Source organism: Schistocerca americana, unplaced genomic scaffold, assembly GCF_021461395.2.
Source record: "Schistocerca americana isolate TAMUIC-IGC-003095 unplaced genomic scaffold, iqSchAmer2.1 HiC_scaffold_222, whole genome shotgun sequence".
Classification (NCBI taxonomy): Eukaryota; Metazoa; Arthropoda; class Insecta; order Orthoptera; family Acrididae; genus Schistocerca; species Schistocerca americana.
In genome coordinates this window covers 49,373-193,551 of record NW_025725931.1, presented here as the reverse complement: position 1 = coordinate 193,551, position 144,179 = coordinate 49,373, and the positions used below count along the sequence as shown (strand labels likewise).

At 38.2% G+C, this 144,179-nt stretch overlaps 2 protein-coding genes across 2 annotated transcripts; one reads left to right on the top strand and one right to left on the bottom strand.

Annotated features, from left to right (window-relative positions):
- The first annotated feature begins 73,592 nt into the window (after positions 1-73,592).
- On the top strand, positions 73,593-135,719 carry LOC124575170. Its single transcript, XM_047131157.1, has 4 exons — positions 73,593-73,714; positions 93,938-94,175; positions 115,153-115,303; positions 135,708-135,719. The coding sequence occupies exons 2-4, from the start codon at positions 93,955-93,957 to the stop codon at positions 135,717-135,719; spliced, it is 384 nt and encodes a 127-aa protein (XP_046987113.1). The 5' UTR covers positions 73,593-73,714; positions 93,938-93,954.
- An 802-nt stretch (positions 135,720-136,521) lies between these two features.
- LOC124575171 lies at positions 136,522-138,803 on the bottom strand. The gene is made up of 3 exons (XM_047131158.1): positions 138,601-138,803; positions 138,334-138,445; positions 136,522-138,227 (listed from the first exon to the last, which is right to left on the bottom strand). Exons 1-3 carry the CDS (start codon positions 138,751-138,753, stop codon positions 137,179-137,181), a joined length of 1,314 nt encoding a protein of 437 aa, XP_046987114.1. The 5' UTR covers positions 138,754-138,803; the 3' UTR covers positions 136,522-137,178.
- Between the last annotated feature and the right edge of the window lie 5,376 nt (positions 138,804-144,179).

Sequence of the window (144,179 nt, the reverse complement as noted above, 5' to 3'; positions counted from 1 at the left end):
TTCATATGGTAATATGGCTTTAGCACTTTTAGTAGCAGGTGGTGTTTGAGAGGAAACGTGGGGGGGTACTCCTGTGTTATTAGCTGTGATTTCTTAGGTTGTCCCTCCCCTCTGCCCCTTTTGTATTATTTCTGGCAGCAGCCACTCTACGATGTACATATCTACCGAGACATCTCACTGCAGTTTACATGGCATCTCTTGACTGTCTTGCTGGGTGTCCACATCATGTGGTTGGCTGAGCACTTATGCGGTAAACTACTTTTAACGTTCAAAAATTGGCATTCTATGATATTTATGTCTTCATTTTACTTAAACCTACACCTTGTCTGACCATTCGCAGTTCTTAGGTTACATTAATCTGGCAATGAATGTTATATGTTGATTCATTACTTTTTTTTCCCCTATACCCTGTTTAGTTGACCGAAATGATCTTTTCATGACTCACCCACACAGGAGCTCACATGCTACTCGATAAATTTGCCGCATGTTTCACATGACTGGTACAATTTTCTTTTACAAAATCAAGGTATAACCTGACATTCACATTTGTATAGACCCTTGTAACATTTATTTTAAATAGTATCCCCCTTAGTCTCTCTCTCTCTCTCTCTCTTTCTCTCTCTCTCTCTCTTTCTCTCTCTCTCTCTCTTTCTCTCTCTCTCTCTCTCACCCCCTTTTTTTTTTTTTTTTTTTTTTTTTTTTTAAAAAAAAAGAAAAGCTTGACAATGGGATTTACTTCCCGATGTGTAAGATTTTATCCAAATAAAGGATTTGTCAATTACAACTACATCAGATTAATTCATCATGAAAAATTGTAGCAACAGTTGTGGATTTATCAAAATAAATACTGTCACATTTGTTGGTTGAATTACTGATATAGCTTTGGTGTGTTAAGAAATAATGAAGCAGTGTGACATGATGTTTGGTTTGTCAGGCGCTCAACTGTGCAGTCATTAGCGCCCGTCCTAAGTCCCAATTTTTTCACAGTCAATTTTTGTTTTACAGTCCAATCAAGCCACTGTCACAAATTAAGAGGATGATGAAATGTTGAGGACAACACAAATGCCCAGTCCGTGGGCAGAGAAAATCCCCAACCCGGCTTGGAATCGAGCCCGGGACCCCGTGATCCAGAAGCAGCAATACTAGCCACTAGACCACGAGCTGCAGACACTGTGTGACATGTATGTGCAAAAAAAAAAATGTAGATTGTTCTGACAGGCTGCTCCATTACTAGGTCTACATCCGGGTCAAGAGTTGGCGAAGTATAGTTCAAGCAGCAACTTCTGTTGTGCATCACATGCAAAAGTTTTTTGTATAAAATATTTACTGCGAATTTTGAGGATCCATTTTTCAAAGGACTTTAAAATTACATGGAAAAGTCAAGGTAGGGTTTTGCACAATTAGTTAAATTCATTGCTGTGAAACATACCTGTGTTGCTCTGTCACTGGTATTTATAACGGATTATCCATACATCATTGTGTTCCCGTTATATATATAACTAGTAGTGCTGAATAAATAGTTCCTTTAAATTCTCTTACAGACTCCAAAACAAAATCAGCTTCAAACATAAGCAGATGACTACACATAACACAACGCAGGTGCTGTTTCATTACTGCTAAGGAGAGAGGGTACCTAAAGTTTTAAATGGAAACTCACTGACAATGTCATTATCTGCGGTTAGAATACCAAGGACCTGCAGTATCAAAGCTAGTAAACAACCTTACAGCATAGGAAAGCTAGTTACACCATCTACATGCATTCTCAGCAGATTGGATCTATCACACGGCAGAGCAACAAGTTTCTGACTATGTACTTACTGCCATTTGCTTGTATCCTGGACTCTGCAAGAGACGTTATTGCTGGCCGTGTGGGTGCAGGCAGTGCTGCCATACTGAAGCCGCCCTCTGGCAAGGCTACAGGATTGCCAATAGTCACCCTGACCTCCGACCCCTTTGCCAGTACTGTCAGGTCATGGATTATCATGACACACCTGCAACACAGATTTGCAATAATCACGGGGGCTGGACACAGGAACAATGTGAGAGTAAACAACAATGAAAGGTGTAACCTGTACACTCACTCACTCCCACTTTTCTGCGTATGTGTGATTCATTTTTGAAAATTATACAGGAAATGTTTTCTCCTAGTCAAACATCAGCCAATTCAGTTTCAGATGGCTCAACCTTCTATAATACTGGCTCTTCAGTTTGAAGTAATTTTGTGTGTTACCACAACAAATCGCTGTTCAGATATTGTTTGCCATTTGTTGTCTGTCCACTGTATTTTTAGGTAGTCCTATGCCTTTAATATTATGAATTTTAAGACAGCTGAAAAATAGGCAAGTTAAAAAAAAATAAAAAAAAAAAAATGAAGCAAATAATTACATAATTAAAAAACTGTAATATTTTATAGAGGTAGCTCTAGACCTATTTTATCTAAAGCTTGGTTTGCAAAAGAGTGAACACAAGTGAATGTCCACAGTGTAAACGGGACACTAACAGATGCTAAAAGCATTCAGTAGCGATTCATTTGCATTAATGCATGAGCGCTTGTTTCATTACGCGTTTTTTCCAGAGAATCAAAATTGGCAGGGTTTTTGCTTCTGCGTTTGCCTAAATGTGAACAGTGCAGAAAGCATTAACTTTTGAAGTCTGCTGTTTTCATGCATGAACTACCTTAGGTATTGAGCAATCCAGGGGCAGAGGAGAAAAATGTTACTATAGTGCCTTTAACCCTTTGGCTGCTGAAGGCGCGCCACCGTCTGCGGCGTAATCCGTCTACCTACGCTGCGTGCCTGTCCCTTGGAGCCGCCGCCGGGACCGGATCGGCCCGTGCTACTCAACCTGCCCTGTGCTGAATATTTCTCGGGTGAATATGACTCGCACAGAGCCAGTGTGAATTTTCGGCGGCTTTGAGCTGTAATATCTTGGGCAATTGTTTTTGTAAAGAAATAAAATTTGGCCATCTTGTACAATTTTATGCGTTCTCTTAAGAATAACAATGAGAATGAGCCATACTGAGCCAGAAAATTGTAGGTACATCAGCCAAAAAAATAGGCGCCCGAAAAAATTTCAAAGTTTGGCTTCTTGCATCTCCCGAACTAATGCTATGACGAACGTGCAACTTGGCATGTAGTAGCCTAACAACACAAGGTTCTTAAACATAAAGTTTCATTTCCATATCACTTTTCAGAACTGAATGAATTAAGCACAAAATTGAAGATTTTGTAAAAACATCAAAAATGCAATATTTTCACTCCGATTTTGCTAGAAAACTATGCTCCATAAAACATACCAACTGGAATGAAAGTTGGGCACAAAAATCAGTGTAAACTTCAGGTTAGCATGTCTAGTAGTGTGAACACATGATGAAAATGAAATTTAGAGTGCAATAGATTGACTGCACAACGATAAGGAATCAGAATTTTTATTCCCCTACTATTTTCCAATAATCAACAAATTAGTCGAAAAGATCTTGATTTTTATGAAAAGATGAAAGCAGGGTGTATTCAATGCTTCTTTTTCAAATACCGTTTTCTATTAATGCTTCAAAGCCAGTCTCGTTCGAACAACAAATTTTAAGCCCCCACCCTCCCCAGAACAAAAATTTTCAATTTTGGCTAACAACAGAGACAAAGTAGCAAGAAAAATCGCACTTAGAAAAGGGTTTTAACTTTGGCATGTTGTTTAACATTGATCAAAAGTGTTTAAATCAGTTACGGAAAACATGTTTTGTACAAGTAGACCGAGTGTGCTCCACATTTGTACTACTAAGGATAAAAGAATATAACTTTCCATGTTACTAATTTAAATGTACCATATGCAGATTAACGTATGAGTTTTGTCATAATGGCGCAATGTACTTGGCATAATTACATTTGCCACAGTACAGATATTGCGCCATCTCAATCACCAAGTCCGTCATTTGCCAGTGAACTGCTACATATGACGTTAGGATTCGTTTGAATAATTTAGACCTGTTGCATCTACTTCCAATCCTTCTTTTTGATCTGGGCTTTGGACCGGTGAAGGTAAAAAATAGATTTTTTTTTTTACATTTTTTTTACTAATTCATTCAGAAGTGTCAATAATTTTTTTCAGATTTAGTTCCCAATGATTAGCAATGCTGCTTTGTATGATAAGTCTCAAAGCAGGGTGCAGCACATAATGGAATGTCGCAAGTTTTGCATTGGTATCTAGTTTCCCGGCGCACTTTGTTTCATGCAAACCACACTTCTGCGCATTAGCATACTTTTCTGCGAATGTTCACCCACGATAACAGCCGGAAAATGTCTCCCTGCGAATCGTAGAGGATTCTCGTCATCGTAGTGCCTTCCCCTACTAGCTTTTCCCCATTCTGTAGCATATTTTTCTACCATCTGACTTCTGGTCAGGTGACTACAGGGTTATAAACACAAAATCAAATAGGGGTAATGCAGGAGTAGGTTTAATAATGAATAGGAAAATAGGAATGCGGGTAAGCTACTACAAACAGCATAGTGAACGCATTATTGTTGCCAAGATAGATACGAAGCCCATGCCTACTACAGTAGTACAAGTTTATATGCCAACTAGCTCTGCAGATGACGAAGAAATTGAAGAAATGTATGATGAAATAAAAGAAATTATTCAGATTGTGAAGGGAGACGAAAATTTAATAGTCATGGGTGACTGGAATTCGATTGTAGGAAAAGGAAGAGAAGGAAACATAGTAGGTGAATATGGATTGGGGCTAAGAAATGAAAGAGGAAGCCGCCTGGTAGAATTTTGCACAGAGCACAACATAATCACAGCTAACACTTGGTTTAAGATTCATTAAAGAAGGTTGTACACATGGAAGAGCCCTGGAGATACTATAAGGTATCAGATAGATTAGATAATGGTAAGACAGAGATACAGAAACCAGGTTTTAAATTGTAAGACATTTCCAGGGGCAGATGTGGACTCTGACCACAATCTATTGGTTATGACCTGTAGATTACAACTGAAGAAACTGCAAAAAATGTGGGAATTTAAGGAGATGGGACCTGGATAAACTGAAAGAACCAGAGGTTGTACAGAGTTTCAGGGACAGCATAAGGGAACAATTGACAGGAATGGGGGAAAGAAATACAGTAGAAGAAGAATGGGTAGCTTTGAGGGATGAAGTAGCGAAGGCAGCAGAGGATCAAGTAGGTAAAAAGACTAGGGCTAGTAGAAATCCTTGGGTAACAGAAGAAATTTGAATTTAATTGATGAAAGGAGAAAATATAAAAATGCAGTAAATGAAGCAGGCAAAAAGGAATACAAACGTCTCAAAAATGAGATCGACAAGAAGAGCAAAATGACTAAGCAGGGACGGCTAGAGGACAAATGTAAGGATGTAGAGGCCTATCTCACTAGGGGTAAGATAGATACTGCCTATAGGAAAGAGACCTTTGGAGATAAGAGAACGACTCGTATGAATATCAAGAGCTCAGATGGAAACCCAGTTCTTAGCAAAGAAGGGAAAGCAGAAAGGTGGAAGGAGTATATAGAGGGTTTATACAAGGACAATGTACTTGAGGACAATATTATGGAAATGGAAGAGGATGTAGATGAAGATGAAATGGGAGATATGATACTGCATGAAGAGTTTGACACAGCACTGAAAGACCTGAGTCAAAACAAGGCCCCTGGAGTAGACAACATTCCATTGGAACTACTGACGGCCTTGGGAGAGCCAGTCCTGACAAAACTCTACCATCTGGTGAGCAAGATGTATGAAACAGGCGAAATACCCTCAGACTTCAAGAAGAATATAATAATTCCAATCCCAAAGAAAGCAGGTGTTGACAGATATGAAAATTACAGAACTATCAGTTTAATAAGTCACAGCTGCAAAATACTAACACGAATTATTTACAGACGAATGGAAAAACTGGTAGAAGCCGACCTCGGCAAAGATCAGTTTGGATTCCGTAGAAACACTGGAACACGTGAGGCAATACTGACCTTACGACTTATCTTAGAAGAAAGATTAAGGAAAGGCAAACCTACGTTTCTAGCATTTGTAGACTTAGAGAAAGCTTTTGACAATGTTGACTGGAAAACTCTTTCAAATTCTAAAGGTGGCAGGGGTAAAATATAGGGAGCGAAAGGCTATTTACAATTTGTACAGAAACCAGATGGCAGTTATAAGAGTCGAGGGACATGAAAGGGAAGCAGTGGTTGGGAAGGGAGTAAGACAGGGTTGTAACCTCTCCCCGATGTTGTTCAATCTGTATATTGAGCAAGCAGTAAAGGAAACAAAAGAAAAATTCAGAGTAGGTATTAAAATTCATGGAGAAGAAATAAAAACTTTGAGGTTCGCCGATGACATTGTAATTCTGTCAGAGACAGCAAAGGACTTGGAAGAGCAGTTGAATGGAATGGACAGTGTCTTGAAAGGAGGATATAAGATGAACATCAACAAAAGCAAAACGAGGATAATGGAATGTAGTCTAAGTCGGGTGATGCTGAGGGAATTAGATTAGGAAATGAGACATTTAAAGTAGTAAAGGAGTTTTGCTATTTGGGGAGCAAAATAACTGATGATGGTCGAAGTAGAGAGGATATAAAATGTAGACTGGCAATGGCAAGGAAAGCGTTTCTGAAGAAGAGAAATTTGTTAACATCGAGTATAGATTTAAGTGTCAGGAAGTCATTTCTGAAAGTATTTGTATGGAGTGTAGCCATGTATGGAAGTGAAACGTGGACAATAAATAGTTTGGACAAGAAGGGAATAGAGGCATTCGAAATGTGGCGCTACAGAAGAATGCTGATGATTAGATGGGTAGATCACATAACTAATGAGGAGATATTGAATAGGATTGGGGAGAAGAGAAGTTTGTGGCAAAACTTGACTAGAAGAAGGAATCGATTTGGAGAACATGTTCTAAGGCATCAAGGGATCACAAATTTAGCATTGGAGGGCAGCGTGGAGGGTAAAAATCGTAGAGGGAGACCAAGAGATGAATACACTAAGCAGATTCAGAAGGATGTAGGTTGCAGTAGGTACTGGGAGATGAAAAAGCTTGCACAGGATAGAGTAGCATGGAGAGCTGCATCAAACCAGTCTCAGGACTGAAGATCACAACAACAACAATCTCCCTTACGAGAGAAAGGTGCAACTCTGTGAGTGCCATTTCTCGCCGTCACCAACCAGTGGAGAGCATGAGCATTTAGAGTGCACAAACCCAGAATGTGAAAAAAACATTTCTTATACCATTTCACAGTCTTACGCACTGATACCACCAAGCTCAGTAACATGTCACAATTGTCAAATGCACCCATACTCTAATTGTAATCTACAATACATTGCGGTTTCTTTATTTTTTTGCAAGTATTTCTGCCGGTTTTCTCTGTTTCAACCATTTGTGTTGTGTGACTTGTGGTAAACATGAACACCTCTCTCTTATTGCACCACTTGATGGCAAGGACCTTGTCAGTGGACCTAAACTCAGTTTCTCCTCGTTTTAATTTGTTCTGCAGTTTTGGCATGTTGCGCCTGTTCTTACGAACAGTGCCACATGCGGCTGTTCCATGGTTGTGAAGCTAGAGGAACAGGTCCAGGCTGGAATACCAGTTATCGACATATAGAATATGACCCTGTTCCAAATATGGTCCCATAAGAGTTGCCACTACGTCGCCACATTTTCCCAATTTGTGGAACCCAATTTCTGTTGTTGCCCCTGTATATACAATAAAATATAAGTATACCCACTCTGATAGTCACACAGTACAAATATCTTTATTCCGAATCTACTTCGCTTGGTTGGAATAAATTGCTTAGAAGATAATCGTCCTTTGAACAGCAAGAGACTTTATCGATACAAAGCATGTGATGTGGGCGCTCACTGTCGCTCTTAGTGAGCATATCCAGGATTTCTTTATCTGAGCAACCACGGCAACATGACATTTGTCACATAGAAAACAAGAAAACGGACAAAAATACAGGAATCTAAGTCGAATTCTGCAAAGAGCGAATGCAGCAACAAAGAAATATGCACTCTCGAACTACACAGTCAGACCACTGAACAGTTACTAGAAGAGTGAGGTGGAAAAAAAGCTCTGCGTGTATACACGTCCGTAGCACTCAGGTAGCTGTGACTCAGTGCACCCAAACAAGTCCATTGCGGTGGGAAGACCAGTGGCGTGGGACGTGTAAACACTTCCTTAGCACTGTAGGGAAGACCCAAGGCCGCATGTAAACACATCGGGCACACCAGGGGAACGGCGAGGCACGACAACTTAACACGTCCGCAGCAGTCAAAGGATTAAAATTAGTTGCGACTATTGATGTTTTACTCGCTGAAGGGGATGTGACGCCATTGCCGAGGTAACACCAACGGCGAGCCGCCTTTCCCTACCACACCGCCAGCAGTTCGCTGGTTAAACGCCCCTGCTGCCATGCCATGGATGAAAAGCACCAAGTGGTATTGCGTATTAGATGCATCCATGTTCATCAGCGTTACTTGCAAAGCCTTTTCTTCTGGCATTTAAGTGATCTGCAGTTATTAGGTACTGCAGAAATGTATTATTTTGGTGCTGCATTAATAACAACAGTGTAATATGTCTGAACACAAGTTTCACAATAAAAGTGGTTGACAAGAACACGTTCACCAGCTGTGAAGATAATGTTCTGCTGCAAAATATTCCTCCGAATTTGATAATAATGGACAAAGCGGCACACCATTCTGTTGTAATGCATAAAACTAAGACAATGCAGCAAAGGTTGAAACTAGCACATATATAAATATGGTGAAGTTAATGGAACTTTTTTTCTGTACAAGCCATAAACTTCACGCTAGCAGGTCGACCAACTGGCTGATGCAAAAGGACATAGTTTAATCACGCTTCCTCTGTATCACGTTCATTTAAATCCGATTGAGAATACACAGGCCCCTGATAAAAAGCAACATGGCAAAAACCACCAAGAAGTCTGCACTCACTGAGGTTGAAATGCTAACAAAAGAAGCCACTGCAAATGTTGCACCACATGACAGGTCTCGAGCTGTCAGTCGTACCGAGAAGGTAGTTTAAGACACAAGGGTACATGAAAAACTATGACGAGTTTTGAACACATAACTTGTCTTGTTGCCATGTTAAAAGTTGCTTCTTTTGCCAAAACACAGCCGAGTTTACAAATATCATCTGATTAACATTCTAATCCAGTTGACGCTGCAACAGAATCCTGAATTAACCTAGCATCCAAGGGCAACAAAGGTCCACAGTTCACGAAAAAACAAATTCTCAGAATAAAAATAAATGTTTAACTTCAGTTATATTGTTGCAAAACCCACAGCAATTCTTGGTTCACAAGCTATTGATTGTGCTTAAAAATCACATTACTTCATTTGAAAAAAAATTTGTAGTTTCTTGAATATCAGAGTAGAGATGGAAGCTTCACATATTAATCATATCCTAATGTTATCATTTGCCAAACCTTGTTTTGATATCTCAAAACATTTATGAGATGTAGTAGTAGTAGTAGTAGTAGTAGTTGTTGTTGTTGTTGTCGTCGTCATCTTCAGTCCTGAGACTGGTTTGAAGCAGCTCTCCATGCTAATCTATCCCGTGCAAGCTCCTTCATCTCCCAGTACCTACTGCAACCTACATCCTTCTGAATCTGCTTAGTGTATTCATCTTTTGGTCTCCCTCTACGATTTTTACCCTCCACGCTGCCCTCCAATGCTAAATTTGTGATCCCTTGATGCCTCAGGATATGTCCTACCAACCGATCCCTTCTTCTAGTCAAGTTGTGCCCAAACTTCTCTTCTCCCCAATCCTATTCAATACCTCCTCATTAGTTATGTGATCTACCCACCTGATCTTCAACATTCTTCTGTAGCACCACATTTCGAAAGCTTCTATTCTCTTCTTGTCCAAACTATTTACCGTTCATGTTTCACTTCCATACATGGCTACACTCCATACAAATACTTTCAGAAATGACTTCCTGACACTTAAATCTATACTCGATGTTAACAAATTTCTCTTCTTCAGAAACGCTTTCCTTGCCATTGCCAGTCTACATTTTATATCCTCTCTACTTCGACCATCACCAGTTATTTTGCTTCCCAAATAGCAAAACTCCTTTACTACTTTAAGTGTCTCATTTCCCAATCTAATTCCCTCAGCATTACCCGACTTCATTCGACTACATTCCATTATCCTTGTTTTACTTTTGTTGATGTTCATCTTATATCCTCCTTCCAAGATACTGTCCATTCCGTTCAATTGCTCTTCCAAGTCCTTTGCTGTCTCTGACAGAATTACAATGTCATCGGTGAACCTCAAAGTTTTTATTTCTTCTCCCTGAATTTTAATACCTACTCCAAATTTTTCTTTTGTTTCCTTTACTGCTTGCTCAATATACGGATTGAATAACATCGGGGAGAGGCTACAACCCTGTCTCACTCCCTTCCTAACCACTGCTTCCCTTTCATGCCCCTCGACATAACTGCCATCTGGTTTCTGTACAAATTGTAAATATCCTTTCGCTCCCTGTATTTTACCCCTGCCACCTTTAGAATTTGAGAGAGTATTCCAGTCAACATTGTCAAAAGCTTTCTCCAAGTCTACAAATGCTAGAAACGTAGGTTTGCCTTTCCTTAATCTTTCTTCTAAGATAAGTCGTTTAAGGTCAGTATTGCCTCACGTGTTCCAACATTCTACGGAATCCAAACTGATCTTCCCCAAGGTCGGCTTCTACTAGTTTTTCCATTCATCTGTAAATAATTCGTGTTAGTATTTTTGTAGCTGTGGCTTATTAAACTGATAGTTCGGTAATTTTCACATCTGTCAACACCTGCTTTCTTTGGGATTGGTATTATTATATTCTTCTTGAAGTCTGAGGGTATTTCACCTGTCTTGCTCACGAGATGGTAGTTTCGTCAGGACTGGCTCTCCCAAGGCCGTCAGTAGTTCTAATGGAATGTTGTCTACTCCCGGGGCCTTGTTTCGACTCAGGTCTTTCAGTGTTCTGTCAAACTCTTCACACAGTATTGTATCTCCCATTTCATCTACATCTACATCCTCTTCCGTTTCCATAATATTGTCCTCAAGTACATCGCCCTTGTATAGGCCCTCTATACACTCATTCCACCTTTCTGCTTTCCCTTCTTTGCTTAGAACTGGGTTTCCATTTGAGCTCTTGATATTCATACAAGTGGTTCTCTTTTCTCCAAAGGTCTCTTTAATTTTCCTGTAGGCTGTATCTATCTTACCCCTAGTGAGATAAGCCTCTACATCCTTACATTTGTCCTCTAGCCATGCCTGCTTAGCCGTTTTGCACTTCCTGTCTATCTCATTTTTGAGACGTTTGTATTCCTTTTTGCCTGCTTCATTTACTTTATTTTTATATTTTCTCCTTTCATCAATTAAATTCAATATTTCTTCTGTTACCGAAGGACTTCTACTAGCCCTAGTCTTTTTACCTACTTGATCCTCTGCTGCCTTCAGTACTTCATCCCTCAGAGCTACCCATTTGTCTTCTACTGTATTTCTTTCCCCCATTCCTGTCAATTGTTCCCTTATGCTGTCCCTGAAACTCTGTACAACCTCTGGTTCTTTCAGTTTATCCAGGTCCCATCTCCTTAAATTCCCACATTTTTTGCAGTTTCTTCAGTTGTAATCTACAGGTCATAACCAATAGATTGTGGTCAGAGTCCACATCTGCCCCTGGAAATGTCTTACAATTTAAAACCTGTTTCTGTATCTCTGTCTTACCATTATCTAATCTATCTGATACCTTATAGTATCTCCAGGGCTCTTCCATGCGTACAACCTTCTTTCATGATTCTTAAAGCAAGTGTTAGCTGTGATTATGTTGTGCTCTGTGCAAAATTCTACCAGGCGGCTTCCTCTTTCATTTCTTAGCCCCAATCCATATTCACCTACTATGTTTCCTTCTCTTCCTTTTCCTACAATCGAATTCCAGTCACCCATGACTATTAAATTTTCGTCTCCCTTCACTATCTGAATAATTTCTTTTATCTCACCATACATTTCTTCAGTTTCTTCGTCATCTGCTGAGCTTGTTAGCATATAAACTTGTACTACTGTAGTAGGCATGGGCTTCGTGTCTATCTTGGCCACTATAATAATTTATGAGATATGAGGGATTAATGAGTAATTCATTCTAGTTTCTTTTGCTGTTGTGTGTGTGTGATGGAATGGTTTACACACATTTCATTTTCTCGAGATTGGAGACAGATAGTGATATCCTTCCAAGTTAAAGAATAATTCAAATTGTTATTGACATTTTATATATGACAACATTTGACCTAATATATCTAAAAACAAAGATGATGTGACTTACCGGACAAAAGCGCTGGCAGGTCCATAGACACACAAACAAACACAAACATACACACAAAATTCAAGCTTTCGCAACAAACTGTTGCCTCATCAGAAAAGAGGGAAGGAGAGGGAAAGACGAAAGGACGTGGGTTTTAAGGGAGAGGGTAAGGAGTCATTCCAATCCCGGGAGGGGAAAGACTAACCTTAGGGGGAAAAAAGGACAGGTATACACTCGCACTCGCACGCGCGCACACACACACACACACACACACACACACACACACAGACACAAGCAGACATATTTAAAGACCAAATGGTCTTTAAATATGTCTGCTTGTGTGTGTGTGCGCGTGTGTGTGTTGTGTGTTGTGTGTGTGTGTGTGTGTGTGTGTGTGTGTGTGTGTGTGTGAGTGAGTGAGTGAGTGAGTGAGTGAGTGAGTGAGTGAGTGTGCGCGCGCGCACGCGCGCGAGTGTATACCCGTCCTTTTTCCCCCCTAAGGTAAGTCTTTCCGCTCCCGGGATTGGAATGACTCCTTACCCTCTCCCTTAAAACCCACATTCTTTCGTCTTTCCCTCTCCTTCCCTCTTTCCTGATGAGGCAACAGTTTGTTGCGGAAGCTTGAATTTTGTGTGTATGTTTGTGTGTCGATCGACCTGCCAGCACTTTCGTTCGGTAAGTCACATCATCTTTGTTTTTAGATATATTTTCCCACATGGAATGTTTCCCTCTGTTATATTAACATATGACCTAACATGCACCAAATGCAAATCAGTGACTTCATAAAAAATTGTTGCAGCACTGTTTACTGAATATCGAAACAGCACAATAATTATGACCATTAATGAAATGATAGACAGTTCATCATGAAGCTGATGAATTAAGCTATAACATGTGTAAGAACCAGAGTTTATTACCAAACAGTTTCTTTAAATTCGTTTGAGAAAGACTCCAGATCAGCCAGTTTGTGCGACTTGCTTTTCATGCAAGCCTGCCACATAGGCCTGGCTTTATGGTCACCTGCATGTGTACTCAGCACATGCTGGCAACTGCACTTCCCTTCACTTGCTCCGTATAGAACTGTCAAAAGTTGCAATTCATTTTAAACACATTATAACAGAAGAATATAAATCTCGTCATAGTTTGCTGGAGGCCAGGCATCCACAGCACAAAACAAAGAAAGAAATTTTGCTTGGCAGGAAATTTCTAAAGCAGTCAACATCCTACATTTCTAAGTGAAGAAAAAGGTAAAGTCATTAATTGCTTCATTCAAGAGGAACAAAGTGAACTGGGCACAAGATGTGAAACATTAAAGAAATACTTTCAACTAGTGAGACTGTGACCAGTTTCTAAAAGTCACCTTTTATAACTGTTGTCAGTAGATAGGAAACAGCTCTGCAATTTTTGCTCATCTGGAATGAGTAGCCCAAGATAATAGTCTATTGACACATGTGTAAAGTTCTGAAACATGTATTAGGAAGGCTGGAGCTCCAATTCAATCAAAAAAGTACCACTGTCACCAAGCATAACCATTCATAAATCAATATCTTCTCTCCTCTACAGCAATTCAACAACACACTACTTGTCATGCAAAAATCGTACCACGTGCTTGCAATACGAAATAATCATATTTGTATTCATAGTTTGACTTCACGACTATACTAGCATTGTACTGACAAACCCAGGTGCCAATGAGTTATGTAACACACAACTCACATTCATTAGTGCTTGTTCTTTCATGTTCTCTTCCATTTTCTCCACTGCAGAGGTTTCCTCACTGTTACAAGTAAATGGTATTGACAAACGGTGATTGTACTGTGAATGCTGCTTCTGCTTGTATTCATTTCCATTGGTCTTACACAAAGCATAACTGCTTTTAACCTATTTAAGAATATTTATTGACTCAAGGTCTGAATAAATTTCTAGATGAAAAATAAAAATCAAAAATTCTGTTGCTTTAGAGGTACCCAAAACACTCAAGAGAATGCAGCACTTGTCAGAAGCGTTGATAGCTTTATGCAGAATCAGCAGCTACCAGCACTGGCACTCAAAAACAGTGAACCCTCCCTCCAATCATCAGCACAGCATTGGTATGATGCGAATTCACAACATTTGACATTACGGGGTTAAGGGCAATATATAAAAGTACATGAACCATGGACCTTGCCGTTGGTGGGGAGGCTTGCGTGCCTCAGCGATACAGACGGCCGTACCGTAGGTGCAACCACAACAGATGGGTATCTGTTGAGAGGCCAGACAAACATGTGGTTCCTGAAGAGGGGCAGCAGCCTTTTCAGTAGTTGCAGGGGCAACAGTCTGGATGAGTGACTGATCTGGCCTTGTAACACTAACCAAAACGGCCTTGCTGTGCTGGTACTGCGAATGGCTGAAAGCAAGGGGAAACTACGGCCGTAATTTTTCACGAGGGCATGCAGCTTTACTATATGGTGGCATGAAGAGCTGCATCAAACCAGTCTCAGGACTAAAGACCACAACAACAACAACAACAACAACATAAAATGTTATTACCATTCTACATCTTGATTTTTCATATCAACATTTTTTTTTCAACAATCACCCTGGCGACAAACACATTCCTCCCAGGGACTAATGATCTAGTAGTTTGGTCCCTCCCCCCCCCCCCCCCCTCTTTAAACCAATAAACCAACCAACATTCCTCCCAACAATCAGTTTCCTGATACAGTCGATGTAGAATGTTTGATGTTGACAAAGCCACAATCCCACCTCTGTGGCAACCACTTTATCACTATCACAGTGAAGTCCTCAAAAGTATTCAAACCGGTTGGTTGGTTGATTGATTTGAGGGAGGTGACCAAACAGCGAGGTCATATGTCCCATCGGATTAGGGAAGGATGCGGAAGGAAGTCGGCAGTGCCCTTTCAAAGGAACCATCCCTACATTTGCATGGAGCGATTTAGGGACATCATGGAAAACGCAACTCTGGACGGGCAGACGCGGCTTTAAACTGTCGTCGTCCTGAATGTGAGTCCAGTGTGCTAACCACTGCACCACTTCGCTTGGTACTGAAACAGGCAAAAACTGGACGGTGCTAAGTTGGGACTGTACGGAGGGGACCGATGACAGTGAATCCAAGGCATGTAATTGTTGCAGATTTCTTGTGTGATCTGGCATAGTTATTCTGGAGGACAGAGCGCGCCATGTGTGGATGAACTCTTTGATTTCTAAACTTTATTACAACATGTTGTTTTTCATGCAGCAACAGTTACTTTAGACACCAACATGTTACAATTTTGAGCCCTCTAGTGACATAGGGCTGCACATATGTAGACAGGAAAAATAAATAAGTCGAATGTCAACTTTTATTTTAGTTAAAAAGCTTTAAGAGTTTTCACATAAAAATTTGGAGGGATTATTTTTCAGTTTACTTAATGTATGAATTATTAATGTAATCTTACAGGGAGCACAGAACAGAAAAAAATACTGGATCCACTGCTCCCAAAATCTCCATATTCAGCAGCACTTATGACTATACATTCATGAAGGACTGAATAACAACAGCTGTCTACTACACATTAAACACCGTTTTCATCTGACACATACGTGTATGAAGACTATGGGATTCTTCCTGAGCCTAGAACCCGAACTGACAATTATTTCCATGAATTTTCATTATATGATGTAATAGTTATAATTGGACACTGCCTTATTAACTAAACCCATTGTCAATAGGTGCCTAAAATCACAGTAAGACAGAAAGGAAAAGTGGAGAACCAATGTCTTAGGTCAACTAGGAGCTTACATTTCCATTCTTACCATCCAATGACATACCAAAGATTCATTTTATGGCTCTTAAAATGCAGTAGTAAGTGAATGTCACCAGTAAGCAACACAAATATCAAATGAGGACTCACATTTCTGGCCTTCCTAATTTTTTAACCATAGATGTAAACAAGTGGTTCATTCGGACTATAGAGTAGACCGACAGCTCTCCAGACGTCAACTTGTCATTCAAATGTCTTGCAAGCAAGGCATACTTGTTCAAGTGGCAGCCATCAGAAACCAGAAGCTGATATCTCTCACTAGATCCTGCATCAGTTATTTTCCTGCTGCCCTGTAAATCAATAAATAAATTAATCAAATTGGTTACACACACATTGGCATGAGCATTTGTTGCCTGCTACTTTTCAGTGAAAGAGGACTGCCTAAAAACCCCCACACTGAGAAGCTCTGACAAGAAAAACTTCAGTATCTAAGAATGGAATCTCCATCATGCTTATAAGTAAGACACACTGAAATTTCACACCAATTTCTCACTGCCTCTCTTTACTGGCTCATTTACATCATCTGCAAATTTTATGTAGTCCCACTTGTGGTTTGGTTCGAAATACAAAAAGAAGTATCATTTAGCTTTTTAGCACAGCATGCCAAATGATGATAATGTTTTGGAATGTTAATTCCTTTATCAGTTTTATATCTCGCAAGTATGAAGATACAAAAATTGGTTCCACATGTTCCCATTTTGTAAACATTAACACAAAATCAGTAGTCTCTAGCATCGGACTGACAAGGTGCAATTAATGAACTTTCCAGCTTTCTGTGGTACATATGGGCTAAATTTATTCGAAATTTTACTACTATCGAACATCACAAACTTCTCCAATAATTTCATATTATCTGGTCATTGTATTACTGTGTTTTTCCTTTAATGTATCAAATGGCTTTCAAATTAAAAGGGAGTTTTACGATATCAAGTACTTCACATTTGATACCTCCAAGGAAAGGCAATTTGTAAAATATGAGCAAGAATCATTTATTTTCTCTCCACTTACCAATGAGAGAGGCTTTTCATAACTAAATTAGCTCTTTCTTAGTGAGGTAGCATCATAATATTAATGCTCTCAATGTGGACCTCCAGTGCTTGCCATCATATATGTCTTCTTCATCAAAGTTCTTACAACAGCGGAAGAAGTCAGCCACGTTTCCTATGCCTCTGTCTCTGCACTGGCAGAAAAACGAACATCGCTTATACTAACAAAGGGTGACAACCGTAACAATTTAGTGTAAGGGATACTTCAACGTACGATTCTTCCTCGAAGATGGCATACTTACATAATCAAACCGTCATACAAACGCTGGCAGTAAACAAGGGATTGTATAGAACTGTAATACTTACCAGTATTTGCATTACAGGCTCTTCAACGGTGCCGCCACACTTTATAGTCTGCAAATTGGAAAAGTGACCATTATGAAACTAGTCGCACTACAATATACTGGTAGAACATGTATATAAGACATCAATTACAATGCTCCAACAGGCCTATAAGGAAAATCAAATCAAATTCATGTAGAAGAAATTAGAAACAACCTATATGACAGTCACCACTGACGTTTAAACCTTGCACATTTGCTCATAAAATGGCAGTCGAAATTGAACACGGCATTAGTTTCACAATGTCACATTCGTGTAGCGCCATAACAAGACTTCAAAAATTTCCACTTCATTATGCTGCAGCTAATTCCGAGAGTATACTGTAGATTTGATAACATGAAACCACGACGTTAATCTCACTTAGTTTACAAAAACTATCCCTCATGGTATACCAACTAAAAAACTCACGGCAAGTGCTCCCCCCGTAAGTTGCCAGGTCATCTTCACGGTAATAACTACAAATGCAAGCTACTATTCACTCTACAAATACAATAATCCATATTACCTTCAACTTCAAATATTCCTATTCCGCGGGAAACATTAAGTCAGAGATACTACAGCACAATTCTCCAAAGTCGTTCACGCTTGGTTGGCGGTAGCTATTTGAAGTGGCTTCCATACACATGAAATTTCTTGCACTACCCTTCACGACAACATCTAACGCGACCAAACCGGCAGTAACACTCGCATACGTCAACTATCATTTGAAAGAACACTCCTTGCACACTATCATGCTAACTTACTCGTAAAGCCAGCATTTTATTTCACATACATGAAATTCTTACATGCTCATTCCCCTCCCACAAACCACTTCTCCAGTCGCGCAAGTCAACATTCATGTAGAAACACCGTACTTCATACTTTCATACTTGCACACTGTCATGCAAACTTCTTGTCGTTCAACTTCCTTACAAGATGTCATTTCTCCCACCAACTTACAAATAAGTGAATCTTCTCTCATTCTGCTGTATTTATTTATTTATTTTCGTGTACCATAGATCCCTGATGCGAGTGTAACGCTAGGATGTCGAAGTGTCAGAAGCTGTGCTGTGGTTAGTCTAACATAACCTATCTAGAGTCGTCTGTTTATGTAAGTAAGAATACATTTATGGCCATGCTAAAATAATGAGCTCTGTCATCACCTAGGTAAACAAATACTTTCTAAAGTAGGAAATTTTCCTTACAAATGCGGAGGGAATATAATTCTAGCACTTTGCAACACCTTATAATCATTTATTTGTAATGGATCAACGCACCATCGTTTGAAGTGACAAATTGGATGAAAAATATTGAAATTGAAAATGTGAAATTATTTAAGTCCATATTACAGCAAAACAGTCAGCTGTATTGACACAACGGAAATTTGTGACTCTAGAGATTTAAAACTACTCTTGATCGCTGTTCAAATAAAAATATAAATATAAGAGTGTTCGTATTGGCGCAAACATAACAGTGTATAACAGTGTGCAGCTTGCTTATAAAATTAAGCATCATATAGGTAAAACATGAGTATATTTACAGCATCTACAACCTATCAGAAACTTATGAAAATAAAAACAAAGCTGAGCACTTGAGACAATAACCTTACTTTCCAATGTAGCTCCGGTGTATTGTAGATAACACAATGCGATTTGGAATGCAATCAGTATATTCCAATTGCCAGATATTTCAACGTTACATGTAGCACTAATGCGAGCTAGAACAGCATCTCACATACTTGTATTCATCGTCGTCTTCAAATAATCCCTTATTATCATGTGTAATGTTCCTAAGCGATTCCTGTGAAATTCCCTTTTCTATATTCAGCATCGGTGGGACAATTTAATTTTTTCTTCATCAGTGCCACTATAAGCTTGTTGGAGAAAATCTATGAAACTCCCATACAAATAATTTCTCTATCTCGAAATACGTAAGCAGCGTTTCCAACATCAGGGTAAGAAAACAATAATGTGCATGTAAGGCTAGTGGTGGAGGGATGCACCTGTAAGTAATTCATGCTTCAGAAAACCCACCTTTGAGTGAAGAATTTTTCCAGGATCAACTAGATGGGAAGGCCATGCAACTGTCAGACTTCAAGGTTGTGACCTCAGCGAGGAGTGGTGAACGTCAACAACTGCCTTCCGTTGTATCAGTAACATGCTGGGTATAAAGAAACTCATACCATGTGATCGTTTCAAATTTGTTAATTAAGGACACAGAAGGCATTTTATGTGTTAATAACTTGCATTTGTGTGAGTTAAACAAAATGTAACATTTGTTTATTCAATTTCATTATCAAGAGAACTTTGCAACTGAAGAGATGACTTTTTTGGTAGTGAGTAGACGGCAGAGACATTATCTTCGCTGAAGTATCAGTCACAAATGAAGAAGAACTTCAGGTGCGACCCAGGGGAGTGTGTTGGTACCCTTTCTGCTCATGATGAATATTAATAACATTCCACACAATATTAACAGTAGCGTCAGACTTTTGCAGAAGACGCAGTTATCTATAATGAAACACTGTCTGAAAGAAGTTCCATAAATAATCTGTCAGATATTAAGACTATTCGAAAGTGGTCCAATTGTTAGCAGCTTGCTTTAAATGTAAACTGTACACTTCACAAATAAAAAACAAATTAAAAATACACCATTACATATAATTTGCAAAATCTGGCTACAGTTTTTATTTCAACCAATCGGTAATCGAAAAACATGTATAAATTTTAGGTGTCAGAGTAAGTGACTTATATGTGTTTTTTAAGTATTCATACACAATACAAATTTCTCCCCCATCTACATTAAATAAATAATTCTCATTTTCAGCAATTAATTGTTTTATGAATTATGAGAATATATCTTCTCCAACATCAGGATAACATTCAAATGTAAAATACGTAAGAGTTAATTTTCTCAATCATATTGTGTGATACAGTCAATGATAAAAAATTTTATTAACCTGAACAAAATCATCAGGGTTAAGAGGTAATGAAAAAATAATATGTAATAAAATAAATCTATTTGTTTTATTTTAAAAAGAAAAAAATTTAAGTTTATTCATTATCAATATCACGAATTGAATAATAATTAATTTCTTTTATAAAACTATATATAAATTTATAGTTAATCATTATTCTAATTTACTTTTTTACAGAAAACATTTCAGTATAACAATCAGGAAGAGTAACTTCATATTTATTGTTTAAAACTAAATAAAGTTTTTGACCACATCTATTTGACAAATGTTCAGCATTTGAAATAATCTTACTATAATTACTTTTCAATTCTGTTAATTAAGTAAACGCATCTCAAATTCCTTTCTTATTACTTTTTACATCATTCAATAGATTTTCATTATCTGCATTTCAACAATAAAAGTTAAAAATATAAAATCTAATTTTTCTTTAAATAAAAGGAAAAATTCTCAAGTACATTTGAATCACAAACGCTTTAAAATATAAAGTACTTATTTTCAGCATATAAATAACGTAAAAAAGTGAACAAACAAATGGGCAACCTTAGATTATGAAACTTACATAATCTTTTAAAAGAAACAAATTGAAGAATTAATCAGAGTTAAATTTCAATAAAATCAAGACTTTTATTAAGTTTTATTATAACAATGATTTAAGGTTTAAACCTATAAATAAACTTCGAGCAATTTGTAAAACGGAATTATTAAAAAAAAATTTTGAACTTAAAAAACGAGAGTTACTCGAACATAATGAATATTGTAAGTTTAATATTAAGACTAACGATAAAGACCTGAAAAACAGAACGTTAAGAGATATTCATGAAGTAAATAAAACAAAACAACAAAAATATTCTAAACTGAATAAACAAGAAATAATCAAGTTATTGAAAAATCAAAATTATATATTAATAACAACTAGAATGAATTGAAAAACAATACTCTAAAAGAACACCAAGTAAATTGTAAATTGGAATATTTAAAGAAATAAACTTAGTAAACAAAAATAACTGCAACTTACTGAAAAATCAGAGTATAATATTAACAAACAAGAATCATTCGAAAATCCCAAGAAGGGTATTAATAAAACGAAAGTGGATCGTAAAAAATTACACCAATACTTCGAGTTAATAAACATCAAGAGATTAAACAAAAAGTAATCAGAAAATGTATTTAGATCTCAGCTTAGTAAATCCTGATGATGACGAATATAGACAAATAAATAAATACACATAAAAATCGAAGCTCTTAAATCAAGAAAATTAAGTTATAAAATTAAAAGTACCATTGATGTAGCACAACCATAAGAATTTTTAATGAAGTTAAAGAAGAAGTAATCTGTACATTTAAGCGTACTTTAATACAAAGAAGATCGACTAAAATAAACATGAATTTTTTGTCATTTTAAAAGATAAGATGAAGATAATAAATTTTTATACAGGTAATGAAGTTCTATTAAGACCAACTGAGTAAGAAGATTTATGTCAAACATCAACAAATAAACAGATATGAAAGAAATGCAAAAGAATAAACCAGGTTGATCTTTATTATTTATAAATAATTAAGAATTAAGTGTTAATAAACATATTCCAGGATTTGGATCTTCATACCAGAAATAATTAAAAACAAAAAAGCTTAAGTTAATATTCAAAACAACCATCAATGATGTTTCCTTTATTCAATACGATTAGTTACATCGCGAAAAAAAGAGCATGTAGACCGGGTTATCGTTTATAAAGCATTATGGTCTAGAAATAGACACAATTTTTGGAATATTAATTTTCCCATTCAATTAACAGATATTCAGAATTTGAAAAAATTAAATTCTTCGATTAATTTTTTATGTTTGTGATGGAAAAATATTGTGTACCCACTTTACCATACAAAAAATAAAGGAAAAACATGTAAACTTTCTTTTGCACAAAGATAAAAAATTCAAATTATTGTTAGATAAAAGATTTCTCTGTATTTGTTAGAGCGCAAAGAACTAGTTATAAACAAAAAGTTTATTCTTGTGGTAGATGCTTCAGACTTTTTAACGCACAAGAAAAATTAGACAATCACAAAAAATTGCATAGAAAATAAAGAAATACGAATAAATATACCTAGATAACTGAAAAAAATTTATAATTTATGATAATCCAGTGTAGTACCTATTGTAGTTACGAACATTTCAGATTCCTTTTAGAAATATGACTTGTTAACCAAATCCAGAAAATTTTATATTATAAATATCGAAAACACGTATAATCTCTTTTAGTTATTATGTAAAATATTCTAATGGTGATTATAAACCATCTACAAGGATTCAGCACAAAAATTCTTTCAAATGTCAAGACAAATATCTAGAGAAATTAAGAAAGAAGATGAATGGGTTGCACGACTGATATCCTCTAAACAAGAGAAAATAAATATTTAAAATTCAAAAACTTGTTTTATTTGGGAAGAAAAGTTTACCGACGTAGAAAGAAAAGTTAGAGATAATCTCCATTTACTGCAAAATACTGAGGTAGTGCTCATTAAGATTATACTCCTAATTATAAAAATCCGTTTAATTTTTGCTAATTTTGTTAATTATGAGATCGATTTCCTAATCAAAGAATTGACAAAGGATATTAAAGACTTTAATCCTATTCCAAATAACAAACAAAAATATATTTCTTTCAATAAAACGGTTGAAGATGGATTTTTGGATACTTTTAAATTTATGCCCTCCAGCACTGGTAAATTGTCTTCTAATATGAAGAATGCATAATTTATAAAACTTCAAAATATTTCAAAGGTGAAAAATTAGACCTAATGATTGAAAAAGGAATTTATTGGTATTATTATATGTAATATGGAGGAAAAATAAAAGAAACAAAATTACTAAACAAAAAAAATTTTGTTCAAGAGTTAATGAATCTTGAATTTCTAATGAAGAGGAATTTAATATTAAAAATTAGAAGGATATACATGATTACATAATAAATCTGAATGGATATTTTTGAAAATTTTAGAGATACTTGAATTTAATCTTATTAACTCGATCCTACTTGATATATTATTGGACCTCATTTATGTTAGGATTCTATCTTAAAGATGCAGAAATTTCCATTAAAGTTATTAATGGATTATGACATGATTTTATTTATTGAATATGAATTCGAGGAGGAGTTTCTCAAAGTATTAAAACATATGTCAGATCCAGTAATAAATATATGACTAACTTTAGACCAGAAAGACAATCAAGTTATATTACATATCTGGGCGGCAGTCATTTATACCGTTTTTTCTTTTAAATATTTCAGAGTGTTAGAGAAAAGTTATTTTAATTCTAGAAAAATACTTGACTTACCAGATGACAGTAATCACAGTAAAAACAGTAAGTCGATTTAGAAATCCTAGAAAATTATAATATTTCTACAAGGATGTACCACTAGCACCTGAAAATGGAGAAAAATTATTAACAAATTTAGGTAATAAAGAAAAGTATATTTTATATAAAAGGAATCTTCCACAGTATTTAAAATATGGATTAATATTAATCAAAATCCAAAAAATCTTTTCATATGCATTATATGACTGGTAAAAAACACTAATTTTAATACAGGCTGTACATAAAATCTTGCAATACCTTCAATTATTTATTGTAGAAGAACCAAACATTGTACAGATACATATGTATGTTATTTTGAAGAGAAAACCTGAAAGATTTTTTTTCCTGTATACCGCCACAGTGTACTTTGGTGATTGCCGATAGACAGGACTAGTCACCAACATGTCAAATTCAGGTGCAGATCGAGCTTTCAAATTAGAAGATGAAGAACATAAAAAATCTTAACAGGTTAAGGCATTTGTCATGTAAATGAAATTACTTTAAACAATCATCAAAATTGCTTAAACAACAAAATAAAACAATGTAGAAAATGAATTTGATTAGATCTTATAGACATGAAATTAAAAAATGAAAATGTAATGATAATTTCTTAAGTTAATTAAATAGTTGAAGTGAAGATTATCCTGAAAATGACAGAAATAATTATGTTTCTTAAAGTGGATTAAACAATTGCAGAGAATATTATCCCAAAAACGAAATGAATAAAGATGATTTCTTAAGTGAATACAACAATTTCACAGAAGATTAACAATAACTAGTATAAATTAATTTAACATATGTTCAGTTTTTAGTATATTTTTATGAGAAATTAATTTTGTATGTTTTCTTTATTTTATTTCACAATTAAACTCTCAACAGAAAAATACACCTTTGAAAACTGACATCTTTTTTCCTGAACTATGACCACAGTTGTGTACATATTTAGAACATTTTAAGTTGTTTTTTATATATTGTAAAAGTGTATGTTTAATTATGTCAGTTATTCAAATTTTCTTTTATTTATTATTAATTCTTTTCTTTACACTCTTTTTTTGTATGCAGCCAATACAACCTCTTTTTAAGGCAAGTTTTTTTTAAATTTTAATTTCCTTACAGATATCTATTTCTCATTTAAACACTGGGCAAATCACATTATTTGTACATTCCATTTATAAAGAGAAAAATTACAAAATTTTACTATACAGAAATGAAGTCATTTCCAAAGCTTAAAAATAAGAAACTTAAATATAACAATAGAGAAGTTCTTATGATATTTGGTGAACTGAGTAATCCTTAGTTTTATGTATATCAAGTTGCTAATGTGTTAAAATATGAACTGGCTATTAAAGTAATTGTTAAGGAAAAATATCATAAAAAATACGAAAATTTCAATAGTCCTGCAGTAGAACTATCCAAATATTCATTCTCTTACAAAATTTATCATCGAACCTGGAATTTATTCATTAGTTATAAGTTCTAAATCGCTTTTCCCAGAAAAATTTCAAGATTAGATTTATGAAAAAGTTTTTACCATCAGTTCTATAACATCGCAAATATAAAATAAAGACTAATGTAAAACAACTCTATGAACGTCTAATAATCATTTAAAAGATCAAAATAAAATTAAGAATGACTGTATAAGAAAACATATGAAAAGTTCGATGGATTCTAGAACTTTTAGTTGAAAGTGATAAAGATATAAATAGTTTATTGCCTCATATTGTTTCTCTAATAACTGACGAAAATTTCAGATCTATTATTGTTCTTTTAAGATTATTTGATTATTATTTTAATTACGAAGATTAAGATCGATGATATAATTCATCTTAATATATTCTTTGGAAATGAAACTTAAAATCCAAGAACTTTTTTCATAGTGCAATTTTATGTAATATTCATTACAATTTCTATTGTCATCTAACAAACGAAAACTATCAGGAATATTTGATTCAAATAACTCAAATTTGAAGTCTTAAGAAGAGTTCGACTTTTTAAACATTTCCATTAACATTTATTTTAATATCAATATATACTCTATTTCCTTTAATAAAACAATAAGCCTAATGAATATTATATTCAATCCCAAACATGTTTAAATTTTGATTTACGAATTCTATTTATTTTATAAATTATAAAATAATTTTTTTTATTCTGGTTATAAAAGGAAATGCGATTGATTTTTATTACAGATATTATTTGGAAGATTTCTTATTTTATATACGTATAGTGTTAAATCTGTCTTTGAGAAGTAATCTGAAAGAGCTTTTTCAGGTTCCTTATTTGTAATTACATAGATTAGTTTTATTAAGTTCGATAAATTTTGTTATTTAACTCTCTTTTATCGACATAATTATTGAACTCTATTAAGAATGCTTGAAGATTCATTCACTGTAATGAGATTTTTTAAGTCTTCTTTACTTACATACATACTACCGGTTGTTAAAATACTTATGTATTCAAGTATTGTACAAGATTTTTCAATTCTTTTTATAAATACTGTATATTAGCAACATCTCTTTTATCGACAGTATCTTTTAAATTAACTATTATTCCCACCATTGATGGACACTCGTCTGAAAATGGCTGAATGATTTCCAGCAGAAATATTGTGGCTACAATCCCAAAACCTCATAGAATAGAGCTTAAATAAGTCGTGTGGAGGGAATACATTCTCTAAAGGTAGTTTGTTGACATTTTAATATCCAGTCACTTCATAGCTGTTCAATGATTTAAATAGTATAGAGTAAGGTATGTCAATATGCCATATTATTTCCAATTCCATAAGAGGGTAAATTCTGTCTTAGATGGAGGACTGAAAGTTACCCTTTGTATATGAGAGAAAAGTTTAAATGTACAAGTTTATGGTAGTTAACATTTTTAGGTCAATAAACAATGGTAATCTTTATAACCTTCATTTGGAGTACCAAAATGTCCTGATCATGAGTGCTACTACCCAAAAATAAAAGCCCATAGGATAAAATACTGTTTAAAAAAGTAGAACAGGTTGATCTTAAATGAACCAAATGTTTATGTTTTTTAAAGTTTCTTAACAAGTTCATTACTCTTGGCAACCTTTCTCTCAGCTATTTAATGTGTGAATCCGAAGAGAGACTACTATCAAAAACAATATCTAAAAACTGAACACTCCCTAAACGGTCATCAACTGGCAAGTCTCTTAAACTGAATACAGTCTGTTGAGTTCTACTCTCAATGTCTCAAGTAGGGTGTCTTTACTCTTTGAGAGAAGAATATCAAAGTCTGAACTGTCATGGAAAAAGTAATATTATCAGTGCAAAGAATGAAGTGAGTTTTATAGAAAATCGCAGATCATTTACGATTAGAATAAATAACAAAGGTCTCAAAACAGAACCTTGTGGCACATCACACTTAATTTCAACTATTATTGATATCTCCTTCTCAGTAATAACAATTTCATTACCGTTGGTAAGGAATGATTCAAAAATACTACCAACGTATTGTTAATGCTTCCATAATAAACTAAATTGTTGAGAAGTGTATCATACTCTATACAATCGAAGGTCGCAAAAAGCAGTCTGACCACGTTTTTCCCTCATAACAACTAATCGTCTTTTTAATCAAAGATTCAATAGCATGAATTGCTATTCCTGAAGTCAAACTGTGTAGCCAGAAGGATGTTGTTATATACAAAAAATCACATACCTGGTAATTGATAACGGATTCTAAAACGTAAGATAAAATCAATGCCAGGTACACTAGGCAGTAACTAGGGGCTGCCAATTTGTCTCTCTCTTCTTATAAATCGGCACAGCTTCATGAGACCTAAAAATTCTTTCTCAGATTACAGTAACAGACTGTATTTAAACGTTATTAAATTCAGATGGTAATACTCCTAAAGTCTGTTATTGTTTGTATTTGGTCACTGCATTTACTACACTCCAGACGTTCTTACACTTATTTTTGAATTAATGGGAACTAAAGAAGTTATAGTGATTCTTAGTCTCATCTGCATGTTTATAATCCTTTTGAGCTCTTAAGTGTATTAGCTTATCCATATCTTTTTGTGTAGTCTAGCAAAACCTAAATAAAATCTGTTTTTCATATTGTCTATTTCAAAAATACACCACGCATTCTTATGATTATTTGGTTATATGTGTTGTGGTTGACTTTACATCTGTACTGAGGAAAATTGGTCTCAAAATTATTTAAAAAAATTTCTGAAAGACTTTTTTTAGTAAAACTAAGACTATTATTGTGAAATAAATTCTTCCAATTATAATTATCGACTGCAACCATAAAATTAGAAATTAGTCCTGCATTATTGGTCTTGTAATGACCACCTAAGGATTGTTGAGCTCGTTAGATTTCGTACTAGGCCAACTTATTTCTATCCAAACTCACTCACGATCTAAGAAAGCAAGAACAGCTACATCTGAACGCATTAATTCTCTTAAATGTGTAAGTATATTATCAAGACAAGCCGCCTCATTTGTACCTGCACAGATTGGAAAAGTAAAATTGTCTTAGCAGAATTTTAAATTCATTTACTTTGAATGTATGGTTTATTACACCAAATACAACATTTGTCACCATCAATAATTACACTATACTTTCTCCACTGAGCACTACGAAAAAAGTTTAACAATTCTGAAGTTTTTCTAAAACCTTTATTCAGTCACAATTGGGTGATCTGTAAAGTGATAAAATAATAGTTTTAACGTTCAAAATATATCCCTGTAACTTAAAAGTGTAGCGGACTACACAAAAAACCTAGATCTAATTCACTATTACCATTTATTAAACCTTGCTTTATATTAATTGATACATCTACATGAATATGAAACTAACTTGAAAACATCTAATACATGAAAAGAAATTTCATTTCTATTACACCTGTACTTGTCAACACATAGTGAATCGAGGACCTTCTCATTTGCAAAATCATTTAAAACTATATGTTCTGGACTCACACCTTATACACCCAGGCAGCTTATCATAAATGACAATGTTGATGAATAAGTTGTATTATAAGGGCAGTCGTGGTATCTGCTATTTTTGTGAACATTGACTAGCTTCAGACTAGATCACGTGACAGGGTGAAGAACTATTTACAAAATTCGTAACATTAAATTGCCCCTGACCTTTGATATTTTCTTGACTATCATCAAGGGCCTAGTATAGGTATTTACAAAATCTTGTTAATTTTTAACCTTTTTCTCCAGTGCGAAACCAGATATACCACCTACTCCCAGACTTTCTTTGTTACCCCTAAAAATAATTTTCCTTCAAACAATAGACTCCAAGGTATCTGTTTGTGCTAAGCCTAACTTATCAGCTAGATTTATGATTTCCTAAGACACACGCTATCTTCCAAGTCCATTCAGGTGCAGGCCATAAGGTATGAATTCTTTTACCTATGTCAGTTATATTTACAAAATAAAATTTTTAAAGTACAGTAGAGCGTCGATAATTGGGGGCCATGGATGTTCGGGAAACTGGTTTGTTCAGATAATCGAACTGTACATGTTTATTTGCCAAAAAGGAGTACTGTACAGTAAATTTATTCATAAAAACAGGCATCTCTTTTAGAAAGGACAACACCTTTACGTTTACGCATTTTGTACCGTCAAGTTCACTTCTTCATGCAGCAGCACACAAGTGGTCATAACAGAGAACAGAAGGTGACTGTTTGTACCGTGAGAAGCTCTTCTTGTGGGCATGCAATCCTTCAAACTGCGTGGAGCGGCACGCCTCAACTCTAAGCTGGCGCAGCTGTTGCTGTGAACAGCTTTGATACTGCCGCTACTTCTACTGCCAGTCCAGTGCCAAGCTGACAGAAGTGAGCTGATTGTTGAAACACAGCGACTGCCGGCTTGGCCGGTCAGCAGCGCCTCGTGAAGGCCCCATTAGAAGTGTGGCGACTACTGTGGGAAACTTGGTTTGGGAGTGAGGGGGATGATAGACGGTAGGGTGGAAGAGTAACAGTTGCGAGAGAGTACACAGTTTGGTTAAGCGGTCGTTCGGCTGAACGACGTTCGGATAATTGGCGCTCTACTGTATTTACAAAGTTTCTTCATATCTTCATTTTCTCATGCCACTTTTACAATTATGCATGATCAGAATGGAAAATCGTGATGAAATGGTGTTGAGAAGAATATAATTTCTGTGTTTTGTAGGTCATGCAATTATTTTCTTAATGACCATAAGAACAGTTTTTCCTCTTTTCCTGCTACATCATTTTGCTCCAGCAAGAAAAAACTGCCATTTTGCTAGCATCTATAGGTGCAGAGCTTGCCACAATGTCTTTAAATTTTGCACAAAGTTTTGTTTCGACTGAGATATGAAGGCTCATACTGCTTTGAACAATATCCATCATTTTCCATTTGGAAATTTGTTTTTTTCATAAGGTCAAACAGCTGAGGCCATCGGTCCCTAAGCTTATGAACTACTTAATCTAACTTAAACTAACTTACACTGAGGACAGCACACACACCCAAGCCCAAGGAAGGACTTGAACCTCTGAAGGGGGGAGCCATGCAGACTATGACAAGATACCTCAGACCGCGTGGCTACCTCGTGTGGCCGTTGCTTTCCATCCTTAGATGTGTGCATAGAAATGTATTTTCATAGGCCTAGGTCTGCATGTACATCTTGGTGTCTTTGGGCTTTTATTTCTTTACATCCATTGACATTTGGCTAATTTTTACTGCATTCTTTACTAACTTCACTTTGATTAGGCTTATGTGGGTTTGGCAGTTTAACTTGTAAGCCTACTTTAATGTTGTATTCTTTAACACCAAGTGTTCAAGAATGTGAAATCTCGTTTTCAGGGATGGAAAATTTACATGGTCTTTCTTCAGCATAGGACTGCAACTTTTTGTGTTAGGATAAATCTCCTAGCATTTTTGTAAACAGTCTTTTGACCTACATTGATTGTATCTTTTTACTCATCCTGGAAAAGTTCTTTCTGAGTTCCAAATCAATCACTGTGTTCTCCTTTTACAGTTTCTCATTTTCTTTAGCCAAAGCCCAGTTCTCCTCTATAGCCCGCATCTCGTGGTCGTGCGGTAGCGTTCTCACTTCCCATGCCCGGGTTCCCGGGTTCGATTCCCGGCGGGGTCAGGGATTTTCTCTGCCTCGTGATGGCTGGGTGTTGTGTGCTGTCCTTAGGTTAGTTAGGTTTAAGTAGTTCTAAGTTCTAGGGGACTGATGACCATAGATGTTAAGTCCCATAGTGCTCAGAACCATTTGAACCAAGCCATTCTCCTCTATAACAGCAGAGAATTATAGTCTGTGTGTACCTGATGTTTATCTTCCTCCAGCATGATATTGTCTATATTCTCCAGGCATACTTTGCACTGCTATTCGCTAGTTTTGTCTGGAAGAGAGCCTTCAGTTAACTTTGGACATCGAAAATGTGGTGTCACCGCCAGACACCACACTTCCTAGGTGGTGGTTTTTAATTCGGCCGCGGTCCGTTAGTATACGTCGGACCCGCGTGTCGCCACTGTCAGTGATTCCAGACCGAGCGCCGCCACACGGCGGGTCTAGAGAGACGTTCTAGCACTCGCCCAGTTGTACAGCCGACTTTAATAGCGATGGTTCACTGACAAATTACGCTCTCATTTGCCGAGACGATAGTTAGCATAGCCTTGAGCTACGTCATTTGCTACGACCTAGCAAGGCGCCATTATCAATTGCTGTTTATCTTGTGATGCATGTACCGTCAGACCGATGTTCACCAATTATGGATTAAAGTTAAGTGTTCCAACAGATACGTACTATTTTTGCTAGTCTCATATCCCTGACCTGTTCCACACCTCACGCCAGCCTGCGTGAGCTTAAACGCGTGCCATTCAGCTTCCTCTCATAGTGGCTTGGCTGTCTTGCCAAGTCACAACAGAAAATCTGTACAATAATAATGCTCATCTGCATAGAATACCTTTTTTCACGTTTTAATGCACTTTGTTCATGTTATACACACGACAAATCTACTTTTGTTGGAAGCTGACTCAGAGGTAAGCATACTACTTGCAGCCATCTTTCACTCAAGGCCAACTCAAACACACATCATACTATGCAACAAAATAATTGCAGACATGTGTTCCCAATTGTTTTTGTATCATTCCCACATAGTCAACTACACATGTTATTTCCGTTTATTAATCCGATCAAATTATCAAGCCAAAGATCGCTGATTTTATGAGCCATATAATTATTTTAACTTTGTCTGATTTATATTACAGTCGCTGTTTGGCTCTGACACCAAGGTGTGGTTGTTTGGTCCTGTTTCCATGTGGCGTTTGTTATATCCAGCTATTCGTTACAAGTGTTTTAAGAATACGTTTTTGGTGCAGATTTTAAACTTTGAGAAAGGGCTTAAAGGTAAGTGTGGTGGGGCATTCTTAGGCATTTTAACTGTGGTTCTTGTTCATAATTGTTCTTAAAAAATTATCTACCTGAGAAAATTTTTTCTCAAATAATGGTCTATCATGGTATCGTAGGTGTAACCACAATGGGAGGGGGGTATCTGTTGAGAGGCCAGACAAACGTGTGGTTGCTGAAGAGGGGCAGCAGCCTTTTCAGTAGTTGCAGGGGCAACAGTCTGGATGATTGACTGATCTGGCCTTGTAACACTAACCAAAACGGCCTTGCTGTGCTGGTACTGTGAATGGATGAAAGCAAGTGGAAACTACAACCATAATTTTCCCCAAGGGCATGCAGATTTACTGTATGATTAAATGATGATGGCGTCCTCTTGGGTAAAATATTACGGAGGTAAAATAGTCCCCCATTCGGATCTCCGGGTGGCGACTACTCAAGAGGACGTTGTTATCAGGTGAAAGAAAACTGGCGTTCTACGGATTGGAGTATGGAATCTCAGATCCCTTAACTAGGCAGGTACGTTATAAAATTTAAAAAGGGAGATCGATAGGCTAAAGTTAGTTAATGGGAATTAGTGAAGTTTGGTGGCAGGAGGAACAAGAGTTAAGGTCCAGTGAATACAGCTTTATATGTACAAAATCAAATAGGGTGAATGCAGTTGTAGGTTTAATAAGGAATAGGAAAATAGGAATGCAGGTAAGCTGCTACAAACAACATAATGAACACATTATTGTCACCAAGGTAGATATGAAGACCACGTGCACTACATTAGTACAAGTTTGTATGCCAACTAGCTCTGCAGATAAGAGATTGATGAAATGTATGAGGAGATATTAGGGGAGATGGGACCCGGATAAACTGAAAGAACTGGAGGTTGTAGAGAGTTTCATGTAGAGCATTAAAGAACGATTGACAAGAATATGGGAAAGAAGCACAGTAGAAGAAGAATGGGTAGCTTTGAGAGATGAAATAGTGAAGGTAGCACAGGATCAAGTAAGTAAAAAGACGAGGGCTAATAGAAATCCTTGGGTAACAGAAGATGTATTGAATTTAATTGATGAAAGCAGAAAATACAAAAAATGTGGTAAATCAAGCAGGCAAAAAGGAATACGAACGTCTCGAAAATGAGATCGACAGGATGTGCAAAATGGCTAAGCAGGGATGGCTAGAGGACAAATGAAAGGATGTAGAGACTTATCTCTGTAGGGGTAAGATAGATACTGCCTACAGGAAAATTAAAGATACCTTTGGAGAAAAGAGAACCATTTGCATGAATATCAAGAGCTCAGATGGAAACCAAGTTCTAAGTAAAAAAGGGAAAGCAGAAAGGTGGAAGGAGTACATAGAGTGTCTATACAAGGGCAATGTTCTTGAGGACAATATTATGGAAATGGAAGAGATTGTAGATGAAGATGAAATAGGAGATATTATACAGTGTGAAGAGTTTGACAGAACACTGAAGGACCTAAGTTGAAACATGGCCCCGGGAGTAGACAACATTCCATTAGAACTACTGATAGCCTTGGGAGAGCCAGGCCTAACAAAACTCTACCATCCAGTGAGCAAGACGTATGAGACAGGCGAAATACTCTCTGACTTCAAGAAAAATATAATAATTCCAATCCCAAAGAAAGCAGGTGTTGACAGATGTGAAAATTACTGAACTATCAGTTTAATAAGCCATGGCTGCAAAATACTAACACGAATTCGTTCCAGAGTAATGGAAAAACTGGTAGAAGCCGACCTCGGGGAAGATCAGCTTGGATTCCGTACAAATATTGCAACATGTGAGGCAATACTGACCTTACGACTTATCGTAGAAGAAAGATTAAAGAAAGGCATACCTACGTTTCTAGCATTTGTAGACGTAGAGAAAGCTTTTGACAATGTTGACTGGAATACTCTCTTTCAAATTCTGAAGGTGGCAGGGGTAAAATTCAGGGAGCGAAAGTCTATTTACAATATATACAGAACCCATATGGCAGTTATAAGAGTCGAGGGGCATGATAGGGAAGCAGTGGTTGGGAAGGGAGTGAGACAGGGTTGTAGCCTATCCCCAGTGTTATTCAATCTGTATATTGAGCAAGCAGTAAAGAAAACAAAAGAAGAATTCGGTGTAGGAATTGAAATCCATGGTGAAGTAATAAAAATTTTGAGGTTCGCCGATGACATTCTAATTCTATCAGAGACAGCAAAGTACCTGGAAGAGCAGTTGAACCGAATGGACAGTGTCTTGAAAGGAGGATATAAGATGAATATTAACAAAAGCAAATCGAGGATAATGGAATGTAGCCGAATTAAACCGGGTGATGCTGCGGGAATTGGATTAGGAAATGAGATGCTTAAAGTAGTAAATGAGTTTTGCTGTTTGGGGAGCAAAATAACTGATGTTGGTCAAAGTAGAGGGAATATAAAATGTAGACTGGTAATGGCAAGGGAAGCGTATCTGAAGAAGAGAAATTTGTTAACTTCGAGTATAGATTTAAGCGTCAGGAAGTCGTTTCTGAAAGTATTTGTAGGGAGTGTAGCCATGTACGGAAGTGAAACGTGGATGATGAATAATTTAGACAAGAAGAAAATAGAAGAAGAATGCTGAAGATTAGATGGGTAGATTACATAACTAATGAGGAAGTATTGAATAGAATTGGAGAGAAGACTAATTCGTTGCACAACTTGACTAGAAGAAGGTATCGGTTGGTTAGGCATATTCTGGGGCATCATAGGATCACCAATTAAGTATTGGAGGGCAGTGTGGAGGGTGCAATAGGTACTTGGAGATGAAGTAGCTTGCACAGGATAGAGTAGCATGGAGAGCTGCATCAAACCAGTCTCTGGACTGAAGACCACAACAACAACAATTTTCTATCATACTGTAACCATTATATCATGTTACTTTTAGTTCCCCACTTCAAAAGCAGTGTACATTGCGCTATTTGTTGTACTTTTCGTTAGTTCCTAATTTGTTTCAGTAGTTAGTTTTAACCATAAACTCGACAAAATTCGGAAGGACGACGGTTCAATCCCGCGTCCGGCCATCCTGATTTAGGTTTTCCGTGATTTCCCTAAATCACTCCAGGCAAATGCCGGGATGGTTCCTCTGAAAGGGCACGGCCGACTTCCTTCCCCATCCTTCCCTAATCCGATGAGACCGATGACCACGCTGTCTGGTCTCCTTCCCCAAACCAACCAACCAAACTCGACAAAACAGTAATTTGAGATTCAACAGCGTCACGGCACATCACATCAAATCAAGTCAAAACATTCCAAAATGTATTGCATATGGCGGCATTTCCACAGGCCATCAATGGACTGCTGTCACAGAAACGATTATCGCAAAAAAAGTCTTGATGGGCTCATCTTCTGCTAATGACAGAAGCTAAACTACTTTCGCTGCGTTAAGTATGTTATTGTGGTTTGTTTTCCGAGGCAAAATGCAAATGTTCTATGACCACCTTGTATATTTTTTCCATTGAATGTTCTTCCAGAAGAGAGGTCACAAATATGAAAGTGAGAAATTATTTAGGTTTTACAACAACAGAATATAGCTGACATTCTTACTGCATATAAACAAGAAATTAAATTGATTACGCAATTTTCATTAAAAAACATTTTAAATGAAATAGACAGCTCTACAGAAGGAGAAAAATACAATGGTTTGTAACATTATTAGCTACTCATGGAAAATCAGGTTTTGTTTATGCCCTTATAAAATTGTTTTATGTGTTCGTATGTATGTATTTTCGATGCCACTAAATGTCACGGTATTAAAATATTGTTTCACTTCTCAGCGCTTTTCCGCACAAAAATTGATCAAGAATATACATTATGCATTATGATCTTTGCTTTGGACATTAGTGAACTGTATTGTTGTTAATTCCCAAATACCAATGCTGTATTCTGACTTTTTGTAACACAGATAGTGACTCATCACTTGAATCTGTTCTAAGCAAAATACATACAATATATGATGGTCAGTGTAAATACCCCCTGCAATGACAGTGCCATGACATGACATGATGGGATGTGATGGTCAGCGCTAGTTGGTTCTAACAAGCAAAGAAGTGTATTTAAGACACCAAGACAATGATGTCCAAACATAGAAGAGATGAAGGATAAGATGATCAAGGTTGCTGAATAAACAGTTTCGACATGGGCTACTAAGAGACGTTGATTTTTTGTTCCAAAGTACTAAGGAAGCAGGCATGGTGAGAGTGGTAGTCGATCCAGAATAAAACTAGATTTTAAAAATTTAAGGCAGTTCAATTACAGACACAAAGAGTGAAAACGAACATTGAGTGTGCATATGATAAAGAACAACTCTGGGAAAATGAAAATGACTTTCATTGAAACAGCATGCTACTTCTGCAAAATTTTTAACATTACCACTGAACGGACATCCTCCTAAATTTTTGTTTTCAAAAAGGAAACAGAAAGCTTGCATTATTCAATAAAGGAAACTATGAACTATCAGCTAAATGTTTGAAGGATGTATTGAGTAGCGTCAAACGAAAAGATTACTTCCCATTTCAATTCCTGATATATTGTTTTCGGAATAAAAACCATCAGATAAGAAAGAACTTTTAGAAATTATTCAAGACATTTTTAAATATATGTGTATATATAAATTTATCTGTAATATATGAAGGGTGAACATTGTGAACAAAACTCACAAATAGGTTGTAACCGATTTTCTTTGAATTTATACATAATGCTCTAATGAACATTGGGATGTGCAGAGGGTAGATATTTTTTAATATAGACAATTGGCTGGTTGGTTTATTTGGGGTAGAGGATCAAACATCGAGGTCATCAATCCCATTGGATTAGGGGAAGATGGAGAAGTAAGTCAGCCATGCCCTTTCGAAGAAATCATCCTGGCATTTGCCTGTAGCGATTTAGGGAAATCACAGAAAACCTAAATCAGGATGGCCAGACAGGTGTTTGAACCTTCATCTTCCTGAATGCGAGTCCAGTGTGCTAACCACTGCACCACCTGGCTCGGTGAATATGTATAATGTATTATTATATATGTAATGTAGAAAGAGAAAAGTTCCTGACCAATTTACTTTAACATTTTGCACGATACTCTAGTCAACATGCAGTCAGGTACAGGCTATATGTTGTTATTGGGTTGTTCAGGGAAGGAGACTAGACAGCAAGGTCATCGGTCTAATTGGATTAGGAAAGGACAGGAAAGGAAGCCGGCTGTGCCCTTTCAAAGGAACCATCCTGGCATTTGCTTCGAGTGATTTAGGGAAATCACGGAAATCCTAAATCAGGATGGCCGGATGCGGGATTGAACCGTCATCCTCCCGAATGCGAGTCCAGTATGCTAGACACTGCGCCACCTCGCTCGGTCTTGACTGATGTACTTCAAATGTTTACACAATACTCTAATTCAGACAGACATAGCTATATATTTTAATATATATAATATCCAAATGTATATAATAGTACAAACACGTGAAACATTATTACCAAAAAACTTGAAAAGTTGTTAGCCAATTTACTTCAAATTTTCTATGATACTCTAACAAGCATTAGGACTGGCACCAGCTAGATATTTTTAAATATATATAACATATAAATACATAGAGAATATACAAATGGGAATTGTTGTTACTTAAATCTCAAGAATTTCTTGACCAACTTACTTCAAATTTGTACAAATACTGTATTGATCATTCCGATGGACATAGGTAATATATTTTTAAACATATATATGTAATATAAATGCATATGTATTACATAAAGGTGAATATTATTATCGAAGATCTCGAAAGTTACTTGATATATTTACTTCACATTATTACATGTTACTCTAGTGTACATCCAAACAAACAAAGTCTATTTATTTTCATATGTAACTATATATGTAATGTACAAATGGGAAATGTTGTTACCAAGAATCTTGAAAAGTTCTTGACTGGTTTACTTCAAATTATTACTCGACACACTAAAAACCATTTGGATGGTCATATGCTGTATGCTTTTATAACAGACAATGAACAGGCTGTTTATTGAAACTGGCTGCAATTTAAAAAATGCTGTGCTGTGAAAATGTGTGCTTTTGATTTCTTTCTTACAGTCTCTTTCAGTTCCAATACAAGGGCATGTAAACCATTAAAAGAATTGTTTCTCCAATATATTAGGTCTCTCCTTATATATATTTTCCAAAAAAATTGTATACACAACAATCTGCTGGTTTGCCTTGTTTCTCACTGTTGGTCTTACAGAAGACAAAAAGTTGTATTTATGACTTATTGGCTAATTATTAGAGTACTAATTCAGAATCTTAATTGTCTGAACCTTTGTAATCCTATCCATTTGAGGATTAAAACAATGCGAAATACTGTCACTGAAGCTTTTGTCCTCACAGATCCACTAGCTGGAAAGATGTCTCTCATACCCTATATATCAATGATCCCAACTGATTTAAACTTTCATCTGCAATAACAATAAGCAAGGCTCTAGGTCAGAGAGAGGTGTAAAAGAACAGAGAGGGGAGAAAGAAATTGATCCATAGAGGAGGGAGGAGGAGTAAATAGAGTGGGGGGAGGGGAAGAGGACATGGACAAAGAGAGCAGGGAGGAGGAGATGGGCAGAGAGGGGATGGGAAGGCGTTTAGAATGTATCTGCAATACTTGTTCATTTTTTGTAATTGTGAAGCATTGTCAGATTCACTAGTGCTTCTATAACAATGAATGTCGTGGTTTAACTACAGATAGAGAATTAGAAAATATTAAAAACCAAATGAGAAAAATGCTAAGAAAATGTTGAATCCATCGAAACAAAATGGCGAGTACAGGAACAGAAGTAATGAAGATAAGAAAATGTAGAATGATGTTTTGTTACCATCTAGTTCACATAAATGGAAACAGTTTATCCAAGAGAGTTATTAACATGCCAACCATAGCAAAAACCCCTTGATGCAAGAGGCTCCAAGAAATCAGAACTCTTCCAAAAGAGATAAAGACTGAAGAACATGAAATTCTGAACAGAGATACATTTCGAAAGAATTCTCGTATTTTATATGCTCATCTGCAGAGGAAACGATTGGTGCTGACCTCTGTGCAGGTAGCAGCAGGCTGATAGATCCTTTGTGTGTTTATTTTAGCAGCTCATAGACAGAAATGAGTTACTCATTTAGATTCGCCTTTGTGGTTGTGTAGTATAACCGTACATTTCTTGTTTGTTTGTGTTTTTACAAGGCATAATCTCGTGTTTCAGTAACTGTGTAGTGTGCATTCACACTGTCTCGCCACTGTCATTTGTTTTCATTTTATCAGCCAGTGGCCATAGCAGATCTCAGTCAGGTGCTGAGCTCTGTACGAGCAGCACCAGATCACTTGTGTTTTCATTTTACGATCTTCTAAATAAGAGCGAGTGGTTCATTTAGATTTATCTGCGTGATCTGGATGTTTAATCATAAATTTCTAGTGTTTGTGTAGGATAGGCTTCCACCATCTTTAGTATGGATAGAGACTGTGCATGCTGTGTGCAGATGCAGGTTGATTGGTGAGCCTTTGCTCACAGTTCCAGGTGGCGCTGGCTTCAGTCATACAGCTTGAGACTGTTGCAATGGGAATCAATGTAGGGAGTCAGACATGGCAATCCAACAGGCGTCCAGCATGTTCCCGACTTCCTCTGATAATTTCCCTACTGTGGCCGGCACCTATTGCCCACATTGACAGTTTCAAGGTGTAAAAGACTTTCCAGAGGATCGATCGAAAGGCCTCCCTAGTTTGTCTGACTTACAGGTTTCAGGTGCTATCTGTGGCTGATAAAGATCTTGCGCCAGCTACAGTCACTTGCCTTGTTTGAGAGGAATCATCCTGGCTCGCAAGCATTAATGGAAGGTGGAGTTATTAGTACACTACTGTAAGGAAAAGTGTAACATTCAGAGACAATTGTCTATAACACGCCATTATAAGACAACGCGTAGAACAGTGGAACCATAATAAGTGATTTAAATGGCAGAGAGTTGGCGTGCATATTGGTGCAGCAGTCCATCGTTTTGTGTAAGTAGACGGGACAACATTACGCAACGCTTAGTCATCATACACAGTGGATATGTGTAATCAAGTGCCACTATGCGTCGCCAATATCACAAGGTGAAATATTGGCATCTGAGTGCATTCGAAAGGGGCACAATGGTTGGTTTGTAAGAGGTGGGTCTGTCGTTCCGTGACATTGTGGCTCATAGAGGGCAAACTTCTTCAACAGTGAGGCGTATGCGGAAACAGTGGAGGGAAGAGGGCTTACACAGTGTCAACAGGGTATTGCAAGACACAATGTGATCACAGTGTGAGATGCCTGCAGTCTTGTCTGTTGGCTGGTTGGTTTAAAAGAAGTGGGATGGGACCAAACTACGAGGTCATCGGCCCCTGTAGTCTTGTCTGCTTGGTCGTAATGTACAGAACAACGTTATCCGCAGTGTTCATTGACATTGGAACACTGCAATGTGTGGGGACTCGTCTGAATTAACGGTTCACGCCGTCTTCTGTGGCTAAATTGGTGGCATGCAAGCTATTGCGTTGGCTTTCATTGACCAGAAACCACAACACTGGAGACTGTAATGGGCGCATGTGGGCTGACACAAGCATACTAAGTGGTAAAATGTAGTGTTTTCAAACAAATCACACTTCAACTGTCCTTCAGTGCAGTGATCACCGTGCCATGGTGAACGCAATCGGACCGACTAATTGTTGAGTGGCACAGCAGACAACCACTAAGTGTAATGGCTTGGGGTGCCATTGCCTAGAACACATGATCTTGCCTCCTACGCCTTGAGGCCAGTCTGAACAACGACTACTACATCAGGAAAGTTTCACAGCCTGAGAAATTGCCCCTCCTGCAGATCGTTCCACATGCCAAATTTCAACAGGGCAATGCCCAGCCATGTGTGGCTTCTTCAAGGAACAATGTGTGACACTGTTTTCCTAGGCAGCCAGTTCGCCTGACATGTCACCCATCGAACATGCCTAGGATGTGGTTGGTCAGCAACTTGTTCATTTAAGTCCACCTGCAGCTTCAGTTATTGTTTGGGGACATACCTACAAACCACATGGCAGAGTATTCCCTAGCAGCGTATACAGGTTCTCTCTGATTCTTGCCACGACGTCTCGTGGTTCTCATTGCAGCATGTGGTGCACTACTCCGAGCTGAAATTCCAGTCACAGTGCATGTACAGGTCTGTAATGCTAATCATTTGTTTAGCGTCATGTCCCTAAGCGGTGGGATAAATTTCATTGTGATCACGTCTCTCGGTCTTGATGTTTCACTTTTTTTAAACAATAGTGTATTTGACAGCTCTAGTGTTAGAAGTGCGACTGAGCTCCTTAGGGATATAGCTGCCAAGGAAGGACAGAAGTCCAATGTGCACTTTGTGTGCATACCAAGAGGAGTCATCCCAGGTGAACAGTTCCTTCCGGATGTCTTGAAGAGTGCAGGATGCAATCAGCTACAGGGGTGACTCATTTGGTACTAATGACATGTGTCTCTTTGGATTGGAAGAGATCCTCTCTGGTTTTCAGCAACTATCTGAAGCGGTAAAGACAGCCAGTCTTGCTTGCTAAATGTAGGCGGAGCTTATCAAGTTGTAGCATCATTAGCAGGACTGACTGTGTACATTCAGTACAGAGCCGAGAGGAAGGTCTGAATCAGAGGCTCAGATGGGTCTGTAACCACGTGGGCTACAGATGCCTTGACATGCAGCATAGGGTGATCGGGTATTGGATTCTTGCAAAGGTGTGGAAACGGGGTTCAGTCTCAATTGGAGCAGGTCAAATACAGGATGAATGTAGCCCTAGGAAACATCGGTATTATGCTTGTAAATTTTCGTAGTAGTGCTGGCAAAGAATCAGAGTTCCAAGCACTCATAGAAAGCACTGAAGCAGCATTTGCTATGGGAACTGAAGTTGCTTCAAGCTGGAGGTTAGTGCTGCCAAATGTTTTACTAAGAACCCCACAGTGTTCACAAAGAATAGATTAAATTCAGTTGGTAGTGGCATGTTTGTTGCTGATACAAATAGTTTACTTTAAAGTGAAACTGAAGTAGATACTTGCTGTGAGTTAGCATGGGTAAAGATTAAAATCAGCAACCATAATACATTAATAATTGGCTTCTTTTACTGCCCCTAGACTCAGATGATAACAGTTGGTGAAGAATTCAAGGAATATTTGAGCCTTATCTCGATCAGATATCTGACTCATAAATTTTAGCTGGTGGTGGCTTCAATATATCCCCAATATGTTGGCGAAAATGTGTGTTCAAAGTCGGCGGTAAACATAAATCATCGTTCAAATTTGTACTAAATACATTCTTTGAAAATTATTTTGAGTAATCAGTTCAGGACCCACTCGATGCGTAAATGGTTGCTATAACATACTTGACTTCTTGGCAACAGATAATCCTGCACAAACAGGGAGCATCATGATGGATACAGGAATTAGCGACCACAAGGTCGTTGTATAGAACATCCAACTCCATCAAAAATAGATCTATTTAAAAAAGCAGATTAATGGACACTTACCTAAGAGACAGACTCTATTCACTCAAACTATGCAAAAGTGGCACAGATATGTCTTAAATTCAGAGAAATAGGGTTGGTGGCAACTGAGACATTTATGGTAAATAAATAAATAAATAATAAGAGGTGGCACAGATTAGCAATAAATTTAAAAGAACACATTATCTCTACGACTGATGATGTTGTAAAGCAGCTGGAAATTTAGTGTGGACTTCAAAGCAAGATGAAGATGCTTCTGATAGTTTCCAGAAGAAATCTGACTGAAAATTTAAAGAGATTCTGGAAGTACATAAAGTAAACCAGCGCCAAGATACAATCAAACTTTCACTGCACAATAGCGATAATACAGATATCAATGACATTGCCACAAAATCGGAGTTACTAAAGACAGTTTCCGTCATTCTCTCACCAAAGAAGACGAAGTAAGTATTCCATAATTCGAATCAAGAACACCTGGCAGAATGAGTAATTTAGAAGAAGATTACCTTTTCGAGATTTTTGGGTGGCTTTTGAGTCCATCTTTCACAAGTGGCTTCTAATCAAACTGACTACCTATGGGGTATTGTCTCAGTAGTGCAACTGGATTCATGATTTGCTATCAGAAAGATCACATTTCACAGTAATTTTTGGAAAAGCATTGAGTAAAGAACAAGTAATATGTGGTTTTCCCCAAGGAAGTGTTAAAAGCCTCTCCTGTACCTAATCTACATTGATGATTTAGGAGAAAATTTGAGTACCCTCTTAGGTTGCTTGAATATAATGCTGTCGTTTAGCATCTAGTAAAGTCAACAGAAGATCAAAACCAACTGTAAAATTATTTACACGACGTATTTATATCCTGGAAAAATTGCTGATTGACTTTAAACAATAAAAGGTGTCACGGCATCGACATGGGTACTAAAAGGAATTCATTAAATTTCAGTTACACCGTGAACTGGATAAATTTAAAGACAGCCTATGTAATTAAATATATAAGAACTAAAATTATGAAGAAATGAAAGATTTAAAATTAAGAAGAACTGAAATTGGAGTGTTCACATAGACAATGTTGTGGTGAAGGCTAACCAAAGTCAGCATTTTATTCATATAACATTTACAAGATGCAACAGACCTGCTAAAGAGACTGCCTACACTTGTCCATACTCTTCTAAGGAATTACTGCATGGTATGGGATCCTTGTCTGTTAGGACCGACAGAGGACACCGAAAAAGTTCAAGAAGGGCAGCTCGTTTCGTATTCTCCCGAAATAAGGGAGACAGTGTCATAGATGTGATATCTGGGTTGGAGTGGCAATCATTAAAACAAAATCATTTTTCGTTGTGGCGACCTTTTCAACAAATTTCAGTCACTAACTTTCTCCTCCGAATGTGAAAAAATTTCAAGATGTCCACCTGCATTGGGAGAATGACCATTGTGGTAATATGCGAGAAGTCATAGCTTTCACAGAAGGATTTACGTGTTCATCTTCCCTATCTGCCGCTCGAGAGTGGAACAGTAGAGAAATAATTGGACAGTTGTTCGATAAGCACTCTGCCAACCACTTAAGTGAGTAGTAGAATAGTTGTGTGGATGTATACCGAATGAAAAATTAAGTAGAAATCAGAAGTAGTTATCTGTGTGATCTATAGGTCCAAACAAAGTAAAGGAAAAGTGCATGTACTCATGTAAAAGTGAAAATTTTGTGTTTGATTTCTATTCCTATGTCAACAAGACATCATATCTGATCTGTTAGATCAAGAACTATCTATAATAATTGCTCATACAATGCAAATTTGTGACAGACTGAAATTTATTCTTCTGTGTGAAATACAGCAACTTAGTATTTACAACTTACTATGTAAACAGACAATGTCAGTAAAAAGTAAATTCTCAGAAGGTTAATAAACAAACAATTAATTATTCAGGTTGAAGTTATGGTAATGAAAACCCATTCCAGGAGATAGCAGAACTAAGAAACGTTAAGTGCCTAGGGATGGTCTTCCATTACTCATGCAAAAGTAAATTGATTGTAACCACAGTATTAATTGCTTCAAAGGGTAAATGATGAACAATTTTCAGGAACTTCGGTGTTTGCATTCATATAATTGGTGGTTCTCTTACTTTTAACTGTGATCTTGACATTTTTCCTTCTTGGGAATCTGAGGTCTCTCATGATAACTAGTAAGAGGTTAAGTAAGGAAGGTAAGTAGTTTGCAAAGTCTGTTCCAGAGGTGAAATTCAGAATTCTATGAACGCAAGTGGGTTACAAATGGATTTTATCCAATAGTGCAGTAATTACCCTGCTGTATTAGCCCAAGTAAACACCCACCCAGGTAGCTGAGCACGTTATTTTATTCAATAGTGTAGTAATTACCCTGCTGAATTAGTCAAACACTGTAGTGTCTCGAGAATTCAGAGGCAAATTCTAGAGACCCTCGACTCTCCACCGTCTCGAACACTCGATATTTTATGTATGAGCATGAGAAACGGGACTGTGTCTACTGCGTCACGATTATGTGTGTGCAGGACTGACATGTATCAGGCAGTTGATTGGCGCGGGCAGTTATCCGCCCCCTCGCCTCTGGAGTTAGACACCCAGCACAGGGAGCAAGCGCGCCATACTCCATGATAGTGTGACATCACTCGTTATTAGGAACAGTGGAATGTTGTTGAAAGAAAAAGAAAAGACACCTATATGAATTATTCACTTACTTTCCTGAGGTCCAGACGGTGGACTAACTAGACCTTTGAAAGATTTATAGTACTGTGTTTATGGTATAGAATATGTAATAGTATCTGATGGACCAGAAATTGTTAAACTAACGAAAAATGATTCCTGCATGTGAAAGCTATTATATGTTGTGAAAATATAATGGGATTGAGTTCAATGTATCTCGAGTGTACAGAGTTATTTTAAGATTAGAGAAAATTCCTCCTAAGCAGCATCTTATCTTCGGAGAAGAAGTGGGGTAGACCATCGCAGCTGGCTATCCTGAAAAGAAGATCGGCAAAGCTACTTCGCGTAAGTTCAATAATCAAGGGGGAGTGTGAGTCTTGCACAACACCACACTGTTCCCTCTAATCACCGGAAACCGCCAGAACACCCACCCAGATAGCTGAGCGTTGTTAAAGTGTCACTTCCAGGATCAGATCAAATCCACCTCATGAATAAAAGACAAGGGCTAGTAAGCCAGCTAACATGTACATAGTTTTCAGGAGGTTTTCCAACTCCAGCTCTGGAAACAGCTGACTGGTACTCACATTCCACCTCAGATATACGCTTCACAAACTTCTGGAAAATATTATCACACTTGCTCACTGCATTCACTCTATAGACAGACAGATGGTGTACACAGATTCTGTCCCATAGGGGAATGCTGGTGTCAGGAAGGGCATACAGCCACAATCTGTCACTAACATGGCTGTAACCCACATACTCATAATGATGCCAACACCACACATAAACAGGAACAGGCCAGGACGAAGAAGATGATGAGTTGAAGTAAAGTTACCAATAAAAAAATAATTAGTTTTATGTGTGAAGCTTTAAAGGAAGTTTATCTGGATGTAACAAGAAAATATGACCATACTGCAGGGAGTAGTCAAACTGCGTGTTTGTCAGTGTCTGGAACAATGAACCAAACATTTGTTAAGAAAATGAAAGGAAACAGCTCTTCACATAGACACGAGAGCTTCGTAGGAGTAGACTGAGTGAGGGAGACATAGGTAGCCACATTCTGCACCATTCTCCACATATTTATGTGTGTAGGTTCAAATTCAAATTTACAGCTATCTTGAAATTTTAAACTGCTCCACATGTGAATACACCTTACAGAGTTGGCTCCACTGCACTACAGCTTACGTTATGTTCAGCATACAAAACGCAGACATTTCTTTCTTTTTGGTCAATTTTTAAAAATCTAGTATACCTATTACCTTTTAGACTGCCACCACTCAGGTAGCTTTTACTAATTCACAACTTTGCTGTAGGCTCAAAATGTATAGTATTCTGCCTCTGTAGGAACTATCAATGACACTTCCTTCCTCAGAAGGACATTCATACATCGTATTACCTCCCACAAAGCGATCATAACCGCTACGATATATAGTCATATATCTCCGTTTCCTCACTAAGGTGTCAGTCCTCCCTTGTCAGTGCACATACTCGTTTTCATTCCAAACCTATATAAGGGCACAGTGTTCTGCCTGAAAGCACTTACCTCTCTTCTTTCCTCTTTACTCCTGTGTTTTGAGATGACTTACTCTTGCTTATTGTGTGGACTCATACCTGGCTGCCTGGTTTCCATCCCTTCTACCTCTTAAACACCCCTCTGTACTCCATTAATAGCGATCAAAATGTATTACAATTCTAGAACTTGCACTGACTTACCAAACCTGACACCAGTCTGTAGTGCTATGGACCACAGTAAGCTCTTTTGTCTTTTGGCTCTAATCTGGATATTAGCATGATCTCTGATTTAAGCTAAATTGCACTTTCATCTCTTTCTTTCTTTCCCTCTCCAATCTGATGTCAATCTCTTAATGACATCAGATTGGAGAGGGAAGTAAAGCCAGAATGGAAAGTGCTTATTAAGATGTCATTCACACAAATAGAGGAGAGTTACCCCATAAAATAATACAATACGATATTATGCTTTAGAAAAATTAAAAATAGGATGTTCTGACAAATATTGCACGTATGCAATCCACAAATCGCCGTAACAAATAAATTACTCTTGATAACTTGCCACAACTATACCGCCCATGTTGACCGTAAGATAATTTATAATCTAAGTATACCCCAAAAAACTTAACATTACTTGGTTCATCTGTTGGAAGCTTGTCTTTTACACTAAATACCTTGAGCTGCATTTGTTTTGATTCAGCAGGAATGCATTTGCTTTCAACATATATGGTGCTTGATCAATTGTCTTTGGAACACAGGTTTTAAGAGTTCTAAAATCATTATTACTGCGAAGAAAAGTAGTATCAGCTGCATCTAGCACAGTATTGGATTTAAGAAAAAACACAGACATCTTGGTTATGGTCCTGCATATAAGGTTTTTAATAATTTAAAGGTGTCATTTCTGATGCCATAAATGTACATTTTGTTCAGTATGTTGTCCTCAATCATTAATAGCAATATCTGCATTTATTCTCTATATATGTATAGGATGATTTTTTTCACTAATGGTTCCATATTCGAAATCATGAAGGATGTACTCGAAAAGTTCAGGCAGCAGATTTGGAGGAAAATGTTACTAACACTGTGGAAGGCGACTGCCGTGTCAGTACCTGGCAGTTGGCCCACCAGTACAGGGTAAACCAGACGACCGAGTGGAACATTCTCCATGACAATTGTTACTACCCTTACGACTTACAGTATGTGCAGGGCTTACTAGCGACAGACTTTCCATGTCAGGAGCAGTTTTGTCACTGGTTTCTTCACCAGGCAACCATGATTCCGGGATGTGTGCCATCCATTCTACTCACAGATGAGGCCACCTTTACACAGAGTGGTATCTTCAACCTTCATTATAGTCATCTATGGAACAGTATGCAGAACCCCCATGGGTTAGTGACAGCGAATCCTGGAATGTGTGGACTGGGATAATTCGCGGCTGTATTTTGGGACCAGCCTTCCTTTCAAGTTGCCTAACAGGATGAAACTGCCGGTGTTTCTTGTGGGTGACTTTTCTTCCCCTGCTGGAAGAAGTGCCATTGATTATTCTAAGGGTTATGTGTATGCTACATGATGGTTCTCCAGCCCCTTCACCGTTAACGTGCGAATGCATCTCAGTCATGCCTCCCTTGTCTCCTCTGTTGAGCCTCCACTGGATGCGGCTACATATAAAGATGCCACCCCAATGTCTGTACCTATACGCCTGACACTACATATTTACATAAAGTGCTTTTTCTCTGACTTCGTAGTAACTACAATTTTCTACATGTTTATCATATGATCATCTCAATCATATTCAAATCATTAACGTAATTTACCTGTGAGAGTACAGCAATCTCTGTGCTTGACTGTATTGCTTAATTTCATTGTATGGCTGTAGAGATATGAGCTATTTGTCCTTGAAACCGGCCAAGAATGTTTACAAGAGAATAGGATCCTTATGGCTCTGTAGCCAAATCTCGTTACACGTCTTTAGCATGGTGTAAGTAATGTATATGTATCGTGCAGAAAATATTTCCATTTGACTTTCTTAAGTGTGACCCATTATTCTAAGATAAGTATACTTACTGTCATATTATGCTGTGTTTACTGCACAGCTACATACGACCTGCTTATATGATGTAAGTGTCTATATGGCGCCAAAGCAATCCTTAGGTTACAGATATGTGTGAAGAGACAAAACGGTTTTATCCCATTTGACTTAAGTGTCGTTAAGGTGTCAAACAATCTTTATGTTACAAGCATATGTGAAGACATAAAATACTTTTGTCTTCACCAATAAGTGTGACACCCTCATATGACATAATCATCTATATGGTGATGGAACAATGATAACGATGAGGCAGGAACACACATATATGAGAGGAAATTTATTGACGAAGCAGTACAGTATTTACAGAGGTGGAATGTTGTGTGTTGTGTGTGAGTGTGCGTGTGAACTGTGTGTGGCAGATCCGTCATATTGGTTAATGTCATTCTGGATTGTTAGTAACGTGTGTGCCTGCAACTTCCAAGCGATTCTTTCATTGAACTACAAACCAAGCCTAGGCAGTGCCACTTGCTATCAGTAAACAGTAATTTCACTATTCCTGTGTAGTAAAACATTCTGACAGCTTGTCCCAAGCAGTCACAGCGTCTGTGACATATTGTATCATGGCTTGACTTTGTGTAATATTCTCTCCAGTTAAATATTGAACTCACTGGTATTTTTATTTCTTTTTTTTGGCTCATTTGTAACTGATTCGAGACAATACAATGAATTATAGTAATGAATATTAAAAATTTCATACAAACTCTCAGCGCTTGAGCATGGCTTTTTTTAAAAGGTCCAATCATGTATTTTCAACTGTGTTTCTTCTCGCTGTGCTAAATCGGACTTCTTGATAAGACAGCACCCTGCGACGATGGTGGATCGGCCGGACGACTTTTTGCTTAGATGTATGGAACCTTTTGCCATGCCAAGTCACCCAACAATCTTACAATGACTAAAGATACAAAATAAAACATACATAGGTTAGTAATAACAGTATATTCTGAAATAAAAACACAATTTAAAGTACGCTACTTACATTATGTAATTGCGAGTGCCGTTTGGTTGCAACTTGTGAATGTATTAATAAAATAATGCAGTATTAATGGTGGTGTGGCAAAATGCATCCGATCTGGACAAGAACTAGAAAACAAAGGGTGCCTCTAATTCCCCCAGTAATAGGACGATCAAAAATCTTCAAATGTTTCAAGCAGCTGCATACAATATTTATACAGCTGTGCACTATATCTATTTCTTTATTTCATTACTTATAATTAGGTTTTCTGCTAGTAAAAGCTCAGTTTGCAAATGTGCCTTTAAAGTATGTACGTTATTCAGAGTCAAACATCTTACGTTATGTAAGGCAAATATCTTTGACTCTCAAGAGAAGGTATAGGAAATAATTCATATCTTTGAACTTGCATCCTATTCAAGTGAAGAATACGTAATTTTTTCGGATGTACTACATATCTTCGAACTTGAAGCCATTTTAACCCAATTGACTGCACTGTTTTAATAATGCACTTACAATACGGGGATATGCGTAAGTAAGAAATTCAAAGGTAAACATCTTACACTATTTTATGGAAGTGTGTTACTTTCAAGTGAAGGTAATGGAAATAATGCATATCTTTGGACTTAGTTGCAGAAGCTTGTATCTACATTCTGACTGGCTGCCTTATTTTAATATTTCACAGGGACTGGCTGGAGAGGAGGGGAGGTGAGGGAGGTTAAGGGTTATAAACCACAACTGGGCTTGTTCCATCATTTTTTATTCTTTTCCAACAGCGCAACTGGGTTTGTTACACCTTCTTGTATTTTGATTGGCTGTTTCATTTTAATAGTTCCTATAACACTGGGTTATGGTTGTCTGGAGAGGGTGGCAAAGAGGAGGGCGGCAAAGGGTGCAGAGAGCGTGGGAGTGGCTTCTTACATGGTGGTGTTATTGATAAGAGTGATGACATCACCAATAAGGGCGACGAGGCTTGCGACATCACAGATAGGATGCTGGTCAGGGTCATGTTATGACACAAATGTGAATGAACCCACCTCAGGTCCAGGAAACTGAGCAACTCCAAGTCTCAAATGGAATCGATTCACAAAAGAGCACCTGATATCCAAGTATCACAGTCAACAGTGCACGACCACATTAAAAAATGTTTATGAATGGAATGATTCAGAGCAGTGTTTGTGAATGAGTTATCTGGCAACAGCTTGGAGGACTGAATTGTAGCCTGGCCTGCTGCATTGGCACAATTTTCAAATGGTTATGTTGCTCACAAGTGTTATTTTCTGATCACCTTACGATATATTACAGTTCACAGAGGAGGAATGTGGTTTCATGGTCTAAGGAGTTGCAAGAGATGGAAAAGGATGCATCTCATGTTGTGATAGGTACTGGGATGTCATCACGATAACTGTTTGGGCTAAATAATGGGAAGTGTACGTAAATGGAAATTCTTACTTGGACACATTGCAAACATGGTTATTTATTTTGCTTATTTGTTTCGAATTCGATTGAGCCATGATGTGATAAATCACAGTGATATGGAATGAGCCAGGTTTACATCATTGTAGAGATACAATAACAAAAAAGTAGCAAACTGGTGAGTAAACTTAAAATTTTAAGCAAAATTAATAAGGTACATTTCGAGTGAAAGTGATATAAATTATGGAGAATAACTTAAGCTGTGGAAAGAGAATATATATACATCGATCACATTAAACAAGAAAGACGAATTGTGACTAACATTATAAATATAAAGTTTTAAAACGTAAATACAAATGACAGTACAAAATTACAGAAACAATTATTGATTAGTCTGAACGTACTCATCTAGAGAACAAAATGATTTATCCACAAGGTATTTTCTTAATTCAGAATTAAATGTAGGCAAGATATTAATATGAACTTGAATACCTGTTAAAAAAATTTGAAAACTTTTGTGGCAGAATAGTGAACACCTTTTTTCACAAGACTTTGTTGTTTTTGATTGCTATGCAAATCATTTTTGACCTTGTATGTGATCATGGTATGCACTATTAGATGAAAAAGTAATGGTTATTAGACACCAAAAGCCTCAAAGAAAACAAATATTGAAATGTGGCGGTTAATGTTTGGAGTGTACAGAACAGGTTTCTGCAAGGATATTTTGGATGAATGTCACTCATGATTCTAACTGCTTTCTTTTCTGCAAAAAGTTTTTCTGAAGATTGATTACCTCAAAGAATTGTACCACATGAAGTGATAGAGTCAAAATAGCCAAAATAAGCAGCTTTTATCGAATTCATATCACAAACAGGGGTAATAATACACATGGCATAAGCTACTACAAACAGTCTTTTTTGAATGTCTGCAGCAGTGGTAGTCAACCTGCTCCCTGTCATTAGCAAAAAGAGTAAGTTGACTGTCAGTGTTTGTACCAAGTGGAAGATCGTTGATGAAGATAACAAACAGTTAATGTTCCAAAATGTATCTTTGCAGCACTCCACATTTTAATGTGCCCCAGTCAAATGAAGCTGGACAGCCATCAGTACCATCACCTTCTGTTTCCTATTCTGTAGATATGATCCAGTCCAACTACTGGTGCTGCCATTAAAACCATACAGATCGCTCTTCTTCTGAGAGAATGTTGTGGTCTTCAAACTCGAAGGCCTTTGACAGGTCACAGAAAATTCCAACATGTGATTTTTGTTTTACTTATTGACTCAGGAATTTCATTTGTGGGAGAGCAAATAGCCCACTCTGTTGATCTGCGTTTTGGAAACAAAATTGGTTTATGTTGAAAATGTTGTGATTGTTAAGGTGGTTTAAATTCTTTTATACATCAGTTCCTCCAATATTTTTTAGAAGCCATTTAGAAGAGATACTGGATGGTAGTTTCATAAACTAATTAGTTTTGGAACCTTTCTTGAAAAATGGTTTTACTGTAACAAACACATTGATCATGTGTGGATAGAGGAAGTCACACCTTCATGTACTTCCATAATTAACAGTTTCAACGCCACTGGATTGGGCATAGTTCAACAAGATTTCCAGACCCATTGAAATAGCCACTTGAAGCCCAGACTTTACAACATTAATAATATTGATCGTCTGAGAGCGTTCTTGATGGTTTGCACAATATATTGAAAGATAGAGACTGCATAGCTTTAAATATATTGATGTTCACTCAATATATTGTACTGTGTATGAGTGGTATTGTTCAGTAAAGCGCAGTACCAGCCAAGATAGAGCGAAATTCAATTCGTTCTGAAGGAATTTCTTCAAACAACTGAACAAAGTAAATGACATAAGATCAGGAACGGTGGAAGTGGATTATCATATTAAGTCACAATGAAGTTCTTTGAGGAATGAAACTTTTTTACTTTAGGAAACGCCAGGCACCTCATTATCCCCAGTAGTATAGAGAATTGAAGATTTTAGTGTCTTGATATTAAGCAGAATTGTTTATTTTACTTGCAGAATTTATGAGAATTGGCAAGTATCAGGTTTGCTGTCCAGTGAGCATACATTGTTCCCTTCTTCCAACATTCGTCAAACCATGGATTTAAGATCACCTAAGTTTACAATCAGTAATCAAGAAAGTACTGTTTTATTTCATTTGCAACAGCTATTACAGTAGAGAAATACATACACATACGTAGGCAAGTAAGTCTTCATCATAAATAATGCACTTCACTTGTTTAATTCGTAACACACATACAGACATGATGGATTCACAATTTTATTATGTAAGTATTACAAAATACAGCATACAGTTTTGACTGTATTGCTTAGACTGTGTTGCTTATAAGATAAGTAGTTCTTTTCCATTCACACTCCTACACACACATTGACATGAAGGAACAAAATATCTGTCTTTTTACTGATAATATCCACATTATTCAACTTACTAATTACCTTGATCGCCTTTATAGTGATTTAATTCTCTTGCACGACACACTCTTACTCTATAAAGTTGTACAAAACAGAATAAATACACATAGTAAATGCTTACACATTGAATATATCTTACCATAATGAACTATCAATAGACAATAATAGATGCTCTACCATCTGGTGAGCAAGATGTATGAAACAGGCGAAATACCCTCAGACTTCAAGAAGAATATAATAATTCCAGTCCCAAAGAAAACAGGTGTTGACAGATGTGAAAATTACCGAACTATCAGCTTAATAAGTCACAGCTGCAAAATACTAACACGAATTCTTTACAGACGAATGGAAAAACTAGTAGAAGCCAACCTCGGGGAAGATCAGTTTGGATTCCGTAGAAACACTGGAACACGTGAGGCAATACTGACCTTACGACTTATCTTAGAAGAAAGATTAAGGAAAGGCAAACCTACGTTTCTAGCATTTGTAGACTTAGAGAAAGCTTTTGACAATGTTGACTGGAATACTCTCTTTCAAATTCTAAAGGTGGCAGGGGTAAAATACAGGGAGCGAAAGGCTATTTACAATTTGTACAGAAACCAGATGGCAGTTATAAGAGTCGAGGGACATGAAAGGGAAGCAGTGGTTGGGAAGGGAGTAAGACAGGGTTGTAGCCTGTCCCCGATGTTGTTCAATCTGTATATTGAGTAAGCAGTAAAGGAAACAAAAGAAAAATTCGGAGTAGGTATTAAAATTCATGGAGAAGAAATAAAAACTTTGAGGTTCGCCGTTGACATTGTAATTCTGTCAGAGACAGCAAAGGACTTGGAAGAGCAGTTGAATGGAATGGACAATGTCTTGAAAGGAGGATATAAGATGAACATCAACAAAAGCAAAACAAGGATAATGGAATGTAGTCTAATTAAGTCGGGTGATGCTGAGGGAATTAGATTAGGAAATGAGGCACTTAAAGTAGTAAAGGAGTTTTGCTATTTGGGGAGCAAAATAACTGATGATGGTAGAAGTAGAGAGGATATAAAATGTAGACTGGCAATGGCAAGGAAAGCGTTTCTGAAGAAGAGAAATTTGTTAACATCCAGTATTGATTTAAGTGTCAGGAAGTCATTTCTGAAAGTATTCGTATGGAGTGTAGCCATGTATGGAGTGAAACATGGACGATAAATAGTTTGGACAAGAAGAGAATAGAAGCTTTCGAAATGTGGTGCTACAGAAGAATGCTGAAGATTAGATGGGTAGATCACATAACTAATGAGGAAGTATTGAATAGGATTGGGGAGAAGAGAAGTTTGTGGCACAACTTGACCAGAAGAAGGGATCGGTTGGTAGGACATGTTCTGAGGCATCAAGGGATCACCAATTTAGTATTGGAGGGCAGCGTGGAGGGTAAAAATCGTAGGGGGAGACCAAGAGATGAATACACTAAGCAGATTCAGAAGGATGTAGGTTGCAGTAGGTACTGGGAGATGAAGAAGCTTGCACAGGATAGAGTAGCATGGAGAGCTGCATCAAACCAGTCTCAGGACTGAAGACCACAACAACAACAACGTAGACAATAAAACACATCGTCAGGTGGTAACTTGTTCAAATTCCAATATGACTGATCTACCTCAAAATGACTGTGGGTTATGCAACATCTTCCACTTGTTGATGGAGTAACTGCTTTAAAAGTGCAATGTCTGTATAGGTTCTAACTTTCCTGAAGAAGTGAATAGCCTTTTTAGCATCCTTAACACTAATAGAGGTGATACATGAAGTAATTTCTACAATTAGCTATAAAATATCTTATTTTATTAGTTTGTAACACTCTATATATGCTATGCAGGCTTTCATTTCCAGTGTCTGTGTCCCTGGCGATTTTTGTTTCATGGGCATTATGCTGTTCTCCAAGGGATAATTCTCTGCCTAACGTTTTGTCTTGCAATGCTGGAGACATGCCAGAGGCTGTAAAGGCTCGGGTAGCAGTAGCAAATTTAAACAAGCCCAGCTAGCCAAAATTCTTATTCATATCCGCCTAATGGTCAGTGTGTGCTGGCTAAGAACAGAGATTCACGCTGGCCTGTGTTATGGAGCGCTTAGTGGGGAAGAGTTGGTATTGTTCGCTTTATCTAGCACTAAAGCCAACAACCTCTCTAATTACAGTTTTCTTTTATTCTGTCAAACTTATTTGTTCAGTGGCCTCTCTGTAAGTCCTACCATAATAACTACTAGATCTTGGTAAAACCATAGTATTATACCCCCGCCGGCGAAACATTGCACTTGACATTTCGCTTTTTGTCTAGTTAGGTTGGCTATACTGTAATAGCGATGTTGCAACAGCAGCCTCTATACACACAGCTGACGATACAGTTTTCCGTCCCGTCTCGTAAATGCAAGCGATTGAGCAATTACAGTGTATATAAAAACTCGTTTTTAGTTGTACTACAATGACAGGAAGTAAATAACCGTATAATAATGCATGTAAAAGCATAACAATGCGCACCCTTTCGATAACGGAGCAAAGAAATACAAAAAACAAGCATCTGACGACTGGTACTTTAAAATCAATAATGTACGTAGTTTACAAAATAAATAATAACCGAGATTGCAATAAATAACCAATTTTAGTAATTTTTCACTCACCAATTTACAGCGATAATGGCGCAATTCCATCCAGCTCGCCATCGTCACTGTTGTCCGATTCATCGCCAAAACCGTCTTCATCGTCGTCATCAGCAAGACAAATCATTAATTGTTCATGGCCACTGATAATGCCTTCTATTGTCTGTGCTGCTCGTATAAGCTTCTCGACGTGCTCTACTTTTTTTCTCCATGAGGATGCATACACAGTCACAAGAGCTTCACGCAACAGCTTTTCCGCCTCTGTTATTGTAAAGGACTTGTTGTTGTTCCTTACATACATTTTTACATCACTCCATATTAACTCAATAGGGTTGAAATGGCAGTGATATGGTGGCAGCCTTATTACAGTATGACCCTGCTCCTTGGCAATTTCGTCTACTACATATGTAGGTGTCGTAGGCTTTATTTTCTTTAACAAGAGAATATAACAGAACCTTTGTCATACTCACATCCGCTGCAATATTTCGAACCTGTAACCACTGCACCATAACTTCTTTCCGATCATTTGTGGCTGGGGCTTTGTTCTGTATCACCGAATGATATGGAGCATTGTCCATTACAATTGTTGTAGGGACAGGAAATTGTTTTAAAAGGTTCCTGAACCACTCAACAAATCGTGTGTGATCCATATCTTCATGGTAATCACCAGTCTTTTTTTATCTAAAAACTAAAAGTGCGTCAGGGACAAAACCACTGGAGGAGCCTGCATGGACCATAATTAATCTAGCTCCTCTTCCCGTCGGCTGATGGCCGCTACTGCTGGGTGTGTTATCCGTCCAACATTTACTGACAGCTTCCCTGGCATTAACCCACGTTTCGTCTAGCCAAATTATGGAATGAATGTCTCTGTCTACAATTTTGTGCAAGAAAATCCTACGAGTGGTAAAAATATGTGCTCTCTCTAGCAGTACTTTGCGTCCGTCTAGCGTTTTGTAACGGAAACCCATGTTTTTTAGCACAATTTTTAGTGATGTTTTACCACCCCTGAAGAGTTCACTTTCTTTTAAAGAGATTAATAACTTAGCTACAGTCGGATACTCTTTTCTGCTGTAGTAAGCATAAAAATGCCTACGAATTGCATCAGTCTGGAAAGAATCTGAATCTGTGATAGGACTAGGCCGCTTTTTCTTCTTTCCCGGGGTTGATAAAAATGTATTATTTGATCCAGAAAGCTCGGAATCATTACGGCTCACTTCAGTATCTTCCAAGTTTTGTAGTAATACTCCCTTACTTACTACGGTTCTTGCACTAATACCAAGAGTTTTCGACGTACGTTCCACCACTTTGTCGGCAGGAATTGATGGCTGTCCATGAATGCTTACATAGTTTTTCTCCTGATCGTAAAACTCACGAGTTCTGCGTAGTAACTCCAGTGCCTGGCTGTTTAGCGGCACCCCTAGACGCAAAGGACTGTCACTAGGTGAACGAAGTCTTTTCGGTGGCATTTTCCAAGTAAGTACACTCACAACGTAACAAAAGTCACAACGATATAGCACACAGTACAACGAAAACATGCGGTAAACAACGTACAATTCACGTTGTATACACATTCACTAAACAAAGCCGGCAACGCGGGAACTTTGACGTCACAGCACGTAAGTAACAGCAGTGCTCACTGCGCTGTGATTGGCTGGCGCCCCACGCTGAACGCCTAGTGCCTATCATTCTTCACTTGTTACTCTGTTACGCTGCCAACTTCATATGCAAACGTCAAGTGCAATGTTTCAGCGGCCCGGGTATAGAGAGACGTATTTTTTGGTTCGCTGGTGCATGATATGCTACAGTCAAATTATCTGTGTTTCTCAGATGATAATTACTCTTGTGTTAGTTAAGACTGGTGTTAATGCTTCTATTTGCAGTTTCTATGTACATGTGTGCAAGGAAGTTTGTAGACACCTGGTGTGGCAAGTGGTGGAGATAGCTCCTTTGCCTGTAATAGTGACGTGCACTTCCTGTTCGGATGTAGCCACTGACTTTGTTGATCAGCCCACCGACTGCTCGCGTATCAGTAGCCTACTTCAGAACACAATCCTAAAACGACAACACCTGTCTTAACACTTCTGTTCCTTCATACTTTGTTAAGTCCCCTGTGCCAATGCAGTGTTCTGTAACCACAGAATTTGTTGATGGCTGAACTACGCTTTCTTCTGTATTCCTTCATCTTTCTTTAATTGTCTGCACTGTTAGCCCGATGCATGTTTTACCACATTTATGGAACCCCAAGTCATCTTTTATCTTACTTAATAGTGCACACGTTTTCTGAGGTGGGTGGAAAACGCATTTAATGTTATGTCGAGCCAGGATCCGACGATTTTGTTCAATACATTGCCAGCTTATAGCAGATACACCATTGTCTGACCCTCCTCGTCATGTCGTATTTTTTGTAACTGTATCTTCTACCTGAAAGTACGTCGGATTTGTCTCCTGCCGAATCTGTTATTCTTGAATACGTCCTTAAGGTGGTTGAGCTCCCTTGGTGGAATTTCTTCATTCGATGTAATACAGGTCTTGTTTACCAGTGTATGTAACACTCCTACATGCTGTGAAGCACAATGACAGCTGGCAACATTGAGACACAAATCAGTTTGGACACACTGTGTTCTATAGAGCCATACATTTTGCGCTTGACTAAGAAGTCCAAACAGGGGAGTTCGCCATTCTCTTCCATCTACATAGTGATACTGAGGTGCAAAGAATTCAAATGTCCAGCCTCAGAGCATAGCCGAGATCAGCAGCTTATCAGCTGTATGCACATTGTTTACATCATTTAATTTAGTGCTATTCTAACTTGCTTCTGAGCAGAAATGAACAGTATTTGATTATTTAGCTGTTTTTTGTAGTGGTATATATTTTTGTTGCAATAATTTTCGTGTTTTTCTAACTTTTACCTTGAGTGAGTTTACTTTCTAGTGTAGTTCTCCGCCGCCGAAGTCGCCTGTGTCGCTTCATTTTACTTGATTCCATGACCCTTTGTGAATAGTAAATTTTCAGTAGACTTTCAGCCTCAGATTCTCGGAGTTTAATCTCACGTTTTGCGAGTGTATATTCAATTAATCAGTAGCATTGTAGGGACTCAGCTGTTTGTTTTGAGACGAGTTACCGCTGTAGTCAGCCTAGTTAGCCACTCAGTTTGGTACCAGCTATCGCCTGTGACACATCTCCAGGACATCAAGTTATATATTTAGCTTTTCCTGTGTTTTCGTAATAGTATATATATTTAACTGCGTGCGTGTTTTGGAATTTAGGAAGTTTAGTCTCGCTTTTTTTTAAATTTGTAAGTGTCAATTCAGGCAGTCTGTAGCACAGTTGTCAATTCGTCCGAAGAACCAGCTGCATAGTTCATCCATATATCTGCATGCCTTTGTTATAGGTCAGGGGGTTACAAGTTGCTTACCTAGGTTTGTGCCAGCTTTTACTGTTTACTGTTCAGTTAGTCTTGTTAGGATGAGTAGGATGTGCGCCTGCTGCATACAGATGCAGGAGGAGCTGGATGCTGTTTGCAAACAGTTGAATGTGGTCTTAGAAGAAACATGGGGGGCAGAAGTTTGGTAGTTATTGCAAGTTCCAGTGTTAGGCGCCTTATGGTGTTCGTTAGAGCCAATGTGGACTCCGTATATCTCTTGGGGATGTCTCATCTGGGATGTGGAGACGGCCTTGCCTGTGGCTATTGAGAGTACAGGATGCATTTGTCTGCAAGCAGTGGCTCATGCGAAGAACAATGACACCTGTCGTATGGATTTTGAGGCCATCCTCAGTTCTTGCAGGCGGCTGGCGGAGCTATTGAAGGCTGCTAACCTTACACATGGGGTGCAACCAGAGCTCTCAATTTGCAGCATCATTCCTGTAGTTGATTGGGGTCCTTTGGTTTGGAGGTCAGTGGAGGGTCTCAGCCAAAAGATTTGCCCTCTCTGTAATGGCCTTGGTTGTAGATTTCTGAACCTGCGTCATCAGGTGGGGATTTGTAGGACACCCCTCGATAGGTGAGGGGTGCACTACAGAAACGAAGCAGCTACCCGGGTAGTAGAGTGCTTGTGAAGTGTACGTTGGTATTTTCTTAGGCCAGGCAGTAGTTTGAGGTACTCCCATGAAGACTCACCAATGGATACACATGTAGGGAAATCAGACCATGTTCAGAGTAAAGACAGTTCCATTGTAAAAATTTTATCAATAAATTGTCGAAGTATTCGTACAAAGTTCCTAAATTTATTGCCCTCCAGGAAAGTTCTGAACCTCATATTATTCTTGGGACTGAGAGCTGGCTAAAACCAGAAGTAAAAAGCTCTGAGATGTGTAGCGAGTTTTTGAATATTTATCGGAAAGATATTAAACGCCGTAGGAGAGGGACTGTTCACTGCAGTTGACAAAAATGTTGTCTCTACTGAGGCTGAATGTCACAGTAAAGTTATCTGGTTGCACATAACAGGTCTAGGTGAAACTAAGTTAACTGTTGGATGTTTTTAGCAACCACCTGACTCCTCTGTGACGGTTCTAGATTCATTGAAAGATCGTCTATGGTCAATTGTGCATAAATGCCCATTTCATTATACTAGATTATACTAGATGGTGGTGACTTTAACCTACCGAGTATGGACTGGGATGTGTATGTATTTATTGCAGGGGGGTGCAGACAAACAGTCTTGGGAAGTACTTCTAAACACGATTTCCGAAAACTTTCTTGAGTAGCTAGTTTGGCAGCCCACACACAATAGAAGTATCTTGCACCTTGTACCGACCAACAGGCCAGACCTTACCGATGGCGTCAGTGAAGAGATGGGGATTAGCGATCATTATGTCATTATGAATGTTAATAAATCAGTCAAGAGGGCTAGGAGAGTGTTTCTGCTAGAAAGAGCACATAAACAGTTGTTAGCATATGCAATCATTTAGTTCCAGAATGATGGCCATAGAGGATGCCAAATTTAAACAGACGCAAAATCTCCAAGATTGGCGATCTTTTACAGAAGCTCGAAATTTAGCGCGGACTTCAATGCGAGATGCCTACAACAGTTTCCACAATGAAACGTTGTCTCGAAACCTGGCAGAAAATCCAAAGAGATCCTGGTCGTATGTGAAGTACGTTAGCGGCAAGAAACAATCAATGTCTTCACTACGCGATAGCAATGGAGATACTATCGAAGACAGTGTTTCCAAAGCAGAGTTACTAAACACAGTCTTCCGAAATGCCTTCACAAAAGAAGACGAAATAAATATTCCAGAATTCGAGTCAAGAACAGCTGCCAACATGAGTGACGTAGAAGTAAATATCCTTGGAGTAGTGAAGCAACTTAAATCACTTAATAAAAGCAACTCTTCTGGTCCAGACTGTATACCAATTAGGTTCCTTTCGGAGTATGCTGATGCATTAGCTCCATACTTAACAATCATATACAACCGTTCGCTCGACGAAAGATCTGTACCCAAAGACTGGGAACTTGCACAGGTCACACCAATATTCAAGAAAGGTTAATATGAGTAATCCACTAAATCACAGGCCTATATCGTTAACGTCGATATGTTGCAGGATTTTGGAACATATATTGTGTTCGAACATTATGAATTACCTCGAAGAAAACTGTCTATTGACATACAGTCAACATGGATTTAGAAAACATCGTTCCAGTAAAACACAACTAGCCCTTTATTCACATGAAGTGTTGAGTGCTATTGACAAGGTATTTCAGATCGATTCCGTATTTCTGGATTTCCGGAAGGCTTTTGACACTCTACCACACAAGCGGCTCGTATTGAAATTGCATGCTTATGGAATATCATCTCAGTTATGTGACTGGATTTGTGATTTCCTGTCAGAGAGGTCACAGTTCGTAGTAATTGACGGAAAGTCATCGTGTAAAACAGAAGTGATTTCTGGCGTTCCCCAAGGTAGTGTTATAGGCCCTTTGCTGTTCCTTATCTCTATAAACGATTTGGGAGACAATCTGAACAGCCGTCTTCCGTTGTTGCACATGACACTGCCGTTTATCGACTAATAAAGTCATCAGAAGATCAAAACAAACTGCAAAACGATTTAGAAAAAAATATCTGAATGGCTCGAAAAGTGGTAGTTGACCCTGAATAATGAAAATTGTGAGGTCATCCACATGAGTGCTAAAAGGAACTCATTAAACTTCGGTTACATGACAAATCAGTCCAATCTAAAAGCTGTAAATTGAGCTAAATACCTAGGTATTACAATTACAAACAACCTAAATTGGAAGGAGCATATAGAAAATGATGTGGGACAGGCTAACCAAAGACTGTGTTTTATTGACAGGACACTTAGAAAATGTAACAGACCTACTAAGGAGACTTCCTACATTACACTTGTCCATCCTCTTTTAGAATAGTGCTGCACAGTGAGGAATCCTTACGAGATAGGACTGACGGAGTATATCGAAATAGTTCAAAGAAAGGCAGCACGTTTTGTATTATCGCGAAATATGGGAGAGTGTGTCACAGAAATTATACAGGATTTGAGCTGAAAATTGTTAAAAGAAAGGCATTTTTCGTTGCGACCGAATCTTCTCACGAAATTCCAATCACCAACTGTGTCCTCTGAATGCGAAAATGCACTCCTGGAAATGGAAAAAAGAACACATTGACACCGGTGTGTCAGACCCACCATACTTGCTCCGGACACTGCGAGAGGGCTGTACAAGCAATGATCACACGCACGGCACAGCGGACACACCAGGAACCGCGGTGTTGGCCGTCGAATGGCGCTAGCTGCGCAGCATTTGTGCACCGCCGCCGTCAGTGTCAGCCAGTTTGCCGTGGCATACAGAGCTCCATCGCAATCTTTAACACTGGTAGCATGCCGCGACAGCGTGGACGTGAACCGTATGTGCAGTAGACGGACTTTGAGCGAAGGCGTATAGTGGGCATGCGGGAGGCCGGGTGGACGTACCGCCGAATTGCTCAACACGTGGGGCGTGAGGTCTCCACAGTACATCGATGTTGTCGCCAGTGGTCGGCGGAAGGTGCATGTGCCCGTTGACCTGGGACCGGACCGCAGCGACGCACGGATGCACGCCAAGACCGTAGGATCCTACGCAGTGCCGTAGGGGACCGCACCGCCACTTCCCAGCAAATTAGGGACACTGTTGCTCCTGCGGTATCGGCGAGGACCATTCGCAACCGTCTCCATGAAGTTGGGCTACGGTCCCGCACACCGTTAGGCCGTCTTCCGCTCACGCCCCAACATCGTGCAGCCCGCCTCCAGTGGTGTCGCGACAGGCGTGAATGGAGGGACGAATGGAGACGTGTCGTCTTCAGCGATGAGAGTCGCTTCTGCCTTGGTGCCAATGATGGTCGTATGCGTGTTTGGCGCCGTGCAGGTGAGCGCCACAATCAGGACTGCATACGACCGAGGCACACAGGGCCAACACCCGGCATCATGGTGTGGGGAGCGATCTCCTACACTGGCCGTACACCACTGGTGATCGTCGAGGGGACACTGAATAGTGCACGGTACATCCAAACCGTCATCGAACCCATCGTTCTACCATTCCTAGACCGGCAAGGGAACTTGCTGTTCCAACAGGACAATGCACGTCCGCATGTATCCCGTGCCACCCAACGTGCTCTAGAAGGTGTATGTCAACTACCCTGGCCAGCAAGATCTCCGGATCTGTCCCCCATTGAGCATGTTTGGGACTGGATGAAGCGTCGTCTCACGCGGTCTGCACGTCCAGCACGAACGCTGGTCCAACTGAGGCGCCAGGTGGAAATGGCACGGCAAGCCGTTCCACAGGACTACATCCAGCATCTCTACGATCGTCTCCATGGGAGAATAGCAGCCTGCATTGCTGCGAAAGGTGGATATACACTGTACTAGTGCCGACATTGTGCATGCTCTGTTGCCTATGTCTATGTGCCTGTGGTTCTGTCAGTGTGATCATGTGATGTATCTGACCCCAGGAATGTGTCAATAAAGTTTCCCCTTCCTGGGACAATGAATTCACGGTGTTCTTATTTCAATTTCCAGGAGTGTATTTTGTTGACACCGACCTAAATAGAGAGAAACGATCACCACGATAAAATTGAAGGGAAATCAGAGCACGTACGGAAATATATAGGTGTTCATTCTTTCCGCACACTATTTGAGATTGGAGTAATAGAGAATTGTGAAGGTGGTTCGATAAACCCTCTGCCAGACACTTAAATGTGATTTGCAGAGTCTCCAGGTAGATGTAGATGTAGATGGGCAAAATTTAAACTGATTGCAAATCGTGATCTGGAAAAGTATGTGCCTAGTAAGTGGATTAAGGATGGGAAACATCCACCTTAGTTTAATAACGAAATTCGGAAAATGCCGAGAAAGAAAAGGCTGTTGCAATCTTGGCTCAAAAGAGGATGCGCAAATGACGACAGGCAAAAATTAGTAGAGATTCGTACGTCTGTGAAAAGATCTATGCTCTAAGCATACAACAGCTACCACCGTCATACAGTGGCTAAAGGAAAGGATCTGGTACACATGTCGCCAAGTGGACACACCTAAGGAGAATCCGAAAAAATTCTGAGCCTATGTAAAGTCTCTAAGCGAGTATAAGGCTTCCATCCAGTCACTTGTTGACCATGCTGTTTTGCCAGTAGAAGGGGCAAAAGGGAGGCCAAAGGTTTAAATTCTACGTTTAAGAAATCACTGACGTAGGAGAATCGTACAAACGTACGTTGTTTGACCATCACACAGAGTCCCGTATGGATGACATAGTAGTGTAGAGAAACAATTGAAAGCGTTGAAAACAAATAAGTCTCTGGGCCCAGGCGGGATCCCAGTTCGGTTCCACAGAGAGTACTCCACGTCACTGGTCCCTTACTTAGTTTGCATTTATCGCGAATCTCTCGGCATGCACAAAGTGTTAAGCAACTAGAAGAAAGCGCAGGTGACTCCTATATATAAGAAGAGTAGAAGAACGGACCCGCAAAATTACAGACCAATATCCTTAGCATCAGTTTGTTACAGAATTCTATAGCATATTCTGAGACGGAAAAGCTCATATTCACGAATCAACAAGGATTTAGAAAGCACTGCTCAAGCGAAAACCAGCTGACTCTTTTCTCACGTGAGGTACTGCGAACTGTGGATGAAGGGCAACAGGCAGATTTCATATTTCTACATTTCTGAGAAACGTCCGACATGGTACCCCGCTGCATACTGGTAACTAAGGCATATACATACGGAATAGGTTCCCAGATATATGACTGACGCGAAGACTTCCTAAGTAATAGAACCCAGTATGTTGTCCTCGATGGCGAGCGTTCATCAGAGACAAGCGTATTGTCAGAGAGCCCAGGGAAGTGTGACAGCACCGCTCTTGTTCTCTATGTACATAAATGATTTGGTGGACAGAGCAGGCAGCAATCTGCGGTTGTTTGCTGATGATGCTGTGGTGTGTGGTAAGGTGTCGAAGTTGAGAGACTGCAGGAAGATACAAGACGACTTAGGCAAAATTTCTAATTGGTGTGATGAATGGCAGCTAGCTCTTAATGTAGAAAAACGTAAGTTAATGCGAATCAGTAGGAAAAACTGTTCTCCATCATTTGAAAATCCTGTAATGTTCGGATACAGCATTAGTAGTGTCCTGCTTGATACAGTCATGTCGTTTAAATATCTGAGCGTAAAGTTGTGAAGCAATACGAAATGGAACGAGCATGTCACGACTGTGGTTCAGAAGGCGAATGGTCGACTTCAGTTTATTTGGAGTATTTTAGGAAAGTGTGGTTCAAATGCAAAGGAGACCACATATATGATGCCAGTGCAACCTATTCTTGAGTACTGTTCGAGTGTTTGGGATACACACCAGATCGGATTGAGAAGACATCGAAGCTTCTAGGTTTGTTACTGGTATCTTTGAACAGAATGCAAACTATGGATATGCTTCGGGAGCTCAAGCGTTCGAAGAACACTACTGAGAAAGTTTAGAGAACCAGTATTTGAAGCTGACTGCAGAACGATCCTACTGCCACTAGCATATATTTCAAATAGGGACTACGAAGATAAGATACGAGAAATTAGGGGTCATATGGAGGCACATAGATAGTCCCTTTTCCCTCCTCTACCTGAAGTGGAACAGGAAAGGAAACTACTAATTGTGGTAAAGTGTGCCCTTCACCATGCACTGTACAGTGGCTTGTGGAGTATGTATGTAGTTGTAGACGTTTTTCACTCCCATGTGGACACACCACAAACGTGCCATCAACGTATCTTAGGCTTCATTGCAGCTGTTCCCAAAGTTTTCTCTTCAAAATCCTTCATAAACAAGTTTACCACGAGCAGTGACAGAAGGCACCCCATGGCAACGCCACCCGTTTCGTCACTGAAGAGAAAGAATGGTGATGTGAGAACAAATTCGAAAAGCTTAGTCATTTCCGGGTTGAATTTCTCCCTGATCAACTCGAGAAAATCGGCAAACAGCACTCTGATGAAGAGGAAGATCACATCAGGGCCATACTACTTGCACCCATTGAATTAAATGTACAGAGTTCCTGATGGGGTGGCGATATTTACCGATGTAGGGGCTTAATACTGCTGCTTAGATGTTTGCGGAATTGATACATAGCTATGCCTATGTTGCTCACAATTGGACATAGAGGAACATCTGCTTTATGAACATTTGGTAAGCCATGGAATCTTGGTGGTGCAGCAGCTCGTGCCCGAAGTTTCTTGACGATTTCCTTGGGCAGGGACTATCATAGAAGATCAGTGGTCTTCTTCTTCACTATGGTGGTCAGCTCTCCCTTACAGTGACTCCTCTTCCACATCATCGCTGGGGAGGATGGAATTTACTTGGTCTATACCACTGATGAAATACGCAACAGGTGTAGCAGTCAGTGTCAGTGCGAAGTTGAGTCCATTTTACAGGACTGATTTTGTCACATTGTCAGTCTCTTTCCTGTGAAGCTGATTACGGTTTTTCTTTGCCCTTCTTGAGGCTTTTGCTCTCTTGTTGCCAGACACTAGAACTTGGAGACTTGTTCGGTAGTAGCACTGCATCAAGATAGTTCTGCATGAGCCCAAGAGCCAGTATCAGTCCACTCCCAATAATCAGGTGAGAATAGACAAGTCATCTGTGAGTGGAGTGTCAGTAGTTCCTTAGGTGTGTCCACTTGGCGACATGTGTATCAGATCCTTTCCCTTATTAGGGCCAGACTAGCTCTTCTTGTGATCCATTGGGAGGTTGCAGGTTTTAGATGATGTGTGATCCTTGCAAATGTTGGTATTATGTTATAGTCATGGCACCTCATCAGGAAGGCGAGAAAACTGTGCAGATGCTCTTTCCTGTGTCGAGGCTTATTCAGCTTCTTAAGTCTCTGATACATCTATTCCTGATAGAGGAATGTGGTATGTGATCTAAAGTTTCCTGGTGAATTGACTGTTTGTACTGTGTCCAGCTGGGAGCAGTCCTCTCTGTAAAGTGATACTTTGTCAGCACACATTGTCATCTTCTTTAGGTGATTCCTGTAGAATGGGCATCTTCAGCACATCCGATCTCTCTTATACAGTGATTGCTCCCCATCCCTTCCGACACTATGCAATTGCACTCTACTTAAGGTGGAGTGGTGGAGGCACAGGATTTCCAAAGCCTGGGTGCAATGTCCAGTTCCTCAATGCTTCTGTAGGAACCTTCGAACGTGGAAATGGCCCTCAGGCAATGCTCAACACTGGTTCCCAACCTCTGCTTAGGGTGTCATCATTATCTCTGTTGTTTCTCGTCTGTCAATAGTCTGCTTCAGAACACAATCACTAAATGACAATGTGTAGTGCAACCCCTGTGATAGATTGACAATGCAGCTAATGTCTTTTCTATTGTTCACATACTTCATTGAGTCCCCTGTAGGCAAGCAATCTTTGGCAACTGCAGATTTTGTTTGTTGATGAGGTACTGTCTTATGATAGAATTACTATTGAATTTTATTATATTTTGCTAAGAATGAGTATGCATTTCTGTTTTCAATGGTGTTTTTTGTACCACTGAGTATGCTTTATACTCTTGACTAAGGCAGTCTTCCTTCCAAATGCTAAAAATGCAACAGTAGTTATGCAAGTGTGTTCACATTTTAGTAACAGCTTTTTTTTTTCTTTTGGTCATCAGTCTACTGACTGGTTTGATGTGGCCCGCCACGAATTCCTTTCCTGTGCTAACCTTTTCATCTCAGAGTAGCACTTGCAACCTACGTCCTCAATTATTTGCTTGACGTATTCCAATCTCTGCCTTCCTCTACAGTTTTTGCCCTCTACAGCTCCCTCTAGTACCATGGAAGTCACTTCCTTATGTCTTAGCAGATGTCCTATCATCCTGTCCCTTCTCCTTATCAGTGTTTTCCACATATTCCTTTCCTCTCCGATTCTGTGTAGAACCTCCTCATTCCTTACCTTATCAGTCCACCTAATTTTCAACATTCGTCTATAGCACCACATCTCAAATGCTTCGATTCTCTTCTGTTTCGGTTTTCCCACAGTCCATGTTTCACTACCATACAATGCTGTACTCCAGACATACATCCTCAGAAATTTCTTCCTCAAATTAAGGCCGGTATTTGATATTAGTAGACTTCTCTTGGCCAGAAATGCCTTTTTTGCCGTAGCGAGTCAGCTTTTGATGTCCTCCTTGCTCCATCTATCATTGGTTATTTTACTGCCTAGGTAGCAGAATTCCTTAACTTCATTGACTTCGTGACCCTCAATCCTGATGTTAAATTTCTCGCTGTTCCCATTTCTACTACTTCTCATTACCTTCGTCTTTCTCCGATTTACTCTCAAACCATACTGTGTACTCATTAGACTGTTCATTCCATTCAGCAGATTATTTAATTCTTCTTCACTTTCACTCAGGATAGCAATGTCATCAGCGAATTGTATCATTGATATCCTTTCACCTTGTATTTTAATTCCACTCCTGAACCTTTCTTTTATTTCCGTCATTGCTTCCTCGTTGTACAGATTGAAGAGTAGGGGCGAAAGGCTACAGCCTTGTCTTACACCCTTCTTAATACGAGCACTTCGTTCTTGATCGTCCACTCTTATTATTCCCTCTTGGTTGTTGTACATATTGTATATGACCCGTCTCTCCCAATAGCTTACCCCTACTTTTTCAGAATCTCGAACAGCTTGCACCATTTTATATTGTCGAAGGATTTTTCCAGGTCGACAAATCCTATGAGAGTGTCTTCATTTTTCTTTAGCCTTGCTTCCATTATTAGCCTTAACGTCAGAATTGCCTCTCTCGTCCCTCTACTTTTCCTAAAGCCAAACTGATCGTCACCTAGCGCATTCTCAATTTTCTTTTCCATTCTCCTGTATATTATTCTTGTAAGCAGCTTCGATGCATGAGCTGTTAAGCTGATTGTGCGATAATTCTCGCACATGTCAGCTCTTGCCATCTTCGGAATTGTGTGGATGATGCTTTTCCGAAAGTCAGATGGTATATCGCCAGACTCATATATTCTACACACCAACGTGAATAGTCGTTTTGTTGCCACTTCCCCCAATGATTTTAGAAATTCTGATGGAATGTTATCTATCCCTTCTGCCTTATTTGACCGTAAGTCCTCCAAAGCTCTTTTAAATTCCGGTTCTAATACTGGATCCCCTATCTCTTCTAAATCGACTCCTGTTTCTTCTTCTATCACATCAGACAAATCTTCACCCTCGTAGAGGCTTTCAATGTATTCTTTCCACCTATCTGCTCTCTCCTCTGCATTTAACAGTGGAATTCCCATTGCACTCTTAATGTTACTACCGTTGCTTTTAATGTCACCAAAAGTTGTTTTGACTTTCCTGTATGCTGAGTCTGTCCTTCCGACAATCATATCTTTTTCCATGTCTTCACATTTTTCCTGCAGCCATTTCGTCTTAGCTTCCCTGCACTTCCTATTTATTTCATTCCTCGGCGACTTGTATTTCTGTATTCCTGATTTTCCCAGAACATGTTTGTACTTCCTCCTTTCATCAATCAACTGCTACTAGAAACAATACATTTTAGCAGAAATCAATGTACTACAATCTTCTTACCACTCCAATGAAAATTTAAAAGCTAATAACACACCCTCATGCTTTCATCGCTGGATTTACTAGTGAATTCTGTATAGCTCGAGTTTACTGAAAGCAGTATCATTCAATAAGGTGGAAGTACGTTCACACTATGTAACAAAATCCCATGTAAAACATGCACTTCAATTTAGTATATTTTTGCTGCATAATGGTGACTGGCATAATAACTACATGCTATGTCACTAATACTACAATCTGTGGTAAAAAGCAACTCCATTCAAAGCTTAAATACGTATTCATTCCATGGCACGATGTAATAAAGTTGAACAGCAGTTCTGTCAATGAGTTATCTATTAAACGCAAGAAAGTAAGAAAAATGGATCCAAACAAAAATAAAGTAGTATGCAAGCAATATACTTACAGCACATTTAAAGTCAGCAGTTCTTACACAGATTCATAGGCAAGAACAAATGTCCACAGAATACCACGCAGCAAAATTAGCGTCTGTTTAACATCAGACAAAAGCAAATATGGACTCATTTAATCCTCCCAACATTATGTATGTGAGCAAACATCAGGAAGAACGTGAGAAACACATCACAACGCATTTTAGGATGTGCAATACACACACAAAGTCATATTCAGTGACAATGGTAGGAAAACAACCTCTGTTCTGAACAAAACCAAAACAAGTATGGCAGACTTTAAATCACCTAATAAGAAACCGAGATGATGGGTTCATAAACTTTTGTGCTCCAAGTAGCCTGCAGTGGAACAAGGCTGTCTTACTAGAAGTCCATATATGACCTTCACCCTCTGATACTGGTGTCATGTATTGCTGCTTCAACACGCTCCCATCAAAGTTTAGTGGCACTGTTTTTCAGTATTACTTCAGTTGAGTATATCTGTATGGGCATTGGTAATTCAAGTTATGGGATTAGAACCGAGCCAAAAATCCTATAAAAGGGAAAACATACATACTGGATTTGGAGCTGGATTTTATACTGAAATAAACTTTTTGTGGGCTGTGGTGAATATATTTATCACTAATGTATTTCAATACAGCATTTATGGGAATATGGCGTACCACTTCTGTGCCCCCTGACATCTGGTGGTAGTTTGCTGCATCAGCTCTGGTTTCTGTTTGTTGTGAAATATACACTTGTTGGGAAATATATTTAACACAAAATTAATATGTCTTTTGTGAACGTTGGGTAGCATACTTACCACCAACTTAGTGGTTTTACAAGTCTTTTTTGAACATACCTTACTGGGGACATACCTGTAATCTTGTAATAGTACACTGTACCAGGTGCATAAAACTGCTACAACTACTACTTTCTGTTTGTTATGAGATCAGCACTATTGTCACTTGTGAATTTGGAAAAAACTGCTTCGTCTCTAGAGTGGGAAATACACTTATCAATGAAATAACAGCTCACAAAAATCTGTGGAAGGTATACATATCACCAGTTTTTGGTCCTAAATCACAAAAATAAAATTAACAAAAAATAAATATAGTTAGTTAATCACAAATATAACATGATACAAAAAAAAAATGACTTCGCTTAGTAGCTACAAAAAATGCGCCCGCAGAAGAGATAACACAATTGCATCAAACAAATTTGTAGTAGATTTTCCATCTGTAGCTAAAGATTCATTCGTGAATTGCTGTAGAATACCAAAGGTCAGTATCGAATACTTGTTGAAGTGGGGTTTAATAGCTATTCAAAATACGATACTCATTTTATAGGCGCAATCCTGGCTCTAATAAAGCTAGAAGTGACACTTTGATATTTGACATCTTGTGATTATCTGTCATCGTCCCCAGTTTTATACCACATTCCCAAAGGCATGATTTCAGGGTTCTTCTGTGACACTGGATGTTACTGGCAATGACCTAAAACTCATTTAAAAACTAATATTTTAATCTTTCAGCCCCCACTAAGTAAATAAGATGAAATATTAAAATTATTCTATGATGAATTTTGGAGTTACGCTTCATGGAGCAAAAGGCACTGTAACACAATTGGTGATTTCCTTTATTAATGGTACACTCAATCTTTAATTATACTACCACCAGAAAACTTGTTACTCCCTTCCTCAAATCCGCTTGGCATCCATTTAAGAGCATTGAAGTTGCCATTACGAGAATGTTAATGCATGGCCAGTATCGCGTTGTTTTCCATCATTTATAGAATTAAATGAGCGGCAGTGAAACTGCAAATCACTTTTCACTAATATCTGAATAATACTTGCTTATTCGTACACTGAAGATCACAACAACAACAACTCATACATACTCATACATATCATATAACAAAAACATCATTCAGTTTCATCACATAAAGTAACTGCACCAGCAAAGCATTGAACTACCAGCAATCCTGCATGCAGACCATTAATATTACGTTCCTGTTAAACTACGTACCGTGGCTCAGGGCAGATACCATTAAAAAAGGGAGAGAAAGAAAATCATGATGGCAGAGTTGCTTGGTCCTCACCATAGGGAATACAAAATAACTCATAATCTACATTATTTTGTTGCCATGCCAGCTTACCATATAGTATATAATGATCAATTTAAGAGCAGTAGTAGCATTACTTTTATCATGCTGACACAAGTATCTCGCAGGTATTTTAAAGAAAATGCTTGCTGTCTTTTTTCTAAATAAACTTAAAAGTAGTAAGTTTTTTAAGTAGGCTGTAATTTATTTGATTTATAACTATACAGTTCCTATGGAAGTTTCATTGATCGGTCTGTTAGTGTGCCAATTTTCGTTGCGTGTGTGAACCCGGCTTTATAGACGTAACACTCTTATGAAATTTTAGCACTTTTTTGGTCGTTGATGTAGGCACTGATAATGTATTTGTTGTAATTTTTACAGTACTTAAATTACGTTTCCTACAAACCATCCACAATATAAGCAATGGTTATCTTTTTCTCTAAATTACATGCCGATCTCGCAATCCATACTCAGTGACATCTTGCATGTATAATTAATCTTGGTCGTAGTCACCCGTACAAAGAGACATATAATCTATAGAAACAAGTACCTGGAACTAAATGTGATGGGAAATGGGTGGGAATGTTCTTGTGCGTAGTCAAATCATTGCTTGCAGATGCTTCTTTGTTATTGAAACATCTGAGTCAATTTCCTATTTTCTTGCGTATCTTTGATGATTTCCTGCCGCGCATACGAAATTTAAATTGTGCGTCAAATTCGAAAGGAAAATAACCTGGCTGATTATTGGCTCTTGTTTTATTTTAGTATCTAACAATAGCTTGGTTCTGAACTGTTCATTTGTTAAACGTGAAATGTGAGTATATATATTTATCGACGAAACAAGTACGAATCCATTAGCAATACGTTCTGTCAGGAACAGAACAGACACAAATGAGTAAATGCAGTATGAGGAAAAAGGGTGTGAAATTAGTTTTAAATGGAAGACTACTGTCGTGCTGGAACATAACAAACATCTGTCACTGCGGGTGTTACTGTTTTAGGCTAGAGGCACTGTTTACTGTGCTGTCTACACGCATCTGTAATACTGTGTTTAGAAGTTATTAATCTATGTAGAGTCTGTATAAATGCAAAAAAGAAAAGAAAAACAATACACTTTTTACGTGTATTCATGTGACTTCCAATTTACAGAGGTAATAACAATATACGGCACCTCAGTAAGCAGTTACGCTTATTCATAGATGTTTGAATTTTGCTGTTATATACCGAAATATAAATAGTTTTTATTACGGGTGCCGACAAAATTAATACTTTATACGGAATTGCTTACCAAATTACCACTGACACTGCTGGTGGTAACTAGCAAGAATCGTTCATATGACGGAAGAATATTTTTATTCGGAAAAAAAATCTTCAGCTCTTCATGGGAAAACAATATTATTTCGCTGAAGCAATCCTCTCTGATTCCTCATATACAGCTTGCGTAATGTAGTTTTACTTGTACAAATGACACAAAAATATATGAAGATTCACTAGAAGTATTCCAGAATTGCCTTGTTACACATATCATGAATAAAAATCATAGTAGGCCTTGCACAGTGCCAGGAAGTTGAGATGATGCATTATCTAAATTTTTCTGTGATAATGGCAACTTTTAAATAATGTTTTTAAAGGTTAAGGACGATTCTTATGCAATGTATATAAATAAGTCTTTACGAGATTCTATTCCTTTTACTCAAGTCTGTCTGCGTAGATATGTAATTATAGTTACATCAGACAACATAACTTTTTTTTTTTAGTACATCAGATGAATTGTGAAAAGATGATTGTTCCATAGATTTACAGTCCAGACAATGTGATTCCAGTTTGAATTTGTAGATGAACAAGACTGGAAAGTTTTATTCAATTTATTAATGTCACCTGTTTAAGATTATTTCCTCAAGAGAAACATTTTTGAGTAAGGGTCATTCCATATCAAATCACCCAATAAAAAATAAATTTTACACCCACCTCCTTAGATTTTCATGAAATTTGGCTGAAATGGTTCTAATACCATCCTGACAACACCTGCAATTTTTTTTTTTTGCTGTATCTCTTATTGTTTTTTTTTATAAATTTTTAAAGTTTTTATGTTTTGCATTTTCTGAACCTTCGGAAATGGTCAGTTTAATTTGTATTCAAAACTTTAAATTTGCTTATCTTAAAAACTCTTTTAGATAACATCATGAATTTTTGCAGCAAGTTTATTTATTATACATATTTGAAGATAAAAATGATGCTATTAAAATATATTAATATTTTCTATGAAAAAAATATATATATGTATTTTTTTTCTTTTTTTTAACGGATGTTTTGTTTTATAGGAATTGCAATATCTCGAGTCTCAGACCTGATAGAATGCTCAAATTTGTTGTAATTTACTCTTAAACATATAGGCTACTTGATAAAACAAAAATAATGATGGCTTTTTAACATGTTTATTAATTATAGTAGATTACATTAGAATTATGTACAAAGATAGTTTACTTACGACACTTATGTATAACCCAACTGATTGCTTGAAACATTGAATTTTTTGAGTAATTTTGTCTTTTTAACAAACATTAATGCTGATTCAAACTGTTTTTCCACTTCATCCAAGAGCTTTCAGTTCTTTTGATACAGTCTTTTTTGAAGTAATACATTCTCCCAGTGCCGCTTGATTGAGGTGCGTCTACTACACAGACTATGTGCTCCAAAGGCACTATGCAGGAATCTTCTCTTTCAGGCCAATAAAATGATGCAGCGGGTCCTGAAGGATGTAGAAATAGAATTCCTGCATCTTCTTCATCATTGAATATTGTTTTTACCAGTCCAAAGTACCAGTTACCATCATAATTTGCAGCCACATAGCAATTTATGGATGCTTCAACACGAACCCAATCAGAAGGAGAATGGAAAGAAAAGACTAAGGAGGGTTTTACACTATCTGTAGTCCTTCTAATTTCAAGGTTGTTTGTTGGAAGTGGTTTGAAGTTATGAAAACTTCTAGTTCCAGGAAAGGTTCGGGTTGCTGAAAAACGTTTTTCTAGTTTAAACCGTAGCAAATCAGCTTCTTTTTTGTCAATAAAGTGAAAATGAATGTTTTCAATACTTTTTTCACAAAACTTATAAACATCGATTGCTGTCATTATTTGTTCTTTGTCTGAAAGCTGTAGACTGGCTTTCCTTAAAATTCTTTTAATAGTTCCTCCTAGGCCATCACAAATTGACTTCCCATGACTTGTTGCAAAAAAAGAGTGTTGGGCCTTCAAATTAAAGTCTCTCAAGTGTTCAGTCAAATTTTTAAAACTGTTTCTATTTTTGTACTGCCCAGCACAACCATCTGTAAAGTAGTGAACTGAGTCAATGTCAGTATGATGTAATGACAGCCACTTTGTAATTTCTTTTTGTACAAAGTTAACAAAACCAGTGTCATGTTCTTGGTCATCACTAATAAAACAGTGGTTGGAAACAAAAACATTGTTTTCCTCATTTCTTAGAAAAAACTCCATCTGGGTGTAAGTACAACCACCTCTATTCCAGTGGTAACTTTGGATCTCATTTTGTATAACAAAGGAATAATTTTCACTGAAATCCATCACAATAATTGCTGTTTTGGGTGGTGGGTCTTCTTTCAATCTTTTAAAGGCTGCTGATTGGGATTTTGCTATAAACGAGTGTGGGGTGAGCTTTTCCAATGACCTAACCAATAAAGAAATGTAGTCTTCAACACTGATAGACTGTTTGATCATTTCTGCCCTGTCTGTGTTAACCCACTGACTGATTACAATTTCTTCTTCTAAATCTTAATCTTCACTTAGTTTTTCAGTGAAGCACTCTGTTAGTGCAGTCTTTGCAGGACAGCTGTTGCAATGATGTAGCATGCAGTTTTGGTTTTCTGTGTTGCACACAAGCATCTTAATTAGGTCTTTATAAGATTCTTCAATTTTCACAGCATCTAGTAATAGTTTAACATTCTGGTGGATACTGCATACACATACAGTGTGTGGGCCTGCAGCACCAGCAAGGATACACCATTTAGGCCTCAAGAAACAAAATTTTGAAAATCCTACTTTTACCTCGGGATTCTCCCATTTGAAAGAATAATAGAGTTCTCTCAAGTTACACAAAATGAGTCTTTTTTGCATGTACACATTTTTTTGAACACTTACTTTGTCTTTTGTTCCAGGTAGGACTCTGGAACTTTCATCCTTTTCATAAAAATCTGTTACAAGTCTTACTGTATTTTCAGAAAGAGTTTTACCTTTTTTTGGACCAGGAGTTTCCAAAATACCCTTTTCAGATTTTAGCTTTTTAGCTTGTCGCACCATGTACTCACTTACATTAAATTCTTTCATCACTTTATTTCGAGTCCAAGAATCTGGAGCCAAGGTCAGAATCTGGATTTTTCGAGACCTCCCAACAGATGAAATCTTCTCTTTCATAAGAGAAATCATTACATCAAAATCCTTTGCTTTCTCAACCACACTTTTATCTTCTTCGTCATCATCAGAACTTGGTGCATCATATTTTAATGCTTTTGAAACCGCCTTTTTTGCAGTCTTTTCAATACTGCTAACCTTCCTTTTAAAATAAGACCCTTTACTTTGTTCTGACAAGCCATGAAGCTTTATCGGTGTTAAACCTAAATAATCAAGAGCAATGTTTGTTTGTACGAGGGATTCGTTTCTGGATTCCAATGATTCTAATTCAACCATGACTTCATCATCTGTTTCACTTTCATTGGCTTCAACTCTTAATTTTTCCTCACAAAAGTTACGGCATGTTAAGCAAAGCTTTTGTCCAGGTTTTATGCTAATATTTTTTGTCAGTAATTGTTTAGAAAGATCCAAGCCTACACTTCTCAACAATTTTTTGATGGGCTTTTTGTTTTTTTTTAGTGGGTCTACAAATGTTGTTTGATACTTTTCAAAAACATTTAAAAAGTAGTAGCTGTGGTGTGAACGTATATTCTTAAATTCACACAGATTAATTCCAGATCGTAAGTGGATCAAATCTTTTTCTTCCTCACTCAATTCTGATACCGGTTGTAACTTTTTTGAAGGTGTGTAGGTTGTTTGGAAACAGTCAGATTTTTTAAATAACCCTACACTACAGGTTTGAATATCTGACATACTGATTTCACTTTTGGTCTGATTACTGTTCTGGTTACTTTTATAGGATATTGGAAAAGAATCTCTGTAAACTAAGCAACAGTACTTACTGAGAGTTCGAATAAACTTAATAAAATACTATCCAAGCACTATTTAACACTGTAATAATTTTTTACTTCAAAACACAGGAGTAACAATACAAAATCCAAGTGTACATTGTTACTCCAAGAAGACAAAAACTTATTTTCGGTGTCTAAGTCACTTGGCATTTATTATTTTTAAAATATAATTAATATTATTTTAAAAATTAGATAACTATTAAACAGGTTAAAAAGCCAACATAATTTTCTTTTATCTAATAGCCTATACAATTAAGAGTATTTTAAAACAAATTTGAGCTTTCTATCAGGTCTGAGACTCTAGATATTGCAGTTTTTGTAAAACTAAACATCCGTTAGCTAAAAAAAAAAAAAAAAAAAAAAAAAAAAAAAAAAAAAAAAAAAAAAAAAAAAAAAACACACTTATAAATTTTTTTTAATTGGAAGAATTTAATATATCTTTATGGTAATTTTTTTGACATTAGATATAATACACAAACTTATTCCAAAATTTCATACTGATATCTTGGGTATTCTTTAATATACAAATTTTTTTAGTTGTGAGGACACGTTTAAGTTACAATTTCCGACTGCTGAAACAAAGCCAAATCTAAAAACTTTAAAAATTTGTAAAAAAAACTATAAGAGATAGAGCAAAAAAATTTTACAAGTGCTTTCAGGATGATAAAAGAAGTAATTGTACCAAGTTTCATCAAAATCTGACATGGTTGGTGTCAAGGCCTGGGTGACTTGACATGGAATGACCCGTAACTCTTATCTAAATCATTTTCCATGTCAGAAAACTGTGTAATTCAGCACTTGTAAGTTAGAGAGATTCCCATGTTTTATTACGAGATCTTTCTTCTTGATCACAGAATTGGATTATATTTTCATGTATTAATCGTGCTAAGTTGACACTCGGCGTGCTGGCCAGTGGGAGCGGTTGTAAATGGGAAATGCCTTTGCAGTCGCTCCTATCAACCGTCGCGCCGAGTGTCAACTTTGTTTGCCTGTGCAATGTAATGTATATGGAAGGCAACACTGATGTTTAAAATAACAACCTGTGAGATTCGCCAAAAAACAGTATTGAGAGGAGCTGAATTTTTCATTCAGTACATAACAACCTCCTGCTATCAGCTATGTACGTTTTTGAAGAATGCCATGTTTGAAGTATACCGTTGAACCACATTTGTATCAAAATGTAAATATAACCAATTATAATGCAACTAGCTGTAAAATATTTTGCATACAGAACAACACATTACTGGATTTTAAAATGCTATTCATCCCCAGAAACCTGACTCCTGCAAACACTTTTCACTGGAAAACTGTTGAATATTCTGTGGTACTATTACACACAATTTGTCTCAGTAATGTGAAGAGAAAAAAAAGTTTGAATTGACAGTGGTGAAAGTACTGGGCTCATACTTGGGAAGAATGACAATCAAAACCCAGTCGATTCATCCAGATTTATCTTTCCTTCGTCAATTGAAGTGAACACTGAGACATTTCCAAGGACGTAGCAAACTTCCTTCCCCATCTTTGTCCTCTTAAATCTTAAGTTCCAGTCCTTCCTTGCACTCTTTCGATGAAGATAAGTTAAAGTCAGGTTGAAATATCAACAAAATAAGGAAAAGGATAGATTATAGTTTAGGATCATTCCACACACAATCATCCAGCAAAAAGTAGATATAAAACCCAAGGCTTTTGAACTTGTTCCAAAACTTATATGTGAAATGTATACATGAAGATAAGAAAATATCCAAAGTTTCATCGAATTCTAACAAGCAGTTTCTGAGTTATCACCAGTTAAAGTTTTAGGCTAATTGTATTTCTGAGGACAATTAAGATGTAACTAAAGTGTGCATGCTTTTACAGGATTTGAAGCAAAATTGTTAGGTTTGAATCAAGAGCCTTGAAATTTTCACTGGTTTGTTCTAAATTAAACACTGAAACTGTTAGATCTACAAAATTCCGATTTATAATGTTCATTCATATCGAAAAACTGTACTGTAACTCAAAATATTGTTAATTTCAAAATTGTGTCGTAGGCGTAGAAAATTATGAATAGCTAAAATCTCTCCAAATAACTCAATACAACGATATATTTTTGAAAACGGCATAAAATTACCTTTTAAATGGTGCAAAAAAAATTGCTGGGGGTTCCAAGTTGTAACAATTTTATCTTATATTGAGGTCAAAACAAGTTTTATCTATTCAAAATATATGGAACGGCGGTTTAAAGTTCAAAAAGGTTATATAGAAGTAAAAGGTTTTAAAACTATAATTTGAAAGATCAGCAAATGAAAACAGTAATTTATTAGTACATTTTTTGTTATATATTTTTAAATTGGGGCAAAGATTTTACTGTAGTTGGGTTGTAATTTTATTTATGTTTTTCTTGTTTTATTTAGCTGAAGTTAGTCAAGAAACATACAACATTTTTGGAGTCAAAAGTGTGTTGAAGTTCAGATAAGGCAGTACTACTATGCAAGTACGCACATGAAAAATTCAGCAGTCTGCCGGTTGTCTTCGTCAAGACATGCAATTGAAGTCACGACGTGAAACCCTCCCTCCCTCCCCTCATGTAGAAAACTGTTGAATGAGGCAATGTCTACTTTTCAAGATATTGCTCTACTTGAAAGTGATGAAGCAAATGAGAGTGAATTAACCACTGCAAAAAGAGTAGTAGAAAGAGAAAAGTTGAACAAAATGCTTTTAGGGTTGGGTGTGACACCACTTAAACGTCAGTCATTATCTACCTAATCGAAGAAAAAATATGCTAAAAAGAAGTTTAAAAAGGCAAAAGACCAAGTTAAAAAAGTTGTTATTTGTTTTGAAAGTATAAGAATACAAAAATTCAAGTGAATCTGACAGTGCAACTAAAGGTAATGAATTGAAGAAAAAAAATTTGAGAATCTTGATCATTTAGTGGATGCTATAAAGGGAAAAGTGTAGACAAACTTTACCACATGGGAAAAAAATACAGATATTAACAATCACTCCAAAGTCTTAGTCTTGCAGAAAACTTGTGGAAAAATATAATGTACCAGAATATTTATTGCGAAAAGCCAGAATGCTTGCAAACGAGAAAGGTGTTTTGGCTTTGACAGAACCCAAACATGGCAGAATCCTTCCCTAAGAAACAATAAACCTTGTCCAACTGTTTTATGAAGATGACGAATTTTCTTTCTTGTTGCCAGGTGCTAAAAACAAAGTTAGTATACAAAAAAATAGTTACAAGTAGAAAATAATTCTTTTATGCAACTCAAAGGAACTGTTTATTGTGTTTAAAGAAAAACACTCAAATATTAAAATTGGATTTTCCAAATTTTGCTCCTTAAGACTGAAATGGTGTGTACTTGCTGGTTCACCTGGAACTCACAGTGTATGTGTTTGCTTGTACCACCAAAACATTGAGCTTCTAGCAAATGCTCTGAACCAGCATGATCAAGAATCAATACACACCATGATGGACAAATTGTTTTGTGATAGACAAAACAGGGACTGTAGGTTAAGACGTTGTGATGTGTGCCCGAAAACAAGTGAATCACTGTAGCAACATCTAAGAGAAATACTAGAAGACTATGATGAAGATGAAGACATTAAATTTTCGCAGTGGGTTTCAAGTGATGGCAGAATGACTTTACAAACAATGCTACCACCATGCAAGGAGTTTACTGATTTTACTATAAAAAAATTGAGTCCCTGATACCTCATTATTATGTCATAAAAACTCAAAACTCTTACATGAAGCAGAGGAAAGAAAATTTGGCATTTAATGCGGTTTTAGTTCTTATGGATTTTGCCGAAAACTATAACTTCCTTCTGCAAAATGAAGTGCAATCCTACCATTGGGGCCACTTGAGCTGCTCAGTTCATCCAGTAGTGATTTTTTTTCTAAAAATGAAGATTCCACCATAAAAGAAACATCATTGTGTTTCATTTCAGATGATCTAAAGCATGATGCACCATTTGTTTATTCAGTACAAGAAAAAACCATAGATTTCATAAAACAAAACGTGCCTGACGCTGACCAAATTGAGTATTTTATGGATGGTTGCAGTGCTCAGTATAAAAACTTCAAAAGCATGATAAATTTATGTTTTCATTATAAAGATTTTAAATTAATCACAAGCTGGTCATTTCATGCTATGAGTCACAGTAAAACAACATGCGATGGGATCGGGGGAACAGTCAAGAGAACTGTTACAAAAAAATCTTGCTGAGCAGTAGGCAAAGTGAGCTGATTATATACACTGAACAAATGTAAAATTTCTGTTAAAGTTTATTCTCAAAAATATTCTGTTTAAAGGAAGAAGAAATTGAAACTAAAGGAACAGTGCTTGAAACTAGATTTCAAACGGGTTAAACAATAGTGGGCACGTGAAGTTTCCATTATTTTAGGCCAACTTCTTGCGAAGAAATTACAGCCAAATGAGTGAGTTCAGACTTGGAAATTTTGTTGAAACAAAATATTTTTATGACTGTCCCAACTATTAAACCTAAGCTACATTCTTTTGTTGCATGTTTTTATGAACAAAACTGGTGGATTGGAATGGTTATGGGTTTCAATGAAGAAGAAGGGAACTGTGACATTCTTTTTATGCACCCTCATGGACCAGCAGGAATTTTCTTTTGGCCTCAAAAAGAAGAAAGATGTCCTGTTCCACCAGCCCATCTTCTATGTGTAATAGCTCCTCCAGAGATAGCACCTCACAGATCATATAAGATTGATGCTAATTCCCAAAAGGAAACCATCAAAACATGGAACAATTTCAATTCTTTATTGTAAAAAAAACAACCTTAATGGACATTTAAGTGTAGGTATTGTACATACAGCTTCATATAAACGTAGTATAGTACTTCAACTGAATAATTATTAAAGTTGTCGAAACCTCTTTGTACAAAGGATTTGTTTGAAAACGAGTAATTGCCAATTCATGTATTCCAATGTAAGTAAACCTATTTTGTAAAATTCTCAATGTGTGTGTCTTTTATTTTAAAATAATTTATACATAAAACTTGAGTTAATCTGGTATTTTCACAGTTGAATTGACTTCAAATATTTGATTATTGTATCAAACATGTATTTTACAAAGTAAATTACAAAATTTGATTTCAATTTGTTATATAATTGTTACAACTAAGAACCCCACCAATTTTTTGCACCATTTGAAATGTAATTTTATGCTGTTTTCATAAATAAATGGTTGTATTGGGTTATTTGGAGAGAGATTTTAGCTATTCATAATTTTCTACGTCTACATCACAGTTTTGAAATTAACAATATTTTGAGTTTTAGTACAGTTTTTCAATATGAATGAACATTATAAATCATATTTTGTAGATCGATCAGTTTCAAGGCTCTAGCTTCAAAACTAATGATTTTGCTTCAAATTCTGTAAAAGCGTGCACACTTTAGTTTCATCTTAATCACCCTCAGAAATACAATTAGCCTAAAACTTTAAATGGTGATAACTCAGAAACTACTTGTTAGAGTTGGATGAAACTTGGAAGATTTTCTTGTCTTTATGCATACAATTCAAATATAAATTTTCATAAACATCTGTGACAAGTGGGTGCAGGGCCCTGCATGACTTAGTATAGAATGACCCTTTAGCTGTATTCCAATGTTTGCTGTGTTTGTTGTTAGAAGTGTGTTAACTATTGCCATTGATACAACAGATTCTGTTTTGTTTTGTATTGTATTAGTCATTCAGCTATAAATAAATTATGAAAATAACTGCTTTGGTGGTCATAATGTTGTTATAAAATTTTCTGACACCGGAGAATATCCTGTTCATGTAGACACACAAGAATATCCAAAATGAAAGATTCACATAGAACAGAATACAGGGTCTATGTACCGCAATAACTGATGACATCAGTACAGTTAACCATGAGTAAAGTGTGGTAAAATGCCAAGTTTCTGCATTCAGATACCAGGTAGTACTAAGTGAGATACTTGTAGATGCTATACAGGAACACTGAAGTAAACAATAAAATTATTTTGTGACTCCAAGGGGACTGTCAAAGAAAGTCTCAAAAGTATGACTTGGTAGAAATAAAAAAGAAAAGCTGTGTTATATGTCCTGGACATCTGCTTTGGAAATTCCAAGAACTTGTTTTCTAAATAAAATCTGTAGACTCTTCTTGGCATATACATGCAATTCCCAAAAGTACTGTAAAAGTTATATTAGATTAAAAGAGTGTGTTACTGGATACGCCCCCCCCCTCCCCCTCCTGAAATCTTGGTTGTTGTGACGGAGTGATCGGTAGTGTAGCACGAGGTCTAGGTTAGGCAGAAGTTGATAAGGTATTTGTGATCTGACGAAGCCAGTGAATGTGGAGCCAGAATATAGGTTATGGTGACAGATGGATCTGTAGCATAGCCTAATTTTTATGTTTGCACTAGATGCATCTTATGTACGTATATTGCACATAAACTATGAAAAATGCAAAGTGATCCACTACATAACTTTTAACCACAATTTGCACAAAGGCATATCATATCAGCATCCATTTGACACCCGATGTGCGATTGGGACAGGAAGGAGTCACAGCACGTGGTAAAATAAAAAGATTTTTTTATTATGCCTGTTCCATGGACATGGAGAAGTAATTGTATTGGTGAGAGCAGGTAGGAAAGGTTTCACCACCAGTTAACAGCATTCTTATCAATAGGCTTTGTTGTCATAGTCCTATGGTCTCAAACTAGATTGGCCATTTCTTGTACTGTATCCCCCTTGTTTCCTTTCATTCCCTTCCAACTGCATTAAATGTATCCTGCTGCTTTTGAGCTCCCCCCCCCCCCCCCCCCCCCCCTCGTCACCCTGTCACCCCTTCCCACTCTGATTTTTCCACTTGTGATTATTATACTTACCTTTCTTGTAACTTTACTGCTGTGGCAGAGTACCCTCAATGTAGTTTCGTGTTTTTATTTGAAAATTCTCTATCCACAACTGAGAAGGGACATGAACTACAGACAAGAACACATACGAATGGTGAATTGTTTTCCACAAAATCATTAAAACCTTTCTTAAGCATTAAAAACATAAAATATACCCTTCTCCAGTAGCTAATTTTGTTTTTATCTGTACTCTGTAAATTTGTAAGATCATGTCAGAGAGCAATTTCAGTTACATTCCATCCATTAATGTGATATGGGAAGAATGACCATTGAATTTATCTACAAAATACAGAAAAGGATAGATTGCTACTCACGGTAAATATGACACATTGAGTTGCAGACAGCACAACGAAAAGACTGTTATGATTTAGCTTTTGGCCAAAGCCTTCTTTAGAAAAGAAAACACACATACGTTTATTCAAACAAGCAAGCACACCTCATGCATACATGGCCGCCATCTCTAGCAGCTCAGACCTGGGAACACTTCTATTAGTGGACAGAGGAAACTTTAGAATATATCCAAATTATGTCTCAAGAAAGCAGAAAAAATGTAATTTTCCATTTGTTTCTTACCTCAGCGGTTGTTATACATCTTAGAAATCTATCACTATGAACAAAATGACAAACAGTAACAGCTACAAAAATGCATACTGCAGAATTGTAATAATAGTATAAACAAGAATATCAAACACAATGTATTAATTTAATGTGTTCAGTGCCAGATTCAAGAACTGCAGGTGCAACTGAAATGCATTAAAAAAACAAATTTTAAAATATTTTGAGTTTTTCTTAACCACTGCATGAACTCACAAAGTTAATTCAAACCAGCCCCTCTTCATAATAAGAATGAAATTTTTTACCTGTGCACGCATTATCGGTAATCGTCAGTAGGCCAAGATAAAAATCACAGAGCAGACTACATTATGATGAAAACTGTAGTGGAATCTTCTTATTCATATTACCATCCCTGTTGAAATACAGCAAAATTTAGAAAATTAATTTATTTTGCTTCATGGAAGAAATATAAGAGGAAACTGGCTCATACTCTAATAATTCCAGTTCCAATTGTAAACTTGGATATGCCTCGGGAAACCACCCCAAGCTCTCATTAAAAATGTTGATATAAAGGCTTGTCGTGCTGTCTACTGTCAATAACAGTATAGCAGTATGTGCTGTCAGCAATACCAATCAAAAGTGCCTCCTTAATAACATATTCACCAGAGCATTTGAATGACACAATGTGTGTGTCAGCCTCAGGTGAAACTGAGTAACATAAATTGTTATTCAGAGATTCGTTACTGTCACCTGACATTGAGTATGTGTAATTTAAATGTACTTGGAGCAATTCTGTGCTCTCTCTCTCTCTCTCTCTCTCTCTATGGTATGGTGTGTGCGTGTGGATGTGTGTGTGGGTGTGTGTGTGTGTGTGTGTGTGAAAAAAAAAAAAAACTCTGCGTCTCATTGTTACAGTTTCTTCTGATTCCATTTGCTTATGGCAGGAGGTGAAGGATGACTGTTTAATGTCACTGTGTGGTCTGTTTTAGCCTGACTGGTCTCTATGGGATTGAAGTGTACGGGGATGTAATGCTATAAGTTGCTTGATTCCTGATTTAATTCTGTTTCTCAAAACTTTGTTAGATGGCTTTCATGGGATTGCTCCCATCTGTCTTCAGGTGTCTCCCAGTTCAGGTTTCTCAGTATTTCTGAGATGCTCTTTGGCAAGTCAGGCAAACCTGTGACAATGCTGCCTATTATATACATTAAGTATCCCTTGTTCTATTTGGTATGGGTCCCATACATGTGAGCAATATTCTAGGATGGGTTGCATGGGTGTTTCATAAGTAATCTCCTTTGTATGTTGACTGCATTATCCCAGTATTCTATTAACAAACCACTTTCTTCCAACTGCTTTATCCATGACTGAGTCTGTATGATCATTCAATTTCATATCCCCACAGATTGTTACACCACATACTTATATAAGGTGACTGATTCCAGTTTGACTCAGTGATATTGTAGTCATAGAATACTGCATTTCTGGACTTTGTGAACTAAAGAATTTTACATTTCTTAGCATTTGAAGGAAGGTGGCAGTGAAACTTCATGCTAGATTGAAACTGTGTAACAGACTGAAACATGAACTCAGTATCTTGCTTTTTCATTATGGCAAGTAACCACACTTTGAAATCATATCAAGATCTGAATGGGTATTTGCATAACTTTCTGGTGATTAGTATTGAACATCTGGAGCATATTACATCAACTAAATATTCAGGGGTAATACCGAGAGGCAGTACAAAGTGGAACAAACAAGTATGGCCTGTAATAAGTGAGGCAAATTTAAGACGTAGATTTTCAATTACAGTTCCGGGGTTTATTACAGAATAACACTGTGGAAGTCCCACAGCAGCTGTCCGACTTCATCAGGTGATGGGTATTGCTGTAGTCACTGCTGCAAGACGTGACTGGTGATACATAACGGCATCAATGTTTATCGAGATCATGAGCAGGAATTGACATGGCTGAGAGGTGCTCACAGTTGTATGAAACTAGCAATCAGAGTACCCCCTGCTGAGACCCGAAGAGAGGCTTTCCACATGTGTACTATGAGCAGTGATGGTGCTGTTGAACTGTACTGTGGTTAAATGTTGAATTGACTCTGTAATGTATTGCATCAGATCAGGGATTGAAGGTTCTTGTTTCCCTCGTTTTAATTTAATGACAACTAATGCTGGATTCCAGGTAGTGCTTGGTTGAAATCCAAAATCACTGTTGATAAGATCATCTGCTGTATGGATATGGATGGTCTCCTTAACAGTACAAACCTAGACTGATGACGCTGAAGATAAAGCGTTAGATCTCTCATAGGACATCCGATGCTCCATGTTCAGACAGTCCACCTCGTTGGTTCGGTGCATGACTGTTTGTTGATAGTGTGGAACATAATGTTGTAGCACAGTATGACACGTCTGCCCAGTATAAGACTTCTCACACTGCCATGGTGTTTCCAAGATTATATCTTTTCCTCAATTTTGGTGGTGGAAACACACATAGTGTGTCTCGAGGATCTTTTCGATTCTTGAAGACTTTCTGCCAAAGTACAGCAAGAAGACCACTGCAGTGGGTATCTCCGCATCTTCATTCACATCCCTCAATTGAACTCACTTTGATTCGAATGCATTACATATCTATTTAACAGAATAGCCAGACAGACTATTGAAACATTGTTCTTAGGTGTTGCAACTCACCCGGCAGGCTGTCAGGATCTGAGACCACATGTACTTAACAGATCACACGCTTTGACTTGACTCCCAAGCGGAGAGTGCTGGAAGAGAAAGCTTGTGATCAGCTCATAGCACACTGGCTGCTGAGACGTGCCACACCTCCTTTTCCCAGAGCAGCCTTTCTATAACTTTTAAAGGAAATGAATATGAAACATATTTATACATCGTAGAAGTGACACAACAAGTTGATGGTGACTTGCTAGAAGGAACAGATATGGCTTCTTTGCTCAGTAATTGTAAGCAGCATTAACAGTCACTATGCACAACACCACACACGAATCAATACTAGCTCTGCCATAACTACTTATTGCTATGGCTTAGAATACAGTTATGTAACTGAGGTTAGCCACATGTGTGAACAATTTGGAGTGGCACTTTCATCAATCAGAGAGGGGCTGAGTTAATTTGTGCAATCAGTTTGTACCCAGGAGCACAAGACATTATTGCTTTGTCCAAGATGACAGCTTTTGATCTGCAAATATAACTGTGTGAATCTGTTTGTGGTAAACATTTGTGTCCCAGTGTTCTGTTGCTTTTTCTTGTAAACATGACATCCAGAAATGGTGAGCTGCCAATTTTTTCCACAATGGTGGTGAATTGATTATTCAAGTTGAGTGAGTTCAAATGCTATAGAAACAGAGGTCAACATACCATCAATAGCAGGAAGATTGGAGAGTTATCAACCGCAGTCCTTTTGCCTCAAAGTCTGCTATAAAATAGTTTGCCACCTTAGGAGACATGGGTCTTCCCATGTCAACATTTCCCACTTTTTCAAAGTAATGGGTGGTAAATAAGAAATAGATTGAGATAAGCACATATTTAAATAATGACATAATGTCTTTCTCAAACCTATTGCTAATAAGCTCCAGTGAGTTCTGTAGGGGCACTTTCATAAATAAGGATTCAACATTAAAGCTAACTAATAGATCAAACAGTGGAAATTCCTGGTATCACTATCAATAGTGTAGGAAAATGCAGATGGCTACTCACTGTAAAGAAGGCATAAGTTGCAGACAGGCGCAATTAAAAGACACATCCATAAAGCTTTTGGCCACAGTATTCATCAGAAAAACAGAAACACACACCATTCATACACACAAGCAAGCACATCTCATGCACATATGACCGCCAGCTCTACATGGCAATATGTGCCTGGTTGTGTGTGTGTGAATGGTGTGTGTTTCTCTTTTGCTGATGAAGGCTGTGGCTGAAAGCTTTGTGTAAGCATCTTTTAATGGTTCCTGTCTGCAACTTAACGTGTCTTCTTTACAGTAAGTAGCAATCTGTCTAACCAAATGATCAGACAATTGTAGTGTAACTGTTTTCAGGTATCCTATGAAAGTCCTTAAACCCCAAATGTTATGGTTACATTTGCGTACGAGAGGTCGGAACAGTGATGTAAGATGTTTAGCCAAAAAAATAAGTAAGTGCTCCAGTGTTGTTATGGTCCACCTCCATAGTTCAGTGGTCAGCATATTAACGGCTGTGTAGAGGACCCAGGTTTGATTCTTGGTACTGCCAGGAATTTTTCAGTGGTCTGAGGATTGGAATGGAGTGCACTAAGGATTGTGAGCTCTATAGAGGAGCTACTTATTGAAAAGTAGCAGCTCCAAGGGAAGCCAACAGCAACCAGGTGAGTGGTGTGTTGATGTGCTGACCCATGCCCTTCCATACAACATCAGATGATGCCATCTGCAAACGATGATATGACAGTCAATTGGTTAGTCTGGGCCGGAATGTGCAGATTTGCTTTTGCAGTGTTGCTGTGGGCCAAAGAGGTGGCCTATTCTTCTTAATCTTAGATAGGCCCTCTAGTTCTGGGGGAACCACAGGCTGTTGATGCAGGCACTTGATGTCTGCCAGAATAAAACTCATCTTGAAGTCTTAGAGTTTTTGTGAGAGTTTTGCCTAACCAATCCTCTCCTTGCTTGTGATATGCAGGATCATAACACAATGCATTTATCTTGCTGTTGTACTCAGTACGTATGAGAAGGACGACAATGATCCCTTTGTTGGCAGGTAAACGGATGAGGTCTTGGTCTACTCTTAAGTCTCACAGAGCGTCTCCTTCTGCTGAAGTTATACTGAATCTTGGGTTAAAATTCAGCAGATATGTCACTGAATCTCTTCTGCAACCTCTCTGGAAACTTTCAAGATTGCCTGTGCTATTCCAGGTATCACATTGTTGACTGAGGCTGTACCAGGTGTCATTGCATAATTCAGACTTTCCTCCAGCACTGAATCCACTGTATTATCCTAAGCCTTGTCCATGAGATTAAAACAGTTAATATATCCACAAAAATAATCAATGTCGAGATTTGCTTTTGCAGTGTTGCCATGGGCAGTTACATTAGATTAAACACAGTCCACCATTGTGGTACATTTTCTTGTGATTGGCTTCAAGTGGGGCTTACTTTGCCATTTGGTGAACCTTTGCTTGTTGTTTGGTCCAAGCACTAGCAGATTCTCAAAAACAGATGTAAACTATCCCGAGTAAGTTTATTAGCAAAGCTTAAGAACTGGCTGTAAATGATGACTAGGAATATACTGTAATCCCATGTCTATCACTCACTTAGAGATCTTGAGGATAAGATTAGAATAATTACAGTATTCACAAAGGCATTCAAATAATCATTCTTCACACACTCCGTAAGTGAGTGGAACGGGAAGAAACCCTAGTAACTAGTGCAACGGGATGCTCCCCCTTCACTCCATCTCACAGTGGTTTGCAGAGTATAGATGTAGATGAAGGTGTAGTGAAAGTAATTTCATGAGCACAATTTGTAGCTCCTGTCGCATGTAACTTACCCTCTCTCTCACAAGGACTGCACTCACTCGTCACTTAATTCTAATAGCAGATGCCAAGTCATTATTATGTTTAAGTTTAGCAAACATAGGAAAAGTGTGCTTGTTATGGTGTCTCAATACAAAGGACCAGTGTGCCCAGCAACTACCTCTCTTAGTACATAATTTGTCAAACTCGTTTATATCTTTTGCCATGTTCTACCTGTAGAGGTACCGGTCACGACTTTTCAGGCTTTCCTGGCCAATCTTGAGGAAATATTCTTCTCAGGTTTGCTGCCAGATGTTATTGTGCAGGTCCCAGACTCATTCACCGAAACAAGTATTCGACATCATCAACTGGTGGTGGTAGTTGCTCTGAACACTGTCACAAGATGCGACTGACAGAACTTGCGCATCTTTCTTGAAATTTATCGGGGCCACGAGTAGGAAGTATGCTTGCATTGAGAAGAGCTCACAGTTAGATGAAAGTAGTATTCGTAGTGTTCCCTGCTGGGAGCCAAGTATCACCAGTTGCATCTTGCAACAGTGACAATAGCAACTGCTACCACTCAATAATGTTGAACAGTTGTTTCGATGAAATATTGAGAAGCTCGCACGGTGTTATCTGGCGACATATCTGAGAAGAGTATTTGCGGCAATCCACTGGGAAAGCCTGAAAGTCAGACATAGATTTGTTGAAAAGGGTCTGGGAAAGGCCGATAGATCTGGACATCGAGCCACTTATGAGACACTAGTGCGAACAATTTATACTGTTGCTCCTGTCTGTGTGACGTCTTCATCGAGTGAGCATGACGGAAGATAGTGAAAGAATTGAGAGACACGCTGGCAGAATTGTAACAGGTTGGTACAGTGAAAGTGCAACGGATATGCTCAGGAAACTAGAATGTGAATCTTTGAAAGAAAGGCAGCATTGTCTCTCAAAACCTTGATGGGTAAATTTAAACAACCAGTATTTGAGGGAGATTGTGGGACAGTTTTGCTGCCACCATCTTATATTTATTATGAGGATATTGAGAGTAAGGACACACAGAGAAGCATATGCAGAATCGTGTTTCCCTTGTTCAGTACACAAATGGAATAGAACAGAAAAGTGCAAATACTAGTACAGAGTAGGCTCTGCCTCCCACTGGACAGTGGATTCCAGAGGATGTATGTAGATTTACATGTGCAGGTTCAATGTCTAAAAGAAGTTCTCTGAGACTGGATTACAGTGCCTTTTGTGAGGTAGCTTGTGGGTCTGAAAAAAGTTTATGAATAAAAGCCAGATTCTAAACTTTCAGTGAACTTGCTGTTAATTATTTGTTTTGCAGAATCATTGTCGAAGTTCACAAATGTCACTGAAGTGTGTGTGAAGGGTGGGAAAATTAAATTAATCCAGAGAATATTTATAAGACCACAATGGAACTGAACTTTGTTACTGAACATGAGAACTGCCATCACTGAAAATGCTGGAAACTGTGACACTGATGCATCAGTCACTTGCTTTTATAACCTATGGCATGCTGTTACGTGCCTGCGCAAGCACATCTCCCGCATTCTCTGTACTGAGTAGTTCACTGTGTCATTACATTTGAGTGAGTGAGAGGAGTAGATGTGTTTAGTGACCAGTCGAATAAAACACAAAACGGCGTTCACGGTAAATAGCATGTGTTTATTGTTGTGTTACGCGAAACACATTTCGTGGAAAATGTGAGTGGAACTGTTTGTGCAATGGTTTAAGATTGGAAGGATTTGCAAAATCTTCCACAAAGTCTACAATGCAAAAGTTAGTGGAAAAATGGAGCAAAATAGGCTCTGTAGTGAATAAAACTGTTACTGTCCAAAAACAGTTTGAACACCAGAAAATGTTGCACAAGTAAAGGAAAGGCAGGATCAAAGTCTGAATGACATTTACCTGTGCAAGTGGGAATTAAGACATCATCTTGTTGAAATGTTATAAAAACAGACCTGCATCTGCATCCTTACAAATTTACTATTATACACAAGTTAAAAGCAACCAATCGAAGTTTTGCATGTTCAGTTCTACCTGTGATTTCTGAGTGAAATGGAATCACGATTGTTGTTTCCTTAGTTTTTAATTTCTTCAGATGAGGCATATCTCAGTCTGTCAGGGTATATAAATTCATAGGACATACGCCATTATGCATAGAAGAGCTACTGAAGTAGTTGGAAGACCCATCGCATAATCTTGAGATCGATGTTTGGTGTGCAATTTTTGGTCTCTGCATTGTAATGTTAGTATTCAACCAAACTGTTAATGTTGACTAGTATGTCCAGAAACATTCTAATCTAAATTAAGATCAACTCCCAGAGGGTGAAAGACTGTGTGGAAATTTTCATCAATACTGAGCAATAGCATATACTGCCCCGACAACCTTATCACAGGTGGAAGAGGCATTGCAACCTCCTGGTCACCTCAATCCCCTGATCTCTCTCCCTGTGAGCTTTACCTGCGGGTTAAATAGAAGTGTCAGATGCAGTCAAATAATCTTGACACGTTGGAAGGGCTACAGCAGTATTGCTGCTATCCCTCAGACAGACCTGCTACACATGTCCCACAGTTCGATAAACTGAGCACAGTGCTGCATCGACAGCAGTGGTGACTATTTCTAGCATCTTCTGTGGTGTTTGTTAACAAGGATCAGTCTCATATCAGTCTCATTGTAAATATTTTCTTGGTCAGTTTCATTACGACTCTCCTACATAACAGAAGCAGGACAAAAATTTCAACAAGTCTGTTCTGTTAAAAGTTGTGTTGGTTTTGTTAGTAACCTTAAGAGAAAATAGCAGCATACGCATCATTATTAGAAATTAGAGCCACAGCTTAAGCTCTGTTGTCCACAGCTTCTGTTTTATTCAGAATGAAAGCTCACCGAGACTCTCAGCAGAGGCGACGAGTGTCTGTTGTCAGTTACATCCACGCGACAAGTGGTCGCCTTCGCAGACCACCCAGGGTGGAAAGACATGCACCAGCTCACCGCTGTAGCCCAAGCAGTGGAAGAGCTAATCAACTTTTGCCAGCTGTACTCTCTCAAGATGATGTGGAGCCTGAGGAAGGTCGTGCTGTTAGTACCAGTAGAAGGTAACACCAGCTTTCTGTATATTATGTTTTCACAGAATGCTATTAACTTGAGAACTTGAGTTTTGACACTGTATCAAAGTCAGCAAAGAAAAATTAGAAAAAATTGTGCAGTCATAAATTTGTGTTCAGTGGTAGGAGGGAGTGCCGTGAACAACACACTAAAAATCCGTCACTTTTTTATGTTTTTCTTTAATTTCAGAACTAAGAAGGCTAGTGAAAACATTTCCAGGTACAAAATTAAACTACATTAAATTTCCTACAAAAAAGGTCCTACTCAATTTTTCTCTAGGATTAATAGTTTCCGTGTTCAGGGGATGGAAAAGTTACAGATTATTAAAAATATTATTTTAATGGTGTGAAATTAATGTGTCTTTAAATGAACAAAACAAATGTTAAGTATATGTATCATGTCTGAGTTCAGTAGAGCCGTATTAAGAGAGAAATTGTGTCCTGGGCGTGTTACATGGTGGAGGGTGGTCAGTGTGGGATAGAAGTGCAAAGGGAGGTAGGTTGTTGGATTGCATTCGTGTGCGTCCCTCCTTCATAGATCTGGAAATTGATGAGCTGATGAATACCCATGCTATGTACCCCACTGTGTAGCAAGAAGCAGCTATGGGGTGTTTCACAAAGTTATACCAACACTCCACAGTGCACTTTATGAGTTACTAGCAACTCAGTGTACATATTTTCTACAAAATGCATTAACACTAAGCAGAATGCAGATATGAGTTACTAATAATGCTAACGCAAGAAATGCTTATGGATAGAACCTACATAAATCTCTGCACACCTATGCAGCCGTAGAGAAAATTGGTTCTTAGCCATCCTGTATCGCAGGTGTAATGTTCTTCCAGAAAACACAACTTTCCCTACCATAAGTGATGCGCACTTTTCAGTTTATAGACAGGCTATACGTCCCCAGTATTGCCTACCCAGTTCTCTTACGTGAATTGACAAAATAACTTCACTGAGCTTGTCTTTATACCATGGAGTCATTTTTGGTTTATTTAATGAGTATGTATTTGTAAGTGTGTTGTTGTCATTGATGGATGTGGTGTTGGTGAAAATGGATTATATTGGAAAATATGGCATCTTTCTGCTGTCTACTATTGACAACATATTGTAAAGCGTGTAGTTATGTTGTAGTCATTGGTGGAGGATTAATGAATGACCAGAAAATTACTTCACTTCTCTTACCATTAATTGTGTCACTGATAGACTGCATAAATATTTTCTATTTGGAAGTTTTGGTGACACTTGTAGAGTGGGTTGCACTGAGTAGAACCTCTTACCATACATCCAGAGTATGTCTTCCAAGATGGATGTGAATATGTCTGAGCAGTAGTTCACTATAATGCATTGCTTGACTTATTTCAAAATATCTGAAGTTGAGGCTGGAGTGACGCAGTTGATACCCTTCACAGTGGGAAAAGTATTCCATACAGTGATAGTGGAGACAAATCGACATTGTCGAATAGATATTGGCAGTGTGTTATACTTCAGACAGGTTTGCTGTGTGGCAGACAGTTCACAGTTCTGTCTTGAGGTTTTTTACATAAGAGCTCACTTAACAAATGCAAGGTAGTACTCACTTAATAAACTGAAGATAACTTTACTATATAACCAAGTCTGATGTGATGTAGTGCCGTGGATAGAGTGGAGAATCTTCTGATTGATTTTCAGTTTGCAGACCTGAGAAGTAGGTGCGTGCATGAACACAATCCAGTGACCTATCTTCTCTTGTGCTTCTACCCCACACATGCCCCTCCCTCCTCCTGTCCATACTGTTAAAATCATGCATCATGATTTATCCCTTAATACAGGTCAGCAGCATGTAGACATGATATACACATTAAATTTTTGATTTTAACCCACTTCACTTAAAGGTAAACATTAATTTTATAGTGTTAAAACAATATTTTTAATAATCGTGTGATTTTTCCATCCCCAGCAATTTGGAAACTATTAGTTCTGCATAAAAAACGAATAGGACCTTTTCCAGAGGAAATTTTATGTAATTTAATTTTGTACTGGGAAACATTTTCACTAGAGTCTGCTGTTTTTGAATTATTCAAGGAAAACATGAAAAAGTGACCTTTAAACCCCTCACTCCTAGTCCAATGTTTGCAGCCCATTGTTCAGGGTTTGTGGATGTTGTTTGTGGCACTCCCTTTTACCATTGTACAAAAATTGACAACTACATGATGATTTTTCCCCCAAGTCGACCTGTTTTGGTCTTTATTGACTGGGCTTCTGGAGTAGTGGACACAAACATGTAAGTTTCGAAACGCTCTATAATGCCTACATTATGTAATATGTGAACAGGAGCAGAACACGGAATAGGGGTAGTCATTGAGTTTTAACTACCACTTTGAAAAAATAAAATTTAGTAATTAATTTGATGTTTGTTTGGAGGTATATGTGTGTAGTGCTGATACACGTTGAAATCCCCAAACCACAGTACCGCAGCATGCCGTTAGTGGATTCACAAACAAAATAGTGCAGCCCACCACCACTTTATAGGTGAGCTGCACCATTTTGTTTGTGGATCCTCTAGCGGCATGCTTCAGTTCCGTGGTGTGCAGATTTCAACACATATCAGGACTGCACACATGTACCTCCAAACAAACATAAAATTAATTACAAAACTTTATTTTCTGAGGTAATAATTAAAAATTAATGGCCAACCATTGTACTAAACTTTTTATGTAAACCATATTTGATATTATTCTTTCTTTCTTTTGTCAGACGTTATGTCTGGTCTAAAATGGAAAGTGACGCGGACCTTGATCAAGCGTGACTTCCTTTCAACTGTACGGTATATGTTATATGGCATTTAGGAACTTTCGGGTAATTGAACATGTATCAATAATTACGGATAGCTGTAGTTGTATATATAAGTTTGGATGTAGCTGTATTGCATTGATGTACTGGTGGATATTGTGTGGTATGACTCCTGTAGTTGATAGTATAATTGGTATAATGTCAACTTTATCCTGATGCCACATGTCCTTGACTTCCTCAGGCAGTTGGATGTATTTTTCAATTTTTTTCTCCTGTTTTCTTTTGTATATTTGTTGTATTGGGTATGGATATTTCGATTAGTTGTGTTAATTTCTTCTTTTTATTGGTGAGTATGATGTCAGGTTTGTTATGTGGTGTTGTTTTATCTGTTATAATGGTTCTGTTCCAGTATAATTTGTATTCATCATTCTCCAGTACATTTTGTGGTGCATACTTGTATGTGGGAACGTGTTGTTTTATAAGTTTATGTTGTAAGGCAAGCTGTTGATGTATTATTTTTGCTACATTGTCATGTCTTCTGGGGTATTCTGTATTTGCTAGTATTGTACACCCGCTTGTGATGTGATCTACTGTTTCTATTTGTTGTTTGCAAAGTCTGCATTTATCTGTTGTAGTATTGGGATCTTTAATAATATGCTTGCTGTAATATCTGGTGTTTATTGTTTGATCCTGTATTGCAATCATGAATCCTTCCATCTTACTGTATATATTGCCTTTTCTTAGCCATGCGTTGGATGCGTCTTGATCGATGTGTGGCTGTGTTAGATGATACGGGTGCTTGCCATGTAGTGTTTTCATTTTCCAGTTTACTTTCTTCATATCTGTTGATGTTACGTGATCTAAAGGGTTGTAGAAGTGGTTATGAAATTGCAGTGGTGTAGCCGATGTATTTATATGAGTGATTGCTTTGTGTATTTTGCTAGTTTCTGCTCGTTCTAGAAAGAATTTTCTAAAATTCTCTACCTGTCCATAATGCAGGTTTTTTATGTCAATAAATCCCCTTCCTCCTTCCTTTCTGCTTAATGTGAATCTTTCTGTTGCTGAATGTATGTGATGTATTCTATATTTGTGGCATTGTGATCATGTAAGTGTATTGAGTGCTTCTAGGTCTGTGTTACTCCATTTCACTACTCCAAATGAGTAGGTAAATATTGGTATAGCATAAGTATTTATAGCTTTTGTCTTGTTTCTTTCTGTCAATTCTTTTTTTAGTATTTTTTTTATTCTTTGTCTATTTTTTTTCTTTTACTTTTTCTTTAATATTTGTATTATCTATTCCTATTTTTTGTCTGTATCCTAGATATTTATAGGCATCTGTTTTTTCCATCGCTTCTATGCAGTCGCTATGGTTATCCAATATGTAATCTTCCTGTTTAGTGTGTTTTCCCTTGACTATACTATTTTTCTTACATTTGTCTGTTCCAAAGGCCATATTTATATCATTGCTGAATACTTCTGTTATCTTTAGTAATTGGTTGAGTTGTTGATTTGTTGCTGCCAGTAGTTTTAGATCATCCATGTATAGCAAATGTGTGATTTTGTGTGGGTATGTTCCAGTAATATTGTATCCATAATTTGTATTATTTAGCATGTTGGGTAGGGGGTTCAGAGCAAGGCAGAACCAGAAAGGACTTAATGAGTCTCCTTGGTATATTCCACGCTTAATCTGTATTGGCTGTGATGTGATATTATTTGAATTTGTTTGGATATTAAGTGTGGTTTTCCAATTTTTCATTACTATGTTTAGGAAGTGTATCAATTTAGGATCTACTTTGTATATTTCCAATATTTGTAGTAACCATGAGTGGAGTACACTATCAAAAGCTTTCTGTAATCAATGTATGCGTAGAGCAGCAACCTTTGTTTAGTTTTAGCGTGATATGTCACCTCTGCATCTATTATCAGTTGCTCTTGACATCCTCATGCTCCTTTGCAACAGCCTTTTTGTTCTTCATTTATCATTTTGTTCTGTGTTGTATGTGTCATTAATTTCTGTGTAATGACTGAAGTTAATATTTTGTATATTGTTGGTAGGCATGTTATGGGCGATATTTAGCTGGGTTTGCTGTGTCTGCTTGATCTTTAGGTTTCAGATAAGTTATTTCATGTGTAAGTGTATCAGGGAATGTGTATGGGTCTGCAATGTAACTGTTAAATAATTTAGTTGGATGTGAATGTGTTGAGGTGAACTTCTTTAGCCAGAAATTTGCTATTTTATCTTTTCCAGGGGCTTTCCAATTGTGAGTAGAATTAATTGCTTGGGTGACGTCATGTTGCAAAATTATCACTTCAGGCATTTGTGGTATCATATTGTATGTATCTGTTTCTGCTTTATCCACCGTGCATGCCTGTTATGTTGTACCGGGTTTGACCATATGTTGCTCCAGAAGTGTTCCATGTCTGTTATGTTTGGTGGATTGTCTATTTTAATGTGTGTGTTATCTATTGTCTGGTAAAATTTCTTTTGGTTTGTGTTGAATGTTTGGTTTTGTTTCCTTCTATTTTCACGTTTTTTGTATCTTCTAAGTCGTTTGGCCAATGCTTGTAATTTCTGCTTCTTTTCATATAATTGCTCTATCGCTTCTTGTTGTGAGATTTTACCTAACCTTTTTCGTTTTTTTTTTTTTTTTTTTTCCTGACATTTCATTTCTTATAAATTGTGTTAGCTGTCCGATGTCTTTTCTCAGTTTTTCTATTCTGATCTGTAGCCTGTGTTGCCATGCTGGTTTTGTGGGTTTCTTCTGTGTGTTGGTTGGTTCTATTCTGTGCCTAGTGTGTATATTAAGTATAGTGAGTGCTCCTATATAAACCAGTAGTTTTAACTCTTCCATAGTTGTGTTTTCATTTATTTTGTTGTGTATGATTGTGTTGATAGTTTTTATTGTTGTTTTGACTTGTGGGTTATTTGGCGGTCTATGCAAGAATGGTCTAGTGTCTGTTTTGTGTCTTTGTATTCTATATATGTCAGCTGAAATTTTTCTTCTATATCTAACGTATGTGTTACTTCGAGTTCTATTTGTGCTTGTTCTGGTGGCTGTCTTAAGATTTCGTTTTCCTCTGATTGTTTAATTGATGTGTGTTGTTCTTTGTTTGTTTGCTCTGGGATGTTTGAGTCCATTACTGTATTTTCTTCTTCTTCTGATTGCACATTATTTTGTTCCAGTATTTGTTGTACTTCTTGTTCGATGTTTTCTAATTCTGACTGGGGTATCCTGTTATTTTTTATTATTACACGGATGTGATCAGCTAGTCGTTGTTCTGTTAAATATTTTAATTCTGGGTATCTGATAATAAATGTTGTGTATACTTGTGATCTGTATCCAGTTGTGTTGGTTCCTAGGTTTGTTGCTTGGTAGTAACAGAACATGAGGTGTCGATTAACTTCATCTGACCATCTCATATTCTGTCTTTGTTTTCCTCTTAGGGTGGTTGCAGGAACCATATCCTGCAAAACACCTCTATTTGGATTTAAATCATTTTCCAGTTGGCTAGCAGTGTCGTTACCATTGTGGGCGGGCATAGGGTTCAAACGTCATCCCTGACCATGACGGCGCTTGTCCGAGGCTTCTTTAGTTCTGTCCTGAACCAACTAATCACACTAAAAGGGGGGTTAGCCCTATTAGTGGTTTGTTCTTTTCGTCGCCTTTTACGACTGGCAGAACATACCGGAGGCCTATTCTTTTCCCGGGCCTCCATGGGGTATTATTATTATTATTATTATTATTATTATTATTATTATTATTATTATTTCTTTTCTTCTATGGTGCTACAGTCCAGGATGAACCTTGGCCTTCCCAACGAGCTTCCGCCATCCATTACAGTCATTTGCTACCCTCCTCCAATTTCTGCATCCAAGCTTCCGTAGGTCTTCTTCCGTTCCATCCAGCCATCTTGCTCAAGGTCGACCTCGCCCTCTTTGTCCTCCTGGATTACTAAAGAGAATCTTCTTTATCACTTCAGACTCCTCCATTTGTGCCACATGACCTGCCCACCTTATCCTTCCTGATCTTATGATTTTTGTTACAGGAGCATCGGAATGTATAGTGTACGATTCTGCTTTGCACCTTTTCCTTCATTGTTCTTTCTCATACACAGAGCCAGTTATTCTCCTCAAAACTTTCCTCTCAAGTCTGTCGAGCAGCCTTGCATTGGTTTCCGTCGAGGACCATGTTTCTGATGCATAAGTGAGAGTTGGTGTAACAAGGGTTTTATAAATAGCGAATTTTGTTGGGTGGCCGAGGAGTCTTGACCGAAATAAATTACTCAAGGTGAAATATGCCTTATTTGCTGATATCAGCCTAATCTTAATTTCAGTTGAGATGTCATTAAAAAAAGTGACTATGAAACCAAGATACTTGAAGCTATCAACTCTTTCAAATGTGTGTCCATTCACACTGAAAGTTGATGGCATATTGGGTTGATATGCTTTCCACAGGCCCTGTATTTAGTTTTACCTTCATTTACCATAAGACCCAGTTTCTTACTTGCTCGACTTAAGGTATGTCTTTCTTTCTGAGCGTTTGATATCCTTGCCCTTATCTTGCCATTACAAGAAAATGATCTGAATCCACGTTAGGGGCACAAAAGGTTTGAACATCCAGCAAGTTAGATTTATGCCTGTGGTCTATCAGTACGTGATCAATTTGATTAATGGTTCTACCATCAGATGACCTCCATGTTTCCTTGTGTATCTCCTTATGGGGAAGCCTGGTAGATCCCACTATCATATTCTGGGAGGCTGCGAAGATGATCAGTCTTATTCCATTATCAGTAGTGGATCCATGTTTACTGTGGGCTCCAATTGTGGACTGGAACATGTCTTCTCTTCCAAGTTGTGCATTAAAATCACCCAGCATGATCTTGATGCCATTCCTTGGACACTTATCATAAACTTTTTCAAGGGCATCATAGAAATCATCTTTTAGGTCTTCAGTAGATTCTTCTGTTGGTGCATGTTCATTAATTATACTATAATTAAAGAATCTTTCTTTAGTTCTAATTACTGATAGCCTTGGATTAATGGGTGTAAACTTCATCACCAAATGTTTCAGACCTTTATGAACAAGGAAATCTGTACCAAACTCATGTCTGTCATCATCACAGCTATGGAATATTGTGCCCTCTTTCTTTTGCAGTACCCCACTCCCTGTCCATCGAATTTCTTGGATGGCAATAATGCTCTCCCTGAGCTTCCCCTGCTAGTCTAATTACTTCTTTAGTGAGCCTGGGCTCCATAAAGATTGAACATGCCAGGTACCAGTTCGTAGATCGGTTTTCCACTTTGTAACCATTCATTGTCCAAGATCTGTGCCACGTTGTCGTCTATTAATCCGTCTGGCTTCTACTCTTTGGGTTTTCGCGACTTTGCTTTTTGAAACAGGAAGAGGGTGTTAGCCTTGAGCCCAACTCCCAATCTGGAGGACCAGGATTTGTAGTAGGTTTACTTCCCTAGGGAAGCTGGCTTCACTACTCCTCTAGAGCTCTCCCTGCCCTATGTTGTGGGACACACTTCGCCTGGCTCCTCAGTCAAGACCAATCCGGCGTAGGTGACCCTGCCAGTAGCTACACTACCACCGGCATAGCCCTCGATTTCACGGAATCACACAAGCCCTCCTGCCTGGCACTAAAGGTGCCTGCTACAAGGCAGTGTCCCATTGGATAGTATTGTTATTATTATTATTATTATTATTATTGTTGTTGTTGTTGTTGTTGTTGTGGTCTTCAGACCTGAGACTGGTTTGATGCAGCTCTCCATGCTACCCTATCCTGTGCAAGTTTCTTCATCTCCCAGTACCTGCTGCAACCTACATCCTTCTGAATCTGCTTAGTGTATTCATCTCTTGGCCTCCCTCTATGATTTTTACCCTCCACGCTGCCCTCCAATGCTAAATTTATGATCTCTTGATGCCTCAGAACATGTCCTACTAACCGGTCCCTTCTTCTCGTCAAGTTGTGGCACAAACTCCTCTTCTCCCCAATGCTATTCAATACCTCCTCATTGGTTATGTGATCTACCCATCTAATCTTCAGCATTCTTCTGTAGCACCACATTTCAAAAGCTTCTATTCCCTTCTTGTCCAAACTATTTATCGTCCATGTTTCACTTCCATACATGGCTACACTCCATACAAATACTTTCAGAAACGACTTCCTGACACTTAAATCTATACTCGATGTTAACAAATTTCTCTTCTTCAGAAACGCTTTCCTTGCCATTGCCAGTCTACATTTTATATCTTCTCTACTTCGACCATCATCAGTTATTTTGCTCCTCAAATAGCAAAACTCCTTTACCACTTTAAGTGTCTCACTTCCTAATCTAATTCTCTCAGCATCACCCGACTTAATTCGACTACATTCCATTATCCTTGTTTTGCTTTCGTTGATGTTCATCTTATCTCCTTCTTTCAAGAGAATGTCCATTCCGTTCAACTGCTCTTCCAAGTCCTTTGCTGTCTCTGGCAGAATTACAATGTCATCGGCGAACCTCAAAGTTTTTATTTCTTCTTCATGGATTTTAATACCTACTCTGAATTTCTCTTTTGTTTCCTTTACTGCTTGCTCAATATACAGATTGAATAACATCGGGGAGAGGCTACAACCCTGTCTAACTCCCTTCCCAACCACTGCTTCCCTTTCATGTCCCTCGACTCTTATAACTGCCATCTGGTTTCTGTACAAATTGTAAATAGCCTTTCGCTCCCTGTATTTTACCCCTGACACCTTTAGAATTTGGAAGAGAGTATTCCAGTCAACATTGTCAAAAGCTTTCTCTAAGTCTACAAATGCTAGAAACGTAGGTTTGCCTTTCCTTAATCTTTCTTCTAAGGTAAGTCGTAAGGTCAGTATTGCCTCACATGTTGCAATATTTGTACGGAATCCAAACTGATCTTCCCCGATGTCGGCTTCTACCAGTTTTTCCATTCGTCTGTAAAGAATTTGTGTTTGTATTTTGCAGCTGTGACTTATTAAACTGATAGTTCGGTAATTTTCACATCTGTCAGCACTTGCTTTCTTTGGGACTGGAATTATTATATTCTTCTTGAAGTCTGAGGGTATTTCGCCTGTCTCATACATCTTGCTCACCAGATGGTAGAGTTTTATCAGGACTGGCTCTTCCAAGGCCGTCAGTAGTTGTAATGGAATGTTGTTCACTCCCAGGGCCTTGTTTCGGCTCAGGTCTTTCAGTGCTCTGTCAAACTCTTCACGTAGTATCGTATCTCCCATTTCGTCTTCATCTACATTCTCTTCCATTTCTATAATATTGTCCTCAAGTACATCGCCCTTGTATAGACCCTCTATATACTCCTTCCATCTTTCTGCTTTCCCTTCTTTGGTTAGAACTGGGTTTCCATCTGAGCTCTTGATATTCATACAAGTGGTTCTCTTTTTTCCAAAGGTCTCTTTAATTTTTCTGTAGGCAGTATCTATCTTACCCCTAGTGAGATAAGCCTCTACATCCTTACATTTGTCCTCTAGCCATCCCTGCTTAGCCATTTTGCGCTTCCTGTCGATCTCATTTTTGAGACGTTTGTATTCCTTTTTGCCTGCTTCGTTTACTGCATTTTTATATTTTCTCCTTTCATCAATTAAATTCAATATTTCTTCTGTTACCCAAGGATTTCTACTAGCCCTCGTCTTTTTACCTACTTGATCCTCTGCTGCCTTCACTACTTCATCCCTCAGAGCTACCCATTCTTCTTCTACTGTACTTCTTTCCCCCACTGCTGCCAATTGTTCTCTTATGCTCTCCCTGAAACTCTGTACAACCTCTGGTTCTTTCAGTTTATCCAGGTCCCATCTCCTTAAATTCCCACCTTTTTGCAGTGTCTTCAATTTTAATCTGTAGTTCATAACCAATAGATTGTGGTCAGAGTCCACATCTGCCCCTGGAAATGTCTTACAATTTAAAATGTGGTTTCTAAATCTCTGTCTTACCATTATATAATAATAATTATTATTATATAATAATAATAATTATTATTAATTTTGTGGCCAGATCGGATCACTTGAGTCAGTCCACATTCAGTTTTTCTTTGAAGGTTGCACTGTTCAGTTCTTGTGATCCATCCGGTACTATTTCATTCTTTCCAATTGTAATTTTCTCAGTTAATCCGAAATTTCTGTCACATTCCAGGTTTCATTCCTGATGACAATTGTGGTTCTTAAGAAGAGTATTAATTTTATTATATTTGTTCTCTGCATCTGTTATCTTGAGTCCACCTGCTTTAAGCTCTTGCTGAATTTCTCAGATCTGTTGTTCTCTTGTCTTTTTTCTAAGATTACTCATCTCAAGTTTTTGTTAAGTCATGTTTCCTTACAGTCACAAAATGTAGAGGAAATAAGTAAGAGATTTTTATTTTCTTCATTGTGCTGTTCAGTCTCTCGATAGAAAGTTTCTTTGGGGAGGCTTCTCGAAACTCCTTTGACCAGGTATTTTTTATTTATGTGAGTTCTGATGATTCATCTTTCAGTTTTGAGGATCTTATCAGTTCTTTCATTCTTAACTTTGAGCAGGGTTTTGGAAGTATAAGTAGTTGTGGGAGATTTTACTGTTTTTGTGTTGAATTTTAGTGTCTACTGGAAAGCATTTCTTATTATTTGTTGACCAGGTTAGAAATTGAGCTTTTTCAGTTTATTGGTTCCATTTATCCATGTTTCTTTCTCACTTAAGTTATGTATGATGATTTCTTGAAGATATTTAAGCTGAAGCACTATGTAAATTTTTTTAGGTGTTTATGAAGACTGTACTTGTACACAGGGGTTTCATGGGCACAATCTCAGTTTTCTCGAAGGATACTGGTAATCATTTTTTTAAGGTGATTATTTAGAGACTGGTGATCTGGGCACAAACTTGTAGCATGTCAAGAGCTGAGAGAGCTAAATCATCTGCAAACCCCAGGCAGTTGGTTCATATGAGGGCTTCACTCCAGTTTTGATTTTAACTGTTTTCTTTTTTGCCAAATCTGCATGACATAATCGAGGGCTACATTGAAAAGCATTGGGGATAATCCATCACCTTGTCTAAGAACACTTTTTACTGTGAAGATTTTTGAAATTCCTTTACTGAAATTTATCTTGGAATTTGTGTCGGTTAAAGCTAGTTAATTGAATTTTATTATTTTGGGTTGAAGATCACATGATCCAAGGGTTTTTGAAAGTGTGTATCTATGGACTCTATCGTATGCTTTTTTTGAAATCTTTGAATGAAATAAAGAGCTGTTTTTCTGCACTTATAATATTCTATTACTAATTTTAAGCTTAGAATTTGGAAGGGCAGCTTCTGTTTGGGTGAAATCCACCTTGGTACTTTACAAGTTGTGGTTCAAGAATGTTTTTGATCTCGTTGTAAATTACACGAGAAGAAATTTTGTATGTGTGCTCTAGAAGGGTATTCCTCTGTAATTGTCTGGTTGAGTTTCATCTCCTTTTTTTTTTAATTAGGTAAGGTAGTTCGAGGTCTGTATTTTGACGCTAGACGGGCAGATCAGGTCCGACAACCACCTCGTCATCCTCTGCCAATGGCATCATTGAATGTTGGATGGAGGGGCATGTGGTCATCACATTGCCACATGTTGTCAGGCTTTTTGATCTCGACTGCTTATCAGTCAAGTGGCTCCTCAGCTGGCATCACGAGTGCACTCTCTTCAGGTCCTCCCACCGAGGAAAAATCCCTGCGAGTGCCGGAAATCGAACCTGGGTCTCCCACGTGGCAGGCAACTGTGCTGATCGTTTAGCTGTGAAGGCAGATCTTTTTTTAAAATTATGAATCCAGTGCTCTGGAATTTTCTCTGCGGTCCACATTTTGATTAGATGTCGGTGGAGATTTACGATTGCAGTTTTTCATACATTTTCCCAGTTTTCTGTGCAGAGTAGATTATCACCGAATGCCTCGAAATTATTTAGTTCTGTGATTGCGAGTTCTACCTCGCCAATGGTCGGAGGATTGACTACTTCAGTGGAGGTTTAAATGAATGTGTCCTTATGTATTTGAAACTTTTCCAGAGTGTTGCCACAATTTAAATGTTTGTGAATGTCTCTGTGAGGAGCTCTTCATTTTATTGGTTATTGTGCACCAACTTTCCTGATTTGAATCTCAGCATTAATTTTGGCATTCGTATTTTTTAAAGATATCTGCCGAATGTTTGCTAACAGTATCATGACTGGTTCTTCTTGAAATTTTCTTCCATCTGTTTTACAGTGTTTTTAAGATATTAACATTTTGTTTGCCGTATCATTTAATGAGTTGAGTTCCTTTGTTTTATTAGTTGTAAATTTGATGGAGTTGGTGATTAATCAAGCTCGATGTCTTCTCTCTGCCGCTTGATCGTGTGCTTAATTTCAACAATTATTTTTCTTAATGGAAAATTGAAACTGATTTTTTTGTTATTGTTTTTAATTTGACATTCTGTTCTTACAGTAAGTTGATGCTGAAACAATCTCCTCAGATTTTCTGTAGTAATCCATAGTGTTTATTGATTTGATTTGGTCCAATTTTCTCTTATTTTGATTTGGAGGTTTTTTCTTTACCATAGGGCTTACTTTTATTCTGATATCTACAACATATTGAGTAGGCCTGTGTCTATAACCTTTAGAACTTAAGTTTTGTAAATTTCTTAACAGTGAAATTTCTCTATGCAAACAGTCTAGCTGCCATTTACCTTTTCTGAAGTTGAGATATTTCCTTATTTTTAGTTATAGTAGTTTCCTTAAAAAGCGTGTTGACTTTGAGATAAGTGTGTCGTTGCTGCAAAATTTCAGTCAGTCATTGATCATTTTTGTTGGTAAGCTGTAACTTTCTCCTCTAACAGTAAAGTGTCTTGTATCCTGCTGTGTGCCACACTATTAGTTTGCTTCATTACACCTACATCCAGTGGGGTCACTGGAAGCAGTGAACAGACAGCATCCCTGATCGACAAGCCACATAGTATGTCTGTTGGTCAGCAGTCGCAGGCTCACTCTAGCTTGTGTTTCCTCTAGGTGACCAGCTGACGTATTGATGACAACCTTTCACTACAACAGTTATATATGGATATCCTTTGGAATGACCGTTTTACGACTGGGCCTGCTTCGGCTCTGAGTGTAGTGATATTCTGCATACTCCTATTAAGTTCTATTTCAGTGGACTCCGATACCATTCAGAGGTTCAGATTCATTGGTGGTCTGGATGCGTGGTGTGGGTAGACCTGCTGACAGAAGTGTTACCTGCTGCTGGCTGTAATCCGGGCTGTTTTGCCGTAGATTGAATTGCATGGCAAGTTTTTATTTCCTTTTCCGGCTTCCGTTCACCAGTTTCTTGTCCAGCTGCCGTTGGCTGACTACAGTACTTGTGGCAGGACAGGCAGCCACTGTGCAGTTTTCTTCGGCTCACCCAACACCATTTTCTGGTTTCAGTGAGTCTACAGAATGGTGAGAAAATTACCTATGCCGGTTCTTGCTGGACTGCCGGGTAAGGCATACTGTTGACTCAATTAACAGAGTTGCCTTGTAATTGTCCAGCAGTGTGGAGTTATATGAAGTTGTGCAAAATTTTAAGTTTTCCACTTATCCGGAGAAACTCCCATCTGACGAACTTTGGTGTTTGCTTACACAGTATTTCTGACATCAAACCCAAGTTTGGTGGCACGGTTGCAATTTATCCAGCACACCACAAGCACACTGGGCAGTCATATGCTGCCTGTATCACCGATTTGCTGGATCTCTTGTCTGTTGTTGAATTGGGTGTCTCAAATGTGATGTCATATACAGACTCACTAACTTTGGGGGTGATTGTCCAGTTAGCACCTGATCCTGAGATCAAAACTAGGTCATTGACTTTGGCCAACACTTCTTTATCCATCTTTGCTCAGCTTGCTGAATCGCCTGAATTTACAGAGGGGCAAGAGATGTCCTTTCTGACAGTTGGCAGATGTGTTATTAGGTGAGCATGGTAAACAGCCCCTGGTGCCCTGTGGGTCTGCCCTGGTGGACTTTCTCTTGCCAAGTCACTGTGTGTTGATGCTGTTGATGATTCTGGCAAATTGGTGTTGTGGCACCACCTGTTTCATCTGTGTTGAGCTTGGCACGTTCGTGACATGCGTAGTGTAGTAATTCCTGCCCACTTTGTTTTTCATGTCCTCGGTGTCACTTTGCTTCTGTTTTCGTTGGGTGAGCCTGTGGTTCTGCCCTGATTGCCTTTTGGTGCATGTTCGATGAGAGTATCCACACATGGAGGCCGTGTGTAGGATTGCCGTTAGGTAGACCATATACCACAGTTTGTAACAGTCGGTGTGCTGAGGTCGATCATCGGACATCCCTGTGTTTTCGTTGGTCCCTGGGACCTGTCCCTGAAGACCAGCACAAGTTGCTCTGGTATACTTTGCTGGTATTACTAGTAGATGAGTGACTGGTTGAATTTCAAGCAGACATTGGAGTGACAGTTAGCGCCAGTAATTTAGGTACACACAGGATCTTGGGCTGCCTGGTGTTGCAGCGGCCACTATGTCACATTGTGTCTAACAGTAAACAGTGTATTCGTTTGAGGAGGCAACTCTCCATCTCTGCACTATATAATAATGCGGAACGTCAGCAAAATATTTTTGGTGATGATGCTTTTTCTGTTTTCATTTTCAGATGTTTGATGAAGTCTCGGTCGATCCCATTTCAGGATTTGGAGTCCTTTTTACAGTCGTACAATCTGCTCTTTGAAAATACCTTGGGTCAAGCAGAAAATTTCAAGGGATACATTTGTCTTAAGTCACTGGCACTGCCTAAATTTTGTCAGCCTCTTCACATTCGCTTCTCCATGTGTGACAAGGCAAAGGCTGAGGTGCAGCAGTGGCAGGATTAGGGTGTTGTATCTCCTATTTTGAGAGGAGATTTTTGGAGATAAGTAGCTCTATGAATATCAAGAGCTCAGATGGCCATCCAAGGCTAAGCAAAGGAGGAAAAGCCGAAAGGTGGAAGGAGTATATAGAGGGCCTATACAAGGGAAGAGGATGTAGATGAAGATGGAATGGGAAATATGATACTGCCAGAAGAATTTGATAGAGCACTGAAAGACCCAAGCTGAAACAAGGTCCCTGGAGTAGATGACGTTCCATCAAAACTAGTGATAGCCTTGGGAGAGCCATTGTGACATAGGTCTTTCATATGTTGTGCAAAATGTATCAGACAGGTAAAATACCATCAGACTTCAAGATCAATGAAATAATTCCAATTCCAAAGAAAGCAGTTGCTGACATGTGTGAAAATTACCAAACTATCAGTTTAGTAAGTCATGGTTGCAAAATACGAAATTGAATTCTTTACAGAAGAGTGAAGAAACTGTTAGAAGCTGACCTCAGGAAAGATCACTTAGGATTTTGGGGAAATGTAGGAACATGCAAGGCTACACCGCCCCTACAACTTAAGGAAAAGCAGAGAAAACCTTTGACGATGTTGACTGGAAGACTCTCTTTGAAACTCTGATGGTAGCAGAAGTAGAATGCATGGAGCAAGAGGATATGTACAACTCGTACAGAAACCAGACAGCAGTTATAAGGGCCGAGTGGCATGAAGGGGAAGTAGTGGTTGAGAAGGCACTGAGACAAAGTTGTAATCTATCACAGATTTTATTCAATCTGTACATTGAGCATGCACTAAAGGAAACCAAAGAAAATTGGGGAATAGGAATCAGAGTTCAGAGAGAAGAAATAAAACTCTGAGGTTTGTCAATGAGATTGTAACTTTGTCAGAGGCATCAAAAACCTTGGAAGGGCAGTTGAATGAAACGGATGGCATCTTGAAACGAGGATTCAGGATAAACATCAACAAACACAAGACAAGGATAATGGGATGTTGTGGAATTAAATCAGGTGATACTATGGGAATTAGATAAGGAAACAACACTTACAGCAGTAGATAGGTATTGCTATTTGGGCAGCAAAATAAGAGATGATGCCAAAGTAGAGAGGATATAAAATTTAGACTTGCAATGGCAGGAAAAGCATTTCTGAGGAAGAGAAATTTGTTCACTTCGAATACAGACTTAAGTGTTAGCAAGTGAAACATGCATGATGAACAGTTTAGACTAGAAGAGAATAGAAGCTTTTGAAAAGTGGTGCTACAAAAGAATCCTGAATATTAGATTGGCTGATCATGTAACTAATGAGGAGGTACTGGAGGTGTTGGGCAGCGTGCTCAGCAACTGGGTGGTACAGCTGTTTCTTGGCTACAGTTTTTCAGTGGCCACTTGTGTAGGCAGACAGTTTTTCGGTTGTCATGCCCTCGTAGAATGCAGCACAGTGCTTGCAGCTTAGGTTGTAGATCACATGTTTGGTTTCACAGGTAACCCTGCCGTTGATGGTAGGTGATGTTTGTGGCCAGTCTGGAGGAGATGGTGGTGGGAGGAGACATGGGACGGGTCTTGCATCTAGGTCTACTACAGGTATGGCAAGGGGTTGGAGGCATGGGTTGTGTAGGGATGGATGAGGATATTGTGTAGGTTCGGTAGGTGGTGGAAGACCACTTGGGAGGGTTGGGAAGTGTAGTGGGTAGGACATTCCTAATTTCAGGGCACAATGAGAGGTAGTCAAAACCCTGGTAGAGAATGTGATTCAGTTGTTCCAGTCCTAGGTGGTACCGAGTCAGAAGGGGAATGATCCTTTGCGGCTGAACGGTGGGGCTTTGGGAAGTGGTGGGTGACTGTAGAGCTGAGGCATGGGAGATCTGTTTTTGTACAAGGTTGGGAGAATAATTACAATTTGTAAAGGTCTCAGTGAGACCAATGGTTTATTTCAAGAGGGGCCACTGCCCACTACAGGCGCGACAGCCATTGGTGGCTAGGCTGTATGGATTGGGTGGCAGCGGTAGAAGTGGAGATACTGTTGGTGGTTGGTAGGTTTGAAATGGATAGAGGTACTGATGTAGGAGGTGGAGGTCAACATCGAGGAAGGGCTAGGTGAAGCAAATGGGAGAGAAGCTGTTGAGGTTCTGGAGGAATGTGGATAGGGTGTCCTCACCCTCGATCCAGATCACGAAGATGTCATCAGTGAATCTGAACCAGGTGAGAAGTTTGGGAATCTGTACGGTTAGGAAGGAGTCTTCTAAATGCCCCATGATTAGGTTGTCATAGGATAGTGCCACGTGGGTGCCCATTCCTGTACCCGGATTTGTTTGTAGGTGATGCCTTCAAAGGAGAAGTAATTGGGAGTGAGGTTATAGTTGGTCATGGTGACCAGGAATGAGATTGTAGGTTTGGAATCTGTTGGGCATTGAGGAAGGTAGCGTTCAATAGCAGCAAGGCCATGGGCATTAGAGATGTTAGTGTAAAGGGAGGAGGCTTCAGTAGTGACAAGCAGGGCACAGTGTGGTAAAGGAACATAAACTGTACAGAGTTGGTGGAGGAAATGATTGGTATCTTTTATATAGGAGAGTAGGTTACAGGTAAGAGGTTGGAGTGTTGGTCTATGTCTTTCAGGAGGGGCACAGTAATTGGCCACATTGCAGTGTTCTGGGCGGTTGGGTTTATAGACTTGAGGAAGCATGTAGAAGGTAGAAGTATGGGAAGTGGTAGGGTTGAGAAGAGATGTAGACCCTAGGGAGAGGTTCTGGGACCAGCCTATGGATTTGAGGACAGACTGGAGATCCTGCTGGATTTTCAGAATGGGGTCACTATGGCAGGTTTTGTAGGCGAACAAATCTGACAACTGATGAAGTTCTTCTGCCAGGTAATCCTTGCGATTCAAACAACAGTGGTGGAGCCTTTTGTCAGCAGGTAGTATTATAATGTTGGGATCTGTTTTTAGGTGGTGGATTGTGGTTTTTTGTGTGACTGTAAGGTGAGCTTGTGTCTTGAGGGGTCTGGGGAATGATGGCGACACAAGGTTCGAGGTTAAGAAATTCTGTAAAGTTATCAGGGGGTAATTTGAGGGCAGGGGTGGAGGGGGGGGGGGGGGCACAGTTGGATGGAGAAGTGAACTGGGTCAGGCTGGGTTCCACATTGGTCTTTGGTTGAGTCTGATTGGTAGGGTTGATGGCGAAAAAGTGTTTTCACTGTAGGAACTGAGCAAAGGTTGTTAACAAGTCCAGCATGACTGAATTTGGGAGTGAGGCAAAGGTAAGGGCTTTGGAAAGAACTGATACTTCTGTGGGACTGCCCCACCCTCAAAAGCCCCCTCTCATCTAAAGAGACACAAAACACAATCATGGACCTTTCCTCCAAAAACCCTTAGCTCCACAATAGTATCACTGCTTTCCAAAGGCATTTCTTTTGCAACTCCTTGAAGGGTACATTAACAGCAGGACCAGCAGACAATCCATTTCATTACATAAACTCAGCCTTTGAATCAGTTAACTTGAGTAATTAAAGTCATTGTCACTAGAAAAAACAGTATCTACATTTACATCTACACAGATACTATGCAAGCCACTGTACTCTGCGTGGCGGAGGGTACCCTGTATCACTACTTGTCATTTCTCCTCCTGCTCCACTCAAAATAGAGTGAGGGAAAGACTGTCATATGAGCCCTAATGTCTTGTATCTTATCTTTGTGGTCCTTAAGCACAATGTATGTGGGCTGCAGTAGAATCGTTTGGCAACCAGCTTCGAATGCTGGTTCTCTGAATTTTCTCAATAGTGTTTCTCAAAAAAGAACATTGCCTTTCTTCCATGGATTCCCATTTGAGTTCCCGAAACAGCTCCGTAACACTTACATATTGTTCAAACCTACTGGTAACAAATCTAGCGTCCGCAGCTCGTGGTCGTGCGGTAGCGTTCTCGCTTCCCACGCCCGGGTTCCCAGGTTCGATTCCCAGCGGAGTCAGGGATTTTCTCTGTCTCGTGATGACTGGGTGTTGTGTGCTGTCCTTAGGTTAGTTAGGTTTAAGTAGTTCTAAGTTCTAGGGGACTGATGACCATAGATGTTAAGTCCCATAGTGCTCAGAGCCATTTGAACAAATCTAGCAGCCCACCTCTGAATTGCCTCGATGCGTTCCTTCAATCTGACCTGGGACAGATCCCAAATACTTAAACAGTACTCAAGAATAGGTTGCACCGGTGTTCTATATAAGGTCTCCTTTACAGGTGAACCATTCTTCCCTACCACACTTTTCACGTGCTCATTCCACCTCATAGTGCTTTGCAATGTTACGCCCAGATATTGTAACAATTTGACTGTCAGGCAGGGAACTAGTAATACTGTATCCAAACATTATAGGTTTGTTCTTCCTACTCATCTGCATTAACTTACATTTTTCCGCATTTAGAGCTATCTGCCATTCAACACACAAACTGGAAATTTTGTCTAAACCACCTTGTATCTTCCTACAGACACTCAACTTTAAAACCTTACCATACACCACTGCATCGTCAGCAAACAACTGCAGATTGCTGCCCACCCTGTCCACCAAATTGTTTATGTGTATAGAGGACAACAGTGGTTCTATCACACTTCCCTGGGGCGCTCCTGACAATATCCTTGCCTCTATTATTTAAAAATTCTGTGAGCCACTGACATATCTATGAACTTATTCCATATGCCCGTTCCTTTGTTAAGAGCCTGCAATTTTCACCCGGTCAATTCCTTTCCAGAAATCTAGAAATATGGAATCTACCTGTTGCCCTTCATCAGTGGTTCTTAGTATATCATGTGAGAAATGGGCAAGCTGAGTTTCACACGAGCAATGCTTTCTAAATCCATGCTGATTTGTGAACATAAGTACCTTAGTCTCAAGAAAGTTTATTATATTCGAACTGAGAATATGTTCAAGGATTCTGCAGCAGACAGAAGTTAGGGATATTGATCTGTAATTTTGTGGGTCCATTTTTTTACTTTTCATATATACTGGAGTCACCTGCACTTTTTTCCAGTCGCTTGGGACTTTGTGCTGGGCAAGAGATTAACGATAAGTGCAAACTAGGTAAGGGGCCAGTGCTGTAGAGTAATCTTTGTACAATCAAACTGGGATTCCATTTGGACCTGATGATTTATTTGTTTTCAAATGTTTCAGTTGTTTCTCAACAACAGGTACGTCTATTTGTGTGTCATCCATATGGGAGTCTGTCTTGTGGTCAAATGACAGTATGGAGAAAATTGTTAAAAGTGCACTGTAAGCTAATTCCTTGACACTGCCTAGTATAAATGCGAAACTAAATTATGTTAAAAGTTTCCTTTTTCCACATTTTCATCTTTTCCTCTTGTGTTTGTTCTAGCTGTAGCTGCTCAAGTATTTCCACATACAGAATGCGTGTGTGTGACAAAACAAGATTGAGGCACTCTGTTGAAGCAGCTGCTTCAACAAACAAACGTACCAGAGAAACTCAAGTAAGAGCACAAAATATTTTTCTTTGTTTGTTGGAAAAAGTAACACTCTTTTTTGTTGGATGTGACACAGAAAGGATGAGGTGTTCAGTCATAAAGGTCTTTGACCAAATACTCAGTGAGATAAGAATTTAAGAATTCAATGGATAATATAGTTAACTTCAAACACAAATTGAAATCATATCCTCTTGACAACGCTGCTACTCAGTAGAAGAATTTCTGAATGTGTTGTAATACAATAATACCCTTGTGTGTGTGTGTGTGTGTGTGTGTGTGTGTGTGTGTGTTTTATTTTTTTCAAGAGAAGGTTAGAGAGACACTGAACATAGTTTAGTGTAAATCACTGTATGTATGTTAAAAAAGAGAAAAACTTAAGATATCATGTAAATGGTCAGTATGTTGCCTTGTTTTCTGCTAAGAGGGTGTACTGTGATCATAAAACTGACTTGTTCCATATCATAGTGAGAGGCTAATATCATGATCCATGGAACATGCGTCTAACTAACCAGGATAGTGCCGCGAGATGTAGCAAGAACAAACGCAGTAAAAAATGCATGCTGTCCTCCTTGGTCCAGAATCCAGGGAGACTTTTCTTCTCAGTCCTGTAGTAAACTTATCCTCTCTGTTTTATCAGATCAGAACCTCTTTGTACAACGTTTATGCCAGTCCCCAATCGTCCTTTTTTTCCCATCATTTCCTTGTTCACAGGCCTTTAATATTCTGGGTGGAAGTTTTTTTTCCTTCCTCAGCCTATGGCTAATTTTTAGTGGACACAAACAGCATTTTTGGTACTCTGCAGTCATTGGTCTTCTGTTTAAGTATGTTCATATACAGTGCACCTAGTTTCGTTACCCAATTCATCATTAAATCTTCAACCATTTCTTTATGTGTATTGTTTTGCCATTGAGCTTTCAGAGTTCTGTTAGGGTCCTTGTGTTATTATTCTTATGGGACGTGTGGCCGAAGGAAGTAAGTTTAACTGCCTTGGAGTAGTGTGATCAAAATAACTTTTCACTTTTGATGTTCAGATGGGTGGAAGAGGGCTAACAACATTGCTCCAGTATTACCAGTGATGAGACTCCACCAACAGTCAGGTAGGTGTAGTTAACTTTGTTGCTGCCGCATCAGTCAACAGTAGCATGTGCTATAAAGCATCAGTAGCTTCTGTGACTTCTGGTCAGCACGTGTTGACAACACTGCTCCAGTCCATTGGATCCTTGCCAAACTGTCAAAAGTTGCAAATTATCTTAATAACACTGTAATGTATGTTTCCCACAGCGTTATGCACCTCATTGTTTTTCCTGACCTACATTTTTCTTTCTTTTTTTTTCAGTTGTTTGTTTGAGCTTCTCAAGTTCTCTCTTTGCATCTTTTACATTAAGATGTTTGTTTCTGATGCTTTCAAAACCTCCAGTCATTGTCAGCCACTCTTTTTAGGTATTTGAAGGACTGGCTCACTGATTATCATCCTACACCAGTTTCATTTTCATCAATGAATCCTTAATATTGCTGTATATTTTGTATAGTTATGTTAATTTTTTCTCTCTAATCAAGACTTGGAGTCCAGTTTAATCAGCTTGTTCATGGAGTTCATCAGTCTGATCATTCAGGTACATAAACCGAAGATCACAAGCTTATATATGAACACTAGCCTAGGCAATCTGTATCGAGTCTGATTTTGGTTCAACAAGGGTCAAATCCCCATCAGTCATCCAGATTTAGGCTTCCCATGTTTCTGTAAATCACTCAGTGCAGTTATGATGTATTTTGAAAGTGTTCTCTTGTCATTGACAGGACATTAACCCTAATTTTCCTTCTTTGTTAGTGTGGCTCCTTGAAAACTGTTTCCACTTTTCACTCCTCTATATTTGTGAACTATTCTTTATTCTCTGATGGTCTTTGGTAAGGCCCTTTTCGAGATGCTCTAATGTCAAAGAATTATGTGATTTTATGTAAAAAAATTTATATTTAGTTATTCATTCATTTATTCATCCATCTATCCCCCCCCCCATGAACCATGGACCTTGCCGTTGGTGTGGAGGCTTGCGTGCCTCAGCGATACAGATAGCTGTACCGTAGGTACAACCACAACGGAGGGGTATCTGTTGAGAGGCCAGACAAACGTGTGGTTCCTGAAGAGGGGCAGCAGCCTTTTCAGTAGTTGCAGGGGCAACAGTCTGGATGATTGACTGATCTGGCCTTGTAACAATAACCAAAACGGCCTTGCTGTGCTGGTACTGCGAACGGCTGAAAGCAAGGGGAAACTACGGCCGTAATTTTTCCCGAGGGCATGCAGCTTTTACTGTATGATTAAATGATGATGGCGTCCTCTTGGGTAAAATATTCCGGAGGTAAAATAGTCCCCCATTCGGATCTCCGGGCGGGGACTACTCAAGAGGATGTCATTATCAGGAGAAAGAAAACTGGCGTTCTACGGATCGGAGCGTGGAATGTCAGATCCCTTAATCGGGCAGGTAGGTTAGAAAATTTAAAAAGGGAAATGGATAGGTTAAAGTTAGATATAGTGGGAATTAGTGAAGTTCGGTGGCAGGAGGAACAAGACTTCTGGTCAGGTGACTACAGGGTTATAAACACAAAGTCAAATAGGGGTAATGCAGGAGTAGGTTTAATAATGAATAGGAAAATAGGAATGCGGGTAAGCTACTACAAACAGCATAGTGAACGCATTATTGTGGCCAAGATAGACACGAAGCCCATGCCTACTACAGTAGTACAAGTTTATATGCTAACTAGCTCTGCAGATGACGAAGAAATTGAAGAAATGTATGATGAAATAAAAGAATTTATTCAGATACTGAAGGGAGACGAAAATTTAATAGTCATGGGTGACTGGAATTCGAGTGTAGGAAAAGGGAGAGAAGGATACGTAGTAGGTGAATATGGATTGGGGCTAAGAAATGAAAGAGGAAGCCACCTGGTAGAATTTTGCACAGAGCTCAACTTAATCATAGCTAACACTTGGTTTAAGAATCATGACAGAAGGTTGTATACATGGAAGAACCCTGGAGATACTAAAAGGTATCAGATAGATTATATAATGGTAAGACAGAGATTTAGGAACCAGGTTTTAAATTGTAAGACATTTCCAGGGGCAGATGTGGACTCTGACCACAATCTATTGGTTATGACCTGTAGATTAAAACTGAAGAAACTGCAAAAAGATGGGAATTTAAGGAGATGGGACCTGGATAAACTGAAAGAACCAGAGGTTGTACAGAGTTTCAGGGAGAGCATAAGGGAACAATTGACAGGAATGAGGGAAAGAAATACAGTAGAAGAAGAATGGGTAGCTTTGAGGGATGAAGTAGCGAAGGCAGCAGAGGATCAAGTAGGTAAAAAGACGAGGGCTAGTAGAAATCCTTGGGTAACAGAAGAAATATTGAATTTAATTGATGAAAGGAGAAAATATAAAAATGCAGTAAATGAAGCAGGCAAAAAGGAGTACAAACGTCTCAAAAATGAGATCAACAGGAAGTGCAAAATGGCTAAGCAGCGATGGCTAGAGGACAAATGTAAGGATGTAGAGGCTTATCTCACTAGGGGTAAGATAGATACTGCCTACAGGAAAATTAAAGAGATCTTTGGAGATAAGAGAACCACTTGTATGAACATCAAGAGCTCAGATGGAAACCCAGTTCTAAGCAAAGAAGGGAAAGCAGAAAGGTGGAAGGAGTATATAGAGGGTCTATACAAGGGCGATGCACTTGAGGACAATATTATGGAAATGGAAGAGGATGTAGATGAAGATGAAATGGGAGATACGATACTGCGTGAAGAGTTTGACAGAGCACTGAAAGACCTGAGTCGAAACAAGGCCCCCGGAGTAGACAACATTCCATTGGAACTACTGACGGCCTTGGGAGAGCCAGTCCTGACAAAACTCTACCATCTGGTGAGCAAGATGTATGAAACAGGCGAAATACCTTCAGACTTCAAGAAGAATATAATAATTCCAATCCCAAATAAAGCAGGTGTTGACAGATGTGAAAATTACCGAACTATCAGTTTAATAAGTCACAGCTGCAAAATACTAACACGAATTCTTTACAGACGAATGGAAAAACTAGTAGAAGCCGACCTTGGGGAAGATCAGTTTGGATTCCGTAGAAATACAGGAACACGTGAGGCAATACTGACCTTACGACTTATCTTAGAAGAAAGATTAAGGAAAGGCAAACCTACGTTTCTAGCATTTGTAGACTTAGAGGAAGCTTTTGACAATGTTGACTGGAATACTCTCTTTCAAATTCTAAAGGTGGCAGGGGTAAAATACAGGGAGCGAAAGGCTATTTACAATTTGTACAGAAACCAGATGGCAGTTATAAGAGTCGAGGGACAAGAAAGGGAAGCAGTGGTTGGGAAGGGAGTACGACAGGGTTGTAGCCTCTCCCCCATGTTATTCAATCTGTATATTGAGCAAGCAGTAAAGGAAACAAAAGAAAAATTCGGAGTAGGTATTAAAATCCATGGAGAAGAAATAAAAATGTTGAGGTTCGCCGATGACATTGTAATTCTGTCAGAGACAGCAAAGGACTTGGAAGAGCAGTTGAACGGAATGGACAGTGTCTTGAAAGGAGGATATAAGATGAACATCAACAAAAGCTAAATGAGGATAATGGAATGTAGTCTAATTAAGTCGGGTGATGCTGAGGGAATTAGACTAGGAAATGAGACACTTCAAATAGTAAAGGAGTTTTGCTATTTAGGGAGTAAAATAACTGATGATGGTCGAAGTAGAGAGGATATAAAATGTAGACTGGCAATGGCAAGGAAAGCGTTTCTGAAGAAGAGAAATTTGTTAACATCGAGTATAGATTTAAGTGTCAGGAAGTCGTTTCTGAAAGTATTTGTATGGAGTGTAGCCATGCATGGAAGTAAAACATGGACGAAAATAGTTTGGACATGAAGAGAGTAGAAGCCTTCGAAATGTGGTGCTACAGAAGAATGCTGAAGATAAGGTGGGTAGATCACATAACTAATGAGGTATTGAATAGGATTGGGGAGAAGAGAAGTTTGTGGCACAACTTGACCAGAAGAAGGGATCGGTTGGTAGGACATGTTCTGAGACATCAAGGGATCACCAATTTAGTATTGGAGGGCAGCGTGGAGGGTAAAAATCGTAGGGGGAGACCAAGAGATGAATACACTAAGCAGATTCAGAAGGATGTAGGTTGCAGTAGGTACTGGGAGATGAAGAAGCTTGCACAGGATAGAGTAGCATGGAGAGCTGCATCAAACCAGTCTCAGGACTGAAGACCACAACAACAACAGCAACTATCCATCCATGCAGCCAGCCAAGGACTATATTATGATGGTATTGGATTTGTCAACATAGTATAGTTATAATACACACATCAAAAAAAGTTTTGCATCACCCCATTACCAGAACTCCTGAAGATAGACATTGACTGTGGATACTGTATCACAGACACAGTCCCTTCGGCTGTTCAGAAATGTCACTAAACCCACCCAAAGATGTAAACAAGCATGCATGTGCAGCACCTATTAGATGGAGGGGGTCCAACAGCCAATCAGTTCCAGTCATTTCACCAGGGAGTTACACGGCTTGTGTTGTCTGTAGTTCAACCATGCCTAGACGGTCAATACCGTGGTTCAATCATGTCCACATTGTTACTTTGTGCCAGGAAGTGCTCTCGGGAAGGGAAGTGTCCAGGTGCCTTGGAGTGAACCAAAGCGATGTTGTTCAGTCATGGAGGAGATACAGAGAGACAGGAACTGTCGATGACATACTTCGCTCAGGCTGCCCAAGGGCTGCTACTGCAGTGGATGACCCCTACCTATGGCTTATGGCTCGGAGGAACCCTGACAGTAACGCCACCATGTTGAATAATGCTTTTTGTGCAGCCGCAGGTCGTGTTATGACTCAAACTGTTCACAATAGGCTGTATGATGTGCAACTTCACTCCCAACGTCCATGGCAAGGTCCGTCTGTGCAACCACAATACCATGCAGTGCAATACAGATGGGCCCAACAACATGCTGAGTGGACCGCTCAGGATTGGCATCACATTCTCTTCACCAATGAGTGTCGCATATGCCTTCAACCAGACAATCTTTGGAGACATGTTTGGAGGCAACCTAGTCGGGCTGAACGCCTTAGACACACTGTCCAGTGAGTGCAGCAAGGTGGAGGTCCCCCGCTATTTTGGGGTGGCATTATGTAGGGCCGACGTATGCCGCTGGTGGTCATGGAAGGGGTCATAACGGCTGTGTGACATGCGAATGCCATCCTCTGACCAATAGTGCAACCATACCGGCAGCATATTGGCAAGGCATTTGTCTTCGTGGATGACAATTCTTGCACCTATCATGCACATCTTGTGAATGGAGAATATGCTGGCCAGCCTAGTCGAGCAGTGTTGCTATCTTGAAGGAAGTCAGATATTAACCCTATCGAACATGCCTGGGATAGATTGAAAAGGGCTGTGTATGGACAACAGGATCCACCAACCACTCTGAGGTATCTATGCCGAATCGCCGTTGAGGAGTGGGATAGTCTTTATCAACAGTGCCTTGACGAACTTGTGGATAGTATGCCACGATGAATACAGAGACATATCAGTGCAAGAGGATGTGCTACTGGTTATTAGAGGTACCGGTGTGTACAGCAATCTGGACTACCACCTCTGAAGGTATCGCTGTATGGTGGTACAAAATGCAATTTGTGGTTTTCATGAGCAATAAAAAGGGCGGAAATGATGTTTATGTTGATCTTTATTCCAATTTTCTGTACAGGTTCCGGAACTCTCGATACCGAGGTGATGCAAAATGTTTTTTGATGTGTGTAAATGTTAGCACACTGGACTCGCATTCGGGAGGACGACGGTTCAATCCCGTCTCCAGCCATCCTGATTTAGGTTTTCCGTGATTTCCCGAAATTGTTTCAGTTAAATGCCGGGATGGTTCCTTTGAAAGGGCACGGCCAATTTCGTTCCCCATCCTTCCCTAACCCGAGCTTGCGCTCCGTCTCTAATGACCTCAATGTCGATGGGACGTTAAACAACACTAACCTAACCTAACCTGTGTGTAAATAGCTCAAATATACATACACATAGAATATATAAGGATATTTGTACGAAGATAGGGCAGGTAGTTGGACATAGTCTTGCTGAAGGGACTATGCCAGCATTTGCCTGAAATGATATAGGAGAACCACGGAAAATGTAAAACAGAATGGGCAGTTTGATCTTTCCATGAATTCTTGGCAGACTTGTATGTGCAGTCACAACTGGTATGAGTTCGGTATCACAAATATGATTTTACTCAAGAAAATTCTGGGATACAAATTCTTAAGTGTGATGGCCATGAAGTCTGAAATGCATTCTTTATTCCTCCAGTTTCAGAACACCACCTTTGCTGAATCTTTGCATAATGAATTTTTCGGAAGAAGTGAAATAACTCTGAAAATTGCCATGAGTTTCAAGGGAAAAATATCTTTTGCTTTTGCTATATCTGATTTTCAATTTTTGTTTTGTACCTTATTGGTACACTTCTTCCTGGTGTATGTTTACATTTTCAGCTATTTTGGATATTTAATTTATTGTTGACAGTAGAAAATGTTATACGCATTTTCAAGTGCTTGGAGAATTTTTACTTTTGAAAAAGATGGATCAAAGAGTTTTCATTAAATTTTGTGAGAGAAAGGGAATAGAGTATAGCACTGCATTCAATATGTTGCCAAATCTACTATGGGTAAGACAAGAGTTCATGGGCAGTGTAAAAATTTCAAAGTGGGTCAAGCACATGTTGAAGATGAACGCCCTGGACGCCCGAGCACATCTGTTATTGATGACAATGTGGAAGAAGTAAAGAAAATGGTTCTGGAAAATGGCTGACTCACCATCAGAGAGGTTGTTGTTGATGTCAACATACCCTTTGTCTCATGCCAGGCAGTTTTTGAGATGTTTTGGCATGAAACCTGTAGCAGCAATGTTTGTTATGAAATTGTTGAATTTTGACTGAAAACAACATTGCTTGGAGATCGCTCAGGAATTGCTGGATGTAGCTGACAATGCTCCAGAACTGACGAAACATGGATATACGGGTATGATGTCGAAACCAAGACCCAATCGTCCCTATGGAAACTGCCTGAAGATTCAAGATTTTGACAAGTTCTATCACATGTGAAGTTTCTTTTCACTATTTTCTTCGATTACAAAGGGATAGTGCATTATGAGTTTTTGCCGTATGGTCATATGGTCAATAAGGAATAATACCTGAGAGCTATGGAGCGCTTTCATGAAGCAGTCGAAAGAAATTGGCCAGAATTGTGACAAACCACTTGTGGAAATTGCATCATGGTAAAGCTCCCGCTCACATTTCAATGTTTGTTCATTATTTTTTGGCAAAAGATAAAACCATTATGTTGCCTCCACCACCTACATCTACATGGATACTCTGCAAATCACACTGAAGTGCCTGGCAGAGGTTTCATCGAACCATCTTCACAATAATTCTCCATTATTCCAATTTTGAACAGTGTGTGGAAAAAATGAACTCCTATATCTTTCCATGCAAGTTCTGATTTCCCTTAATTTATTATGATGATTGTTTCTCCCTATGTAGGACAATGTCACAAAATAGTTTTTCATTCCGAGGAGAAAGTTGATGATTGAAATTTCATGAGAAGATTCTGCTGCAACAAAAAACGCCTTTATTTTAATGATGTCCACCCGAAATCCTTTATCACGTCCGTGACCCTCTCTCCCCTATTTCTTCATTGAACTTTCTTGATGTACTCCATTAATGCTAACTGATAAGGAACCCAGACCATGTAGCAGTACTCCAAAAGAGGACTGACATACATAGTGCTGGTAGTCTTTAGTAGACTTGTTACATTTTCTAAGTGCTCTGCCAATAAAACACAGTCTTTGGTTTGCCTTTCCCACAGCATTTTCTGTGTGTTCTTTCCAATTTAAGTTGTTTGTAATTGTAATTCCTGGATATATAGTTGAACTTATGGCCTTTAGATTTGACTGATTTATCGTGTAGCCGAAGTTTACCGGATTCCTTTTAGCACTCATGTGGATGACCTCACTCTTTTCATTATTTAGGTTTAATTGCCAGTTTTTGAACTGTAAAGATATCTTTTCTAAATCGTTTTGCAATTTGTTTTCATCTTCTGATGACTTTTACTAAACAAGAAATGGCAGCATCATATGCAAACAACCTATGACAGCTGCTCAGATTGTCTCCTAAATCATTTATATAGATAAGGAACAGCAGAGGGCCTATAACGCAACATTGTGGAACACCAGAAATTGCTTGTGATTTACTCAATGACTTTCCAACAGTCACTGCGAACTATGACCTCTCTGGCAAGAAATCACAAATCCAGTCACATAACAGAGACGATATTCCATAAGCATGCAGTTTCACTACAAGCCACTTGTGTGGGAGAGTGTCAAAAGCATTCTGGAAATCTAGAAATATGGAACCAATTTGAAATCCCTTTTCAGTAGCGCTTAGCACTTTGTATGAGTAACGAGCCAGTTGTGTTTCACTAGAATTATGTTTTCTAAATCTGTGTTGACTGTATGTCAGTAGACCATTCTCCTCGAGGTAGTTCATAATGTTCGAACACAACATATGTTCCAAAATCCTGCTGCATATTGTTGTTAATGATATGGGCCTTTAATTTAGTGCATTATGCCTGCTACCTTTTTTGAATATTGGTGCGACTTGTGCTACTTTCCAGTCTTTGGGCACAGATCCTTCGTCTAGTGAGCGGTCGTGTAGGATTGTTAAGTATGGATCTATTGTAACAGCATACTCTGAAAGGAACCTAATTGGTGTACAGTCTGGACTGGAAGAATTGCTTTTATTGAGTGATGTAAGTTGCTTCACTACTCTGAGGATATCTACTTCTGAGTTACTCATGATGGCAACTGTTCTTGATTTGAAGTCTGGAATATTTACTTTGTCTTCTTTGGTAAAGGAATTTCAGGAGGCTATGTTTAATAACTCTGCTTTAGCGACACTGTCGTCAATAGTATTTCCATTGTGATCACGCAGAGAAGGCATTGATTGTGTCTTGCCACTAGCATACATTACATACGACCAGAATCTCTTTAGATTTTCTGCCAGCTTTCAAGACAAAGTTTCATTGTGAAAAGTATTGTGAACATCTCGCATTGAAGTCCGTGCTAAATTTTGAGACGGACATGGGACCCTGCTACTTCTTTCTATTCCCAAGGCTGAAGAGAACCATGAAAGGGCATCATTTTGTCACCATTGATGAGATAAAAACAGAATCACTGGAGGAGCTGTTCATCATAACGGAAAGTGAGTTCCAGAAGTGCTTCCAAGATTGGAAAGAGTGCTGGCACAAGTGCCTTATATCTGGGGTTGGGGGGGATTACTTTGAAGGGGACAATTTTACTTTGATCAACAAATGCAGATTTTTGGAGAAAAACAGAAGCTCCTGTTACCTTTTGGTCACACCTTGAATTTCTGATGTTTTGCTCCACTTGCACATTTTATACATAATTGCTCAAGTGTTGATGATAATGCTACACACCAGGCTAACATGAGGAGAGAGAATGATTTAGGTTTTTTCCAATACTCCACCTAACATACAAATCCCCCCACAACTCTGGACACCTAACATGTTGCACTTTAGTCAATATACTTTTCATATGTGGATTTACTTAGTAACATAATTGATAGTCCTAAAAATGTAAACAAAATTACAGAATAAATTTTGTACTTTAATATCATTTTCACTATTTCTTTACAATGTCCACATTCTAGATAACCTGTCTAGATAGCCAAGAGCGCTAACCAGCCCTGGATTGTAGGCAAATTAATGGTGAGTGCTGGAGAGCTGGCCAGTCTGGATGTGGTTTTTGGGCAGTTTCACAAATCTGGCTATGCAAATATTAGCCTGGTACCCATGTCCAACATCAGATACATGCTATGCAAATACGGGGTGTCTGGATAAGCAGAAGGGATACATGTTCAGTAAACTAGGTAAAAAATTTGAAGTGAGGAACTTAAAACTTTCAGCACAGGGCAGGAGCTTGTTGATGAACTGTGGCTCAAGTTTAAAAGAATGGTTGACCATGCACTGTGTGGATGTGTACTCAGCAGAGCAGTTCATAATGGGAGGAACCTTCCATGATACAGTCACTGCAAAGAAACAGAGATTTCTGCAAAATAGGTGTAAAAAAAATGTGTACTACTGATGTAGATAAAGAGATGTTGAATGAAATGTGCTTGGCTGTCAAGAGAGCAACACATGAAACTGTCAGTGACTGTCATAGCAGAATATTGTCATATAATCTTTCACAAAACCCAAAAAAATTCTGGTCATATATAAAGACACCATAGTTAGTGTCCATCCATAGCGAATGAGACAGGAATTAAAATTGAGGGAAGCAGAACAAAAGCTGAAATGCTTGTCTTTCATTTAAAATGTTTCTTTAGAAAGGAAAACCTGGGAGAATTGCCCCAGTTTAATCCTCGTACCACTGAAAAGATGAGGCAAATAAGTATTAGTGTCAGTGGTGTTAGGTCAGCTGAAATCTTTAAAATTGAACAAAGCTTCAATGGAATCCCTATCACATTCTGTACTGATATAGGCTCAGTTGTGGGTAAAGCAGGCGGTAGACTTCGGATTAATGGTAGAATACTGGGGAAGTGCAATCAGCATATAAGGGATATTGCTTACAAATCACTCATGCACCCATTTTAGAATACTGCTCAAAGGTGTGGGACCTGTACTAAATACGATTATCAGGGGATACTGACTGTATGTAGCAGTACAAATGGTCACAGGTTTGTTTGACCCGTGGAAGAGCATTGTAGAGATGAAGAAACTGAACTGGCAGACTTTTGAAGATAGATGTAAACTATTCCGAGAAAGTCTGCTAATGAAGTTTCAAGAACTGGCTCTAAATGATGACTCTAGGACTACATTACAAGCTCTTAAGTATTGCCCACACAGGGATTGTGAGGACAAGAGGAGAATAATTACAGCACACACACACAGGCATTCAATCAATCATTCTTCCTACTCTCCATACATGGCTGGAACAAGAAGAAACCTTAATAACTGGTGCAATGAAATTTACCCTCTGCCATGAACTTCACAATGGTTTGCAGAGTGTAGATGTAGATAATGATATATGTAATAACTTTACTTTATGTAATAACTTTACTTGTAAGTGAGATATTTATTGAAACTATACATAATACACCTTGATATGTGCACCATTAGTGGCACAACAGACATCGTGTCTGTATTTAACTTCTCTCCAAGTGTTTCACAGCAATGCAGGCACAACATTTGTGATAGTTGCACGAATCTGATGGTGTGTATCTGATAGATCACGAACTGGAGTCCAACATTGAAAGCAAATTCCCAGTCTTCTAAAGCTGCTTCTCCTATTTCTTGATTGTTATGTAAGTGGGAACATTGTCAATTGCAAAAAGTCCATACTGATGACGATAATGATGTTGTACCATTGTAACAGTCTTTAGCCCCACAAGAGAAACCACAGTGAGAACCTACTGCTATGGAGTCCGCATGGCTACTGATGCACATTTATTTACACAAAATGTGCATGCACACGCCATACCAACTGCTGCAAATCAGCACAGGAAACATTTTGAGTTACCAGGCTTGTAGAAGCAAATTGCCAATAAATATCTCAATTACATCTCAAGTCATTACATTTTATATTATTATGTGTTTAATCCAGACACCCTGTGCTTAGGAAATGTAATCAGACTTGATCTTGAGATGGGATACACAGATTCCTTTCAGGGCGGTGGTGGCGTGAGGAAGGGCGTCTGGTCACCAAATGTCACTAATGCGTCAAAAACTGACGTATAACAATGGCAAACCCATAGAGAAACTGCAGTAGGTAACAGGAAAGGGAGACCACATTGTATCTAAATGTAATTTAGCTTTGCTTTTTTCAATAGTGAATGCAATGTGGTTAAATAGTTTGTTACTGGAATTTTTTAAGGTAGTATTAATATTTAATGTTATTTTTGGCTTCTGAACATGACCTTTTAAGTTTTATGTATTGTTTCGGTATTAGAAAAAAATAGAAATGAACTCTATACAACTATTTGTGGGAAGTGAGTGTGTTGCTCAAATTCAAAGAAAGAGGTAATTTCAAAACTGAAGTGTTTGGTTTTGTCCAAGCCTAACAGTTTTAACACAAACTATAATCCATTATGCATCCTCTGTGTTCCAAGCTTTTCGGTGATACACAAATTATTGAAAAGTAACAAATTTGCCACAGGAGTGTGTGATTGGGTGTCTGCTTGGATGTTTGTGTGAACATGCATACTACTGCTAGAAACAGAGCTAATGTGAATTCTGAGTGATTGCCATTCCCTTGTGCTATTTTTTATAAACATGAAAAATTCAAAACTGTGTGTTTCACAAAATGTTGCAACTTTTTGTTTTTCCTGTGAATCTGATTGACTTTTAACAATGTAATGTGATTGGATAGAAAAAATCTACTCACCAAGCAGAGGCAGAACATGCGCATAAAAGAAGGTTATACTCATGCAAGCTTTTGGTGCCAGTGGCTCCTTTCAGCAGATGAGTTGAAGGGGAAGGAAAACGGGTGAAGGAGAAGGATTGGCATGGTTTAGGAAAAATGGTAGATTTTGGAAAAGTCACCCAGAACCACGGGTCAGGGGAGACTTACAGGACAGTATGAGAAGGAAAAACTTATAAGTTTCTTATGCTATATGGTGTCACTATTGAAATATACCAAGTCCTGACCACAAATAAATAGCTTTTAGAGATGTGGTATTCAAATATATAGGTTGTTGCAAACATGATTGTAATGCTACTGTGCATAAGGAAACTTACTTTCTTTGACAAATTTGCAAAAATATAAAACGAGAATTATGTGATTCTGTGAGCATTGTGGGCATAAATTTCAAGAATGATGTTTTGATATGTACCTACTCATATACGGATTTTGTCTGCCGATACACGAGCATAGAGAACTGTCCTTATGTTTCTGATACACAGCCTATTTCAGCACACAGGACATAGCAAACTCCATCCTCCCAAATAGATGATCAGTGTCTTAACAACTGCACTGCCTCATTTGGATGATCTCTGTTATCGCTCAGTATTTTTTTGATTATATAAAATTTGCACAAATAACTTACAACTGAAGAAAAATAGTTTTGCACTGTTTCTTGGCATATCTTTACATTATCACTGCACACACTGTGGACATCTACAGATACCTACAGGCCCACAAAAATACTGGTGTGCCCCTTGACTCCCTTCAGTCTGTTCAGAAAACTGGCTCCAGGCCCATAAATGTGCTACTATGCCCCTTGCTTTTGTCTATGTCCTCCCTTCGAACTACGTGGAAAACTGACTTAGCATTCCCACATGATGATTCAGATGATGTCCTCAGGAGAATGATAAGGCATTTGTGTCGTGCACTGTAGATCTTGTCATATGATCTGCTTGTAAAAGCCTTACATTGTGATTACTTTTTGTAATGTGACAAGTTGTTGTAGTTGTACACTTTCATTATTAACCCCTACTCTGAGTTTGCTTTGTAATATTTAATTGTGAAGTATGCATTATGTCCAGAGTGTGTTTTAGCTGCCTTCATAAATAGATGTATTTTAGTATTTTTTCCAATTCTTTTGGCAGTTTATTATACAAATTTATTCCTTGATAGAAAATGCAATTTTGAGTTAATTGTTTGTTTTTCCTTGGTGAATAAATCCAAAATGGCTCTTCTTCCACAGTTATATAGAACAATTGGTGAAATACTTCCTAATGTTTTCTCTGATACCCACTTCAGATTAGTAGATCTTGTGCTATTCTTTGTTTATATTTATTGCAGTTACACCGATTGCAGTTTCTATTTGAAAAATATTTTTATGATTCAACTGTGTGATCTAAATGATGTGCAACTACAAAAACATGCCACAATTACCAAAAAAGACATTGTGAAATTGTACCACAGCTGATAATGTCGTGAGAGGTAGTAGATCTTGTGTATCACATCCACAACAGTTTCATTAAGAGATGTGAAAGGCAAGGGACACAAATACTGAAAAATCTGTAGGATAGATTACAGTAAGTGAGTAAGACCATGTGCCACATGCAGCAGGATAGGTTATGTGTAGTAAAACGTACAAATTTGAACTATCAATTGGAAATCTGTGGTGTGTGCGTCTAGTGCCTGTAGAAGAACCCATGGCTACATGAAAAGGATAGAAAAATTAAAACCACTGATGATACAATACATGACCAGGTGAAATGTATTTTGTTGGGAACCAAATAAAGTCAGTTGCAGAAGATGGAATTTTTCTTATATACTTGGTGAATGTAATAGTCTTTGTATAGTTATCGTGTTTCTAGTATTTGGGTTGGAGATGAAATGTATTTGAGATGCAATTGTAGTTCTATTTTTTCAGATTCTTAGCAGCAATTATTGGCCAGTACCACATGCCTTGTGGACTGCCCTGACCCAATCCTTCTGTACGGCAAAGCTATGGTTCAGAATTGTTGTCACTGTGTACTGGCAGCAGAAAGATAGGCATTTGAGCATTTGGCCACATTTATTCGAGTTCGAATGTACTTTCCATCTGTTGAAGTTTCCTCATCATATTTTATCCTGTAAATGATTCCCAACATCAGTGCACCGTATTGACTATCCCAAATGTCTTCCCTCACTCTCAGAGCACCAGTTGATACCCTACTCTGAAATGTGCATCTGCCTGCCATATATGGATGGTGAAAGCAGATTATAGTCTGCTGGTTTCTGTATGGTAGTTTGACTTTTATATCAGTGCTTTTTATTTAAATAGTCAGCTTTGTTTTTATGATTTTCCTTATTTAAATAACTGGCTTGTTTGATGCCTGTTGGAAGTGACCATGTAAACAAAATTTGATTAACATCCTTGGACCTTTAAAGAAGAGGCCTTTTGACAAAGGGACCTTGTCTGATTTATGCACTTATGATAATGACGATTGAGTTTAGTGTTTTCCTGAGAATTTCCATTCATAACAGCATTATTAACAGTGGACCTAGGCACCTGTTGTCATCATCATTATACTGCACCAGACTTCTCCACACATTATAACCAAATTTTTACTGGTGTAAGCACAAATAATAGTAAGTAGTACAGTGATATGAAACTTCCTGGCAGATTAAAACTGTGTGCCGGATTGAAACTCGAACTCGGGACCTTTGCCTTTCGCAGGCAAGTGCTCTACCAACTGAGCTACCCATGCACGACTCACACCCCGTCCTCACAGCTTTACTTCTGCCAGTACCTCGTCTCCTACCTTCCAAACTTTACAGAAGCTCTTCTGTACTGTGATAGTTTACTAATATAACAGTGAACATAATCAATTTTTGGCAATATAATGTAACTGGATAGATGAAAAATCTACTTACCAAGTTGTGGCAGAACACACATTTAAAAGGAGGTCATACTTATGCAAGCTTTTGAAGCCAGTGTAGCCTGTTTTGTTTTGCACAACGTAGCAAAACATGTAGGGGATGAGGATTTTGAGGCACCTAGTGATGACGACAACAATCTTCCAGTACTGGGAGAAGAGGAAGCAGCAAATGTACATGTATGTGGAGCAAATAGAAGATGGGAAATTGTAAATGCTGTTTAGTGTTGTTTTTTTCATTCTCTATCATCGATTTTACTTTCAACAAAAATTGTTTAACATGTAACTATTCAAACTGGAACAGAGATACTACTGTAAATAGCTTTGGACACAACAGGTTAACATGAACTGCTGGAACCTTAATGTAATTTCTGTACTGTAACTTCAGCAGATTGATGGAACAAGTTTTTATTTTACTTTACCAAAATTGTTCCAAGGATGTGGTGAAGGTATTTGCCACATGCTACAGAGAATAAGTGCACAACTGTCTAACCTGCAGCATTCAAAATAGAAACAAGTTACTGTTTTTGCTTTACTGTACCAAAAATTAGTGGTGAAGGTATTTGCCAGATGCTATAGTAAATAAGTGCACAACTGTCTAACCTGCAGCATTTAAAATACAAACAAGTTACTCTTTTTGCTTTACTTTACCAGAAATTGTTTCAATGATGTGGTGGAGATACTGGCCAGACACAACAATATAAGTGCATACACTTTTTTAACATTTCAAATTGGATTTCATTACTCTTATTGTTTCATTGAAAAGAAATTTGTACTGAATAATTTTTGTAAGAGGATATGGAATTTGGTGAATGAGGAATGTAAATGAACATTCACTTATAAAAGGTGTTTTTATTAATAAAACTCGGTATGTAAATAAGACACTACACAATTTGTTTTATTGTTCACCGTCATCACGCATCAATTTCTGCTGCTTTCGTTTCAATATGTCCAATTGATACAATAGCACCAGCCTTTGCAGCTCTGGAGTAGACAAATTACGTGTCTCATCTGTTTCCATGCTTAATCTCCGACGTTTAGGCACTCTCTCATGCCCCAAAGCAGGCGATTGAGCAGGTATGACGATTTCGGGGCCAACGAGATCCATATGGTCGGCTGGAACGATTAGTGGTAGCTGCAAAATTGACTATTGTTCATACAATGTGCAGTCTGTATCAGCTACCTCCGAATTCGTTGGTGAAGTGTGGTGAAGTGATGACAGAGGTGGAACCACCACCTACTGCACAAGCTCCTAATGAAAATAAAAAAAAAGTAATAGTAGTGTGTCAGGATTCAGTTTCTAGTTAGTAAATATAACAAACAGGTTTATGCAGAAATGTGGGAGGGGTTCGTCCAATTTCATGCATAGTACACTGTGATACTTTTACAGAAAAGTGGTGATATAGTAGACGAAATTTACCAAACATTGTTTCATTTTCACATGTTAAAAATACGTATTTTTCTGAATCACAATTTAAAAGCATTAAGCGCGTAATAAAAATAGTGGGAAGTATGGGACTTACCACAAACTCTGTGGATAGTTGGGTTGCAGTCATCTCCGTCCAAAAACTTTAAAAATATCTGCTCCCAATTGTTCAGGGAAATCTTAATGTTTCCCGTCTTATTAACATCCGTTTTCGCCTTGATACGGGATTTCATGTTGTGCAGTTTCTTCATTATCTGCCCGTCCGTTATTTCTTTCCCGAAACTAACCATATAACGGTGTTGTATTTCTTTAATACAATCGTCTTTCTCTCTTCTTGCGGCCGGAGTTTGTGATTTACTGATGATTGCGGGGTAATCTTTAATAATGTCGACAAAGGCTAATTCTGAGTCTTCCATTTCGGCACAGAAATAACTTGAGAAAACTTTCGCTAACACAAAACACACTCAAACGAAACAAACTAAGAACCAAAGATGTTGGATTTTAATTTCTTTGCTGAGAACTTACTCAGTCAGGACAACGCCACCTAGGAACAAGGCCTCACAGCGCGACTCGTGACGTCACGACTAGGGGTCTGAAATACGGAGCGGCTTGTTAGGCTCTGCGCCACGTATATGAAAACATTAAACAGTTTCCTGGTAGACTACTTATAGTGTTTTATACACAAATCTGTAAACAAACGCTAATCCTTCTCACTGGAGAATTAAATTGTTCAAATTTCGTAAACTATAGCTCCAAAGGTGAAAATACTTTTTCGTAATTTCCGTCACTCGCGTTTTGAAAATGCGAATTTCTAATTCCATAACTCTGACAGCACTATTTTCACAGTGTAAGTCACCTTGCATAATTTAATTGAAAATGAGGTACCGTAATTGGAAAGACTGATAATGAATCGAAGCAGGTACTCTGGGACTTGTATCTATGTCAAATTCTAGTTTCGTATGACAGATACCTCATTTGGCAGTCATCTACAGTTTTATACTTAAGAAAACATTACCGTACAGAAACTTGTGCAAACTTCACTGAACCTTCTACATACTACTTAGTTTAAGAGATCTGCCAGTAGAAGACTAGGTAGTGTCAAGTTATTAGGTATTATAAATTGACATGGGAACCACACATTAGAATTATTACAAACTCTGACAAACTTGCCCACTGTAAGCCATTGTTTATCAGCTTGAAAATATTAACTGTTATAAACTTGCACATTTACACTGTTCTACTGTATACAAAGACTAACTTAGCAGAATACCAGCTTAGGCAGGATTTACACTCTCATGGAACTGGGGTTTAACTGAAGAATGGGACACCACCCATCAGCTTCATGTAATGACATATCTTAAGAACCTTTTATTACTTTTTACTGTACAAACTGATCCATTTATATTCACCCATCCACTTACTGATCCCCCATCTTTTAGTTAAAATACTTGTCATTTGATACACTGATCATTGGCAATGGGTATTACAACGTTGTAAAAATTTAAAATGTCATCTATAGTGCCATTTGTGAAAGCAGATGAGTGGCATCCCAATCTTCAGTAATGCCAGAACTAGAAATAGTAGGCATCTTCACATACCTTACTGCAGATTATCTAAATCATAGAACAGCAATGTAGTGAGTATGAAGCTGTTAACAAACTGTCTCTAGAATGGGTAGAAGCTTTATTTGATTTATTCAACCACAAGTAGTACAGTTGGTTATCGGTAAATCCTCCCTACTCACTTGAATGTATGAGTGTAAATATCACAGTGATAACTGCTCAGTGAGTGTACCATAATTTCCTTAATGATTTCAATTTAAGATGTACTTCACAAATCGTTTTAGCTTGAATATTTTACTTTATGGAAAATCTGTTGTAACATTGTTTTTTAATTTGTGTAAAGTAATTTTTGTATACATGCTGTATACTTTTTAAACATTTGTAATTTGACTGTCTATTGCTGCAATAGCTAAATGACAATTAAATTCTTTTACTATTCACTATTTAATGTTGTCCCAGAGGAAAAAAAGCACTGCTATTCCAAACTCCAAAAACATTATCAATTTCTCTCAAAAGAAGAATGGCTTAAGTTATGTATTGTCCTCCTCCCCAAAATATTGGTTGTATTGACAGACTGGACCTGTTCTGCAGATTAATTTTTACTTATGATGATGGCAGACTAGCATGCTAATACTAGCAATGAATTGTTCTCCTTGTGAGAATAATTAATTTACTGACTGGACAAAAATATATAGAAAAACTTGTCAACCACAGAGCAGGAGCAGCATTAATTATATATTTACTGACGAACAGAAAAGACTATTCCCCTAATTCTCTGAGACTGGGGTTTCACAGAGAATTTGTGGTAACAAAGTAATCTGTAGCAAAGCCTCTTGTTTACGGCTGCACCATATCGAAGAGAGCAGAATACATAACATTTACCAACAAGATGTATGGGATACTGTGCATGAAATAAAAACAGAAAATAGAAATAAACATTTATTTCACATCATCTTCCCAAGCCCCCAAACAGTATAATTTAACATTTTTTCAATCTTTTGTACACAGTTACATTTTTAACAGTAGTTTCATCATTTCTCCTCTTCGTGTAATTGTTTAGCAAAATATTTGCACAGCAAAACAGTATGCAATTCATGACTGAATCAACTGGGTGTTTATTTTTACAGTGAAACCCATAAAAAAGATTGCTGGGGATATTGTGGGATGCTACCTTCACAAGTACATTTCTCTGATTTGCCTGTTCTAAAAATAAAATTTCCTGGTCTTTCAGAATTTTCTGTAGAGTTAAATAGACATGTCACACACACTACTACATCATCTGCAGGATATGTCAACCCTCCTAAGTCTTTTACCATAATCAAATCATCACCACTCTGCTTCATTTCATCTGTAGTAAGGAATACCTTACAATATTCACAATGGTTTTTTTTAATAGCTTGGTGTGAGCAGTAACCTGCTATGTAATGCAACAGTGGCCAAGTATTCTCATCTATTCCATCAACATCATTTTCATCTACTGCTACATTTAAAAATTCTGGTATTGATGTTTCTTTTAATCCCTGAATTTCAGTATGAGTAGAAAAAATATCAGTGGTCTTAATAACAACATCCCCAACTACTTTCGACCGAAGCACAAGGGAAAACATAGACTGTGCCCTTAGTTTTTGTTCAGTTTCAAAAACTTGTCTTAGAGAAACATGATAATTTCCTCCACATAGCTGGCGGTATTTGTCGAACCTGTCTTCTAAACTGTCTGTCTGTACTTTTCCTAACAGCAAATATGATCTGTTTTTCTCAGATAGCCAGTAGTCACTGAAGTCTATCAAAGCAGCAGTTGTGTGTTTCAAAGTGCTATGTGCCTCTCGAGTAAGTTTTCTTTCATCACTACACTCTTCCCAAGAACATAACCATGAGATGAAGCACTGTAAGAGTTCTTGTATGTGACGGGATTTACTAGTCACAGGTTCTTGGAAAATATTTCTTAACCCCTGTCCCTTGAGTAATGTTTTTACATTTACAATATCCCACCAACGATTTATTATTTTTATGAATGTTGCAGTACTTTCCCAGTTGCTAATTGCTTTCTTTGAACCAAATGTGTCCAAAGCAACAACTGTCGTATCATTGAAAATACGCAACACTAACTTGACATTTTGGCGCTCAATTGAGTTAGGAAATAGAGACTTCAAGTTTAAGGAACTGCCATATTGCAATAGTTCATCTTTTTCTATCAAGTGCAATTCTTTAAGTGCTCCAACAGAAGACAAACCTCCCTTCAAACTGTCACTGAAGTCAGGAAAACACAAGATCTGCTCCTTTTGGTTAAACCAGTTATTGCAGATACACTTCAAAATATGGACAGTGTCCACAAAATAATACAATGGGCGATTTGGAGAAGACTGTACAGGGTGATTATACTTTATTTTCACATCTGGAGGAGTAGAAAACTTAGACATTGCTTTCTTATTAATTGCATTATTGTCTGCTACTATACCAACCACCTCAAATCCAACTGCTTCTAATTTAACAATGACTGCTTTAATGTAAGAGAACAGAACATCACCCTGAATAGTATGAACTGGCAGAATAGATACCACATCCTTGTAAGGTGATTCCATGCTCTGAACCATAAAAACATAGGCGCTGGTTGCACACAAAAATTTTTCAGTGTTAAAGGCACATCCACAACATTTCCAGCTTTGTAATCAAGCTGAGACTTCAGATGAATTTCATCCATCAACAGGAGCACAGTTTTATCATCTGAGGATAAAGTACCTACGTTATTTGTGATGTAGCTCATAAACTGATGACCCTGTTGCTCAATGACAGGATTTGTTGAGAGTTTACTACAAAGCCTTGAAAGGGTGTTAGGACTAGGCATAGAAAAACTGTCAGTGTTCCTCAAAAATTTGTAAGCATGTGGGCTTATAGAATGTACTAATGACCACATTATCATAGATTTAGTATCATACCTAAATTTAGTTGAACTTCTGCACTTCAAAAATGAAATCTGTGCCTTCAAAAATGTAATTTTAGTTTCGTTTCTTGGTAACTTTTCTAATAAATTTTGCAATAACTGGTCAATGAAAGACAAAATGTTATCTACAGGAGCCTCAGAACTATTATACAGAAGATAAATGTTCTTAAGAACATCACTTACCACCTGTATGTTGTTTACTTTCATGGGAAATTTCATGTTTCCAATACATTTCACTTCAATATCATTATTGAAGACACTGAGTAATAAACCACTGCTTATAACTAAGTGGTAAAAAATTCTTGGGTAAGGATTATGCTTTAGTAACACTAGGCTCACACTGTCAGATTTGTTTATCACTACCCAGTCACTGTGCTTTTCACATTCACTCAACTTTGTTTTCATTTGTTCTAAACTATCGAACGATATCGCATCAATCATTTTCGCATGTGTGTCCACACTTTCTTGGATAGCAATTTGAAGAGCACGATTTTCTAAATGCCCCCTACGAATTTCTGGGTCCTCTCGTACTGCAATTTGATGACTCGACAAGTAAGATGGACATTCAGGCAACTTCGATGGGATTGCATCTGAAAAATTAATAACGAAGTATGAAACCGATCTCACAGCATATAAGTGAAATAAAGATAGTTCTTATGCCACTGTACTTTACTAAGAGCGTGTTTCGTAACTCACCTTTTCTCAAGCGTCGACGATCCAACGGTGCTGTCAAGAGTATACCAGTTTTCGGGTCATACATACTGGTACTGCTTAAAATGTCGTCCTTGTTGAAATTCAGTTCACATATCTAAAAGCAAGCATACAGTTCTCTTTAAAACATATAACGAAAATTAATGAGGTATGAGATTATAAATACGTTCTTCTGTTTACTGTATTTTGTTCAGCTGTACTACATTTCAAGTAACTACGACACACTAACCAAACAAATACACTGATACTTACAACAGAGTGCTTACTCGGTGTCCAGTCTTGTCTGTGAACAGCCGATAACCATTTTCGTCTTAAATTATCGTCAGATGGAAAATAAAATACACTGACTTTAGGTCCATTATCGTAATTGCCCCTGCAATTCGGCATACAACACCTTCGGGGCATTGTAACTGAGTATAGATCAAATAACCACTCACGAACAGCACAAAGTACATTAGTACAATATGTAAACGCTACGAATCACGTGTGTCGGTAGTCTGTAGCTCTGTACTCTGTAACTAGCTTCTCAGACCCCTACCCGTGACGTCACAGGCTCCTTAGACTCACGATGTGAGGCCTTGTTCCTAGGTGGCGTTGGTCAGGAGGGGAGACAGGCGTCTAAAGCTAGCGAAATGAGGGATGCTCAACTACCGGACCTACCGATAGATGGCTCTACCAGCTGATTACTGTCGTCTGTATTGCCCGCCATATTCAAATTTGGCAAGAAGTTTCTCTCGGTCTGTACGGTGTATAAGGAATTATGGATTATCGAAATGGTGATTTCTTGTTCCGCTTTCAGTTGTACGAAGCGGTGGAGTAAGGAGAGTGACTTACCATTTCACAGGTAATAGGACTACCGATGCAATGCGATAAAAATACAGACTTAGTGCGTTTGCTAATTCGATGTTTTTGACCAGGTTTCCTCTAAAGCACCCAGAGCTACTAAAGACGTGGATTACTTCCGTGAAGCGGAAAGATTTTAATCCTACGTCTTGCAGTTACTTTGCGGAAACCATTTCCGACAAGATGATTACGTAGTGAGCCCTGGAACGTGGAAGAAACGTCTCAAACCCGAAGCAGTGCCATCAGTTTTTGACTTTCCGGCACATTTGATGCCACCAAATAAACAGCCACGACGACATGTTGTTAGGATTTTGAGTGACAATGATGATTCTCCATTTGAGGTAGCTAATTAATTTCCTTGCTATGTGTGTGCTTTTTACTTTTGTGAATTTATTTCGTACGCTACATAGGTCTAAGCAATGTTGTAATACAGGTCCATATTTTTGTTTTTGGCGTTCTGTCATGGAATCTGTGCTCGATTTGCCCATTGCAGACGTTACTGATTGCGTGGAGAATGTTGTCAATGAAAATTCTTCCGTGGAAAGCATGTCCCACTTATCCAATGCAGAAGCTGCGAATTGTGTCGAAAACGTTAGTATAAGGATGTTTTCACACCCCCATAGTTTTCTTATAATATTTTTTCATCAAGCCTTGAGTTATTTCAATCATATATAACGAAATTATTTCTTTATTTCAGAATGCAGTTGGTTCTTCAGTAATTGATTGTGGTATACAGTCGAAAGTAGAAATGGAAGACATGGCGACCGAAACTCGCATTATTTTTATTTTTTTTCCCCTCAGACATTGTGCACGAATTAAAACGTAAACTGAAGTGCGTCCGTGAAAAACTTCGAAGAAGAAAGTGTTTTCCATGGATGACATCATAAGTTCATTGAAGGAGAAGGGGCATCTTCCTGAGAAGTTACATAACTTCCTCAATCATCAGAAAGGAACACAAGTGGAATTAGTGTGCAATGTAGTGAACACCTCTCTCTCGTCGAAGAGTAATAGATACACAACAAATGTGAAAATGTTTGCTATGACTGTTTACTTTTATTCACCAGCAGCATATGAATACCTGCAAAAATTAGTGCCTCTGCCCCATACATCATTGATTTCCAAATGGGTGGCAAGTGTAGAGGGTCGACAGAAGCGTCCGATCCCACGCGTCGGCTTTGACCCGTGACGTAAGGGTGTTGTCGTGTGTGACGTCATGACGGCGCGGAGTTTGGTTTGAGTGTGGCTGTCTCCAGTTCTGTTTTATCATATTTTATTTACTTTTCTGATCTGTTCGTTCTATCCCGTGAGATTTTTTTTTTAAGACAAAAAACACTAATCTGCTACTGAAGCATCTTTATCTTCTATGGGTTGCAGGGTTACGACCCCTGGGGAGGTGGGTGGGTATTCATGCATGGCTGTCTTCACTTACACGTTGTAGCTACGCAAGGCGTCTAAATTTGTTTATATTTAGTTTTCCCCCCACCCAAAACACCCCATTTCCCGCGCTTGTCCCGTTAGTGTCATTAGGCTTCTTGTGGAAAGTGTGTGTGTTTGTTTTTCGATGTATTTTCGTCCTCACAATGTGTACACAACGCTACGGTATATTGATAAGTTTCACTTATGGACCGTCTGACAGCAACTGAATAAAACACAATCTTAGTGCCATACGCGGTTCGCCTTTATTTTCTGCAAGGCATCATCAGTGGCAGGTTGCGTGGACAGTTTCTTACATATTACGCTCCTGTTGCATTTTTGGTGTTGTTCTTCTTCCTATGAGCGCCAATTTGCTGTTTTTTCCACATTCCACAGCACTATGCACTGAACGCTTGTTTTAACATAACGACTTTATATGCGCCATATTGGAATCGTGGTTTATGGTCGTTTCCGCCATATTTGTGACGTCATGGGTCAAAGCAGACGGGCGGGATCGGACGCTTCCGTATTTCCGTGCCTCAGTCAAAAGAAGTAATAGAGGCATCTGAGGCTCTGGTTTTCATGCTTGTCTCTATTAAAGGCAAATTTAAATGCCCGATTGCATATTTCTTTATCAATAGTGAACAGGCATATAATCAAGCCACACTGATAAAATCTGCTTTAGAGAGGCTGCATAGTTCTGGCACTATGGTTTGGTGTGTTACATGTGATGGCTTTAAGGTAAATATAAGCACTTTACGTTCGCTTGGCTGTACTTTAAATTTTTCCAAGGGTGATTTTAAAAGCTACTTTCCTCATCCTGTGGAAAAATACAATGTTTATTGTATCTTGGGCATGTGTCATATGATTAAGTTTGCCAGAAATGCTCTAGCAGAAGTATCTGCTATTGAGTCTCCAACTGTCATTATTAGATGGCATTTCATTGAGAAATTGAACAAGGTACAACAAGAAGAAGGTATGACATTTGCCAACAAACTATCAGGACAACGTGTAAGTAATGTAAATAGAAAAATGAATGTTTCATTAGCTGCACAGACTTTTGAGTTCTAGCGTGGCAGATAGTATATAGTTTTTGAGGAGGGTTGGTGATCCAAATTTTAAAGGAAGTGAAGCAATAGTAGAATTTTTGTATTATATTAATAGGATTTTTGATATTCTGAACTCCAGAAATCCATTACACAAAGGGTATAAGAGCCCCCTGAGACTTGACAACAAATATTATTGGCTTGGTATTTTCAGACACACTGAAAATTATATCAAAAGCTTAAAAATCATTGGTGTTCCATTGCTGCTCCATGCGAGAAATACTTTTGCTTTTGGGATAATTTTCAATATCCAATCAGTCAGGCACATAGCTCTGGCAATTATGCTTCGTGTTGAATCTCCTCTGAAGTATTTTCTAACTTATAAACTGTCACAAAACCACATAGAGCTTTTTTTTTCCAGCATTCAGTCCAGAGGTGGTTGGAACAACATTGCAAATGCATACCAGTTCAAATGTGCCATGAGAAAGTTGCTCTTGAGTAACAGTGTCACTGCAATGAATGGGAATTGCTCACATTTTAATGTGTGTTGTTTACCACCTGTTTATGATTTTCATGCAAGAAAGCATGTAGTTCAAAATGGTTGAAATGGCTCTGAGCACTATGGGACTTAACATCTATGGTCATCAGTCTCCTGAACTTAGAACTACTTAAACCTAACTAACCTAAGGACATCACACAACACCCAGTCATCACGAGGCAGAGAAAATCCCTGACCCCGCCGGGAATCGAACCCGGGAACCTGGGCGCGGGAAGCGAGAACGCTACCGCACGACTACGAGCTGCGGACAAAGCATGTAGTAGAAAGTGATGAAAGTGCTGCAGGAAATGAAGTAGAGAAGTGGTGTGCAATTCTTGATGATAAGATTAAGTTCTCATTTTTCAAGCAAAACATACTTTATTATATTGCAGGGTATGTGTCATTGCACCTTTCAAGGCAGATCACATGCAAAGACTGTCTTCACATACTGAAGCCATCAGTAGTTAAATCTCCATTAGAATGTATTTATCTCTTTGCTTTTCCCAATATGGCCAATAAAAATGCATTTGTAAATTTTGTTAACTGGGGAAAACTGGTTAAAACAAGTGACTGCGTGTACTCTGTTGTAGAATACTCAGAAACTGTTTCAGATGTTTGTGATTGCTGGGGATATGCGACAGAAATATATACAGGCCAAGATTTTGCATTGTGTTAAAATTAAATTTGTAGATTACCCATCTCCTGCTCCTGCTCTTGGTCATGATTACCATTATGAAATTGGGATTGAGGACTTACATCAGACTAAACTTGTTTGTAAGATTGCCCTGTACTCCTGTACACACTTAAAAACATATGGAAAAAAAGCCTGCTGAGAAAATTTTAAACAACAAATCAAGTATAAGGCAGAAGTCAAATAAACTCATATTGTTTAATCATTTATAGTGCTCAAATTGGAAAAGATTATGTATTGGTACATTTCATGCAGATGGGTGTGACATTTTGACAGATTTTTAAAAATATTTTGTCCATAGATTTGTTGTTGTATAATGATGAACTTCAAAGGATGAATCACATTGAAGTAAAATTAACTCTTTACATCCTGTGTAGATATTGTAACAAAATTATAATTGTTTATTATATAAGCTTATTTTAAGATGTTTGGTGTTACAAAACATGCACTTGCATTAAAAACAGGTGATTTGTGTGAAATTAATGGAAAAAAAAGTTCTGAGACTTATTTGACAGATAGCTTTCAGTGTGAGAAAATATTTCCCGCAATAACTATGTTAACTTGATTTTTCACTTTAAGAAAACAGTTTTATCACAGAATGGGTGTGATCTAATGGAGTATGCAGTGGCCCTGTGTTTCAAACAGTAATGTTTGTGGATACTCTGCAACATAAGAGCAATAAAATTGTTACTCTCTTAATTCTTGTTTTAATACTTCCTAGAATGAACACATTATTTCAATTGATCGTGAGCATTCTTATTACTTTAGAACCATTCTAGAATAAGGGGGCCTGATTCAGGCAAAACCTAATTTTCTGAATTTTGTCTTTATTTTGCAAGGAGGTCTTTCTATTATATTTTCCTGTGTTGAAGGAGGGGGGAGGTGAAGAGAATGCAAATAATCATATAGAATTATCTCTCTAGCACTACAAAGTACTGAATGCAGTGATTACAGTTACACTTGGAAATCTAGGAAATTTCAAAAAATGGTTCAAATGGCTCTGAGCACTATGGGACTTAACATCTATGGTCATTAGTCCCCTAGAACTTAGAACTACTTAAACCTAACTAACCTAAGGACATCACACAACACCCAGTCATCACGAGGCAGAGAAAATCCCTGACCCTGCCGGGAACCGAACCCGGGCGCGGGAAGCGAGAACGCTACCACACGACCATAAGCTGCGGATTAGGAAATTTCAGTATTCATGTTACATGCCTAATTTTCATCAACATTTACCTTAATTATACAGTTACACTTTTTGCTGATTTGAACTGTGTACTACATGTTAAAAAGATTT

Coding starts and splice junctions, on each gene's coding strand:
- LOC124575170 (XM_047131157.1), top strand. CDS start 93,955: ATGAAAGCTCACCGAGACTCTCAGCAGAGGCGACGAGTGTCTGTTGTC. Junction 94,176..115,152: donor GCTGTTAGTACCAGTAGAAG/GTAACACCAGCT, acceptor TGTTTGTTCTAG/CTGTAGCTGCTCAAGTATTT.
- LOC124575171 (XM_047131158.1), bottom strand. CDS start 138,753: ATGCCCCGAAGGTGTTGTATGCCGAATTGCAGGGGCAATTACGATAAT. Junction 138,446..138,600: donor CACCGAGTAAGCACTCTGTT/GTAAGTATCAGT, acceptor GCTTGCTTTTAG/ATATGTGAACTGAATTTCAA. Junction 138,228..138,333: donor TCGTCGACGCTTGAGAAAAG/GTGAGTTACGAA, acceptor TTAATTTTTCAG/ATGCAATCCCATCGAAGTTG.